This window comes from Takifugu rubripes, chromosome 3, assembly GCF_901000725.2.
Source record: "Takifugu rubripes chromosome 3, fTakRub1.2, whole genome shotgun sequence".
NCBI classification, from domain to species: Eukaryota; Metazoa; Chordata; class Actinopteri; order Tetraodontiformes; family Tetraodontidae; genus Takifugu; species Takifugu rubripes.
This window is the reverse complement of record NC_042287.1, coordinates 17,049,844-17,153,912: the sequence shown is the minus strand read 5'-3', so window position 1 is coordinate 17,153,912 and position 104,069 is coordinate 17,049,844. Positions and strand designations below refer to the sequence as shown.

At 54.9% G+C, this 104,069-nt stretch overlaps 13 protein-coding genes across 24 annotated transcripts in view; 5 read left to right on the top strand and 8 right to left on the bottom strand.

Moving 5' to 3' along the window:
* syt6a (synaptotagmin VIa) overlaps nucleotides 1-20,621 on the top strand; it is a 21,846-nt gene extending 1,225 nt beyond the window's left edge. Inside the window, 7 exon segments of the mRNA XM_029833935.1 lie at nucleotides 14,814-15,198; nucleotides 15,625-16,186; nucleotides 18,305-18,425; nucleotides 18,663-18,778; nucleotides 18,780-18,835; nucleotides 18,900-19,050; nucleotides 19,165-20,621. Coding sequence (XP_029689795.1) covers nucleotides 14,814-15,198; nucleotides 15,625-16,186; nucleotides 18,305-18,425; nucleotides 18,663-18,778; nucleotides 18,780-18,835; nucleotides 18,900-19,050; nucleotides 19,165-19,236 — 1,463 coding nt within the window. The 3' untranslated portion in view covers nucleotides 19,237-20,621.
* A 923-nt stretch (nucleotides 20,622-21,544) lies between these two features.
* On the bottom strand, nucleotides 21,545-27,071 carry LOC101062216 (olfactomedin-like protein 3B). Of its 2 annotated transcripts, none has more exons than XM_011619017.2 (3): nucleotides 26,834-27,071; nucleotides 25,505-25,832; nucleotides 21,545-22,663 (listed from the first exon to the last, which is right to left on the bottom strand). In XM_011619017.2, exons 1-3 carry the CDS (start codon nucleotides 26,942-26,944, stop codon nucleotides 21,879-21,881), a joined length of 1,224 nt encoding a protein of 407 aa, XP_011617319.2. In that variant the 5' UTR covers nucleotides 26,945-27,071; the 3' UTR covers nucleotides 21,545-21,878. The 2 variants fall into 2 exon arrangements, with proteins under 2 accessions (XP_011617319.2, XP_011617320.2); XM_011619018.2 differs by having other exon boundaries at nucleotides 25,505-25,817; nucleotides 26,834-27,070.
* Nucleotides 27,072-30,676: 3,605 nt separating this feature from the next.
* Nucleotides 30,677-39,800, bottom strand: c1qtnf12 (C1q and TNF related 12). 2 transcript variants are annotated; one of them, XR_003887745.1, is made up of 9 exons: nucleotides 38,554-39,800; nucleotides 34,006-34,110; nucleotides 33,554-33,665; nucleotides 33,291-33,481; nucleotides 32,720-32,828; nucleotides 32,554-32,647; nucleotides 31,477-31,555; nucleotides 30,879-31,410; nucleotides 30,677-30,791 (listed from the first exon to the last, which is right to left on the bottom strand). XR_003887745.1 is itself a non-coding variant. In XM_029833106.1 (8 exons), exons 1-8 carry the CDS (start codon nucleotides 38,731-38,733, stop codon nucleotides 31,312-31,314), a joined length of 969 nt encoding a protein of 322 aa, XP_029688966.1. In that variant the 5' UTR covers nucleotides 38,734-39,800; the 3' UTR covers nucleotides 30,813-31,311. The 2 variants fall into 2 exon arrangements, 1 of the variants encoding a protein (XP_029688966.1); XM_029833106.1 differs by lacking the exon at nucleotides 30,677-30,791 and having other exon boundaries at nucleotides 30,813-31,410.
* Nucleotides 39,801-39,862: 62 nt separating this feature from the next.
* sdf4 (stromal cell derived factor 4) lies at nucleotides 39,863-42,574 on the top strand. 3 transcript variants are annotated; one of them, XM_029833105.1, is made up of 7 exons: nucleotides 39,863-40,121; nucleotides 40,600-40,910; nucleotides 41,104-41,240; nucleotides 41,309-41,422; nucleotides 41,522-41,648; nucleotides 41,767-41,942; nucleotides 42,023-42,574. In XM_029833105.1, exons 2-7 carry the CDS (start codon nucleotides 40,612-40,614, stop codon nucleotides 42,208-42,210), a joined length of 1,041 nt encoding a protein of 346 aa, XP_029688965.1. In that variant the 5' UTR covers nucleotides 39,863-40,121; nucleotides 40,600-40,611; the 3' UTR covers nucleotides 42,211-42,574. The 3 variants fall into 3 exon arrangements, with proteins under 3 accessions (XP_029688965.1, XP_029688964.1, XP_029688963.1); XM_029833104.1 differs by having other exon boundaries at nucleotides 39,865-40,118; nucleotides 40,606-40,910; nucleotides 41,522-41,680; XM_029833103.1 differs by having other exon boundaries at nucleotides 39,865-40,121; nucleotides 41,522-41,680.
* A 66-nt stretch (nucleotides 42,575-42,640) lies between these two features.
* On the bottom strand, nucleotides 42,641-50,994 carry hipk1a (homeodomain interacting protein kinase 1a). 3 transcript variants are annotated; one of them, XM_029833098.1, is made up of 16 exons: nucleotides 50,645-50,994; nucleotides 49,820-50,544; nucleotides 49,355-49,728; nucleotides 49,150-49,273; nucleotides 48,939-49,058; nucleotides 48,790-48,876; nucleotides 48,129-48,310; nucleotides 47,867-48,014; nucleotides 46,817-47,021; nucleotides 46,646-46,752; nucleotides 44,763-44,911; nucleotides 44,530-44,682; nucleotides 43,702-43,824; nucleotides 43,462-43,631; nucleotides 43,267-43,373; nucleotides 42,641-43,193 (listed from the first exon to the last, which is right to left on the bottom strand). In XM_029833098.1, exons 1-16 carry the CDS (start codon nucleotides 50,676-50,678, stop codon nucleotides 42,843-42,845), a joined length of 3,159 nt encoding a protein of 1,052 aa, XP_029688958.1. In that variant the 5' UTR covers nucleotides 50,679-50,994; the 3' UTR covers nucleotides 42,641-42,842. The 3 variants fall into 3 exon arrangements, with proteins under 3 accessions (XP_029688958.1, XP_029688959.1, XP_029688960.1); XM_029833099.1 differs by having other exon boundaries at nucleotides 42,641-43,190; XM_029833100.1 differs by having other exon boundaries at nucleotides 44,763-44,908.
* Nucleotides 50,995-51,268: 274 nt separating this feature from the next.
* Nucleotides 51,269-68,637, bottom strand: LOC101062877 (arf-GAP with coiled-coil, ANK repeat and PH domain-containing protein 3-like). Of its 3 annotated transcripts, XM_011619020.2 has the most exons (25): nucleotides 68,325-68,622; nucleotides 61,971-62,028; nucleotides 61,458-61,577; nucleotides 61,258-61,311; nucleotides 59,512-59,570; nucleotides 59,056-59,239; nucleotides 58,854-58,898; nucleotides 58,649-58,744; nucleotides 58,499-58,573; nucleotides 58,021-58,032; nucleotides 57,817-57,929; nucleotides 57,658-57,709; nucleotides 57,473-57,573; nucleotides 57,169-57,280; nucleotides 56,872-57,080; nucleotides 56,350-56,419; nucleotides 56,178-56,272; nucleotides 55,767-55,981; nucleotides 55,603-55,692; nucleotides 55,458-55,535; nucleotides 55,168-55,394; nucleotides 54,984-55,093; nucleotides 54,801-54,911; nucleotides 54,656-54,717; nucleotides 51,269-51,870 (listed from the first exon to the last, which is right to left on the bottom strand). In XM_011619020.2, exons 1-25 carry the CDS (start codon nucleotides 68,369-68,371, stop codon nucleotides 51,764-51,766), a joined length of 2,502 nt encoding a protein of 833 aa, XP_011617322.1. In that variant the 5' UTR covers nucleotides 68,372-68,622; the 3' UTR covers nucleotides 51,269-51,763. The 3 variants fall into 3 exon arrangements, with proteins under 3 accessions (XP_011617322.1, XP_029688962.1, XP_029688961.1); XM_029833102.1 differs by having other exon boundaries at nucleotides 54,554-54,717; nucleotides 55,168-55,535; nucleotides 68,325-68,637; XM_029833101.1 differs by having other exon boundaries at nucleotides 55,168-55,535; nucleotides 68,325-68,637.
* Nucleotides 68,638-70,916: 2,279 nt separating this feature from the next.
* Nucleotides 70,917-73,117, top strand: LOC101063099 (proteinase-activated receptor 3). The gene is made up of 2 exons (XM_003977808.3): nucleotides 70,917-71,050; nucleotides 71,701-73,117. Exon 2 carries the CDS (start codon nucleotides 71,705-71,707, stop codon nucleotides 72,656-72,658), a length of 954 nt encoding a protein of 317 aa, XP_003977857.1. The 5' UTR covers nucleotides 70,917-71,050; nucleotides 71,701-71,704; the 3' UTR covers nucleotides 72,659-73,117.
* Nucleotides 72,729-77,718, bottom strand: ints11 (integrator complex subunit 11). 2 transcript variants are annotated; one of them, XM_003977809.3, is made up of 17 exons: nucleotides 77,516-77,717; nucleotides 77,189-77,286; nucleotides 77,049-77,122; nucleotides 76,735-76,963; nucleotides 76,555-76,653; nucleotides 76,354-76,388; nucleotides 76,146-76,284; nucleotides 75,718-75,782; nucleotides 75,449-75,638; nucleotides 75,296-75,379; nucleotides 75,141-75,230; nucleotides 74,808-74,970; nucleotides 74,624-74,734; nucleotides 73,807-73,868; nucleotides 73,593-73,735; nucleotides 73,388-73,517; nucleotides 72,729-72,859 (listed from the first exon to the last, which is right to left on the bottom strand). In XM_003977809.3, exons 1-17 carry the CDS (start codon nucleotides 77,541-77,543, stop codon nucleotides 72,794-72,796), a joined length of 1,806 nt encoding a protein of 601 aa, XP_003977858.1. In that variant the 5' UTR covers nucleotides 77,544-77,717; the 3' UTR covers nucleotides 72,729-72,793. The 2 variants fall into 2 exon arrangements, with proteins under 2 accessions (XP_003977858.1, XP_029689048.1); XM_029833188.1 differs by lacking the exons at nucleotides 72,729-72,859; nucleotides 73,388-73,517 and having other exon boundaries at nucleotides 74,554-74,734; nucleotides 77,516-77,718.
* A 518-nt stretch (nucleotides 77,719-78,236) lies between these two features.
* Nucleotides 78,237-79,576, top strand: cptp (ceramide-1-phosphate transfer protein). The gene is made up of 2 exons (XM_003977810.3): nucleotides 78,237-78,591; nucleotides 78,696-79,576. Exons 1-2 carry the CDS (start codon nucleotides 78,455-78,457, stop codon nucleotides 79,216-79,218), a joined length of 660 nt encoding a protein of 219 aa, XP_003977859.2. The 5' UTR covers nucleotides 78,237-78,454; the 3' UTR covers nucleotides 79,219-79,576.
* Nucleotides 79,577-79,605: 29 nt separating this feature from the next.
* Nucleotides 79,606-82,788, bottom strand: ddx19a (DEAD-box helicase 19a). The gene is made up of 11 exons (XM_003977811.3): nucleotides 82,374-82,788; nucleotides 82,159-82,201; nucleotides 81,872-82,064; nucleotides 81,712-81,804; nucleotides 81,540-81,642; nucleotides 81,359-81,473; nucleotides 81,099-81,276; nucleotides 80,795-81,032; nucleotides 80,257-80,419; nucleotides 79,988-80,179; nucleotides 79,606-79,914 (listed from the first exon to the last, which is right to left on the bottom strand). The coding sequence occupies exons 1-11, from the start codon at nucleotides 82,434-82,436 to the stop codon at nucleotides 79,865-79,867; spliced, it is 1,431 nt and encodes a 476-aa protein (XP_003977860.2). The 5' UTR covers nucleotides 82,437-82,788; the 3' UTR covers nucleotides 79,606-79,864.
* Nucleotides 82,789-83,109: 321 nt separating this feature from the next.
* Nucleotides 83,110-94,627, top strand: vwa5b1 (von Willebrand factor A domain containing 5B1). 2 transcript variants are annotated; one of them, XM_029833187.1, is made up of 22 exons: nucleotides 83,110-83,710; nucleotides 85,523-85,679; nucleotides 85,775-85,936; nucleotides 86,066-86,285; nucleotides 86,383-86,531; nucleotides 86,703-86,834; nucleotides 87,270-87,394; nucleotides 87,915-88,091; nucleotides 88,441-88,551; nucleotides 88,636-88,838; nucleotides 89,685-89,799; nucleotides 89,949-90,134; nucleotides 90,220-90,409; nucleotides 90,504-90,703; nucleotides 90,778-91,012; nucleotides 91,142-91,432; nucleotides 91,885-92,022; nucleotides 92,210-92,344; nucleotides 92,570-92,641; nucleotides 92,890-92,959; nucleotides 93,244-93,367; nucleotides 93,629-94,627. In XM_029833187.1, exons 2-22 carry the CDS (start codon nucleotides 85,541-85,543, stop codon nucleotides 94,253-94,255), a joined length of 3,801 nt encoding a protein of 1,266 aa, XP_029689047.1. In that variant the 5' UTR covers nucleotides 83,110-83,710; nucleotides 85,523-85,540; the 3' UTR covers nucleotides 94,256-94,627. The 2 variants fall into 2 exon arrangements, with proteins under 2 accessions (XP_029689047.1, XP_029689046.1); XM_029833186.1 differs by having other exon boundaries at nucleotides 88,441-88,838.
* Nucleotides 94,628-96,228: 1,601 nt separating this feature from the next.
* On the bottom strand, nucleotides 96,229-98,186 carry mul1 (mitochondrial E3 ubiquitin protein ligase 1). 2 transcript variants are annotated; one of them, XM_003977797.3, is made up of 5 exons: nucleotides 98,051-98,186; nucleotides 97,481-97,628; nucleotides 97,316-97,403; nucleotides 97,128-97,248; nucleotides 96,229-97,041 (listed from the first exon to the last, which is right to left on the bottom strand). In XM_003977797.3, the coding sequence occupies exons 2-5, from the start codon at nucleotides 97,598-97,600 to the stop codon at nucleotides 96,312-96,314; spliced, it is 1,059 nt and encodes a 352-aa protein (XP_003977846.2). In that variant the 5' UTR covers nucleotides 97,601-97,628; nucleotides 98,051-98,186; the 3' UTR covers nucleotides 96,229-96,311. The 2 variants fall into 2 exon arrangements, with proteins under 2 accessions (XP_003977846.2, XP_011617325.2); XM_011619023.2 differs by lacking the exon at nucleotides 98,051-98,186 and adding an exon at nucleotides 97,890-98,031.
* Nucleotides 98,187-100,979: 2,793 nt separating this feature from the next.
* fam43b (family with sequence similarity 43 member B) lies at nucleotides 100,980-103,178 on the bottom strand. The gene has a single exon (XM_011619046.2). The coding sequence runs from the start codon at nucleotides 103,096-103,098 to the stop codon at nucleotides 101,944-101,946; it is 1,155 nt and encodes a 384-aa protein (XP_011617348.2). The 5' UTR covers nucleotides 103,099-103,178; the 3' UTR covers nucleotides 100,980-101,943.
* Between the last annotated feature and the right edge of the window lie 891 nt (nucleotides 103,179-104,069).

Sequence of the window (104,069 nt, the reverse complement as noted above, 5' to 3'; positions counted from 1 at the left end):
ACTTGGATGGATGGATTGATTCTAGGACTGATCAGGTGTTTTCAGACTTTTGGGCTGTTCTCCGACTGTTCAGCTGTTCTCCGACTGTTCAGCTGTTCTCTGACTGTTCAGCTGTTCTCCAACTGTTCAGCTGTTCTCCGACTGTTCAGCTGTTTTCCGACTGTTCAGTTGTTCTCCGACTGTTCAGCTGTTCTCTGACTGTTCAGCTGTTCTCCGACTGTTCAGCTGTTCTCCATCTGTTCAGCTGTTCTCCATCTGTTCAGCTGTTCTCTGACTGTTCAGCTGTTCTCCGACTGTTCAGCTGTTCTCCATCTGTTCAGCTGTTCTCTAAATGTTCAGCTGTTCTCCGACTGTTCAGCTGTTCTCAGACTGTTCAGCTGTTCTCAGACTGTTCAGCTGTTCTCCGACTGTCCAGCTGTTTTCTGACTGTTCAACTGTTCTCTGACTGTTCAGTTGTTCTCTGACTGTTCAGCTTCTATCTGACTGTTCAGCTGTTCTCCAACTGTTTTCAGCCTGGCTCTCTTGTCAGTTAACCATCTATTTGGAGGCGTTGAGAACACCAGTGTCTATCTTCCCTGTGGTGTCACCAATAACAAAGCAAATAAACCCATTTGCATTGTGCAGCAGCAGCAGCAACAACAGCAGCTACAGCATTCAACCGTTATTTCCTGTTGCGGATTAATTCCTCACAAATGTGAAATCGATTATGATAAATCTTGTCGGGCACATGAATCCTGGCAGGTTCACTGGGCTGCAGCTGCCTGGATCCACCAGCGTTTCCATCATCAGCTGAAGGAATTTATTGTGATCAACAGTCGCTGGTCTGGACCACCTGCTGGGATCAGCTGCGTGTAATAAAGGAAGGTCTGAGACCATCTCCTCTCTTCTCTCTCCATCTTTCCCAACGCCCACCTGTGAGCCAGGAGACTGTTGTCATCCCAACGTTACCATATTGTGTGAATTAGGTACTTTCATCACACAAAAACAACGAAATCTCAGAAAATTCCTTCTGTTTATTGCACTGTACAAAATGTGAGGGGTGAAAACAGTGTCAGAAGCCACCTTTCATGAAGAAAGATTGCATTTATTGGTAGATTTTAGCTAGCTTAGAGAAGACTGCTCCTTCATTATCAGCTGCAGCTTCAGCTTGGTGGGAACCAGAAGTAATGAGTTCCTTCTTTCATCACATTATTTCTCACCTGGAAGGTTTATTAACTGACCTCCGCTCACGTGGTCTGTGCCGCTCCGCAGGGAAGCTGCAGGTCAACATACAACGCAGGAAAACAAGAAGATTAAATTAAGCACACGGTGGAGATGAGAAGCAGCTTTTAATAATTCATCTCTTTTATTGAGGCAACATTTCAGCCTCGTCTGTGGGTGAGATCACAAAAATGCCTAAAGAGAATGAGCAATTCCATATTTAAGGACATTTAACCAACATTTTCCTTTTCACTCTAAAAAGATGATGTTCAGAGACGAGTTCTCAGATCTCCCAAAAGTGACTCGACCACAAACCTGCGACCTTTCCCACGGTGCCCTTTTCACTGGGAAACACGAATATCTGTGAGGATGGAAGGAAGCGCAGGTTCTTGGTTCGTGGACGACGTTGTGATCTGAACATTTCTCCTTCAGGAACCGGAGTTGTGGCGCTGCAGGTTCTGTTGAAGCATCAGTGGGACGCTGCTCTTTCCTGCTCTCATTGTTCTCTTGAGCCGTTCAGGTGGGTCAAACCGAGTCAGAACCGATGATGGTCTGGAGACCCAAGATAAGAGCTGATCATCAGCCTTCATCGCGTTCCAGCCGCAGGAACCAACCCTGGGAATGCTGCAGGTGACACCACCTTCCTGAAGGGACGGGCACATTACCGCTATTAGTGACAACAACGGTGGGGGCGGGAGCCTCAGGAAGCCTGCTGAGATCCCCCCTCCACTCATGAACGAATCGAGCCTGAGCCAGCAGCACAAGGAGCGCTGATGGAGCACAGGTAGAGGGTCGGAGGTCCAGCCCCAGACGTTCCTGAGCATGAACAGGTCTGAGAAGGTGCTGAGAAGGTCCCAGAGTGCTCTGTCACCATGGAGACCAAGCACATGGAGCTGATGAGGATGGTCACATCCAGCAGAACATCGGAGGTCCGGCTGATCGCAACACATCCATGTTTCAGCTGCAGCTCCGAGTGGAGGACATGAGGTCAGAGGACAGAGGACAGAGGTCCGACACAGAGGTCCAGCCTGCAGCGATGAAGAGGAGGCCGACGGAGAGGAGGCCGATGAAGAGGAGGCCGACGAAGAGGAGGCCGACGAAGAGGAGGCCGATGAAGAGGAGGCAGATGAAGAGGAGGCAGATGAAGATGAGGCAGATGAAGAGGAGGCCGATGAAGAGGAGTCCGACGAAGAGGAGGTTGATGAAGATGAGGCCGATGAAGATGAGGCCGATGAAGAGGAGTCCGACGAAGAGGAGGTTGATGAAGAGGAGGTCGATGAAGAGGAGGCCGATGAAGAGGAGGCCGACGAAGAGGAGGCTGACGAAGAGGAGGGCGATGAAGATGAGACCGATGAAGAGGAGGTCGATGAAGAGGAGGCCGATGAAGAGGAGGGTGATGAAGAGGAGGCTGACGAAGAGGAGGTCGACGAAGAGGAGGCAGATGAAGAGGAGGCCGATGAAGAGGAGGCCGATGAAGAGGAGACCGATGAAGATGAGGCCAATGAAGAGGAGGTTGATGAAGAGGAGACCGATGAAGAGGAGGCTGATGAAGAGGAGGGCGGCTGCTTCGGGGTTCTGGATCTCCAGGACATGAACGCCATCACTGAGGAATTCTGCTGCTGAAGATGTTTCCTCATAATTTATTTAAGTTCAGACAAGGAGACAAATATCAGCTGTGTGTGTGTGTGTGTGTGTGTGTGTGTCAGATTTGATCATTTCCTGGAATCTGTGCTACTTCCTATATTTTACACTTTCACTTATGTTGCCATTAACGATCGCCTCAGGAAACATGATCTTGGGAGGAGGGTGAAATAACAACTGTCAAAAGATCCGTGTGTGTGTGTGTGTGTGTGTGTGTGTGTTATATTTTATATTTTTCATTATTTGTTTTCCTTCTTTTTCACTGAACAGTAAAAACTGCAGCACTGAAGGAACACACACACACGCACACGCACGCACGCACGCACGCACGCACACACACACACACACACACACACACCTGCAGCAGGACCCTGAGAGACGGTTCCTGCTGCATCAGCGTCCTCTTCTATCAACCGTTTGAGTTGATTCTAGCAGAACTGTGTCTGCAGGCGTCTCCTCCCCGTCCACCCCTGGTCCATCCTGTTAGGACAGGTATGACTGTGGACACGGTCTGGGACAGGCTGGACCAGCGTCACCAGCAGGTCAGACCCGTCCACCCCTGGTCCATCCTGTTAGGACAGGTATGACTGTGGACACGGTCTGGGACAGGCTGGACCAGCATCACCAGCAGATCAGACCCGTCCACCCCTGGTCCATCCTGATTGGACAGGTATGACTGTGGACACGGTCTGGGACAGGCTGGACCAGCATCACCAGCAGATCAGACCCGTCCACCCCTGGTCCATCCTGATTGGACAGGTATGACTGTGGACACGGTCTGGGACAGGCTGGACCAGCATCACCAGCAGATCAGACCCGTCCACCCCTGGTCCATCCTGATTGGACAGGTATGACTGTGGACACGGTCTGGGACAGGCTGGACCAGCGTCACCAGCAGGTCAGACCCGTCCACGCCGCTCAGCTCTGGCGTGTGTGTAAACACCTCCGGCAGCTGTTAATTCCTCCCCCGCTGGATCATTGACGAGCTAATCCCCGTCCCAGCGTGTAAGGAAGGCGGGGGCTGAGCATGCTGGGAAATGAACCAGCTCCCTGAGCGATGGCGTGGAGCTGTGTTTGGATGGGAACTGACGGGGGGAGTGGCGGCGCCGACCTCTGACACCAACCTGCTCCAGCTGAGGCCTCAGGTGCTAACTGGCCCGGCGATACCGGATCCATGTCACATGACTGCATTAAGATTCCGGTTCGTTCCAGCAGGCAGGAATGTCACTGATACCTAAGAGGGTTTATTAAAACCACTTAAAGCACATGATCAGGTGACCACAGATCCCAGCGAACCCCACAGGTGAACCTCGAGTGGCTGCAGCCTGCTGGCCCGGTTCTTCCATCAGAGCAGTGAAACAATCCGTTCATACTTAAGTTCCGCGCTTCGCTGCATTTTAGGCAACAATCAGAACAAATGGCAAGTTTAGCAACAAAGAAGCAAATTTGGTGCAGCTAGCAGCAGTTAGCGGCTAACTCACAGCCGCGACCAGCAGCTACTGATCAACACCTACTTATGCTGGAGGGGGCGGGACTAGAGTTATCATGAGGGGGCGGAGCTAGAGTTATCATGAGGGGGCGGAGCTAGAGTTATCAGGAGGGGTTGGAGCTAGAGTTATCATGAGGGGGCGGGGCTAGAGTTATCATGAGGGGGCGGGGCTAGAGTTATCAGGAGGGGGCGGAGCTAGAGTTATCATGAGGGGGCGGAGCTAGAGTTATCAGGAGGGGCGGAGCTAGAGTTATCAGGAGGGGTTGGAGCTAGAGTTATCATGAGGGGGCGGTGCTAGAGTTATCAGGAGGGGGCGGAGCTAGAGTTATCAGGAGGGGGCGGAGCAAGAGTTATCATGAGGGGGCGGAGCTAGAGTTATCAGGAGGGGCGGAGCTAGAGTTATCAGGAGGGGTTGGAGCTAGAGTTATCATGAGGGGGCGGTGCTAGAGTTATCAGGAGGGGTTGGAGCTAGAGTTATCAGGAGGGGGCGGGACTAGAGTTATCGTGAGGGGGCGGAGCTAGAGTTATCAGGAGAGGGCGGGGCTAGAGTTATCAGGAGAGGGCGGGGCTAGAGTTATGAATAACTGTAGCAAATGAAGCTTATTAGCGCTTGATTCCCGCTTGAGAAACAAACAAAGGTTCTTTATGCATCTGAACACATGATGTCACATGATTGACAGCTGATCTTTTCCCAAAGGAGCAGAGCGGAAAGGCGATATATCTGGATCGATACTGACCCGCTCATATCCCGGATCATTTTCCATGATTTTGGTAAAATGTGCGGATGCACTTTGGCTGTGAGTGAATCTGGAGACGTTTGTGCAGCAGAGCTGCCGCTTCTGACGTCTCCTGACCTGGTTTTGTCCACTGTGACGTCACGGCCGCTGCTGCTTCACCCACTTTTTACTTTTGTGCTCTTTTCAGCGGAGCAGCACCGTTAAAAAAGCCCCCGGGGAACCTTTGCTCTTCACAGACGCAGCAGACAAAGAACACATGTGCTGCTTCTGAGACGCCATCTTCAGCCCAAAAACAGAGGTCCACGGTGTCCAGCAGACCTTTGTCCCGGTTCTGGGGGGGTCAGGTTCTGGGGGGGTCAGGTTCTGGGTCTGAAGGGTGTCTGAGCCTGGTTCTGTGGACGTGTTGGGTCACCTGTTTCCTCCAGGTCACATCCCGTCGGTCAGCTGACTGCACCTCATGTGTCACGCAGCGTTAATGCTGGGATGTTGGCGGGTTCCAGCACCCGCAGGCTGCAGTGGTGGATTATGGGTATGTTCTTTGATGGACGTTCAGGGATTGTTCCGCTCACACATGCTGGATTTGATCATCGCTGCTGAAGAAGGAAAATGACAGCGATGTAATTCTGCATCAGGTTAAGCTTCTTACGGATGTTGATGTAGTGGCAGACAGACAGGCAGGCAGACAGACAGGCAGGCAGACAGACAGACAGACAGACAGACAGGCAGACAGACAGGCAGGCAGACAGACAGACAGGCAGGCAGGCAGACAGACAGACAGACAGACAGGCAGGCAGGCAGGCAGGCAGGCAGGCAGACAGACAGGCAGGCAGACAGACAGGCAGGCAGACAGACAGGCAGGCAGGCAGGCAGACAGACCAGAACCATGTAACCATGTAAACACACTGACTGAAGCACATTTGCACATGCGGTTACCGCAGTGACGGTAACCGCGGCGATGAGGGTGATGAGGGAGGACTTTGGGGGTCTGATCGGTTTATGTAGAACAGAATATTCCCGCTCCTCTGCAGGCTGATGCTGGAGCTCCACTCACACATGTTCTCAGCCTCCAGGAGGACCTGGAGCTCCTCCCTGGGCGCATGTGTGAGTGGTGCATCGAGCTGCAGCTTTTCCCCCGTCAACGCCGGGCGCCGCCGCAGCGCTTCACATGCAGCCAACGTCCATCTACGCCTCTTTGTCCGGGTCCAATTGGTGCTGAGGTTCTTCTGCAGCCTGTGGCCACAGAAGCGCCTCTGCGGAGGAGCCGCCTGTTACCGACCTGATGCTAATCTAGATAGAGGGGAGGCTGGAGGGGGGCCGCACGCTCTCCTCCCCCCTCGCTCTGGTGAAGATTGTACCGATTGTGCTGCAATATGTCGCATGGCCACAGCTGAGCTGCAGGCGGAGGTGCCCCCCCCCCCCCACACACACACACACACACACACACACCACACCCCCCTCCGCGCGCGCTCCAACATGTGTTCACTCCAGCAGCTTCGGCTCTCCTGATGGAACAAAGCTTCGCATCTAAAAGAGCACTTTGATCCTCCACGATTCCCCGTCTGTTCTGCGGCACAGACAATAAAAGTGTTTTGGCGCCGAAGCTTTGATATTTATGAGCGGCCACTCATGGATATTCATGCTGAACTCACGCGGAGCGGCACGAAACGCTCCCTCCGCTCCGGTTTCTGCTCATAACTCATCCGGAGCCGAAGTTTTCCGGCTGCACGTGCGTGTTTAAGCGCAGCGCGAGGCGGAGGAGGCGGTTCGGAGCGGCTGCCTGAGTGAGGAGCCTGTCCCCAGACATTTGCTCGACAGCATCCTGCTGACTGGCTCCGCTCGCGCGCACTGCCATAGAAACGCTTCCTGAGCGCAGCGGCGGCTCATTCTGCTGAGGAGCGAGGAGGCGAGAGGAGCAGGAGGAGCAGGAGGAGCCCGAGGAGCCCGAGAGACGGTGAGTCTGTCAGCGCACGTTCATTCACAGCCGCTTCTTCTTCGGTGCTTCTTCTTCTTCGGCGCTTCTCGCTGCTCTGCAGGTTGTTGGATTGTGCGTAAAACTCTGGTTCCACCGAGCGATGCGCTGCGCTCCTGCGCCGGTGAAGCAGCGGCGTTAATATTTGATGAGCGCGGACGTCTGCAGTCTCTGTCGGGGGGTCGAGGAGCGTGTTTGAGCCGCTCATGCACGCGCAGAAACACGCTGCTTTTGTGTCTTTGCGCACTTGTGTTCACCTCCGGAGCCGCAGGGCCGCTGGCACGAGAACCTTTTCCCTCTTTGTCCTTCAGTGAACCCGCAGCAGAAGTTGCCCGAATCGGAAGATTCTGGTTCCTCTGGATGTTCTTCCACATCACACTTTCATTGTTGCCAAAGTTCTGATTGGTGCTGTCGGATCTGGTTCCCCGTGCGCGTGCACGTGACCGAAACTCATCCAGTTCTGAACAAGCCTGGTTGGGTTTTAGTGTAGATGACACCGTGGTCACCTGCTGCTGCTGCTGGTCACAACCTCACGTCTGGAGGAGCTACGTGGTCATGTGACCATGTTACCCCCCCTCCCCCCCCCACTGTGGACGCCATGTTGCAGTTTGGGGCAGCTGAGCCTTGGTCCTTGTTCAAGTGCGGTTGTGAACGTGGACGGCTGATTGTTGTGTGGCCTCGTTCTCAGGAGGTTTCCGGAGGAACACATGAGGAACCTGTTTGTCTGCAGCTCTCTTGGGTCTCATTCTACTTTCAGCCCCCCCCCCCCCCCCCCCCCCACACACACACACACACACACACTCAGCGTTATCTGCTGACTGGACCCCAGTGACCCTCTGTGTTTGTGTGCGTGTGTGTTTGCCTGCGTGTGTGTGTGACTGACATGATTGTGTGTGATCAGGAACACCTCGGGGGGTCATTAATGGTCAGGCTCTGGGTTTCTGGCATTTGTCTTCTTTTCCCTCATGTGTGACACATTTTATGAGTTCTTGTTAAACCGGGGCTCTCTGAGGCTCTAAATGCCCCTTGGCGGGGGGGGTCGGGGGGTGGGGGGGGTGTTAGCGTGCTGGATGGGGCTGATTGTCCTGATGATCGGGTCTGGTGCACACGGCTGCAGGTTTGGGGAGACACTGTTAATGGGTGGAGCAACGACAGTAGAACTGTAGTAGCCAGTATAACCAGTATAACAGCCAGTATTGCCAGTATAACAGCCAGTATAACCAGTAGAACCAGTAGAACAGCCAGTATAACCAGTATAACAGCCAGTATTACCAGTATAACAGCCAGTATAACAGCCAGTATTACCAGTATAACAGCCAGTATTACCAGTATAACAGCCAGTATAACAGCCCGTATAACCAGTATAACAGCCAGTATAACCAGTATAACAGCCTGTATCACCAGTATAACCAGTATAACAGCCAGTATTACCAATATAACAGCCAGTATCACCAGTATAACCAGTATTACCAGTATAACAGCCAGTATCACCAGTATAACCAGTATTACCAGTATAACAGCCAGTATCACCAGTATAACAGCCAGTATCACCAGTATAACAGCTAGTGTTACCAGTATAACAGCCAGTATCACCAGTATAACAGCCAGTATCACCAGTATAACAGCCAGTATCACCAGTATAACAGCTAGTGTTACCAGTATAACAGCCAGTATCACCAGTATAACCAGTATAACCAGTATTGCAGCCAGTATCACCAGTATAACAGCTAGTATTACCAGTATAACAGCTTGTGTTACCAGTATAACAGCTTGTGTTACCAGTATAACAGCCAGTATCACCAGTATAACAGCCAGTATCACCAGTATAACAGCTAGTGTTACCAATATAACAGCCAGTATCACCAGTATAACCAGTATAACCAGTATTGCAGCCAGTATCACCAGTATAACAGCTTGTGTTACCAGTATAACAGCCAGTATCACCAGTATAACAGCCAGTATCACCAGTATAACAGCTAGTGTTACCAGTATAACAGCCAGTATCACCAGTATAACAGCTAGTATTACCAGTATAACAGCTTGTGTTACCAGTATAACAGCTAGTGTTACCAGTATAACAGCCTGTATCACCAGTATAACAGCTAGTGTTACCAGTATAACAGCTTGTGTTACCAGTATAACAGCTAGTGTTACCAGTATAACAGCCTGTATCACCAGTATAACAGCCTGTATCACCAGTATAACAGCCAGTATTACCAGTATAACCAGTATAACCAGTGCATTTGCACGGTCGTCTTGGCCAAACGTTTCTCTTCGTCATCAGGCTCGAGCCGTGGACGTCGACCTTCGTCCGCTTGACTGACAGTTGCCTCATTTCTTGGTGCTGACTCAGCGTTGGCTGCCGTCGTTCGGGTATCAGAGGTCAAAGGTCAGACTAAAGTGGAGCCGCAGCACTTTGTGATGATGTGAGATGATCGGTGGCGTTCTGGACCGTTAGGGACGATGTTTAAATAAAGTTTTACTCTTTTACCAGCTGCTGCTAGAAAACTGGTGGAAACAGTGTAGCTCTGGTACAAGATGGTGATGATGGTGATGAAGATGGTGATGATGAAGATGGTGATGATGAAGATCCTGATGGTGATGATGATGATGGTGATGATGATGATGATGATGGTGATGATGAAGATGGTGATGGTGAAGATGGTGATGATGGTGGTGAAAATGAAGATCCTGATGGGGATGATGAAGATTGTGATGGTGATGATGAAGATGGTGATGGTGATGATGAGGATGGTGATGATGAAGATCGTGATTGTGATGATGAAGATGGTGATGATGATGATGATGATGATGAGGATGGTGGTGATGAAGATCCTGATGGTGATGATGATAATGGTGGTGATGATGATGATGGTGGTGATGATGGTGGTGGTGATGAAGATCGTGATGGTGATGATGAAGATGGTGGTGACGATGATGATGATGGTGATGATGATGGTGATGATGATGAAGATCGTGATGATGACGATGATGGTGGTGATGATGATGACGGTGATGATGGTGATGAAGATGGTGATGATGATGATGAAGATCGTGATGATGACGATGATGGTGGCGATGATGATGACGGTGATGATGGTGAAGAAGATGGTGATGATGATGATGACTGAATGACATCATCACCGCGCTAAATCTTCATTTTCAGCCTCCATTAAAGCTGGAAAATCCCCAACAGAAATTTCCGTTTTAATGATGTTTCTGTCACATGACCTGATCGGAGCGCCGCCCACCCATCAGTCTCCGCCTGTGTTAGACGGGGTCACGTGACTCAGAGCGGCGCTCTGCAAACATCCGTGAGGCGTCTGTGCAGCGCTGATAGCGGCTCCTGGTCAACACGCAGGTTAATTATGTTCCAGGTACCGGCTGCTGATACCGGGCCAGAACCCCCGGTGGACACGCCCACCCAATGGGATTGGCCCAAATGTGCTGAACTGAGATGAGATGAATATTTAGCGGGTGGCGAGGACGTTTCTGAGGGGGTGTCGGGGGGGCGCGTTCACTCCCAGCAGGAGATAAAAGGGGCCTCAGGAAGTGGGAGAAAACGCAGCAACATCAGGATTTATTGGAATTATTGGATGAAATCAGCCAGAAGTCCACGCCAACATTCCTGCTGACCCGATCCATCGCCGCTCGCTGACCTTTCACAACGTTCTCGCCTGACATCCAAACATCCTGTTTGCTCCTCACACATGTTGAGTTCTCGCTGCTAACGTGCGAAGCCGCTGACGGGAAATGAACCCGATCCGTAAATGTTAGCGTTCCGGTTTGATCCGGTTTGGTTTTGTGAGTCAGTCTGCGCGGCGTTTGACGGCGTTTTAAAGTTCACGTCCGATGAAGCAGGAGCGAGCGTGTTGGAGCTGATACTGACCCCGACCCCCCCCCACAAATATCACGTTTCTGTAGCCCCGCCCCCACGCTGGCCCCACCCTCTGTCGGCTGACAGGTTTTATCCTCAACAATAATGGATCCATCCGCAGTCTTGGATGGATCCGGACACCCCCGCCTGCTCTGCTGGAGGCCTGAACTCCTCTTCACATGAGGCTTTAGGATTTGAGGATCTGGGGGATTAAAGGATTTTCCGATTGCTCTGAAAACGACACCCAGGGATTCTGGAATCCAAAAACGGCTGACGCACCCACATCAAGATTAGAGGGTTTGAATCCATCGCCAGAGAGGAAAAAGGACCGGAAAAGCACCGCTGACAGCTCAGTTTGAGGAGGCAGACGCTCCAGAAGATCCATTTCCACATGTTGTCAATTCGGCTGATCTACGCATCAACACCTGGTTTCTAGTTTTACAGAGAATTAGTCGGAACGTTGTGGATTTGAGTTCTGCAGAAGCTTCCAGGAATAAATCAGGAGCTGCCAGCTCCACCGGCCCCACGAACATGACCTCACTTTTATAGTAAAACCTACTGAGGCCTGAAAGACTTTTATACTCTCTTTTTATCAACCGTTATTAGCCGTTAGCATCCCTTTGGGAGGGTTCAGCAGGATTTGGTGGAATCATCAGTGATCAATCAATCACCAGCTCTGCTGCCCTTAAAGCCTTTTGGGGAGGAAAATAAAAATATCCAAAGCTGTCAGGACCGATAAAGACACGCCAACTCACTCAAGTTCAGCAACGCTCGCCTGGTTTCTCGCAGCTTTTGTCTTTGTCCTGCGGAAATATCGGCCGAGTGTGTGAGAGGCGGAGTGGGTGACAGGCGGAGTGTGTGAGAGGCGGAGTGTGTGACAGGCGGAGTGTGTGAGAGGCGGAGTGTGTGAGAGGCGGAGTGTGTGACAGGCGGAGTGTGTGACAGGCGGAGTGTGTGAGAGGCCGAGTGTGTGACAGGCGGAGTGTGTGACAGGCGGAGTGTGTGAGAGGCGGAGTGTGTGAGAGGCGGAGTGTGTGAGAGGTGGAGTGTGTGAGAGGCGGAGTGTGTGAGAGGCGGAGTGTGTGACAGGCGGAGTGTGTGAGAGGCGGAGTGTGTGAGAGGCGGAGTGTGTGACAGGCGGAGTGTGCGAGAGGCCGAGTGTGCGAGAGGCCGAGTGTGTGACAGGCGGAGTGTGTGAGAGGCGGAGTGTGTGACAGGCGGAGTGTGCGAGAGGCCGAGTGTGCGAGAGGCCGAGTGTGTGACAGGCGGAGTGTGTGACAGGCGGAGTGTGTGAGAGGCCGAGTGTGTGACAGGCCGAGTGTGTGAGAGGCGGAGTGTGTGACAGGCGGAGTGTGTGAGAGGCGGAGTGTGTGACAGGCCGAGTGTGTGAGAGGCCGAGTGTGTGAGAGGCCGAGTGTGTGACAGGCGGAGTGTGTGAGAGGCGGAGTGTGTGACAGGCGGAGTGTGTGACAGGCGGAGTGTGTGAGCAAGTGTGCTAAAAAGGGCAGAGGCGTCGCCATGGCAACGCGCTGACCTTTAGGTAAACGAGGCAGCAGAATCCGCCGCTGTCCCTCGTCAACACTGAGAAAGTCGCAGGTGAGACTAATAACGAACCTTCGCCGAAGGTGGAAGCTAACGCTAAAGCTAAAACTCTCTGAAAACAAAGGTGACATAAGATTTTCTACTGAGTTATTATCGGATCTTCCGCTACAATCATACTAAAACGCCTTTTAACAGGAGGAAACCTCGAGCAGGACCCTCTGGGTCTGTGGTACGATGGGTTCTTCTGCTGTTCCTGTCATTTAAGGTCACAGAACTCGAGCTTATAGCCGCTAGCCTACAGACGCACGCGCTAAATGTGTGTTTTATGACGGAAAGTTTGAGGGAAGAACAAACTCTGTTTTTTTTTTCTTTCATCACTCCTCAAGCAAGCACACAGCGTCCGTATTCAGTCTCTAATGACCGTGTTTCTATGGTAACCAGGTTGGATTTGAAAGCCCCCAGGCTGGACTTGACTCCACTAACAAACCTTGATTAAATCTGTCGTCCCTTGAGATGCGCCTGGAAACGTGGAGCCCAAACATTAAAAGTTTCTCCATGAGAATTAAACGTGCGCAGGATGGCGGCAGGAAGGGCCGCACGCCACCGAGAGCACAGCGGCGCCGCCGGTGCGCTCACGCGAGTGACCCGGCCCAGAAGCATCAACTCGGAGAGGCTGATTTATCCCCAAGGCTGAGGGAAGACGGAGGGAAGAGTGCAGGACGCCGTCGTGGCGTGGGCGTGGTCATGGCGTGGGCGTGGTCATGGCGTGGCCGTGGTCATGGCGTGGGCGTGGGCGTGGGGCTGGGGGTGGGCGGTCATTACCCGGAGCGGTGCCTGGCCCCATGCTGCCGGTCCGGGGGGGAGATATTTCCTCACAGCTCGATTACCCATCTGTTGGCAGAGGAGGTACGATTCGTTGCCATCAGGCCTGTGTGCGCACGGAATGCTAAAGCGTCAAACGGCACCAGCGAGTCGGCGACATTTAGCTCTCGATGGCGCCGCGTTGAGAGCAGCGACCTGAGAGAGCGCTAATGACCTTCATCCCCGTCACACGTGGGGACGCCGTCATTCGTCTCTCATAACGACATTATCAGGGACGACAGAGCAGCAGATTAGCTGGTAGCTGAAGTGAGGAGCTCCAGAGTTGTGTCTCCTGGATTAGCCTCGTTCGCCGGGCGGGAGAGTTTTCTACTGATAGTGGTACACACACACACACACACACACACACACACACACACACACACACACACACACACACACACACACACACACACACACACACACACACGAACACAGATGAGGGAGTCCATCTTGTCCTTCACGTCCACATTTCTGGCATCTTGACACATCAGGGAGGATGAAATATGGCCCCACAGCAGGAGGTCTGCTCCAGTTTGAGGGGCGCCGGGTGAAGGCCGCGAGCGACGGTCCAGTCGAGGCGAAGAGACGTGTGAAATTTCAGCGACGCGCAGGGACCGGGCCGGTGGACGGCTGAGAAATCCTCCTCAGGCATAAATCCGCTAGAGCCCAAATCCCGCTTAGCGAGCGAGGCGTCCGTGCCAATCCTGACGTGAAAGGTCGTAATTAGAGCCAGAAGTTTGCTGCGGGTGGGCCGAGGTCACGGTTCAAAAGCCGTCCGATGGGACCGTTTAGCCAAGAGTTACCGTCAGAACCTCCCAGATTCTGGGAACTCTTCGAGGGGTTAGCGCCGCCTTAGCCGTCCGAGGCTGCTCGATATTTTCATGTATCAAGAAGACGCAGCACTTCCTGCTTCCAATCTGGAGAACAGACGTCCAGAAGGTCCAGAATGTGCCTGCAGAAACGGCGTGTTGCCCGTCCCCTTCTCAGAACCCCGGTCCGGGTTCTCGGTACCGCTCCGTTTTCTGCTCCCTCGAGGAGCAGAAGCAGAAAATGAGTTTGACTCCTTTTATCAGCTCCATGAAGACCTCCGACCCCTCAGCTCCCAAAACACTTGATTCCGTTAAATCATTTGTTGGATTCTAATTACTTTTTAGGGTTCTGATTCCTGGGTCACGTTAGGATTCCCAGGAATAAGGGAGGGAATAAAAGCTCGCTCTGTTTCTGAAACGTCCTGTGAATCACCTGTCTGTTCTCTCCCGTTTGGAGGTGAAATAACGTAAAGTTTCCTTTGCTGCTGCGTGAAATCCCGCCGCGGTCCTTCCGGGACACTAGCGTGATCCACCTGAGTCCAGTGGCGTCAGACCCGGACGTGTGTGTCCGTGCCGTCCCGCCGTCCTCCGCCAGTAAACACAGGTCCTAACCGCTCGCCTCTCTCTCACCATCTGCTCCTCCATATTGTGTGATCTTCTGTTCCTGGTCCCCGCGGCTCCTCGCCAGACGCCACTTTTGGCCTCCTGCTCGCCGTGTTTGTGGTCTGCGGCCTGACCCTGCTGGGCCTCCTCGCCTTCGTCTCCTGGAAGCTGCGCGTCACATCTCGGCAACCCGCCAAAAGCGGCTGCTCCGGCTCCTCCCTCGGCCCGGAGCGCCACCCGCTGCAGCCTCCGCTCCCCCTGCTGCCCAGCCCCCAGCGGCCGTCGGTCACCATGGCGACGGAGAAGGTGAAGGACCCCGTGGGCTCGATGGGCTTCCTGGAAGCGGCTGTGAAGATAAGCCGCACGTCTCCCGACATCCCCACCGACGTGCAGCTGTCCATGAGGGAGCACTTCCTGCGCCGCACGCAGCGCATGCAGAGGCAGACCACCGAGCCGGCCTCCTCCACCCGGTCAGTCACGTGCGCCTGGGCGCGCACGCCAGAGTCGTCCGTGTGTGAATGTGCTCGGGAACACAGGCAGCGACACACCACGCAGAGGTCTCCAAGTGGAGCAGTTTGTTATCTGAAGTTAATGAGGATAAATCCTGTTTGTGTGAGGCTGCGGGTCATCAGGCCGCCTCGTTATCTGTCATTTCCTCCTCATGAGGATTAATGAGGAGCCTCTAAACCAACCAGCAGCTCCTGGAAACCCTCCAGACTGCAGCTCCACCTTCCTTTAAGAGACACGAGCTTAGCATCAGGGCAAGTTTCTCCAGCCTCAACAGGGGGCGGAGCTTCTGCAGGTGTGAGCTGCCTGTGTCCGTTCTGCTTTGGCTGAAAGGTTCTCCTCAGATAACGTGAACTTCACTTCCTGTGCATCTTTCTAACTTCCTGCAGGCACAGTTCCTTCAAACGGCACCTGCCCAGGCAGATGCAGGTGGGCAGCCTGGACCTGGGGAACGACTACGTCCTGGAGAAGGACGAGACGTCCACCAGCATCGGCCGCATCCAGCCGGAGCTCTACCAGCAGAAGGACCTGGAGTCAGAAGATTCTTCCAAGAACGGCAGCAGCAAAAACTGTGGCTCCATTAACTTCTCCCTCCAGTACGACTACGAGAACGAGGCGCTCCTCGTCAACGTCCTCAAGGCCGTCGACCTGCCCGCCAAGGACCTGTGTGGCACCTCTGACCCCTACGTGAAGGTCTACCTGCTGCCGGACCGCAAGAAGTTCCAGACCCGAGTCCACCGCAAGACCCTCAACCCGACCTTCAGCGAGACCTTCCAGTTTCCTGTGCCTTACGACGAGCTGGCGGCCAGGAAGCTCCACATGAGCGTCTTTGACTTTGACAGGTTTTCCCGCCACGATATGATCGGGGAGGTGGTGCTGGAGAACCTGTTTGAGACTTCCGACCTTTCCAGGGAGACCACCATGTGGAGGGACATCCAGTACGCCACCAGCGTAAGAACCCATTTCTTAAACGTGTGGGGTTAATGAGAGCAGCAGATGCTGAGTGGAGGCGTGACAGTCGAGCTCTTCAGCTCCACCAGTTAATTCCATCAGTTCGCCCACCGGCAGCTGAGCCAGAAAAAGGAGGGAAAATTAGAGTTTGATCTCATTTGCTTTGCTGCTGTCGCCGTGCGTCCCTGGGACGAGCGGGGCGGCGAACCCCCCCCCGTTCATCTCCAGCAGACGGTGCGTTCAGGAAATGCAGGATTTATTGGCTGGAGTTGCAATTACTGCCACTTACATGAAGGGATCGTCGGTGACGTGACCCCCGGCTCGTGATCTCGCCTTAATGGCGTTCACACGGGGGGATCCGAGACCCCCGCCGCCTCCGCAGCCGTCCACGCCGCCGTTCCGCCCTCCAGATGCTCAGCGTCTGCAGCTTTGGCTCAATAACATCAGCGTTATTGCTGAGGAGGCAGAAAGAGGAGGCGCTGCCACACAGAGTTCAGGGCGGAACGTGGAGACGGCGTTCCCAGCTAGCAAACGCGCAGCGTTAAATCCTGAGTGGGATGAAGATGCTTCTATAAGTGGAGTTTAATGAGGCAGCAGCAGCGTCACCGTCTCGGATCAATACGGCTGATTTAGATTTACAGATCATGCTAATGTGGAGCTTGTTGAAGAGCCGAGGAGCATTTCGCTCATTAAAACTCCCTGAGGAACATGCTGAGGTCTTTGTGAGGTTAGATTCCTTCAGAGAAACACAGGGTTAGAAGGTTAGAGGGTTAGAGGGTTAGAGGGTTAGAGGGTTAGGGTTAGAGGGTTAGAGGGTTAGAGGGTTAGGGGTTAGAGGGTTAGAGGGTTAGAGGGTTAGAGGGTTAGAGGGTTAGATGGTTAGAGGGTTAGAGGGTTAGGGTTAGAGGGTTAGAGGGTTAGAGGGTTAGGGTTAGAGGGTTAGGGTTAGAGGGTTAGAGGGTTAGAGGGTTAGAGGGTTAGAGGGTTAGGGTTAGAGGGTTAGAGGGTTAGAGGGTTAGGGTTAGAGGGTTAGAGGGTTAGGGTTAGAGGGTTAGAGGGTTAGGGTTAGAGGGTTAGAGGGTTAGAGGGTTAGAGGGTTAGAGGGTTAGAGGGTTAGAGGGTTAGGGTTAGAGGGTTAGGGTTAGAGGGTTAGGGTTAGAGGGTTAGAGGGGTTAGGGTTAGAGGGTTAGGGTTAGAGGGTTAGAGGGTTAGGGTTAGAGGGTTAGAGGGTTAGGGTTAGAGGGGTTAGAGGGTTAGGGTTAGAGGGTTGGAGGGTTGGAGGGTTGGAGGGTTAGGGTTAGAGGGTTAGGGTTAGAGGGTTAGAGGGTTAGGGAGGGTTAGAGGGTTAGGGTTAGGGTTAGAGGGTTAGAGGGTTAGGGAGGGTTAGAGGGTTAGGGAGGGTTAGAGGGTTAGGGAGGGTTAGGGAGGGTTAGAGGGTTAGGGTTAGAGGGTTAGAGGGTCAGGGTTAGAGGGTCAGGGTTAGGGTTAGAGGGTTAGGGTTAGAGGGTCAGGGTTAGAGGGTCAGGGTTAGGGTTAGAGGGTTAGGGTTAGAGGGTTAGAGGGTCAGGGTTAGAGGGTTAGAGAGTAAGAGGGTTAGGGTTAGAGGGTTAGAGGGTTAGGGTTAGAGAGTTAGAGGGTTAGGGTTAGAGGGTTAGGGTTAGAGGGTTAGAGAGTTAGAGGGTTAGGGTTAGAGGGTTAGAGGGGTCAGGGTTAGAGGGTTAGGGTTAGAGGGTTAGAGAGTTAGAGGGTTAGGGTTAGAGGGTTAGAGGGTCAGGGTTAGAGGGTTAGAGAGTTAGAGGGTTAGGGTTAGAGGGTTAGGGTTAGAGGGTTAGGGTTAGAGGGTTAGGGTTAGAGGGTTAGAGAGTTAGAGGGTTAGGGTTAGAGGGTTAGTTAGGGTTAGAGGGTTAGAGGGTTAGAGGGTTAGAGGGTTAGAGGGTTAGGGTCAGGTTAGGGCGGCTCAGCTCAGAAGGACTCAGCAGGTTTTAACACCTCCTGACGCTGCTTCCACACCAGCAGGAGAGCAGCTGAATCCTCCACAACACCTCTGTGAGCGCTAACGTCACTGTGTGTGTGTGTGTGTGTGTGTGTGTGTGTGTGTGTGTGTGTGTGTTCCCACAGGAGAGCGTTGACCTCGGCGAGATCATGTTCTCTCTTTGTTACCTGCCCACCGCCGGGCGACTCACACTTACTGTCATCAAGTGCAGGAACCTGAAGGCCATGGACATCACTGGATACTCAGGTGGGAGTGTGTGTGTGTGTGTGTGTGTGTGTGTGTGTGTGTGTGTGTGTGTGTGTGTGTGTGTGAGCTTCTCTCTCTCTAATCTCTTTATGTCTCATCACTGCCTCATAAACTCAGAGGTTTCCGCCTCCGTTCGGAACGTTCAGACCTTCATTCTCCTCCTGATTCTGGGACCCACCAACACAGGAAGTGATGAAAGCAGCCTAAACTGTGAACTTCCTGTCCGTCTCCTCTTAGATCCTTACGTCAAAGTGTCGCTCATGTGCGACGGCAGGCGTTTGAAGAAGAAGAAGACGAGCATCAAGAAGAACACCCTGAACCCGTCCTACAACGAGGCCATCATCTTCGACATCCCCCCCCGACAGCATGGACCACGTCAGCCTGCACATCTCCGTCATGGACTACGACCTGTAAGAGCCTCCTCGTGAAGAGGTCACATGACCCAGCGGTGGGCTCACTTGTGTTTACCCACAGGGTCGGCCACAACGAGATCATCGGGGTGATGAGGGTGGGCTGCCACGCCGAGGGACTGGGCCGGGACCACTGGAACGAGATGCTGGCCTACCCACGCAAGCCCATCGCACACTGGCACCCCCTGCTGGAGCCCAAGAGGTCGGAGAAGGAGGTACGTTTTCCCCGGGACGACAGAGGACAGGGACACATGTGGACGCGGGTTGGTTGTGTCTTTGGCTGTTTGCCTTCTGACCTGTCACCGTCTCCTGGTGTGTGTCCCCTGCAGTGGAAGGCCAGGACAGCCAGTTTTGACTCCCAGGGCTCCTGTCCCTCACCCAGGCCCCCCGCCAGTCCCTGAGCAGCACCAGCAGCCCAGTGGGGGGGTTCCTGCCCTCCTGATGATCCACTTCCTGTCTGTCTGATCCAGGAGAAACACGACCCCACTGTCCCCCCTCCCTCTGTCTCTCGCTGTCCTCCCTTTCACGCTCCCGGACGGTCTGCTAGCGTTGTGAGGTTTCGTCTTTCGGTCTGCGTGGCGAGTGGCGCCCAGAGGTGGACACGAGGCCGGACAGACGCGGTCCATTCGGACTTTTTGGGACAATTTAACAGGATTTTCAGGAGTTTTGTCCAGAGAATTTGAGGAAAGGTGCAAAACTACAGCTGCGCCGCGGAGTGAGCGCTGCGTTAGCATAAACCCAGCGTGAACTGTAGCATCCTGGACCTGTACCTTCTCCAACACGTTAGCATTTGTCTCTTTGGTAACAGGACTTCCTGTTTCACAGTCACATGACTGTCAGATCAGGATCCGATGAGTTCTGGTCCCTTTTTGTTGCTCCAGCATGATCCTTCTAGTTTTGACCTTCTTTGACCGTCTCATGACCACGAGAACAAATGAGACTCTTTTAAAATTCTCTGTCCACGCTAACATGGATATTAGCGTGTTAACCACAACACGCAGATCAAAGCAAACATGTGTTACAAAAGCTCCAAACACGCACAGACATTTGATCATTGTATTTACAACCTATGCAGAAGATGAAAGAAGCCAAAATGATTCACTGTTACGTCGTTTTTGTGGTTTCTGGCACTTGGCTAACGAGGAGGCGGAGCCTGCACAAACCGTCCATTAGAACCATCGAAACGTCCAACTGGACCAAACTGCTAAATATCCTTGTTAGCGTCCACAGACTGTTTGAGGATGAAACTGAGCACACTTCGACACACCTTTACCTCCTTCCACCGCGTCCGCCGACGCCTTTGAGAAGAACCTGTTCTCCTCCAGAACCCGGGTCTCCTTCTCTACGGTTGCTGGGCAGATTCCGGTGGATTTGTATAGTTTGCTGTAAAACTGTGTTTGTTTTGTTTTCCAGAAACGGTGAACGTGTTCTTGTGTCGTTCCGTGTAGCCAGGAGAGGTGAACGTGCTCGCCACGTGGCTCCGCCTCCCTTGGGTTCTGCTGGTCATCATCTGCAGCGTTTAAGTTTAGTTTTATAACGCTGCCTTGCTCCAGACCCAGCGGAGTCGTACCGTCATCACCGGGAAAACGCTGAACAAGCGCACCAAAAACCCGCGTGAAAATATTGTAGACGACGGTCCCCCTGGCGTCCCCCTGGTACCTAAGCTAGCGTCCCCCTGGCGTCCCGCCGGTACCTAAGCTAGCGTCCCCCTGGCGTCCCGCCGGTACCTAAGCTAGCGTCCCCCTGGCGTCCCGCCGGTACCTAAGCTAGCGTCCCCTGGCGTCCTGCCTGTACCTAAGCTAGCGTCCCCCTGGCGTCCCGCCGGTACCTAAGCTAGCGTCCCCTGGCGTCCTGCCTGTACCTAAGCTAGCGTCCCCCTGGCGTCCCGCCGGTACCTAAGCTAGCGTCCCCCTGGCGTCCCGCCGGTACCTAAGCTAGCATCCCCTGGCGTCCTGCCTGTACCTAAGCTAGCATCCCCCTGGCGTCCCACCGGTACCTAAGCTAGCACCCCCCTGGCGTCCCACCGGTACCAAAGCTAGCGTCCCCCTGGCGTCCCGCCGGTACCTAAGCTAGCATCCCCTGGCGTCCTGCCTGTACCTAAGCTAGCGTCCCCCTGGCGTCCCACCGGTACCTAAGCTAGCACCCCCCTGGCGTCCCACCGGTACCTAAGCTAGCACCCTCTCCGTTGCCTTTTCCTTCTGGTTCCTCAGCACAGACTCCATCCGCAGACTCAGGCCAGGAAACCTTCAGCCACAAACTTCCAGGCGAAGCACAAATCGTGTTTTAGTGAAACTCGTCGTTTTCTTCGTTAACGCTTCCTCATCTCAGCGCCGCCTTTATCTGACGGTGGGGTTCTGGTCCAGAAGCTTCTGGACGGTTCCTTCAGGAGCCAGGCGCCCTGTCTCCAGCTCCTCTCCCGTGGTGGGCGTGTCCTTGCGTGGCGCCTGGTGGCGGTGGCAGGTGAAGGGAAACGTGCTTTGATCTTCCTCTTTGATGTTGTCATGATTAATTGCCTCACTTGTTTCAGCACCCTCGTAACCGTTTCTTGTTATGATCTCGTAACCCTTCCAGCTGTTACCATAGCGACCACTTTTTATGCGATGTTTTGTAATTGCACCAATAGAATTGTTTGAGGCAGATGTTCCTGTGATAGAACAGTTTCTTTTCGACGGTAATAACACGTGTAATAACAAGAGGAACGTGGAGGTCTCAGTTCTGTCATTTTCCTTTCTTTAATTAAAATAATCAGGTGAAACACGTGTTTGATGTCTATGATTGTTTGTGACCGCCGACTCAGACGTTTGAACGTTTGTGCGAAGGGGCGTGGCCTAAATCGTGGGATTCGGCCAGTCATAGCGCCACCCGGTGGCCCGCGGCCAGACCTCCCATTCACGTGGATGGGAGCAGCAGGCCACGCCCACTTTGACCACCCTCCCGATCAAGCACCCCAACATCAGGACTCGCGTCCTTTATTCGCACCAAAGCAGGAACCATAACGACCCGACAGGAAGTCTCTGCAACCATAGCAACCACCGCAGACGCGTCAGAGGAGGAGCTTCCTCTTCAGACTCAGCCTGTAGATGATCTGGTAGCCGTCGTCCCAGGCGTACAGCTGCCGCTCCTCGGGGTTGTACTTGAGGCTGGCGTGGGCGCCGTACCTGCGGGGGAAGTAGAGCAGCGGCGCCTCTTCGCTGACCACCACGCCGTTGACATCAAAGAGGCACTGGAGGCGGGAGCGGCTGGCCAGGCGCGTGTTGTACGCCACGTAGACGGTTCCGCAGATCACGAAGGCCGCCTCCGCCTTCTCCCGCGGGCAGCCAGTGTCCCAGATCTGCTCGATGTCCAGCGAGTCGCGGTCCAGCTTGGCGAGGTTGATGTTGGGCTCGGCGCCGCTGGCGGCGTACAGCACCCACAGGCCCTCGTCGTCCGCCGCCACGTCAGCAACGGTTTCTGGGTTCAGCTCATAAACGGGGGCGCCGCCCTCCGCTGGGAACACGGCGGCGTCGGACACCGCCCCGCTCATCAGGTCAAATTTGACCAGCTGGACGTCCGTCCGGGTCTCCTGGTGGACGTAGTACAAGTAACCGTTGTAAACGGCGCCCCCGGCGCCCGTCCAATCAGACGGGAGCCGGATCAGGCGGCCGCCAGCGACACCAGCAGAGCGGGAAAACTCCCTGACAGAGTCGAACTGGTAGACGGCGTCTCCCGAGGTCCCGTTGAAGACGTACACCCTGGACGAGCTGGGGTCTCTGGTCCACAGGCCTTTAGCTCCGCCCACTCGCTTCAGGATTTTCACCGACCTGATGGCGGAGAGGATTTCCACACAGTCTGAGGAGAGAAAACCAGGAACAAGCACCAAATATGGGCGTTAAAGAGGATCTTCAGCTCCAGAACCTGTCAGATCAAAGCAGAACCGAATCTGTTGCCCTTCGGGTTCCTGCTGCCGGACCCAAACGGGCGTTTAGATTCAGGTTCAGGTCCTTTATTGTCCCACACGGGGAAATTTACAGTGCAACAACAGCAAGAACACGCAGAGAAAAATAAGATAAAATAGAATAGAATAGAATTTGGAATATACAAAGAGGATGTATATTTATAATAATCCAGGTAAATGGATACTCGGCCTCTGTACCTGTACAGGTACAGAGGGTGAATACAATATACAAATCTGCTGTCAGATATGTAGCTGCCAGGGTGTCCTGTAGGGGGGGGGGGGGGCGTGTTGTCCAACATGGAGGACAGCTTAGCCATCATCCTCCCGTTTCCCACCACCTCCACCGAGTCCAGGGGACATCCCAGGACAGAGCTGGCCCTCCTCACCAGCCTGTCCATCCTCTTCCTGTCCCTGTCCATGATGCTACTGGACCAGCAGACCATCCCATAGAAGATGGCTGATCCCACCAGAGTCATAAAGTCCTCAGGACATGTCCCTGCACTCCCAAAGACCTCAGCTCCCTGAGCAGGAACAGTCTGCTGTTGCCCGTGTGTCCAGTCCAGGTTATTGTTTAGGTGAACACCCAGGTACTTGGAGGACTCCACCACGTCAACATCCGTTCCCAGGATGTTCACCGGTGGGGGGGGGTTGTTACGCCTGAGGAGATCCACCACCAGCTCCTTGGTTTTGCCAGCGTTGATCTGGAGGTTGTTCCTCAGGCTCCAGTCCACCAAGTCCTGAATAAGTTCCCTGTACTCCGTATCGTCCCCATCAGTGATGAGGCCAACAGCAGCAGAGTCCTCAGAGAACTTCTGGAGGTGACATGAAGATGAACTGTGTGAGTCCGTGGTGTTGAGGGTGAACAGGAGAGGAGCCAGAACCGTTCCCTGTGGGACACCGGTGCTGCAGAGGAGCCGGTCTGACTGGGAGCCCTTGGTGAGGTGGTCCAGGATCATGTTGTGAGGTGGTCCAGGATCATGTCGTGAGGTGGTCCAGGATCATGTTGTGAGGTGGGGGTCCACCCCAGCTACCTGCAGCTGGTCCCCCAGCAGCCTGGGCTGGATGCTGATCCTCACAACATGATCCTCACGGTGCTTCCAGCCTCCTCCAGGTGGGTGAGGGAGGTGTGGAGGAGGTAGATGACGGCGTCGTCCACCCCGATGCTCGGCTGGTAGGAGAACGGGTCCATGAAGGAGCTCACCAGGGGACGCAGGTGGGCGAGGACGAGCGTCTCCAGCGTCTTCATCAGGTGAGACGTCAGAGCCACCGGCCTGTAGCTGCTGAGCTCCTCGGGTGGGTGACGTGTCTTCGGCACCGGGACGATGCAGGACGTCTTCCACAGCTGTGGAGATGTCCTGCATCGTCCCGTCTCCCCAGCTTCAGGCTCAGGTTGGACATGTGACTGAAGATCCCACAGCTGGTCTGTGCAGGACTTCAGGAGCCTGGAGCTGATGCCATCCGGACCTGTCGCTTTCCTGGCCCTGTTCTTCTTCAGGTCCTTCCTCACCTGGTGTGAGGGACAGGCTGGGGCAGGGAGGTGGGGGGGGCAGGAGGACACCCACAGGTTGGGACTTCTGCTCCTTGAAGCCCGAGATGGTCTTCAGTCCCTTCCAGACCCCACAGATGTTGTTCTGTTGCAGCTGGTTTTCCATCTTCCTCCTGTAGTTGTCCTCCTGCCTGATCTTCCTCCTGTAGTTGTCCTCCTGTCTGATCTTCCTCCTGTAGTTGTCCTCCTGCCTGATCTTCCTCCTGTAGTTGTCCTCCTGTCTGATCTTCCTCCTGTAGTTGTCCTCCTGTCTGATCTTCCTCCTGTAGTTGTCCTCCTGTCTGATCTTCCTCCTGTAGTTGTCCTCCTGCCTGATCTTCCTCCTGTAGTTGTCCTCCTGCCTGATCTTCCTCCTGTAGTTGTCCTCCTGCCTGATCTTCCTCCTGTAGTTGTCCTCCTGCCTGATCTTCCTCCTGTAGTTGTCCTCCTGCCTGATCTTCCTCCTGTAGTTGTCCTCCTGCCTGATCTTCCTCCTGTAGTTGTCCTCCTGCCTGATCTTCCTCCTGTAGTTGTCCTCCTGCTCTGATCTTCCTCCTGTAGTCCTTCTCCTGTCTGATCTTCCTCCTGTAGTTGTCCTCCTGCCTGATCTTCCTCCTGTAGTTCGTCCTCTCCTGCTGATCTTCCTCCTGTAGTTGTCCCTCCTGCCTGATCTTCCTCCTGTAGTTGTCCTCCTGCCTGATCTTCCTCCTGTAGTTGTCCTCCTGCCTGATCTTCCTCCTGTAGTTGTCCTCCTGCCTGATCTTCCTCCTGTAGTTGTCCTCCTCCTGCCTGATCTTCCTCCTGTAGTTGTCCTCCTGCCTGATCTTCCTCCTTCAGCTCCTCCTTGCCTCCAGACACAAAAGTCTCCTTCTTCTTCTTCTTACACATCGTCTGTGCTGCAGAAATTCCTCCAGACGCCGTCTCCTGGAAAACCGCCTCGCTGGAATCTGGGAAACAAACGTGGCGTTGTTACCTCCAGCAGGGGGCGGAGCCAAAGCTGCGGCTCTGGGAGACGCCATCAGTTCAGCTAAAGCTAAAGCTAAAGCTAACGATGAAGGTTAGTTATGATGATTGTGTTTAAAACGTCCTGCTGAGTTTACCTGGTAATCACAGGTAACCCCCACCCCCCCCCACACACACACACATTCACACCCTGTGTGTGTGTGTGTGTGTATGTGTGTGTGTGTGTGTGTGTGTACTTCCTGCCCACCTGACACGGTGGTGTATCCTTCCTCCCACTCTTCCTCCCACTCCCCCTCCTCCTCTTCCTCCTCTCTTCTCCACACTTCCTGTTCCAGGACTCTGTCCGCGGCGTTCCCGCAGGCCCGCGGGGACGTCCGGATCTCTACGGCGTCCATGTCTCGCTCCAGCTGCTCCAGCCGGACCGCCGCCCGCTCCAGGTCCTTGAACAGGTCCAGGTGCTGGTTCTTCAGCCCGTCCACAGTCTCGGCTGCTCGTTTCCTGAAGTTCTGCAGTTCTGTGTGGACCCCATGTGACTGGTGCTGGTACAGCTGCATCCTGTCCTGCAGCACACAACACTGAACGCTAACATGCTAACATGCTACTTGATTAGCTGTAAGCTAACTGGTTCCGCTCATGGATCCCAGACTGGTACCAGTATCTGTATCTGGTCTGATGGGAATAAAGCTTTGACAAAAAAAAGAGTGGAACATGAATCAAAGCAGAAACTGATGATGGACGTAAATAAACTATTTATGGAGTAAATAATCAAACTAAACGATCCACGTTGGTTATTCTGCTTTATTTGTCTAAATGTAATTTTCATTTCATTTCACTGTTGTTTTTCTGCCTTTTCTCCTCTTTTATTTGTTGTCCAGCTGCAGTAATGATGATGCTAATGCTAACGCTAACGCTAATGCTACTCCTCTAAACAGGCTCTGGGCACAGTTGTGGATCAGCTGGGATTTACCCAGAAGCCCCTGCAGCTGACGAGCTGCACACACATCGCTTTAATTAGATTACACAAGTTCAATAATGCACAAAGGTGTGTGTGTGTGTGTGCGTGCGTGCGTGAGTGTGTGTGTGTGTGTGTGCGTGCTTGTGTGTGCGTGCTTGTGTGTTTGTGTGTGCGTGCGTGCTTGTGTGTGCGTGTGCGTGCTTGTGTGTGTGTGCGTGCTTGTGTGTGCTTGTGTGTGTTTGTGTGTGTGTGTTCTTGTACTGGCTACACACTGAGTACATTGTTGGGAAGTGAAGACATTTTAGCTGATCTTCACAACTTCAAAGGACTGTTTGAGGGTTAAGACATTAAAACAGAAGGTTTAGAGATCAAAACATGGTTTAGGTCAGAGGTCAGGGGTCAGGGGTCAGGGTTAGTTGTAATCATTAGGGTTAGGGTCAATGTATTATGGGTGAAAGTCCTCTCAAAGATAGAACTACAAGGATGTGTGTGTGTGAGTGTGTGCGTGCGTGCGTGTGTGTGTGTGTGTGTGTGTGTGTGAGTGTGTGCGTGCATGCATGCGTGTGTGTGAGTACGTGTGTGTGTGTGTGTGAGTGTGTGTGTGTGTGTGTTCCAGCTCACCTCCATAGCCGACAGCCTGTTCTCCAGGTAGTCCATCAGGCCCTGGTAGTAGTACTGGGCTGCAGCCAGGGTCCAGGCGGTGGAGACCAGCACCAGCAGCAGCCCCCTCATGGCCGGGTCACTAATGTGGGCTGAACGTCCTCAGAACTCGACTCGGACCCGCTTGGTTCCGAAGGACGAGCGCACTGAAGCCGCTCCTGCTCAGTTCCTCGGTCCGACTGCGCTGGAATGTTTTGCCAAACCCCTGTGGGAGGAGCCTGCAGCTCTGCCCCCCCTCACACAGGCAGCGCTGCGCTCACACATGGTGAAGACCCAGACGGGCCGTCCCAGGTTACTACGGAAACAGGGTTCTTTTAATGGTCTGGAGGTCACAGAAATAATTGAATCTTCAGACTCACATCTGAGGAGCTTTGAAGCTTCCTGTGACCGTCAGCATCCTCCCAGACACACAACACAGCTATTTTTATGCCTGCAGACCAGGCCCGGAGTGTTGTCATGGTAACCCAGTGTCATCGAGGGGAACACTGGGGTTTGATCTAATGTGGAACACGTTTCCTGTCTGGCAGCAGAGGGCATCAACAGGCCGAGAGAGAGAGAGTGTGTGTGTGTGTGTGTGTGTGTGTGTGTGTGTGTGTGTGCGCCTCAGAGACCTTTTAAATCGGATCTTGATTGATCTGAGTAGTTACAGTTCCACCTCATTGTGTTCTGTTTTTCCTGACTGGCTGCTGCTCCGATCAGATTTTATTAATTACAGCTGTAATTACAGCGCTGAGCAGCTGGTTGCGGTCCCGGCTCGGTACCGGCTCGGTCCCGGCTCGGTTTTAGCAGCGTTCTGCTCCACGTCTCATCACTGTGTCACCGTGAGATCTTGATGTTCCTCAATAATTAATCTCGTCGATCGCTGTAATTCGCACCAACGGCCACCAGGCGGCAGCAGCGCTCCACTCAACAAGAACACGCTGACACACAAACAAGATTTTACGGCGGCGAAAACAAACGTATCCACGTTCGTAAAAGTCGTTTTCCGCCAATAAAGGACCCGACAATCAGGGAAAATCGGAAAATGATGTTTAAAACGTGAAATAAAGTAGGAGAATCAACAAAAACACATAAACATTCACGCTAACTGGTACAAACAGGAAGCACTAATCTTCTTCTGTGGTTTTTAAATGTGTTGGTGCCACGATGTCAGTGGACGGACGGAGACGAAACCATGTGCGCGTGCGTGCGTGCGTGTGTGTGAGAACATTCTTTGGTCCTCCAGGAGGTGTCAAGCGCTGATACACTGGAATCACGTGACCTGCGTTTCCTTCACCGTTGGGAATTTTCCATCTGACTGGGAAACCAGAGCTTCTCCTCCCAGTCTGACCAGTCGGTCCAGGTCGGAGCGACGCTGCTGCCAGGAACGGTCAGACAGTCATAAAAACACGTAAAGGATGTGTCGGAACGTTCAGAACTTTCTTTATTGTCAGGAAATGTCGCGGGATTTGTGCCGGAATGAAACGTGAACAGGCTGCATCCCCCGTTCCATCCTGGTCCGTGTCCGGGAGCTGAAGTCCATCCGTCCTCCATCCCGCAGCAACGTTCCATCGGGATCTGATGCTCCTCGTTTGCTGCGTTGGCATCGGAATCATCGGCGGTGTGGAACCCCAGCGTTCCCCACCGAAACGTTCCGACTGCTCCCGTTCTCCAACGTTCCCTAACGAGGGTTTGAGGGGGGGCGGAGGTGGGCGGGGACAGCCCGGCCCAGCATGGAACGTCATGGTTTGGCTTCAGCCTAACGAGTCGGACCGTCGGCGTTCCGGCCGGGCTCAAGTCATCGAACTTCTCGATGAGGCGTCAGCTGATGTTCCCGCCCCTCAGGACGAGGAAAAGGAGAATAAGAGCGGGAGACGGCGTCTCAGACTGTCTGGCTGCAGCGGGATCGCCGGCCCGCTGCGTCATGTGACTCAGAGGTCAAAGGTCGTCCCCTCTGATGAGTATCGGCTCCAGTCTCCCGCGACTCGCTGGAGAATGGGAATGTTTTCACTCCCAGAGAAACTGCTGGCAGCCTCAGACCATAAAGACGTCCCGGGACAGAATTATGTCCAGAAACGTGGACGCAGACAGGAACGCCGGCCGCCTCGGAATGACCGGCCGTTCCAGCCGCGGCGTTCCGTCTCCTCACCGCTTCCTTAATGAAACGGGATGTTTGATGTTTGTCTGGAGGCTCTAAAGAGCTTAAAAAGCTCAGGCGCGTCAAACAGCGCCCCCTCAGGCCAACAGGAGGTCCTGCAGGTGGATCACCTGTAGGGCTTATCCAGACCGATCAGACGCATCACTGCTGGTTCCCAGGAGCCCCCCATTTATCCCGGGGGAGGGGGGCAGATAATGAGGGCGCCGATTAGCCTGAATGATGCTATTTAAGAGCTAATCATCAAGATAGTCTCCTAAGGACCTGGAGCTCCTCCCACGACGACCTTAATGACCCTAATGGAAGAGGAACCCTCCTCGGGTTACTGACGTTCCTGCCAGCAGAACCTTTGTTTATGTCGGTCTTCAGCGCTCCGGGCCGCGGTGCCGAGCGCCACACGTGTGCACGAGCACCACACGTGTGCACGAGCAGGCTGGATCCAGAACCGCAGGTCCGGAGTCGGCGGGTGCAATTTGTCCCTCGTTGAGAGTCGCATTCCTGCGCCGCTTATGGTTCTGCTGCTGTGTCCTGGAGCCATTAACACGATACCAATCTCACCAGTGGCTCCAGTTTGGGCCCCCGATGGGCTCCTCAACACAAGCTGTCCGCGGCTCGACCCCCCCACCGACGAGGGGGAGGAGCCATCAGCAGCCGCCATCAATGCTAACGACAGATCCCCGTCAGACGCAGCGCAATTACAGAAACAATGACGGCGTGTCATTAAATCTCCGTCTCCTCTCTGACGACGCCAGACTGCATGCTGGGAGCTGTTTACCAGGGGGGGGGATGCTAACGCTAGCAGGGTTAGCTCCCCCTGCCAGGACGCTACTAAACTGGAGGTTTGTACGTATGTTTGAAACTTTAGAGCGCACCTGAGCACGCTGACCTCTGACCTTTGTGTGTTCCAGTCCACATGAGGGATGTGTGTTACCTGCAGAGGTGATCGGGTCAGAACATCACTCTGGAGTGAGACTCCGCCCCTTTTCCCCACCAGGTAACTTCCTATTTTCTGAAATGAGCACGTTTGATTTTGTGGAAGGCTGCGATCACGTGATCTGATGCTAATCGAAGCTCCAGAAGCTAACACATTAGCCAGCCACGCTGCTCCTAGCGCGTGTGCGGCTGTAATCGGGATCACTCGGCTCGATGCTGATAATGGGCTGATGGGAAATTCCTGTCAGCGCCGCCGCGCCGCAACGTTTCGCAACAGCTCTGGCAGCCGCGCCGCCGCTCCGCCGGGCCGCCAACGATGCGTCGCAGCATGTTCGCATAGCTGCCATTAAACGTGTCTTAAAGAGGGAAGAAAAGAAAACAAGACGAGTCTATCAAAACTCACACGAGTGTGTGTGTCACACACACGCACGCACGCACGCACGCACACACACACACACACACACACACACACACACACACACACACACACACACACACACACGCACACACACACACACTGCTCAGTATGCGACATCCCATCAGGAATTCGTGCGACGATGCTAACAAGCTCGTCTGCACAAGCATTAGCAGCTCGTTGGACCACCCAGGAGACGACGTTCCAGAGGTTCCAATAAGCTCCCGATCGGTCCCGACGCTCCGATCCGCAACACTTATCTGTTAATTAAGCACGGAAAATATGTGGAACGTCAGCCCGGGGGGATGGGAAGGCAGAAGGGTTTAGTTCCTGGAAACCAGGCGCTCCGGGAACATTGAAGTCGCTGGTTTGTTTTCAGTTTTGTAATTTCAACGAACATCGGAACGTCGGAGCAGCTCCTGATTCCCGATTCCTCTCTGATGAAACGAACCAGCCTCGTTAGTAAAACCACTTTAATTCCATATCGGAGTTTACACAGAAGTACCAAACTCAAGCATAAATACCATAAAAGAAGGATTGCAGTCTTCTCACGGGGCAGAAGGATTCCCACCCGCTTTAAAAAGGAATTTTTATGATGGTCCTAATTTTTCTCAGCTTGTTTCCGTCTGTTGAGCGTCTGTTGTCGGGGGTCCAGTGTCCTCACAAGTCACATAAATGCCAGTTAACTACGTGTGTGTACATAAAGCAACGGCTATATAAAGAGAAGAATGTTAGCATACAGGAGACACATCCCAACGTTCCGAGATTTGCTCTAAACATCCGTGGAAGCAGGAATGTACAGGTTGGATTATTCCCCGGAAGCACCGGCGCCTCCCAGGAAACCGTCCTCCCGGTTCTTAACGTCGCCCTCGGTCCCGGATGCGCCTCACTTCCTGTCCTCTGCAGTCGGTCGCAGCGTCCGATCCATCGACCCGTCGATCCGCAGGTGCTCGGCTCCTACGCGCCCAGCAGCATTCCCATGAAGTCCGACCCCTTCTGGATGGTGATGGGAGCGCCCGCGGCGTTGTCCACAAAGATGGAGGTGTACTGTCCGGCCTGGGGAGGGACACGGACGCAGGTGATGCACCGGACACGCCCACGGCCGAGCCGTCGGTGACTCACCTGTAGCTCCAGCAGCCCCTGGACGGCCACCGTGAAGATCTTGCTGTTGCTTTCCAGGCCCACGATCATCTCCAGAGAGCTGCGGCACATTAGCATTAGCCACGTTAGCATAGCACAAATTACACACGTCAGCATTAGCCACGTTAGCATAGCACAAACCACAGAACACGCGTTGATTCTTCACTTTCTTTCCCATCGTGTTGGCGTTAGCATGAGGCGCCTGTCGAACGCCAGCCTGTGGCTGTTAGCATTCGGTGCGAGATTAGCCAAGCTTGGCTAGGACCGAAGCTGCTTATCTCGTTAGCATCTCAATAATCTGTTTGGACAAATGAGCAAAAACGCAGATTTTCCCGGAGGTTTTTCCTCCCGATCGGAGCGTAAACATCAAGCCGGCTCTTGCGCGCTTTAACGACCGCTGCTCGTAGCGTAGCATAGCTGAAGGCTGTGACCACACAGCGAGCGCGCTGGCTGCTGTTAGCTGAAACATGATTCATTTTTATGGCAGATCCATCACGTCGGGCTGCCATCACAAAGAGCCTCGTTTCACATTCCCTGCATTTTCACATGTGGGAGGGCGAGGCCGGCTGGAGCGTTGGCTCGGGCCCCGGCCGCTCCAGACGCCTCTGGCTCGGAGGAGCCTTCATAATAATATTATTTATACGTTCCTCTCGTGGTGGCGAGCTCCCGGCGAGGCCGTATTTATTTCACTCCTGGTGTAAACACACATGTTGAAATATTGGGAATTTGCAGCATTTTTCGCCAAAGTCAACGGACGCGTCGGCTCGTTCGCGTCCCGCCTCCCAAACGCAGCGACGCTGCTTAGCATAGCAGGCTGCCTGGAGGGTCAAAGGTCACCCGGGGAGATTAGCGAGGCGACGGGGACGGCAGCTTTAAGAGCGACGCTTCCAGACAGGAAGTGTCAGAAGAGTCCGAGCCGGTCGGGAAAGGGAGGCGGGGCTTCGGCCCTAAACCCCCATGCTAACGTTAGCGACGGACAGAGGTGGGTGCAGGACGGAAGCGTGTGGTTGCGTCAGGTGAGCAGCAGGGGGCGCTGGCGGTGCGGTGGGCGGTACCCACGTGTAGCGATGGCAGAGCGACTCGATGCAGATCAGCACGCGGACGTTGTCCCGGGCCTTCAGCTGGCTCTTGCTCCTCTTCACCTCGCTGTGATCTGGAAACAACCAGCACGTTGGCGTTGGCGGCGGCGGCGGCGGCACGTGAACCTGGTGTGGGTGCGACTTACCGATGTGCACGTTAGCAGAGAACTGGTAGATCCCAGCGACGGGCGCCGTGAACCTGCCGGTGGACTGGTCCATTCCCGACCCCCTGAGGAAGGCTCCTTTAGCTGGAGGCTAAAGGTGGGCAGTTAGCAGTTAGCTTAGCATCCAGACGTTATCAAAAGAAACTGCTTTAAACGTGGTGACTGTTGCGATCACATGCTAACATATTAGCCAGCCAGCTCTTTGCCGGTCACGCTCTCTGGTTCTTCTGGACCCTGACTGGGTTTGGAGGCAGCCGTGGTGCCGACCCCCCCCCCCCCCCCCGCCCCCCCGCCCGTCCCGACTGGCGAATTCTTCCAGCACGGCGTCTATTTGCGTCCTCCCTCCCTCCCGTCTCACACAGACTCCCTTTTGTACGCGTGCGACCAGAAAAGCCGCGAGCGTCTCGCTGCCGGTGACAAGACGCCCCCCACCCCCCCCCACACACCGCCACAACTGCCCCACACGCAGCTCAAACCAAACAGAGCTGTTGAAAACACGAAACAACGTGCGTAACCACGGCGACGGGGATCCGCCGGCGTCACGCGGACTCACAGTCTGGAAGTTCTGGAGCTCCACCAGCGTCTTCTTGTCCACCAGCGCAGGTCCTCTCAGCTTGCAGTGGAACGCCTCCTGGACGCGGCTGCAGGCGGGGGGGGGGGGCCCGTCCAGCGCCGCCAGGGCGGCGGGCCGCTGGCTCGGGCCGCCGGCTCGCTCCAGCGCCGCAGCTCGCCGTTCCGTGGCCTCTGAGAGGAACGGGACAAGCGTCCTACAGTCACCACTTCCTGCCACCGGGACGCGACAGACACGTTCGCTACCTTTGATCATCTCTTTGAACTCCTGGAGAAGAACCTCCTGAGTGACCTCCGCCCCTGGAGAGCCTGGAGGTCCCTGTGGGCCAGGAGGACCTGGAGGACCAGGAGGGCCTGGCTAGGGGGGCAAGACAGGTAGATGAGAGCTCCTCCCACCTCCAGGTGACGTGAGCAGGTACAAACGACCAACACAGGTTAGCTTAGCATGATGGTAGCATCAGAATGATGAGAAATGTCCCCACTTCAAATATCCACCAAAGACGGGCGATCACGTGACAGGAAACGGCAGCTTTATGTCACTTCCTGTTGCTGTGGCGGCTGTGCGTCGGTGGGAGGAGCCAGATTTTCACCACAGCAACATTTTGGTTTGAATTCTGTGCTTTTATTTTGAAAGTTTGCGACACTTCCTGCCGCTCTGCCCGTTTCTCAGCCCGTTTTTGACGAGTGCGTTTTTTTACCAGAGGTCGTTTGCGTTTGCGACACTTCGCAGGAAAGTTTCCGACGGGTCGTTTGACGAAGTCCATCCAGGATCCCAGCGGATCCACTCGCTGGCCGTCTGGAACCTGCCGCACAGAAACACTCCAGGTAAACACGCAGCAATCCGCCCGACATTCCAGCATCCTGGATCCATCGGAAGCAGCTGGATCAGGAATTCTGGCAGAAGCCGTCGTGGGAAAGCCACCGTAGTGTGAGGACGTTTGCAGGATTTGGCGACCTCTGGTGGTGGGACCTGACCTGATCCTAAAGCCCGGACCTGTTTCACACCAGCCAGAGGTTCTGCGGAGGTTCTGCTGGAGTTCTGTGGTCGGAGAACCTTCAAAAACAAAGCGTGTGAGGATGTTGCGCAACATCTCATCTAAGCCGCCTTCCCAACGTCTGCGAGCAGATTAATGATGAGGAACGTTGTCTCCTCAGGAGGAACGTTGTCTCCTGAAGAGGAACGTTGTCTCCTCAGGAGGAACGTTGTCTCCTGAAGAGGAACGTTGTCTCCTGAAGAGGAACGTTGTCCCCCGAGGAGGAACGTTGTCTCCTGAAGAGGAACGTTGTCTCCCGAGGAGGAACGTTGTCTCCTGAAGAGGAACGTTGTCTTCTCAGGAGGAACGTTGTCTCCTGAAGAGGAACGTTGTCTCCTCAGGAGGAACGTTGTCTCCTGATGAGGAACGCACACACACACACTCACACACACACACTCACGCACACACACTCACTCACTCACACACACTCACGCACACACACACACTCACTCACACACACACACACACACACACACACACACACTCACGCACACACACACACTCACTCACACACACTCATGCACACACACACACTCACTCACACACTCTCTCTCATCTCGCTACTCTTTTCAGTAAAGATCTTGTCGGATTTGGAATCTCAAGCTGTCACCATTCCGGGTGGAACGTTCTTATCTGCTGATATGTCACCAGGTCACAGGTCAGAGGTCAGAGGTCACCACGTTCTAACGCCATCATTCTGTCAGCGCTCGCCGCCCCCTGTAGGTGCTCGCGAGTTTCCATCCTCGAAGGTGAGATCCCGTCAGGCGGGATCATCGTCCCCTGGACCGGAGTCCAACCGACGGCGGCGTGTTCTGGTGTCGTGGTGAAGCGTGTGCAGCAGCGCGTGACACACGCTAGTGACACGCTAGTGACACGCTAGTGACGGCTGATCAAAGCATCAAAGGCTCCACCAACAGGCGGGAATTACCAACCTGTCTGCAGTAACCTGCGGATTGGCCGCGGCTCCGTATCCGTGTTGACAACACGGCCGACACAGTGCGGAGGAGGAATGTGGCTGAGAGAACACCCGGGTTCTGCTTTGATCGGTGCTGTCGGGCCTCGGAGCGGCGCCGTCTGTCAGCAGGTGTGAACACACGCCTCCGACCGCGGAGCAGCCGAGCGTGTCGGCGCTGTCGACGTCCGCCTGACAGTGGTTACCACGGAGACGAGGCTCCGGGACACCACCAGGAACGCCGGCGCTGAAATAACAGAAGTTCCGTCCGTCCGGTTCAGCCCGGAGTTTGTGAAGGCGTTCCCAGGAAATTAGTGGGGATTTATTTGAAGCAATAAGAAGGAGAACTATTTCCCGCCAGCAGCCTCGTCACCGCTGTTAGAACACGTCTGCGTTCTTGTCTGTTCCGACCTGTTCACCTGTGCACGCGTGTTCCACAGGATGATGGACGTTCCCCTAATCCTCCTCTCACGCTCCAGCAGCCGTCCATGCCTGGACGGAACATCCAGGGCACGACTGTGGGTGGAGGAACATCTGCTCAGCTGGGTGCATCACGCCTGCGTTCTCCTCTCCTGAGGAGTCATCCATGTTCTCCTCTACTGAGGAGTTATGGACGTTCTCCTCTCCTGAGGAGTCATCTACGTTCTCCTCTACTGAGGAGTTATGGACGTTCTCCTCTCCTGAGGAGTCATCCATGTTCTCCTCCTCTCCTGAGGAGTCATCCACGTTCTCCTCCTCTCCTGAGGAGTCATCCACGTTCTCCTCCTCTACTGAGGAGTTATGGATGTTCTCCTCCTCTCCTGAGGAGTTATGGATGTTCTCCTCCTCTCCTGAGGAGCTATGGACGTTCTCCTCCTCTACTGAGGAGTCATCTATGTTCTCCTCCTCTACTGAGGAGCTATGGACGTTCTCCTCCTCTACTGAGGAGTTATGGATGTTCTCCTCTCCTGAGGAGTCATCCACGTTCTCCTCCTCTCCTGAGGAGTCATCCACGTTCTCCTCCTCTCCTGAGGAGTTATGGACGTTCTCCCTTTTCCCAGTGCTTTAAGCGGGCCGGCTCATGATCCCATCGTACCGGTTCTGACCGGTCCATTTCTCTCCATTTTCTCTCTGTGCGATTCGAGACTCAGATGGCTACACTACATTACCCAGCATGCACCTGTGGGAGGCCTCGTGAAAAGAGAAGAAGAGATCTGACGGACGTTGAACGTCAGTATGAGTCGGCGCCAGGTTGATCTACGGGATCTGAGTCCGTTACAAATGTTGGCCCGGGTCCAGTCGAGGAACCGGACCAGGGACACGGAGGTGGGACGGGAGGACAGAGCCAGCTAGCAGTAGCGCTGCCGCTAGCACAGGTAGCCTCCCATTTCTTTTCTGATATTTGTACTTTAGGTTTTCAAAGGTGTTGAGATCCGATACGATCCTGGTTCCACAGAACCGAGCCAGAAACACGTCACACGCTGTGATACAAACGTTGGGCAGAACCAGTGTGTGTGTGTGTGTGTGTGTATGTGTGTGTGTGGGGGGGGGGGGGGGGTCTGTTTGTGGGTGTGTGCGCTGCCACATTCCTCTCAGGTAAATGTTTCAGGTGAGGTTAGCCCCTCCCACTTTCCTGTGATTGACACCTGGCTGTAGCAGGTGTGTTGGTGTTGTTTTGTCCATCAGAATCTTTAAATTAATGAAACAGTTGTTTGTCGATGAGATGCAGAAAACAGAGAAGAGAGTGAGGACCGGGGGTTCTGCCAAACCCAAAAGGACAGGAAACAAGGAGCTCCTCGCCATCACGCCACACAGCAGGCGTGAGGTTTGACTCCGCCCCCTAATTAGACGCACAGAGAACACTGAACAACTGAACGGGAGCCCGAAACGTCTGAAACCCGTGATGAACGAATGTTTCAGTATCGGACGGACGGGTCTTCAGGATTCATCACCCTGATTTGATCGGATTTCTTCCTGATTTTATCAGATTTCTCCTGATTTGATCAGATTTCTTCCTGATTTGATCAGATTTGCTCCTGATTTGATCAGATTTGCTCCTGATTTGATCAGATTTGTTCTTGATTTGATCAGATTTGCTACTGATTTGATCAGATTTCCTCCTGATTTCTGTGTCAGATGGAAAATCTGCTGCGGAATGCTGCTGGCTGCCAGCAGCCCACACAGGACTGGTCAGGAGGGAACGCCATCGTGAGAAGTTTCCACTGGCACCGAGGAAAACATGGAAATATGGAACTTTTCTGAGTATTTCATGAGTTTCCTTCGTTGTCATGCCAACAGGCCTAATTACTAGAGTTTAGCATTGAGGCAAAAGCTGCAGACTGTCTTCGGAGTGGCGAGCTGGTCTGATGGAGCGTCCGTGGTCGTGGAGGACGACATGAAAAGAATGTGGGGGGGGCTAATCCAGGCCGAGGTGTTCTCTTTCAGGAGCGTTTCTATGGGGCTTTGTGAGGGCTTTACACCACACGCTGGCCCAGTTGGAAGGGCTGCACCGCCCCTATCGGATGTCCCAGACACGGCGGAGTCGGCTCAGACCTGCGGGCGACACAATCAATGCGCTGGGACCAGCGGCGCCGCCGGCCCGGGCGCCACAGGCCCGGGCGCCGCGGCAGCACTGCTGTTGGGAAGAGCGCCGCAAAATTAGGAAATAAAGTTACAACTGAGTCGGGATTTTAGGCCCGAACGGAGCAAATAAGCCCGCAGACACGGGCCGGGATGGCGTCCGCTGGGGGGGTGTGACATGAGGGGTGGGCGGGGACACAACAACCCCAAACACATCTGCCCCAGACGGCCGGGGGCAACAACAACAGCAGCAGTCAGACGTTCAGGATCCACACGCAACATCTCCAAATCAGCAACCGAAGGAGAGGAACCAGCCTCGGACCTCTGAGGGGTGGTCAGCAGCCACTGCGCTTCATTTACGTTTCCAATGGCAACGGCGCGCTCACGGGGTTGCCACGGTAACGCTGTCAGTTGGCTGCATCTGTTCATGGCGTGGGACAACCAATCGTGCTTTAGTCGCGCACATTGGCCTCGCTGAGGTCTGACCCGGGGTCACCTGAGCCGGGGTCACCTGAGCCGGGGTCACCTGAGCCGGGGTCACCTGACCCGGGGTCACCTGACCCGACTCTGCCCTTTACACAACATCTGTTCCAAACGTTTCCTTCTGCGGTTCTAAGGGAAGGTTCTTCAGGTTCTTCTGGTTCTGCAGAACCTTCAGAACCTGAATCAAAGTCTGAAATACGTGGAAAGTGCGTCAGTACCTTGATGCTTCCGCCGACCTCCTCGCTGTTGGAGATGGTGGCGTTGAGGGTCTCCGTCTGCTGCGGCGCCGCCTCCTTGGCTTTCTTCCGCTCCTTCTTGGCATCAACTCCATGGAGGAGGACGCACTGAGTCCAGAACACGGCTGCCATCAGCACCAGAGGCCCGGCCCCACACCGCATCTTCGCTCCCTGCACCAAAACAGCCCCGAGTCTTGTTGTGAGGATGCTGGCGAGGTTCAAAGTCCTGAGAGGAATGCGGGTCCAGGGACTCCCTGACGAGCGCTCAGCAGCACGCCGCCGCGGCAGAAGCTCTGGCTCCGGTCTGAGAGCCACGAGGATTACTCAACTGTGAAATATGTCGGGCAGAGCGGGCCCGGGGGACGACAGATCGGCGCAGATCTGACAGAAAATAAACCCATTAGTGAGATTTTTCACGCTCTCTGCTTTGTTGGAGGGTGAGGAGAGGGGAGGAAGGTCAGGGGGCCAGAGGAGGAGGGGGGCGGCTCTGTCCCGCTGGGGATCCTCACAAGTTGCCCTCTCGCTGGTCTCCAAGCAGCAGACTTCGTGGTCTCCGCTCAGGTGCTGCAGGTCTCCAACACCTCATGGATCTCTGGCTGCTGCAGGTCGTCTCTGCTCAGACTGAGCTCACGGGGGAGGGACGGGGGCTTTTATCACCACCCTCCGCCCCCTCGCGCTCCTTCCCCGTCTCTCCCTCTTCCATCCCTCTCTGTCCGTCTGTCTGTCGGCTTTATTTGCGCCAGACCCACGACGCTCGGAGCTCCTCTCCTTTAAAGCTGCGTCTCTCTGTGGATCTCTGAACAAACACGCCGTCCTGCACCATGATGTTGGGGAAACAGTTTATTTTAGATGTGCCAGTCAACAAAGGGTTGCGGGAACCTGCGGGAACAAAGCGAGGATTTTGGGATTTCCAAAAAATATGAAGTCATTGTTCGGTTTATTGTGAATAAATATGTCAGAACTCGGCGTTCTACCCTCAACTTTATTACATTTGAGTACATCGCCCCCCAGCGGCAGTAGCGGGACCTACACTAATGTTCCCGGACCTACACTAATGTTCCCGGATCCACAGAGAAGGTTCCAGGACGCACTGGTGTGTTACTGGTCTGTTACTGGTCTGTAGTGCATAATTCTGCTTGTGTAATCCGTGCAGCGGTGTGAATCCGTGTCTCCTTGAGCAGAGACCGTGTGTTGTCGTGTGGAACTGCCGCCTCCCGCCCGACAGGCGGCGCTGGCGCCCGCGTGTTCGTGTGGCTGGAGCCGAAGAAGCGCCAGCTGTTAGCCCGGACCTGAAGGCTGGTTGGTCGGTTGATGCGCCCTGGAAGCTGCGTTTATTCTGCCGTGTTTTAACCGCTCCTCTCCGCCTGTGTTGCTCCGGTTGAGCCACGTATACAGGAACTGCGCTGTGACAGCCGGACTGACCGGATACTCCAGCTGTTGGGGGCGTGCAGCTCTCGGTAGCCGCAGTTAGCTTAGCTTAGCTTAGCTTAGCTCAGCTCAGCCCAGCTGCAGAGCTTCTCTGTCGTGTCGCTTCTTCCGTCTTTCAGGTTGGTCTTTACGGGTCCATTTATCCTGCACATTTAGTTCTTTATCCTTAGCTGGCGCTCCGGTCCGGTAACGTTGTGTAGCGAACTTTAGCTTTAGACGCGTATTTTGTTTGAAGGCATCGATGATGTTTGGTTGAATTGGCTACAGTAAGCGCACAAAGTTGGTCTGTTGTCTCTAATGTTTTAGATAAATGTCCAGAACCGAGAGGAACACGGTGACGCTTATGAGAAAACCTTGTAAATAGCGAGAATCAGAGTTCTTTTACGTAAATATGTCTGTAAAATGACTCCGACAGACGTGACTATTGGTTCAGAACGCAGCATCTTTTTTCTGCTGAGTCACGTTTGCGCACTAAAGTGAGCTGGTTTCTCGGTGGGTGTCAGAACTAAGCCTCTAAAATGTTCTAAAGGTGATGACGGGCGGTTCCGAAGTGTCGTTTTAGCATTTTGGAGACGTGTGACGAGCCTGTGTGATTGTCCCGTTCAGGCAGTCATGGCTGGGAAGAGCCGCCACTTCCTGACTGGGAATATCACCACCTGCCTGCTGCTCCTGGCCGCGCACGCGTGTGCACGGCCCGCAAACATGTCGGCCCTGAAGGACAAAGCTCCAGTCAGCAAAGACGAGAACGAGATTCTCCCCCCGGACCACCTCAACGCCGTGAAAATGGAGCTGGACGGGCACCTGAACAAGGATTTCCAAAAGGAAGTCTTCCTGGGAAAAGAGATGGAGGAGTTTGACGAGGACTCCGAGCCCAGAAGGAACAGAAAGAAGTTGGTCGAGATTTTTGCCAAGTGAGTGAATTAATCTGGAATTACAGCATTCCTGAACTACGCTCCGTGTGTGTGTGTGTGTGTGTGTGTGTGTGTTCTCCAATAAGCTCGTTTCCTGGAGGTTTTGGGCCTGTTTGTCCTGTTTGTTGTTGACGGCATTCCTGACCCCATTCCCGACCCCATTCCTGACCCCGCGTCTGTGCCGAACCCTCAGAGTGGACTTCAACAAGGACCGCAGCGTCAGCGCCAAGGAGATGCAGCGGTGGATCATGGAGAAGACGGAGGAGCATTTCCAGGAGGCCACAAAGGAAAACAAGAACAGCTTCCACGCCGTCGACCCCGACGGCGACGGTGAGAGAGGTCGGAATGTCGGGAGAGTGGCGGGGCGGTGCGGGACTGACGGCCGGCTCTGTCCGCAGGTCACGTGACGTGGGACGAATACAGGGCGAAGTTTCTGGCCAGCAAAGGGTTCGATGAGAAGGACGTCGCAGAGAAGATCAAGAACAACGAAGATCTGAAACTGGATGAAGAAAGTGAGAAGCGGGCGGGAGCGGATCACCCGGTTATTCCTCTCCCCTCCGAATTCCTGGGATTGTTTTCCTGACGAGTTAACGCCCGTTTGTCTCCTGCAGCTCAGGAGGTTCTGGAGAGCCTGAAGGACCGGTGGTTCCAGGCCGACACCAACCCGGCGGACCAGCTGCTGAACGAGCAGGAGTTCCTGTCCTTCCTGCACCCGGAGCACAGCCGAGGAATGCTGAGGTACATGGTGAAGGAGATCGTGCGCGACCTAGGTGAGCGACCTTCGGCCGGTTCTGGTGGCACCTGGACCGGTTCTGGTGGCACCTGGACCGGGCTGAGCCTGTCGGGTTCTCCGCAGACCAGGACGGCGACAAGAAGCTGACGCTGTCGGAGTTCATCTCGCTGCCCGTGGGCACCGTGGACAACCAGCAGGGCCAGGACATCGACGACGACTGGGTCCGGGAGCGGAAGAAGGAGTTCCAGGAAGTGATCGACGCGGATCGCAACGGCATCGTCACCATGGAGGAGCTGGAGGTGGGGAATGTGGGCGGATCCCACGCGCACGCCGCCGGGCGTTCCGGCACGCCCCCTCAAAGGTTCTGTTTGTCCCGCAGGAGTACATGGACCCGATGAACGAGCACAACGCCCTGAACGAGGCCCGGCAGATGATCGCCGTGGCCGACGAGAACCAGAACCGCAGCCTGGAGCTGGACGAGATCCTCAAGTACAGCGAGTACTTCACCGGGAGCAAACTCATGGACTACGCCAGGAACGTTCACGAGGAGTTCTGAAGGAGTTCTGACGCGCTGCGGGAGGCGGCGCCGCACGGCTGGGCGCCACTTTAGCGGCTCCCTTTGATGCTGCGTGTGTATATACCGGTCCATCCCCATTAGATTCTTTTATTTTTGCAGTTCTGGCGGCGTTCCCGAGTCTGTATCCATGTAAATATTCCCGTCTCGCATCAGAACGCCGCTGAATGTCGCCGGCGGCGTCCGTCCGTGGCCGCAACGACTGCGATTATTTAAAACCGCTTTAGACGTGAGGCCGTCAGGCCGGGACTGGTTCAGGAGCCGAGTGGCGTCGCAGCATTCCGACGTTTGCTTGGGAAAACCGTTGCAGCTTTATGAAAAATGTCCGGAATTAATAAATATTCTCTTTATTCTCCAGCTGCTGCTTTGATTCTTTGATCAGCAACGTTTAGCTCGTCTGATAAGGAATTCAGGAGCCCAGACTGGTTCTGAGGTCTTTATTGGGACCGGTTCCTCCTGCCCCCCGACAGGACCGGAACCGGACCAGAGATGGCAGAACCTCTCGTTTCTGCTCCACATTAACTCGGCTGAAAGTAAAAACGTTTAAAAACGGCGGTTCTGTTCCTGGACCGACGTCTGTCGAACAGGTCAAAGGTCACCCGTGGCGAGCTCAGGCTCCGCCTCCTCACAGGTACGGGTACTGGTTCAGCTTCCTCTGGAGCTGGTGGAAAGGTGGCGCTCCCTGCTGCTGGTTACCGTGCTGCCCCGGACCAGAACCACTCAGGTTCTTCTGCAGCAGGGTCAGGGAGGAATAAGCCCCGCCCACCCTGGCGTGGCGGGACGGGCCGCCCTGCATCTGGTCCACGGCCTGGGACACGGACGCCAGCGCGGCGGAGGCCGGGTAGGCGTACAGGTTTGGGGCGGAGCTGAAGAGAGCGTTGTAGGAGGAGTGGGAGGAGCCTGGCGGCGGGTAGGTGCTCTGGCGCCCCAGGGACCCACTTCCTGTCTGGTCCTGGTGTGATGACATCACAGGCTGCTGCGACAGAACACAGTTATTCTGGTTGTGATCAGGTGATTCACCAGAAACGACGACGCGGCGCCATTGTCACCTGACTCAGGTTGAGGGGCTGGGATCTGCAGGACGCCACGCCTCCGGGCCGACCCGCCTGCTGGGCCGGGCCCTTCCTGGACTTTCCGGAACCGCCGGGCGTTTGATCTGTTGAGAAGAGAACACGTCCGGGTGACCACGAGTGACCCGTTGCCAGGCAACAGTGCGGCGGACCAGGAGCAGGCGCGGCTCTGACCTGAGCTCTCTCCTGATTGGCTCTTCACCGACGGCGTGACGATGGCGGTGGACTTGGCGGGCTGGGGGCGGGGCTTGGGGCCCGGCGGGCTGCTGTGGGAGGAGTCGGAGTCGTGCGAGTCGTGAACCGTCACGCAGCTGATGACGTTTGGTCGCTGACTCGCTCCGGCGCTGCGGAGAGGAGGCGGGGCTTAAGACAGAGCGCCACTAAAGAAAAGGACTCAGTGGGAAGTGTGGTCACCAGGGGGCGGGGCTCTTCCTGTCCTCGCCATCCTCAGAGTCACTGTGGATGGTGATGATGCTGACGGCCGGACTGGGCGTGTCCGAGATGATGATCGGCAGAGACGGGTCACCAGTGGGGGCGCTGTGGAGGGGAGGAGCAAACTGGTTATACTGGGACGGGGGGGTTATACTGGGACGGGGGGGTCGGGGTTATACTGGGACAGAGGGGTTATACTGGGGCAGGGGGGGGTTATACTGGGACAGAGGGGGTTATACTGGGACAGAGGGGTCAGGGTTATACTGGGATGGAGGGGGTTATGCTGGGACAGGGGGGGGGGTTATGCTGGGACAGGGGGGGGGTTATACTGGGACAGGGGGGGGGTTATACTGGGACAGAGGGGGTTATACTGGGACAGAGGGGGTTATACTGGGACAGAGGGGTCAGGGTTATACTGGGATGGAGGGGGTTATGCTGGGACAGGGGGGGGGTTATGCTGGGACAGGGGGGGGGTTATGCTGGGACAGGGGGGGGGTTATACTGGGACAGAGGGGGTTATACTGGGACAGAGGGGGTTATAATGGGGCAGGGGGGTTATACTGGGACGGGGGGGTTATACTGGGGCAGGGGGGTTATACTGGGACGGGGGGGTTATAATGGGGCGGGGGGTTATACTGGGATGGGGGGGGTTATAATGGGGCAGGGGGGGTTATACTGGGACATGGGGGTTATACTGGGACAGGGGGGTTATACTGGGACAGAGGGGGTTATACTGGGACGGGGGGGGGTTATACTGGGACAGAGGGGTCGTACTGGGACGGGTCAAATCCAATTTCACAAAAATGTTACCTGGGTCTTTTGTCTCCATGGCGACCCTTTGATCTTTTCCCCGTTTGGGTCTTCGAGTGTGTGGCTCCCGTGCTGTGGCCCTGGGGGGCACCGTGGCGGCCGAAGCCGGAATCCTGCTGATTGAGGCCCTCGAACTGGTTTCCATAGCGACCCCTGTGCCAGAACACGGTACACACATCAGAACAGACCAGAACGGTCCTGTCACCACGCAGACCGGCAGCGGCCCGACCCACCTCCAGCCCGGCGCCGGCTGGCCCTCGGGCACGCCGCCCCCCCTGGGCGAGTCGGCCACGAGCGTCTGGCCGGCGTTGATGGTGACGCCCGACATCTGGGGCCACGAGGACGGGATGAGGATCTGCTGGGCAGCTGCTGGCCAGCCCTGCTGCACACGGCACATCTGGCCTCAGCACACACACACACACACAGAACCACGAGCGGCAGGACACAGAACCACACTGAAGTGCTTCACATCAGAACCTGTCCAGAACTCGCCTGAGGCCCAACAATGTTCTGAGACTAGTGAAGGTGTCGATGCGGCATCGAGCCGCCAGGGGGCGCCGTGACTGAATATGGGCTGGTTTAACTCAAACAGGTTAGAAACCGTCTTTGCATGTGGGAAGGAAGGAAGGATGGACAGAGGGAAGGAAGGTAGGAAGGATGGTAGGAAGGATGGACAGAGGGAAGGAATGATGGAAGGAAGGATGGACAGAGGGAAGGAAGGTAGGAAGGATGGTAGGAAGGATGGACAGAGGGAAGGAATGATGGAAGGAAGGATGGACAGAGGGAAGGAATGATGGAAGGAAGGATGGACAGAGAGAAGGAAGGAAGGAAGGACAGAGGGAAGGAATGATGGAAGGAAGGATGGACAGAGGGAAGGAAGGAAGGAAGGAAGGACAGAGGGAAGGAAGGAAGGAAGGAAGGAAGGACAGAGGGAACGAAGGAAGGAAGGATGGACAGAGGGAAGGATGGAAGGAAGGATGGACAGAAGGAAGGAAGGATGGACAGAGGGAAGGAAGGATGGACAGACGGAAGGAAGGAAGGAAGGATGGACAGAGGGAAGGAAGGATGGACAGAGGAAAGGATGGAAGGAAGGATGGACAGAGGGAAGGAAGGAAGGAAGGATGGACAGAGGGAAGGAAGGAAGGTAGGATGGACAGAGGGAAGGATGGAAGGAAGGATGGACAGAGGGAAGGATGGACAGAGGGAAGGAAGGAAGGAAGGAAGGAAGGAAGGAAGGAAGGAAGGATGGACAGAGGGAAGGAAGGATGGACAGAGGGAAGGAAGGATGGACAGAGGGAAGGATGGAAGGATAGACAGAGGGAAGGAAGGATGGAAGGGTGGACAGAGGAAAGGATGGAAGGAAGGATGGACAGAGGGAAGGATGGAAGGAAGGATGGACAGAGGGAAGGATGGACAGAGGGAAGGAAGGATGGACAGAGGGAAGGAAGGAAGGAAGGAAGGAAGGAAGGAAGGAAGGATGGACAGAGGGAAGGAAGGATGGACAGAGGGAAGGAAGGATGGACAGAGGGAAGGATGGAAGGATAGACAGAGGAAAGGATGGAAGGAAGGATGGACAGAGGGAAGGAAGGAAGGAAGGATGGACAGAGGGAAGGAAGGAAGGTAGGATGAACAGAGGAAAGGAAGGTAGGAAGGATGGACAGAGGGAAGGATGGAAGGAAGGATGGACAGAGGGAAGGAAGGATGGAAGGTAGGTAGGAAGGAAGGAAGAATGGACAAAGGGAAGGATGGAAGGAAGGAAGGATGGATGGACAGAGGAAAGGAAGGTAGGAAGGTGTTTGAAGCTGCTGCTGTGGCGGCCTTTTACCAGGACCGCAGGATTCTGATCCAGAAAGGGGCCAAGGAGCGACCCTAACGGCGACATTCCTGCCACCAAGGGTCAAGGGACGCCGGGGAGGAGGTGTGAGGGGAGGAGTTACGGAGATGAAGCCCTGAGGAACGGGCTGTGGTACGGCCCGATTCCCCGGCTGATCCCGCGGTTCCAACCCCGTTTTCACCAGATGGTTTAAACATGTTTCCTTATATTTGGTAATGAAACAGTGAAGCAGGAAAACGGGAACGAGTGGACGAAGAGGGCGAGGAGTCCTTCGGATCCCACCTGAGTCAGCACGCCGGGCTGAATGTGGAGCGACTGGGCCGACTGGTTCTGAGGGACCAAAGGGACGGAGCTGGGATAAGCAGAGGATTTACTGGACGCTTGGAGACCTGTGAGGACAGAATCCTGTCAGCATGGCGCCCGCTTTAGCTTCTCTCCACGTTGTGTCCTCACCCTGGATGGTCGGGGGACAAACGATGAGCGTCTGCTGGAAGGGTTCGGTCTGGGTGCAGAGCTGGGGGGGTCTGGGCTGCAGGGGGACCCCCTGCTGAGCCAGGCCCGGGATGTTGATGGTGGCCTGCTGGTACAGGGCAGGCTGGTAGTTCAGCAGCGGGACGCTGCTGCTGAGAGACAGCGAGGGACCTCCTGTGGACGCCATCTTAGAGACAAACCCAGCAGCCACAACAGGAGGACATGTTAGTACTACTGACAGGGTCTGGGTCAGGGGACAGGGTCTGGGACAGGGTCAGGGGACAGGGTCTGGGGACAGGGTCTGGTCAGGGGTCGGGGTCAGGGGACAGGGTCTGGGTCGGAGGACAGGGTCTGGGTCAGGGTCAGAGGACAGGGACAGGGTTATGGGACAGGGTCAGGGGACAGGGTCTGGGACAGGGGACAGGGGACAGGGTCTGGGACAGGGTCAGGGGACAGGGTCTGGGACAGGGTCTGGGACAGGGGACAGGGTCTGGGTCAGGGGACAGGGTCTGGGACAGGGGACAGGGTCTGGGACAGGGTCAGGGGACAGGGTCTGGGACAGGGTCTGGGTCAGGGGACAGGGTCTGGGACAGGGGACAGGGTCTGGGACAGGGTTAGGGGACAGGGTCAGGGTACAGGGTCTGGGACAGGGGACAGGGTCTGGGACAGGGTCTGGGACAGGGTTAGGGGACAGGGTTAAGAGACAGGGTCTGGGACAGGGGACAGGGTCTGGGTCAGGGGACAGGGTCAGAGGAGAGGGTCAGGGGACAGGGTCTGGGTCAGGGGACAGGGTCTGGGACAGGGGACAGGGTCTGGGTCAGGGGACAGGGTCTGGGACAGGGTTAGGGGACAGGGTCAGGGTACAGGGTCTGGGACAGGGGACAGGGTCTGGGACAGGGTTAGGGGACAGGGTTAAGAGACAGGGTCTGGGACAGGGGACAGGGTCTGGGTCAGAGGAGAGGGTCAGGGGACAGGGTCTGGGACAGGGTCAGGGCCAGGTTCAGGTTCAGGTTCAGGTTCAGGGCGTCTCACCTGATTGTGCTGGTTTAACTGGCTGCTGAAGGTGACGGTCAGGTTGGCGGCGGCGGCGGCGCCGTTGCTGGCGAACACGTTCTTCCCGCTGTCGAAGGCGCCGCACCGGCGTTTGCAAATGTCCATGTTTTGGAAGCAGGACTTCACACTAGAGGGGACGGAACCAAAGCAGGACAGGAAATGGTTCAGTTCTCTCACCCTAAACCAGAGCAGAACTGCCCCCGTGGGGTCGGGGGGGGTCAGGTGGGTCAGGGGGTCTCACTGGGAGCTGTGGGGGAAGTGCAGCAGGTGCGTCATGGTCACGAACGGGTGGTTGAGGGTCTTGGTGGGCGTCACCCTCTTGTCGGCGTCCAGCGTCAGCATCTTCTTCAGCAGGTCGATGAACTCCCGCCGGTCGGCCTTCTCCGCCAGGACGTCGGTGCCCTCCAGGGTGGTCATGTTCACCTGCGCGGGCGGAGGACAGAGGTGGGCGTGTCTGCTCAGGTGGGCGTGTCTGCTCGAGTGGGCGTGTCTGCTCGGGTGGGCGTGTCTGCTCGCGTGGGCGTGTCTGCTCGCGTGGGCGTGTCTGCTCGGGTGGACGTGTCTGCTCAGGTGGGCCCAGCGTGGGTGTGTCTGCTCGGGTGGGCGTGTCTGCTCGAGTGGGCGTGTCTGCTCAGGTGGGCGTGTCTGCTCGAGTGGGCGTGTCTGCTCAGGTGGGCGTGTCTGCTCGGGTGGGCGTGTCTGCTCGGATGGGCGTGTCTGCTCAGGTGGGCCCAGCGTGGGCGTGTCTGCTCGAGTGGGCGTGTCTGCTCGGGTGGGCGTGTCTGCTCAGGTGGGCCCAGCGTGGGCGTGTCTGCTCGGGTGGGCGTGTCTGCTCGAGTGGGCGTGTCTGCTCAGGTGGGCGTGTCTGCTCAGGTGGGCCCAGCAGCCCTGCAGGTCCTCACCTGCATCATGTCGTCCAGACAGTTGAAGATGTACTTCCTGGCTTCCTTCGACTTGATGCCCATCTCCGCCTCGTGCTCAGCAGGCGTCTGGAGGGTAAAGACAGGGTGTGAACCCGGCCCGGCCCGGGCGGAACCGCTCCGTGACCCACCTTCAGTCTCCACAGCGGGTAGCTGGAGTCGGGCCCCCTGTTGAAGAAGCGGCTGGTCTTGGTTCCGGCGCTCAGGAGGTACTCGGCAGGAAGTCCCTGCGTCTGGGAAATGTACCGGATCTGACAGACGACAGGAAGTGATGTCAGCGCCTTCACCTGTGGGTTAAAGGGAGGAGCGGTTCGGGCCTCCGCAGGTTCTGGTGCGGCTCACCTGGTCGTACTCCGAGGCGCCGGGATAAAGAGGCCATCCCAGGAAGAGCTCGGCGATCACGCAGCCCAGGGACCACATGTCGATGGCCTCGCAGAACGGGAGACCCAGAATGATCTCCGGAGCCCTGCGAGAACATCGGGACGTGAGACAACGGCCCGTCCTCCCGATCCTCCCGATCCAGGTGTTCCGGCCCCGGAGCGCTCACCTGTAGTACCGCGACTGCAGGTAGGTGGAGCACACGGCCTTGGACACGTGGCTGGCGGAACCGAAGTCGATGACCTTGACCCTGTAGGGCTGCCTCAGGGGGTCCACCAGCATGATGTTCTCGGGCTTCAGGTCGGCGTGGATCAGGCCCAGGCTCTTCAGCTTCATCAGCGCCGTGGACACCTGCTGCAGGACGGGTCGGATGCACTTGAGCAGCAGCGGGCTGAACTTGCTGTGCTTCAGGAAGTCGTAGAGGTTCTGCTCCAGCATCTCGAACACCAGGCACGTGTGGTTCTTGTGCTGGAAGCACTCGTAGGAGCGGACAAAGTTGAACTCGTCGGCGTTCTCCGTGCTCAGCCTGCTGAGGATGCTCACCTAGGGGGACACAGAGGGACAACGTCCAACGTCCTCAAATCTAGAGCAGGAGATCCAGATGGAATCGGATCAGATCCAGCACAGAACTCACTTCAATCTGCCCCTGCCGAGCGTAGGAGGGGTGGTTCTTCAGGATTTTAATGGCCACGATCTCATTGGTGCCCCTCTTCCAGCACTTGGCCACCTGGCCAAAGGTCCCACGTCCCAGGAACTCCAGCACCTCGTAGCTGTTGGACATGGAGCACAAGATCTCGTGCTGCACCAGCTGGTAGTCGCCCTCGCTGTGCGAGGCGCTGCTCTTCGTCGTGGAAGAGGAATGTGCGATGGACCGGGCCGTGGCGGTCCCGCCCCCGCCGCCCATACGGGTGGAGACCACGGGAGCCGAGAGCTCCTCCAGGATCTGGACGCTGTCGCTGCTGTCCACCTCCTCGCTCTTCCTCTTCAGGCTGCGTTGCTTCTGCTGAAGGTCGCACGGCTGCTGGAGGGGGAGGTCGCCGTCCTTCACGCGGCGGCCGGAGGAGGACGAGGAGGACGAGGACGAGGGGCGTCCACGGAGGCTGCCCGTGCTGTCGGCCGCCCGCACCACCGTCTGCTCCGGCGGCCGGTCGCAGCCGGAGACGGGGTTGAAGGTGGAGCCCGAGGTGGAGGGAGCGGCGTCCCCCAGAGGGTTGGACACGTCCCCCAGAGGGTTGGACACGTCCCCCAGAGGGTTGGACACGTCCCAGGCAGCGTTCTCCACCTTTAACCTCTTGGAGCGAGAGAAGGCGCTGGAAGACACGGAGGGGGAGGAGAACGCCTGGAGCTGCACCGCCATGTCTGGTGGAGGAGATCAACACAGTCCATCAGCAGAACACGACGGACTCACAGCTCATCATTGCTGCGCGCGTGCGTGCGCGCGGTTAACCTGTGCAGTTACCTGAGGCCCGGCCACTCCGTCGTCTCGCGGACATTCACGGGCTCCTCATCCTCATCTTCCTCCGTTCGAGCGTCGTGCTGAAGCTCCCCCGCTGCTGGAGGCTCCTCTGCAGCGGGATGGACGGGAGCTAATCCCGCTAGTTAGCTCAGCGTTGCGGGGTCGTGCGTGACGGGAATGCGCAGGCACGTCGCGCTCTGGGCGACACAGATCCGCATGCTGTCAGTGACCGTCCGGCCGAGCAGGATGGAGCGCCCTTCCGCCGGGACGCAGCCCCACCAGTCGGTGCACCCTACGGGGGTTGGGGGGGGTCCTCTGCAGCTCCAGCACTTCCTGCTTCCGCCTCTCGCGCGATGACGTCACAGGCGCGCGTCGCCGACCACGGCGTTTTTTGGCGATAGAGATCGCCGATTAACTGTTGCAGTATTCCCACAAATCAAACCTAAATGTATCGTTATTAACGGCGTTTTGAGGCGTTTACACCTAAATGTACAAGAGTTTTTCCAGGTTGTCACGCAAAACGTCACTTAAAGTGAATTTTAATTCACAAACCCTCATCTCGTTTCAAGCTAAAGTTGGACTTTTACACCGTTCGGTCGGAAGGGGGCGCAGTTTGACCACGACATGACAACAACAACTCTTTATTTCCATCAGCATTCTGGCATGTTTACATATATTAGCATTTATTACTCGTACAGCATGTTTGCAGTAATAGTACTGCGTTTTCATAGTGGTACTGCAGATATTACACAGACTACACCAGCATAGTCGGTGCAACACAACAAACAGGTCCTGACAACACAAACCCACAAAGATGTTGCTTTAAACGGTCTCGATGACAAAAGCTGAGCTAAAGTATAAGATATAATGTGAGTAAATGCAGGGAAATATTGGTGACTCTTAATGAAGTAGTAATCAGGTTTGTTGAACAGACTCAGGAAAGATGAAACTTGATGCACGTACAAAAGTCTGAGGTTATTCAAACACTCGGAGGAGGAAAAGACCAGCAAATCCTCTAAATCCTACATTTGCAGCTCCGTCTCCGTCCACATTAAAGGGACATTAAAGTGTGTTTTGCAGCTCCGCTCGAGGCTCCTCAACGACGTCTGGAACCGTCTCAGTTTACCTGAAGGAGTGTCTGAAGTGCACGCTCCTCCGCTTCAGCTTCTCGGGGTCGTGAGACGCCATGTGGGAAAACTCCCGGAAGATGTCGAGGTACGTGGCGTCTCCTGGTGAGGTGAGAGAGGGAAACGCCGATCGGTCACAGTTCCATCAAAAACATCTTTTTTACACAACAGAAGCAGCCAAACAGTCGAAGAGGCCCCGCGACGCCGCCCCCTTTCAGGTCCACACAGCCTCTGCTTCATTAGTAACCATGGTAACCACTGGATCCACTAGCATAACAAAACCAGCTCAGCCCCTTTGTGTCTGGTGGGAACTTTCAAACTGGAAATGAGAATAAAAGATCCTGTTTGTGTGAATGTGACAAAGGAAGCAGCAAGATGGAGAGTGCACCAATAACTCCCAGTATAACCAGTTATTGACCCCCTCTGTCCCAGTATAACCAGTCATTGACCCCCTCTGTCCCACTATATCCACTCACTGACCCCCTCTGTCCCAGTATATCCACTCACTGACCCCCTCTGTCCCAGTATAACCAGTTATTGACCCCCTCTGTCCCAGTATATCCACTCACTGATCCCCTCTGTCCCAGTATAACCAGTTATTGACCCCCTCTGTCCCAGTATATCCACTCACTGACCCCCTCTGTCCCAGTATAACCAGTCATTGACCCCCTCTGTCCCACTATATCCACTCACTGATCCCCTCTGTCCCAGTATATCCACTCACTGACCCCCTCTGTCCCAGTATATCCACTCACTGACCCCCTCTGTCCCAGTATAACCAGTTATTGACCCCCTCTGTCCCAGTATATCCACTCACTGACCCCCTGTCCCAGTATAACCAGTTACTGACCCCCTCTGTCCCAGTATAACCAGTTACTGACCCTCTGTCCCAGTATAACCAGTCATTGACCCTCTCTGTCCCAGTATAACCAGTTACTGACCCTCTGTCCCAGTATAACCAGTCATTGACCCTCTCTGTCCCAGTATAACCAGTCATTGACCCCCTCTGTCCCAGTATAACCAGTTACTGACCCTCTCTGTCCCAGTATAACCAGTTACTGACCCCCTCTGTCCCAGTATAACCAGTTACTGACCCTCTGTCCCAGTATAACCAGTCATTGACCCTCTCTGTCCCAGTATAACCAGTTACTGACCCTCTGTCCCAGTAGAACCAGCGTTGTCATACATGAAGAATGTGTTGACTACCCAAAATCCTTAGAGTTTATGTCAAAAATCAAACATCTAGCTTGTCAGTTCTTTGGGAAGAAAAGATCAAAGGAGACTTTAAGAAGTTAGTTTAGAGTTTATTGTTAGTAGAAGTGGGAGGAGTTAGTGAACAGGTGTTACTCAGGTAAACCACAGACGTCATTCATCAGGTCAAACGTGCTTCCTGCTGCAGTCGTCGTCACGGCGACGCTGCAAAAGTCGTTAAATTTTACAAAAGTGCTTTAATCCCTCGAGTGAAAAACTGAAAAAGTTCAGTGAGTTAGGGACTGTATGAAAATGTCTCATTTAAAGTTCAGGAATGTATTAAAAGATGAATTTATTGGACAAAAATGTGCTGAGACATTTAATTAGAATATAAAAGAAAACACATTTTTGCACAGTGTCTTTAACCTTCGGAATTCTGTTTTTAAATCAAAATCAAATATTCTATTCACCTTCATTTTCATACAGTCCCTTATACTAAAAAATAATCCTGTCAATATAAATTAGAGATATTTAACTTAAAAAATATCTGTCTTTGGTGACAGCCTGAAAAACCTTTAGATCAAATCGTGATTCACAGTATAAATATTCATGTAGAAACATTAAATACACAAACACATCAGTGTGATTAAAACTAATTCTGACACGTTTGAGTGTGAACAGGCGTAAAACACGTTACAACGATCCACTCCCCGTTTAAAATGCTCCGTTTCACCAGAAATTTAATTAAAAAAACAGAAATGGCAGAAAAGTTACTCTAAAACAAAGAATCAACAGTCAGTAAGAAAAAAGTGCACAAGCTACGACTCGGGTCACCGAACAGGGGTTAGTCAGTCGGGAGGTTTGAATCAGACGGTGGAGCAGAAATCCTGTCTCCACCCGGCTCCAACCGGCTCTAACTGGCTCCAACCGGCTCCAACCGGCTCTAACTGGCTCCAACCGGCTCCAACCGGCTCTAACTGGCTCCGACCAGCTCTAACTGGCTCCAACCGGCTCAAACCGGCTCCAACCGGCTCTAACTGGCTCCAACCGGCTCCAACCGGCTCTAACCGGCTCCGACCAGCTCTAACTGGCTCCGACCAGCTCTAACCGGCTCTAACTGGCTCTGACCGGCTCCCATCCACAAAAACGCATAATTAAAGTTTAGACAACTGCACAGTTCTGATGGTGATTTTAGTTCTGGTGGTGATTTTAGTTCTGATGGTGATTTTAGTTCTGGTGGTGATTTTAGTTCTGGTGGTGATTTTAGTTCTGGTGGTGATTTTAGTTCTGGTGGTGATTTTAGTTCTGATGGCAGCAAATCGTGGAGCCACTTTTAAAAACTGTTCAGGCATCATCGGCTCCGTCAGGATGTGATGAGACCAGTGAGGTTCAACACCAGGAGACGGTCCAGAACAGCGAAGCTATTCTGACAGACAGAAGTGGGAGGAGTCGTGGCGGCGCCCACTGACAGAAGTGGGAGGAGTCGTGGCGGCGCCCACTGACAGAAGTGGGAGGAGTCGTGGCGGCGCCCACTGACAGAAGTGGGAGGAGTCGTGGCGGCGCCCACTGACCTGAGGAGCAGCGCTACACTGACCTGACCACAGGTGGCGCTAACACCCTGCGATAGCGAGACAGATAAACTCCTGAATGCATTTCCTATACTGCTGCTCTGTGGGGCTGCTGGCGGCGTATTGACCTGGTGGTCCAAACGGTCCCTCGGACTCCTTCATCTCCTCGTTCATCCTGGCCAGACGCAGCCTGACGGACACAGCAGACAGACAGAGGTCAGAGCGGCCAACCAGCACCTTCATCACCTTCACCGCCGGCGAGCGCCAACGCACAGCGTGACGATGTCTGCGTTGGCCTGCTGGACGGCGACGCTCAGGGGGTCCCGGCCGTCCTCGTCTTCGCCAGCCTGCGTCGCTCCTCGTTTGAGGAACAAGCACACCTGCCTGTGACACCAGAAGAAGAACTCAAACCTCTGTGACGACATCTTAACGTCTACTTCCTGTCACCTGACCCACCCTGTGTGTCCGAGGTACGTGGCGTGGTGCAGGGGGCCCCGCCCCTTCACGTCTCTCAGGTTGACGTCAGCAGCGTTTTGGAGCAGAAACTCACAGGCGATCAAAGAACCCTGGAATCAAAGAATGCGGCCAGATGAAAGACACATCAAAGCTCTCCGGGCGTGCGGCGCCGGCGGGGACTCACGCCGACCACGGCCTGGATCAGCGGCGTCTTCCCGTCGTCCTCGTCGTTCACCATGTTGACGTCCGCCCCGTGAGCCAGTGCTGCCGCCATGCCGGGCAGGTTCTGGCCTCTGGAGGCCTTGTAGAGGAGCGCCCCAGGATGGAGGTCCCGCACGTCCTCCGGGTCCGACGCGTCGGGCTCCGCCTCCAGCTCCGCCTCGCCGCTGGAGTCCTCGGAGGCCTCGCACTCTGAGGACGGAGGCGTTAGACGGGAGCAGAGCGGGAAAATGTCGGACCTCTCGGGCCACTCACCCTCCACCACCGACCCGAACACCAGGATGTCAGTGCTGCCGTCGGTGCTGCCGCCCAGCCCGCTGTCGCTGCTCAGACCTGCCAGAACCCAGACCGTTAATCCAGAACCCCGGAGTTCTGGGGGAATCCCAGGCGGGACACTTACTCCGCGGTCCGGATCCCGTGTCGAAGTAGGAGAAGAGGGAGTCCAGCTCGTCGGGACAGAACAGGGATTCACGCCGGAACTTTGCCGCTTCTGCGACACAAACGGGCGAAAGTCACCTTTAACCCCGGTTCGTGGGTCGGAACTGACCTCGGACCCGCTCGGACCTGCGGACAGCATGGAGGGGGAGGAGCTTCCCGCGTGTCTGTAGCGCCGCCGCGTCCTGGCCGCGCTGTTGGCGCTGTTGTGGCGCCGACACTTCTTCACGCTCCACCGCCTCTCCGGCTTCCTCTCGCCACTGCTGAGTATGTGGGCGGAGCCGAGCTTCCTCAGGTATTTTTTCTCCACGTACTTGGCTCTGATCCACGCCTCCTTCTCCTGCCTGCAGGGAAAACGGCACGTTAGCGCCGCCGGCCGGCTCCTCCCACGCCAGCCGGCCCCTCCCACGACCGCCGGCCCCTCCCACGCCAGCCGGCTCCTCCCACGCCAGCCGGCTCCTCCCACGCCAGCCGGCCCCTCCCATGCCAGCCGGCTCCTCCCACGCCAGCCGGCTCCTCCCACGCCAGCGGCGGTCCTACCGTGAGCTGGAGGGCAGCGGCTTCTTCGGGCCTCCTTCCCGGTCCGAACCTTCGTAGATGTGGTTGATGACGCCGTTTCCGAGCTCGCACATCAACTACGGACACAAAGCGAAGGTTTTTCCGACTTGAGCGTCACACGGAGGCGACTCCTCGCCACCGCCTGCGTCCGTACCTTCAGTAATTCCGGTTCCCAGGAGTCCAGCGTGAGCGAGCGGACCTTGGAGCAGTGGACCCCCAGACTCCTGCAAACAAACCGGTTTGTTTTGGTTCTGCGGAGGTTCTTCCCAGCATGCACTGCTGCACTTCCTTCATTTGTTCCCGGCCTGTTTCTCCGTTTCCGTCTGTTTGTTTAATTCAGCATTTTTCTTAATTTAGAAATGTTTGCTTTTCCTTTTTCTGGGATTTTATCTTGTCAGTCATGAATCTTGTTTCCTCCTGGAAACGCCGTTTCTCTCCATTATGTGAGAGCAACACGCACGTGCACGTGCACACACACACACACACAGCTGTGTGTTACAGCTGTATTTACAATAGAACGGCCTCCATCCTGTTTAAATGAACATAAATATGAGTTTAAAGTTTGACCTCTGACCTCTTGAACACTGGCACCAGCAGGCTAACAGGTCACGTGACGTCACTGGCTTTGATGGTTTTCCCTGGATTTTCCCGATCAAGGATCAAAGCGGTTGCGTACCTGTGGATGCCGGAGCACTCGATGCAGAGGAGGACGCCCAGGTTGATGGAGGCCCAGCGGGGATCCGCCTGGCCGCAGTCGCAGCACTGCCCGTTCCCCGGCAGAGCCTGGATCCGCTGCAGGATGGCGTCGCCGCGGACGCCGCGCTCCCGCGGCTCGCTGGCCGAGTCGATGCTGCTGGTGGAGGGCGAAGCCGCTCTGTCCAGATGCTTCAGGGAACCAATAATCAGGGAGGAGTCAGTGATGTGCAGCTCTGACGCAGGCGTCCTGCTCGCCGGTTTAGCACCGCTCACTCACTTCGGTGTAGAAGGCGTCGGGACTCTCCCGGTACGCCGACGCGATGCTCGCCTGGACGGCCTGAATCCACGCCTGCCGCAGCTTCTCCGACTCTGCCTGCAGCATGCAGCTCCTGCAGAACACCCCCAACGTTAGCGTGTCCACTCTGTGTCTGGACCAGGGTCAGCATGGAGCTAGCATGATAGCATGCTACAATTAGCATGCTAACAGCTTCTCACACATTTGCACGATGACACCATGACAGTGGAAAAGCTGGATTTTTCTGTGTGACTGCGAGAGAAAAACATAAATGTTGGCGTCTCACTTGAAGGGGGAGACGACCTCAAAACAGAACCTCCTCTCGATGTCCTCAAACGGTTTAACGGAGCACAGCCGGAGGTCCTCCACCACCACCGTCAGCGAGTCCTGCTGACGAACAAACACCTTTTCAACCTTTTCCGTAAATGCTGCAGACGTGAGGAGCTCAGCAGAACTCTGAGAGGAACCTGCCTTGAGCCTCTTCTGATAGACCAGCTGACTGTTCTGGATGGAGAACCAGCGTCTGGAAAGAGGAGATAAACGTAAACAGGAAGTCATCGATGGACGTCCTGCGAAGCTCAGAGGTCTCGGTGAAGCTGCTGTCAGCCTCTTTAAAGGTTCCCTTCTCACCTGTTCCATGTCTTAAAGGCATTACTGGCCCTCTTGAACAGGTAGCCCTCCATCACCACGCCGTTGGGAGCGTCCACGTTAAACTCCACCTTTGTCTCCTCACATGAAAAGTCCTGAGAGAGAAGCAGAGACGGTCAGCTGAGGACGTCACGCCTGGTCTTTCCTCCTCCTGTAAAAGGGACCAGGAATGAGGGCGGAGCTCACCTGCAGCAGCGTCTGCGGAGGAGGCGGGGCCATGAGGAGGGAGAGAAGAGAACGTTAGAAGGTTGATTACCGTTAGCAACAGGGAGCACCGGAGCTCTGGGACAGCGCCGCAGCACAGCTGAGCCACCAGCAACAACCGACCAATGACGGATCAATAACCGGCCCAGCTTCTGATTGGCTGAATAAAACTTATTCACTTTTTCTGATTGAGGATCAATTGTTCACCCGAGGGAGCTCCTGTCCTCAAAATGGTGCCACCTTTTCTGCCAATGCTAACATGCTAACGCTTGCTAGATGAATTCAGGTGGTGGTGGTGGTGGTGGGGGGGGAAGGGGGGGGCTTCATCCTCTGGGGGACATCAGCCTGAGCTGTGGGCAGCACAACAAGCTAACGGCTAACGTGGCGGGGGCGTGGCCAGGTGTACATTGACATGGTCGGAGACGGGTCAGTGGGGGGGCGGGAGATCCTTCCGACTCACCCTCTGCTGGACGGTGGCGTGTTTTCGCTCCATCTCCCTCTTCTCCACCGCCGAGTCGATCACCAGCTGATCCAGCTGAAGACGAGATCACACACGTGAAAAAAGGAGGAAAACGGACACGTGGCGACGGGCGGAGAGCCGCCGTCTCACCGCGGCCGCCAGCTGCTTCATGTAGGGGTGGACGTCGTCCAGCAGGCTGAAGCCCTGCTGGAAGAGCGCGTGCTGCGCGTGCATGAAGGACAACACCTGGGGAGGCAGGAAGCAGCGTTAGCAACCTTAGCAACCTTAGCAACGTTAGCAACCTTAGCAACGTTAGCAACGGCGCAGCCGCACCTGCGTCTCCGCGGCAACTTACCGCATCCAGGATCTCGAACTTCTTCTTGGTCTGGAGGACGTTGATCTGCAAAGGCAACAAGAGGTTGAAGCAGGAAAACACGGCGCCGCTGCTGCTTCCTGGGTCGGGCAGGACAACTGACCCCCGGGTGGGCGGGGCCATATGAGAGCAGCGCCGGGGGGCGTGGCCCCACAGCCAGACCAACCCCCCGTCAGCGTCTCACCTGGAGAACGTAGTCCAGAGCCAGGTGACGGAAGCACCTGCGGGTGATGCGGAGGGCGCCGGCGGCCTCCTCGACCTCGTGCGGCTTGTTCCGCGGCGCCTGAGCGTTCTTCACCTGCGCGATCTCCATGTCTTCACGGACTTTATCGAAGTTCTTCTTGGTCTCCTTGAACTTCCGAACATCCCTGACAGAAAAACGGGGGCAGAAACGTGACGAAGACGAAGCCGCCGGGATCTTCTGAGGACGCCAACGTTTAAGGTCAGAGGTCAGAGGTGAAGCTCTCCACCTGAAACTCTCCTGATCCAGAACAGATCTGGGCCACGAGAGCTGGGCCGCTCGTTAATGTTTAAACATTCCAAAAAGGTTTTGGGGGTGAAGGCGGGTTCGTCCGCTCTCTAGAAGGTTGTGGACGTTTCTACCTGCTCTGAATATTTGATGATCTGCAGCTTTACTCACTCTTTCACGAAGTTGTGCAGCTGCTGCTTCACGGAGCGCTGAGCCTGATCGAAGAGGATCTGGAAAAGTGTCAAACATCCCATTAAAGGCGGGAATTGGACCTGCGGCTTTACATCAAACATCTGAAATGACCCGATTCTTCAGCCATCTGCAGGTGCGATATACGTCAGGCCAGCAGGGGGCGACAAACAGAGCCTCCACCTGGAGGACGGGCAGAAGAAGAAGATGCTGCTGCCACATAATAACCTCCAGCCTCTGAACACGTCACCCCTGCCCCTGCCAGGAGGCCGCCGCCCCCCCGCCGTAAATAGGTCAGTCGGGCACCGAGGGAGGGAGGCGAGGAGGACCGGGAGGAGGACCGGGAGGAGGACCGGGAGGAGGACAGCGAGGAGGACCGGGAGAAGGACCGGGAGGAGGACAGCGAGGAGGACCGGGAGAAGGACCGGGAGGAGGACCGGGAGGAGGACAGCGAGGAGGACCGGGAGGAGGACCGGGAGGAGGACAGCGAGGAGGACCAGGAGGAGGACCGGGAGGAGGACAGCGAGGAGGACCGGGAGGAGGACCGGGAGGAGGACCAGGAGGAGGACCGCGAGGAGGACCGGGAGGAGGACCGGGAGGAGGACCGGGAGGAGGACAGCGAGTCCGCCGCCGAGGCCAGACAGAGAACACGAACGCCAGCTGGGCCTCATGACAGAACGTGTGGTCACATTAGATCCTTTGGACCAGGATGGTGAGGAGAGGACAGGAAGTGGAGGGTTGATTAATCAGGTTGATTAATCTCCATTAGCACTGAAGCTAATCTGGTGGAAAAGCGCCGACTCGAGCCCGTTTATTTGTTATTTAACTTCTCAACATCCCAAGCAGGAAGTGGATTTCTGTGACCTTCCTGGTTCCCACAAAAACGCCGCCAAAATAATCACTGGCTGACAGACGAGGTGGAGGCCGCTAAGGTGGTGGCGGGGGTCACCGGGGTCACCACCGGGGTCACCACCGGGGTCACCACCGGGGTCAACGATGGCCGCAAACGTGCACTTTAGCTGCAGATTAAATCCACTTCCTGCTCTTTGACTGTCGGTTCGGCTCCTGCTGGAGCTCCGCCCACATTCCCATCTGGCCCCACCCCCTGGTTCCGGCTGCTCTGATTGGTTCCTGGTGTCTTTGTGTCGCTCCTCATCTCGGAGGCGAAGGGACGTCAATAATTTAGCGAGTTTCATGCTCGACTTCAGACGAGGTTAAAAACGGAACCTGAGAAAATCTGGATTTAATCAACACCAATTAATATTTTATCGTTTATTCTGGATCAAAGCAGCAAACGCTGCTGTCGAGCGCCGCCGGGGGGGCGGTGGCGCTCTGCCCTGCTGGTACGGCGCCATGTGCTGGGGGGCGGGGTCATGTCTTATTCATCACAGAGCTGTCGCTCCTCATTAGCATACGGCGGCCGACCCAGACCAAACCCCCCCGTCGTCGCTCTTTCAGCCCCCCCGACGGCGCTGAAGCCCAGCTGACCTCAGCGTGTCACAGCGACACGTGTTGGACGCTACACGCCAACGCCACGGCGAGGCCACGGCGGGGGGTTAATGGGTCGCCGCCCACCGATGAGCAGACCAATAAGGTGACGCTACTGACGGCTCAGGGCAGGAACCTTGGTGGGGGGGGGGGGGGGGGGGGGGGGGGGAAGTGGGAGGAGCCGAAGCAGGAAGTCTCTGGATTATTATTCACATCAAAGCATCAAAGCTCCACTCTCACCGTGTGGTAGTTGATGATTTCCTGCAGACTTTCTCCACATTTTTCCAGGAACTCCTGCGGAGACAAACGTCCGTCGTTAGGAGGAGGAGCCTTAACGGAGGTCCAGGCTGGAGCCTCCGACACCCGGAGAATCCAGGGAAATTCCACAAAACCTGGAAACATTTCCAAACCCCAGAAGGTCCAGGATCAGGGTTCCTCACCGAGATCATCTCATCCTTCTGGCAGTGCTGGGACAGGTCCCGGATCCCGCTGACGAACAGCTTGTTGGCGCCGATGTACGCCTTCCCCGCCTCGATCATCCCGCTGCAGAGCTTCACCAGCTGGGGGGACAGAGAAGATCGGAGACGTGACCGTCGGTGAGGTGAGAAGAGCCTGAGGAACATCACACCAGGAACCACATGGGCGGCCCGCTCCTGTTCCCAGGAGAGCTCCACATGTGGTCCACGGGAGCCTCAGAAGGTCCAGGACGCCGGCGCCGGCGCCGATAACGGACGCTGAAGATTCCCCATAAATACTTTATGTTTCTCTTCCCCTGATCTGGATGTTCAATCTGCAAAATTTATCATCTCGGCATGAAGCCGGTTCCTCTTCAGGATCCCGGAGCGTTTGTGATTGGCTGGGGCCACTTTAGCCACAGGAACCTTTTGGTTCCTGGTGAAACCGGGTTTTGTCTGCGTCTGGATGCAGAGAAGCTCAGCGGTTCCCTCAGTTACCTTCTCTAACTTGGCTTCAATCTCCACCACCTCCGTCTCCACCTCCTCAATGTTGGCTCTGGAAGACAAGAGAGAAGAGCATCAGCATCATCAGGAACCAGGCGGAGCTAAAAGCCCCCCCCCCCTCACACACACACACACGCACACACACACACACACACACACACACACGCACACGCACACACGCGCACGCACGCACACGCACGCCACGTCACAATGATCTGCCTTCAGTGGACCCTCAGTGGCCCCTCAGGGAACCTTCTGTGGCCCCTCAGGGAACCTTCGGTGGACCCTCAGTGGACCTTCAGGGAACCTTCTGTGGACCCTCAGTGGCCCCTCAGGGAACCTTCTGTGGACCCTCAGTGGACCTTCAGGGAACCTTCTGTGGACCCTCAGTGGCCCCTCAGGGAACCTTCTGTGGACCCTCAGAGAACCTTCAGTGGCCCTTCAGGGAACCTTCTGTGGCCCCTCAGGGAACCTTCTGTGGACCCTCAGTGGACCTTCTGTGGACCCTCAGTGGACCTTCAGGGAACCTTCTGTGGACCCTCAGTGGCCCCTCAGGGAACCTTCTGTGGACCCTCAGTGGACCTTCAGGGAACCTTCTGTGGACCCTCAGTGGCCCCTCAGGGAACCTTCTGTGGACCCTCAGAGAACCTTCAGTGGCCCTTCAGGGGACCTTCTGTGGCCCCTTAGGGGACTTTCTGTGGACCCCACCCGCTGCTAATCTCCCTGTTTTCTGGCTCTTGACACCTTCTGAGGCGCAGAGCTCAGCTGCAGGATCACTTTACACCCCCAGAACCAGAACCAGATCCAGAACCAGACCCAGGTGAAAGCTCCTCCCAGCACGTCTGACCTGAGCCAAACAGGCCAGTGAGATGCAGCATCTGTTCCAGATGTTCAGACTTTCATATGAGCCAGATGCTACCAGGAACCCCCCCAGGTGCAACCCCCCCCCCACTTGATACCACTAAGTGCCTCAGGCCTGCAGCCACGCCAGCCGGGCCTTAAGTGGGCCGCAGAGGTCCGCGATGAGCCGGTACCACGTGTTACCACGGCGCCGGGTCGTTTGTGTGGAACAGAACGGCTCCGATGGCGAGCGTGCGGCGGCACCGCTGGTGGGGGCTGGTGGTGTGCTGACGGGGGCCTTCAGGGGGGCGGGACACGTGTCCTTCAGCCTGTAGGACACGTAGGAACCATGTGGTACCCCCCCCCCCACCAGAGGACCCCCGCTGGGTCCCTTTGTTGGAATATCGATCGCTTTAGTGTCCTAATTGAGGCCGGCTGGCGCCGCTGGGGGGGGGGGGTTCTTAACTGAGGTCCTGACCCCCCCCCCCCCCCCCCGCTCGCTCCCCCTCCCCCACTGCAAACACAGATGGGGGTCAGCGAGGGGCCCCCGGCGATGTCATCGACCAGCTTTAATGTAAAGATGTGGTAAATATGTCAGATCTTCTCCAGCTACTGAGCAGAAGGTCAGAAGGCTGCCTGGACCTGGACCTGGACCTGGACCTGGACCTGGACCTGGGCATGGCGGGGGGGACACGGGCACAGGGGGTGGACACAGATCCAGCTCCACTGGTCCGGTCCTGGTCTGGTCCTGGCTCTACTGGTCTAGTCCTGGCTCTATTGGTCTGGTCCTGGTCTGGTCCTGGCTCTACTGGTCCGGTACTGGTCTGGTCTTGGCTCTACTGGTCTGGTTCTGGTCTGGCTCTACTGGTCTGGTCCTGGCTCTACTGGTCTGGTCCTGGCTCTACTGGTCTGGTCCTGGCCCTGGCTCTACTGGTCTGGTCCTGGTCCTGGCTCTACTGGTCTGGTCCTGGTCCTGGCTGACACCAGGACTCTAAGCAGAGACGCGTCTCCGTGTCACCTGACAGGAAGTGCTTCCCTCTGAGGTCGCCTCCTTTCATGGCTTTGTTACGTAATCAGACAGATGAAGAACATCACATGATCCCCAGATGCTCCTCCTCTGACAGGAAGCCACGCCCACATCCGGGTCCACTAGGCGGCGCCTCGGCGGTACGGATGACATCATCGGAAACATAAATCCTTTGATCTTTTACAAGCGGCCATCCCGTGCAGTTTTCGGGAACGTGGCCAATCCCGATCGACCACAGACGTCAGGTGACCTGATGCCCCCACCAGGAGGAACCAGCAGCGTCTTCTGCTGTTGCCACGGGCAACAGCTCATGTTGCCGTCACGTTGCCTTAAAAACAGACGATTCAGTCATGTAACTTCAAGGCTCCGTTTCCCAATCAGGAATATTTTAACATTCCCAAACACAATGGCAGCTCCATCCACCCCCAGTCAAGGTGGGGGGGCAATTAGTCCGGAGAGAGGAGGAACCAAGGGGAAGTTACCTCAGGGGGGTATGTAACTCTGTGTGTGTGTGTGTGGTGGATCTTGGGGGGGGGGGGGGGGCGACACCCCAGAGGAAGGTCAGGAACCCTCCGCAGGTTTATATTAACGGAGGGTGGTCCGAGATGACGGCACGGCACAAAAATGTCAGGGAAGATATTTGGGATGAGGGACACACACACACACACACACACACACACACACACACACACACACACACACACACACACACACACACACGAGGGTCTTGAGGGGGCTGGGCTGTGATCCGGCCTGGACAATGTTCCATTGAGAGGAGGAAGACAATAAAGCCCTCTGAAGCCGCTCCGCCGCCTTTTTCCGCTCAACGCCGCCAAAGCGCCTCCGAATCGCCGATCTCGCCGGCATTCTGCTGGAACACGGTGAAACCCCCCCCCAGAGGTGTCCCGCTGGGCCGGGAATCCTTCCGGCATTTTTGTGGGTTCAACGTGCAGCTCGGCTCACACTAGAGAGACATTCCGGCCTTTCCTGCCTCAGACCGGAACGCCGTGGCTCCAGGAACGCCGTGGCTCCAGGAACGCCGTGGCTCCAGGAACGCCAACACCTCCTGGATTCACCGTCCATCGGTCACGGATCCATGACGGCAGCGGGGGGACGGCACTTCCTGTCTGACGACCCTTTGACCCAATTTCTTCTTCTGTGTTTTAAAGTCTGTTTTCCCGGTTCTGAATGACATCATCACGCCACTGATAACAGATGCCGCATCACTTCCTCCACCAGGTGTTTCCTGGTCTGGGACGCCCCTGATGTCGAGGCCGCCGTGACCCGTTGCCACGGTGATGACCACCAGTGACATCATCACGGAGTGTTTGTCCGGTTGTCCCGGTCCAAAGGAGTGCTGACGCGACAGAACAGGAGTAAACTAGAGAGCATGCTGGGAAAAAGGGCGACGCCTTCGTTTCCCGTCACGGATCAGAACAGTTTGGACTCCGACCGGGTCCCAGTTTCATCCCAGCAGAATCCTGAGACGGGAAGAGCCGTTTATCTAGAAAATCTGACACCAACATCACCGAACCCTCTGACCCGGCGAAGAGCAATCTGGACCAATACTGATGGATCTCCGGAGGACCCAGAACCAGAACCAGAACCAGAACCTGAGCAGCAGCTAAACTGGGAACAAGGCGCCGCAGTTCCTGGATGAACTCCAGAGAAAAACAAGCTTAATGAAAGACGGAAAACTATCACTGGACCAGTGGCACCGGTACTGGACCAGTGGCACCCGTACAGGACCAGTGGCACAAACACCCAATAAACCAGTGGCACCCGTACTGGACCAGTGGCACCGGTACTGGACCAGTGGCACCGGTACTGGACCAGTTTAGTGCTCACAGAACTTCAAACCCAGTGACGGAACGCCGGAGTCGGCACCTTCCTCACTCCCGGGAGATTCCAGCCCTTGTTCCCAACCTGCTGGTAATAACTGACGCATTTCCTGGCCCGTCCCAGGACCCGGTTCTGGTTCAGCCTGGACCAGAAGCCAAGCCCCGCAGAGGGAGGAAGGGAAGGGGGAGAGAGGGGAGGGGGGACGGAACAAATCAGAACCAGATGCCGGGACATGTGTGATTCAGCATTTCGGAGCGGAACAAAGAGGCGTTCCTCCTCCCGGGTTCAGACAGATGTTTGTCCCGTCAGAACCGACCCGGCTACAGAACCATTCCGATAGTTCATGTCTTAAGTCATATTTGATGGATTCAGTCAATAACCTCACACACTTTGATGCTTTGATCCAGACACCAGAGGTCAGAGGTCACAGGAGCAGGAGAAAATGTTCCGGTTCTGCCGGAACGTCGGGATCCAGCTACTGAGGAAATCTGATCCCTTTTTTAAACATGTGTCTTTAAAAAAAAGAGAGAATAGTGTGGAGCGACGACTCCGAGGAGCGCGAGCGTGAGCGCGCACGTTGACCAGAAACCGGCCTCGGTGCCGATTATCCAGAGTTCAGTGAGAAATTCCATCATCATTCCGGCCGCTTTTCCACAGCGTCGAGACCGAATCCTGCTATTAGCAGGAATGACGAGCCGATAATTGCTGATCCGGGAGGAGAACCGGGTCTGGTTCCACCAGCGGTTCCTTCAGAACGTCTGACGTCGCAGTTCTCAGGTGTGTGTGTGTGTGTGTGAATGATGTCATCCTTTCGTGTTGACCCCCTCACACACACACACACACACACACACACTTAAAGTCAGACTGAGGTTCTTTGGACGTCCTGTGAGACGGAGAGCAGACAGGAAGTGAGCGATCAGCTGACTGACTCAGACGCCACACACACACACACACACACACACACACACACACACGTCGGTGTTGAGGTCGTTCCGACACCCCCTTCAGGTGCCCCCGCTGATGTTAGCGTGCTACCTTTAGCCGTTGTTGCTAATCACAGGCTGCATATCTCAGTATCTCGTTAAGCCTCCAGGTGATCAATGTGGGCCAATCCCTGATTAGGACGCCGCCCCTTAATCCCCCCCCCACTTTCATTACCTGGAGCTGTTGCTTCCATCCCGCCCAGGCCCGGCCGGGGGGGGGTGCCGATACGACACCGGAGCGGGTCCACATCCCGACCCTGAACAGAAGGTCCGCTGACGCAGATGCAAGAGGGAAGGAGGTCAGTCGGAAATGGAGCAGAAGCAACGAGACGCTCCGCCCGGAGGGGAGCGCTCGGAGCGGCGAGCAGCCGGAGACGCTCAAACGACCCCGGAAACGTGGGAGCGGCGGGAACTTCAGGAGTCAGACGCTAATGTTAGCATGTGCTCTTCTGTTAGCTCCTGTTAGCCAGACATCATCATCTGACTGTGTCACAAGTGTATATTCCACTCACACACACACACACTCACACACACACTCACACTCACACACACACACACACACACACACTCACACACACACACACACACACTCACACACACACACACACACACACTCACACACACACACACACACACACCTGGATCCTCGTGGATCTCCTCTAACGTCTCAAACACCAACGCGTTGCTTCACGCAACCGTGTCCAGCGAGGGCGTGGGGGGCGTGGCCAAAAGCACAGCAGGACGCTTTAGTTCTTGGAACCAACGTGGACGGTTCCTTTCAACCTTGTTGCGTAACGTTGCTGCTGGCAGCTCCACGGGAAAGAAGCGGACCAGTCGGGAAAACCGGGACACGGGAAGAACTTTTCCTCTTAGCGTTAGCACGCCGCCACTCTCGCCACTTAGCATAAGAAGGGAGGAAGATGGAGGTTGGGGAGAAGGTCGACGGCCCAGCTCCTCAGACGGTCCAGCCCGGCTGCTGGATCTCAGAACCACCTTCACCCAAGAGACCAGTGAAAGTGGCTCCAACCGACGGAACCGGTCCATCAGCAGCAGCTGGATCAGCCAGAAAACGACCACGTAGAGTGACCTGCTGACCCGGAAGCACCACACCTGAGACCAGCGTCCCCGGTGTCCCCGGTCCTGACCGACCCAGGAATGTTTGTAACTCCAGTCCAGAACCACAACAATCCAGATGAAGGAAAACTCCAGAACTTTGGTTCAACCAAACACAAATTAATGTTACGAATCACGAGAGCAAAAGTTTAAGCAACAGCTGCAGTTCGGGTCGACACCGTCTGAGCAGAACCAGAAGAACCTCAATCATCCTGGAACACTCATGACCTTTGTTATGAAAAGTTTTAAAGATGACGGTTCCGAATGTCGCCCAGAAGGAATCTGTCCAAATGGAGGAAAACCAGAAGATCCCAAAACTCTCAGATAAAAAGAACCGTTTTAACCAGTTCGGACCCAGTTCGGACCCAGTTTGGGAGTTTGCACAAACACCCAATAATCGGCCTATTTCTGCAACACGGACACGTTTAAGGGATTAATCCCATAATCCCGCTCACATTTGGGTGAACCGGAGCGGGAGGCTCCTGGGAAGCGGCGGCCGGGGACGCGCAGTGAACGGCGGCGCACACGCCTCCATGTTCTTACCTAAAACGGGGGGAATCTTTCACACATTCCTCAAAATCCACCGTCATCGTGGGCCAGAGAGCTCGCTACGTTGTCGTGGACTAAAATCCCGGTCTCATGTCCCGGGTGGAGTGGAGCAGAGGGAGAAGTAGATCCAAGGCGGGGGCGCACCGTCCGGCTCTGACTCTGCGGCTCCGGCGGCTCCAGCAGCGGATCCGTCTGAGCTTCAGGCCCGCTCCCAGGCTCCAGAGCTCCGCGCCTGTGCTGCATTCACGGGCTCCCGCGGGGCTCGGAAATCTACCACTCAGGAGACTCGACCCCTCCTCTTGTTGTGTTCGTGTTCGACTTCTAACGTTTGTTTTTGTGTGGTTTCGTGTGCCGCAATTATAGCCAATTATTATAATTAATTAACTCACTTGTGCTGAAACATCTGAACAAGCATCGCTGCATGAAATACACACAACGACAACAAAGTCCCCCGCCAATGCATTCCATGGCGTTTTACAGTTTAACGTTGCTTTTTTACATTTCATTGTTTTTTTTTTACATTTACTACTGATTATAGGATGTGAAGTGGAAGTTCGTGACTGTAACCCTGAAAGATTTGCTTTCACATGAGCAGCTTAATTAATGTCCAGTGTTCATATTTCCGATAGCCATTGAACGCAACACGCTTGACGTCACGCTCTGCTTTCTTTGAATGAACGTGATTTTTCTTCCGATCAGATTAATTTTCTAACTTTTCTGCTGAATATCACGTCTAAAGAGACGAGGCACATTCAGCTGCTGCACCTTCATCGTGATGATGAGGAGCCTCAGGTTTGATGACGCAATAATAGAAATAATGGGATATTTTTCCCTTTCTGTCAGCTGACATGAAAAATCACCATTTCAGCTCGTTTAGTCATTAAGTCCAAATAAGTCCAAGATATTTGCACATTTTAAATTAGTTTTTTACTTCTAAAAAGGAAGCACGTTCATCAAATGAAGCATACAAATTTTTGAATGATGAATGTCTGAGGAACTTTGAACATTTAAAACTCTTGATTGTATAAGACGCTATATAAATAAAGATTGATTTGATTTGATTTGATTCCCGACTGAAGACCCGAGAAAAGGTTCCACCCTGGAGAGATAAACCATTTATCACACGGCTGCAACACAAACACTTGATAACGGGCTGAATACAGAAGGCTTCAAATCTCTGATAAAGGCTGAAATAAAGGAGCTTAATTCTTCACGTTTTAGTCATTTACAGAAAACTGAAACGTTGTGCTTGTGATTGCAGACAATACTGATGAGGAAAATGGTCTTTTTGTCTGATTAATGGATGTTTGGGACAGTAAATTAAATTAAATAAAAAAACCCTTCAGATTCACGAGTTTAATGGAAATATAATCGACTCTTTAACGTGGACGGATGAACTGTTGGCGCCACCTAGTGGCCACGACGCAGCGGTGCAGAACTCAAACTTCTGAGCATCCGGACTGAAACAGGCAGGAAACATGAGGCACCGCTGCATCACGTGCTGAGAGTGTGACGCTCTGGGACATGCTGAGGCTTCAGAACACGAGGACGAGGACCAGCACCAGGACCAGCACCAGGACCAGCACCAGGACCAGCACCAGCACCAATAACCAGGACCAGCACCAGGACCACTGCCCCTCAGGGTGGAGCCTCCTGCCCGTCAGCAGTCATGGTTCTGACGGTGGAGGTCTCAGGGCCTGGCAATTTCCATTAGTGACTCTGTGTGTGTGTGTGTGTGTGTGTGTGTGTGTGTGTGTGTGTGTGTGTGTGTGTGTGTGTGTGTGTGTGTGCTACTTAAGTGCTTTATCAATAAAGTTTGAGTCACACCCCACCAGGTAAGGAAGGCCCTGAAGAAGAACAGAGCCAGGAAAGCAACGGGTCCGGATGGCATCAGCTCCAGGCTCCTGAGGTCCTGCACAGACCAGCTGTGGGATCTTCAGTCACATGTCCAACCTGAGCCTGAAGCTGGGGAGACGGGACGATGCAGGACGTCTTCACAGCTGTGTGAAGGAGAGGTATCGCAGATCTTTCCTGCCGGCTGCTGTCAGACTGCACAATAAACATAACGATGCTAGCACAATCTGAATATTATATATTCTGATATGTATATTGTATTCACCCTCTGAACCTGTACAGATATACAGGGGCTGAGTATCCATTTACCTGGATTATTATAAATATACATCCTCTTTGTAAATTCCACTCCTCCCGGATCAGCACTGTAAATTTCCCCGTGTGGGACAATAAAGGATCTGAATCTGAATCTTGAATTTCTTCCTCTATTTCAAGGAAAAGTCTGAATTTTCTTTACATTTTTGTTCATTTCTAATGATGCTGAATATTACAGCGACTCACTCAAACGTCTCATCCTGCCTGAGTGAAAGGAAACGATGAAACTTTCTCTTGTTCAAGTGTCGAAACACCTTCAAAGCTCCACTTTGAGTCATGTAACTAAAAAATACACCTACGGAGTGAACATGACTCTCACACACACACACACACACACACACGCACGCACGCACGCACACACACACACACACACACACACACGCACGCACACACACACACACACCCCGCCCCCTTGAAGCTACACATGCCCCAAAACAGGAAATTAAAGACCTGAGCGACGAGTCTCAGACCGACTTCGTTCTGAGAGATGAGCTGAAGAACAACCAGAACCTTTCACGGAACCAACCTTCGAGTTTTGAGAACAAAATCCAGTAAGTGTGTTTCTGTATTTTGCCTCTTAGATCCAGAGTTTAGAGTTTGTGAAGCTTCTTGAGATTCATGTTGAGAGGGAACGCCGAACTTTTTAGAGACACTTAAGAGTAAAAAGACCCAAGGTGGTTCTCTCTGTCAACTGGACTGGGTTTCTTCTCTTGAAGACGGTTCTCCTTCTATCCAGGAGGCTTCTTCAGTTCTGAAATCGCTGGGGAGAGAGCTAGAAAATATAGAGCCCCTGTGGACCATCTGCATGCTAATGATCTGGGTGGTCACCTGAGAGTCGTTAGCAGGGTCGTTGGTCGGGTCGTTCCTAGTTCCTGCTGAGGTGTCTCCCCTTTGTCTGCTGGATCAAGAGAAGAACCCCAGTCCAGTTGACAGAGAAAACTGCCTTGGAGACAATGACCTGGATGAGCTCAGAGTTTCCAGAAGCAGCAGCGTGTGGGTGCGTGGAGGCGGCGTTCCCCTCGGACACGTTTCTAGAGCTCACGTGTTCAGCATCGGCGGCTTCCTCACCGCGGAGCCGAGGTTCTCACGCGGAGCCCTCATCTTAGTTAAGCATCACGACGGTTCGCGCGTCAATAATCCGTGGAACCAAAATAGTCGCCCGCAGTCGGGGCTAAAACGGTTGTTGTTGCTATGGTTACAGAGCCATGAACTGCAGCGTCACCGCAGCGGACTACCAGGTCTACCTCTTCCCGGCGGTCTACGTGCTGGCCTTGGTCGTGGGTCTTCCCGGGAACGTGGTGGTCCTGGTGGCCTTCAGCTGCCGGGCGGCCTCCCGCACGGCCTTCAGCGTCTACATCAGCAGCCTGGCGCTGGCCGACCTCCTCATCCTCGGCACGCTGCCCTTCAGAATCCACTACCACCTCAACGGGAACAACTGGGTGTTCGGAGACGTCTCCTGCCGCCTCTCCGGGATTCTGTTCCACGCCAACATCTACCTGAGCATCTGCTTCATGACCTGCATCTGCGTGGACCGCTACGTGGCCACGCTGCACCCCCACGCCTACCTGCGGCTGCAGAGCGCCTGGTGCGCCATGGTCGTCAGCGCGGCGCTCTGGTGCGCCGTGGGCGTGGCCATGCTGGTCTTCATCCTCATGGGGCCTCTGGAGACCAACAGGGTCCGACCGGGAAACCACCTGTGCTTCGAGAACTTCGCCAAGACGGAGTGGACCTCGCGCCTGGCGCCGTACAGCTTCCTGTGTCTGACCTTCGGCTCCCTGCTGCCCTCCGCCATCATCCTGGTGTGCTACCCGCTGGCGGCGAGGCGCATCTCCGCCATCAAGACGAAAACGGCGGCGAAGGCGGTGAAGGTCATCTACGCCATCCTGGCCATCACGCTGCTCTGCTTCATGCCCAACCACGTGGTCTACCTGCTGCACCTGCTGGGACGCATGGAGGTCATCCAGAACTGCGCCGCCATCAACGCCATCTACCACGCCCGGCGGGTCACCATGGCGCTGGTCACCCTCAACACCTGCATGGACCCCCTGCTGTACTACGTCACCACCAGCCACTGCAACTGGAAGAGCTGGAGGCTGAGGTCATGGCTGGGGGACGGCGCCAGGAGGCACCGCGGCATTTACGTCATCAACGCCACGTGATGCCAGCGCGCCCGCCTGCGCCCCAGAAACCACCCTCACCATAAAGCCATAATGACCATCTCAGACATCAGAGGTTCTACAAAAGCTTTTATTCAAACAGGGTTTTCAGTGTTGGGGGTTGTTGGTTCTGTTGGGTCAGCAGAGGCCAGCAGGAAGTCCCTTCTTCAGCAGCGTGGACAGGAAGCTGCCCAGATCCTCGTCCTGGAAGCAGATCCACAGTCTGAGATCAGGACTTCGCTCACACTTCCTCATTTTCACGCAGCAGCTGCAGATTTTGCGACCCTCCTTTTTGTGCTTTAGTGATTTTTAGAATCTGATTTTCCACATGAGAAATGAAGCTAATCGTGAAAAAAGTTTGCTGCCCGTGAGCCTGAACGGGTTCCTGTTGTCGTGCGTTTGTGCCACTGCTGATGTCGCTTGTGTGTCTGTGAGACTTCAGATTAAAAACATGAGACGTTGCTGAAGGCTGCCGAGCTTTTGTTGTGCAGGAAGTTGCGAAGCCACATAAACCGCTCGGCTGCACAGCTCTGACATAACCCACGCGCTCACTTTCATTTCTGTGTGTGTGTGTGTGTGTGTGTGTGTGGGGGGGGGGGAAGATTCCGACCTGCTTGCTGCATGCGTCACGTGCTCCATCCAACATGTGACCCTGAACACCAACAAGACATCGAAGAGAGGAACAGCGACCTCTAGCGGCAGCAGCGCGGCTGCGCAGTGAACGGTTCTCACCTGGTAGCTCCATGACAACAGCAGCACCTTCATGCTGGCGTCCTCAGCAGACGAGGACACTTTGACAACGATGGACTCCACCATGACCGTTCCATCGGGGAGGTGCTGGACGGTGTAACCCTTCAACACGCTGAAGCAAAGAGAAGAAGCGTCAACAGGGGAACCAGTGACACCAGCAGATGTATCCTCCCCCTCCCAGTAGCACCTCTTCAGGTGTGTGTAGACGCGGTGCAGCGTGTCGTTATCACTGTGGGGGTCCTGCAGGTGGACTCGGCAGGTGAAGCGTAGCTGGTGCTCGTTGAGTCCGAGCTCCTTCAGCGCCTGCTCCGAGGACACCAACCTCAGGCTCTGACGGAGAGACCAGACAGGAGGTGACGGCAGGCTCCAGCGTTCCTGAACAATGAGCGGATCAAACCTACGTTTTCCTTCATAATCAGGGTTCCGTGCATGGCGCGAGGCTTTTTGGGATCAGGAAGAGGCCCTGAAAGACAGGAATGAAGTCACCACATGTGAAGGACCGCCCACCCGGTGTCAATGAAGGACCGCCCACCCGGTGTTGTAAACGACCGCCCACCCGGTGTCAATAAAGGACCGCCCACCCGGTGTTAATAAAGGACCGCCCACCCGGTGTCAATGAAGGACCGCCCACCCGGTGTTAATAAAGGACCGCCCACCCGGTGTCAATGAAGGACCGCCCACCCGGTGTCAATGAAGGACCGCCCACCCGGTGTTAATAAAGGACCGCCCACCTGGTGTTAAGAAAGGACCGCCCACCCGGTGTTAATAAAGGACCGCCCACCCGGTGTCAATGAAGGACCGCCCACCTGGTGTTAAGAAAGGACCGCCCACCCGGTGTTATAAACGACCGCCCACCCGGTGTTAATGAAGGACCGCCCACCTGGTGTTAAGAAAGGACCGCCCACCCGGTGTTAATAAAGGACCGCCCACCCGGTGTCAATGAAGGACCGCCCACCCGGTGTTATAAAGGACCGCCCACCTGGTGTTAAGAAAGGACCGCCCACCCAGTGTCAATGAAGGACCGCCCACTCGGTATATGAAGGACCGCCCACTTGGTGGATGAAGGACCGCCCACCCGGTGTCAATGAAGGACCGCCCACCCAGTGTCAATGAAGGACCGCCCACTCGGTGGATGAAGGACCGCCCACCCGGTGTCAATGAAGGACCGCCCACTCGGTGGATGAAGGACCGCCCCCAGCCCAGTCACTCTAAATGCACCTCCGAGCACCATCTCCCTCTTCAGCAGGTTGAGCGAGATGTCCACGGGAACGCTGGGATTGGTGGTTACTGTCACCGTCTCTCCGTTGGCCGGCATGTAACAGTCGATATCTGTCGGGAAGGTTGGGATTAGATCACGAGGCTCGTCAGCGGGATTAACATTCGCGATTGACCCAGCACGCACTGAACTCCTGCTCGATCTTCCCCTTCAGGAACTCCATCTTGGCCGCCTCCCCGTGGACCAGCAGCATGTTGCGAGGCTCCGCCATGCGGATCAGCTGCATGATGCCTTTGGCGTCGGCGTGGGCGCTGAAGGACATGTACTCCACCTGCAGCTTCACGTCCAGCTGAAAAAGACGTCTGGAGCGTTAGTCTGATGCTCCTCCCGGGGAACCGAACTTGGACCTTCATCTTCTGCAGCCTACGACTGCTTCACTCTCTGATTTGAAATGGTTCAGATGATCCCAGAAGGATCCTGGAGGTTCTAAACCGGAGCGATGGTCCCTAAAGGTCTTACTGTTGCTCTTCCTTCCATCTCCAGTTTCCTCTGGCCGTTCAGGATCTTGTGTCCGATGGTTCCTTGGACGCAGTAACCCGGCATGATGACCTGGAAGAACCAGAGGTGTTGTTGCTGTGACAACGAGGCCCCCACCCCCGGGGGGCAGAACTCACCATGTTCTTCTCATTCCCAGCCCACTTCTTGAAGATCTGCAGGGACTGACCGGCGTGCAGCATACCTGGCGTGGCGAAGACCACCTGAAAGAGCACAATGACCTCAACGTCTGGCGTTGGTGTGTTTGGATGGACTGGGGGGGGGGGGGTTACCATGGGGCCGGGGTTGTCAGCATAGGAGCGGTCGAAGGCCTTGATGTGTTTAAACTCAAACATGTTCCTCTGCACGAAGGTTTTTCGGATCTTCTGGTTGGTCCACGTGATGAAGAGCTTGTAGTAATGGTTCGCTTTCTCCGTCAGCCCGGTGGAGAAGTAGATGGGGGCCTTCAGGTTCATCCTCTCCCTGTTGGTGGAGGAAACCAGTGAGCATCTTGCTCTTCTGTCCCGGTCTTTAATTCAGTAGAAGAAGAAGAAGAAACTACCAAAAGGTTTCCAACAGGATGCAGAGTTCTTGTGCTCTTCCCAGAGCGAAAACTGGAATCAGAACCTGCAATGAAGAATAAACCCCAGATTCTTCTCCTGCTGGTGGGGCCCCACAGGCGCGACCCCGCAGGCGCGACCCCGCTGGCGGCGGCCCCGCAGGCGCGGCCCCGCAGGTGCGGCCCCACAGGCGCGACCCCGCAGGTGCGACCCAGCAGGCGCGGCCCCGCAGGTGCGGCCCCGCAGGTGCGGCCCCGCAGGCGCGACCCCGCAGGCGCGACCCAGCAGGCGCGGCCCCGCAGGCGCGGCCCCGCAGGTGCGGCCCCGCAGGCGCGGCCCCGCAGGTGCGGCCCAGCAGGCGCGGCCCCGCAGGTGCGACCCCGCAGGTGCGACCCAGCAGGTGCGGCCCCACAGGTGCGGCAGCTCTTACCTTCCCCCCTCGCTCTATGCTCTCGTGCACCTTCTTCAGGAAGTCCCTCTCCCTGCACCTCTTGGAGTCCCGGATGGTTGTGGCGTACGTGGATTCGGAGATGAGGATGTCGGGACGACACTTATCGATCCACGCCGCCCTGCATCGGGCGAGGAGGACGTCAGCGCGCGGACGCACGGGAAAGGACGGGAACTGAAACACGTCTTACCCTAAATGCCTGTCGGGCGTCATGTTATAGTCTCCCTGAAAGCAAACAGACTGTTAACAGGTGTCGTCCTCATTTCAGGTGAACGTCTGAGAGGAGCTTCAGCCCTGGTCCAACTTTGACCTCATTAACAGATCAATTCTTCACCAATGAAGCTGCTTCAGATGAAGGACAGAAGAGCGTCACACGCCCGTCTCTACTCACAGTGTAGACGACCGATTCTGAGCCCACTTTAATCTGGACCATGGCGGCTCCCAGGACGTGTCCTGCGTAATACGCCTTGATCTCCAGCTCGTCGTCCACCTGCCGGCGACATCGGCCCGACTGAGCGTCAGAGACGAGAGCAGCGGCTCCTGCAGCCGTGCTAACGAAGCTAAAGCTCACCTGCACCGTTTGGTGGAGGTTCAGAGGAACCACTTTCTTCATGCAGTCTTTGATCATCTGTGAGGTGAAGAAGTTGGTTTCTCCCTTTTTGTCAACAGTGATCTTCCGGAAGTCCTCCAGCAGGATGGGGCAGATGGCCTTGGTGGGGTGGGTCATGTAGATGGGCCCGTCGTAGCCCACCATCTCGCTCATGAAGGGCAGCGCGCCGCAGTGGTCCAGGTGGAAATGGCTGGGAACGGTCCAGGAGAAGCCGTGTCAGGGTCAGGTGGAGGACGAGCAACGGGCCGACAGTGACGAATGTGACAGCAACGAACCTGATGATGACGCAATCCAGAAAGTCCGTCAGGCGGCCGTTCTGCGTGACGTAGGAAAAATCCGGGAAGCGTCTCTGCGACGTGAGAACCAGAGTGAGCTGAATTCCATCACATCACTCCCATAAAACTAGACATCTTACATCATCGTTGTATCCCATGTGCATGCCACAGTCGAGCATGATGTTTTTGCCTCCGATGGACACCAGGATGCAGCTGCGGCCGACGTCCTGTCCGGCACCTGCGGAGGGACCCTGAACGTTACACGCCTGACAGGGGTTAGCTTCGCTAGCTAACAGCGGGAAACCTCTCACACAAAATCAAGTTACATCCTGGTTTTGGGGGCTCGAGTGAGAGAAAGACACGTTATTGTCGCTGAATTCGCCAGCGGGGACAATGAAAACACGTTAAAGTCTATGAAATGTTTATACGCGCATCGTTGAGAGGGGTTAGCTGCTGCTGCTACTCACCCAGCGGCGTCACCTTAATTTCGGGCATGTTTTCTCAGAGTTTCGGAGTATTACACCTCACTAAAGCGGTGACAATCAAATACCCGCCGTTTATAATGAAATATGCCTTTTGAAGTTTGCAAACATGTGGACCATTTCGTACAGAGGCGTTCTTTTCTAATTTTGGGACAAACGGTAGTACTACCCAATAACATCCGGGAACCCCTTTCAAAATAAAATCCCATTTTTAACTCGCATCGTCAGCGTTGGATAGGTTTGATGGTTTGATGGATCAAGGCTATAAAATTAAGATACTCACGTTGATAGAATGAAGTAAAGAGAAAATATATTACGGTCCAGTTACGTCACCCCAGAGACTTTCTTCATTTTCGTCTTGCACGATCCTTTTTAAATATCTAATTTTTTTGCACGCTGTTGGCGTCCATGGCAACACTAAAACCACGGGGAACCGATGATGGCTCGTCATTCACATTATCCTCCACTATCCCCTAATGCTCCCTCATAAATAGCTGAGGATAAATAAACACATCAGTCAGTCCGACACATGTTTATAAAATGTGCATTGTATATGATATTTTCTTCTTTAATTTAATCCCAACTTGTTTTCGTCTACGTTGCTGAAACGCTGCATTCTCGGGGTTAGTTATTGCTTGGTAGTGCTGTCGTCATAGTAACGGCGGTCCAACGCTTCTTCCACCGATACCTTTATTATGAAGGCCCAACTTCCGGCGTACACCGGAAAGTCTGCGCAGGAGCGCCGGGTTAAAACCGGAAATACCTGCCGGTCCGCACAGACTGATACTGACGCGCGTTTCGTTCTACTTTTACGTTTTTCTTGTTGTAATTGTCGTCTCTTGATTAAATGTTCGCATGTCGTTAGTAACGCGCGCTCATCAAACCTTTTCCTCGTTATTCGTCAGCGCTTCCTGGTAGAGAATCATGGCTGCTCCTGAAGCGGATCCACAGGATCACAGGTTCTCCCTGCAGGAGGTTCTGGACGCTTTCAAACTGTGTTTGTCCGAAAATAAAGAAGTGTATCTGGAGCACTACGTATCTGGCTGGCGAGGCCTTGTTAAGTAAGAGATGAACCCATAATTACTGCTTAATGAACCATCTAAATACGGACATTAGAGAAGTTTGGCTTTGCTTATGGCGCCGTGTGATGCATTTTCTGCTGCAGGTTCCTCAACAGTTTGGGGAGCGTGTTTGGATTCATTTCCAAAGATGCTGTGGGTAAAATAAAGATCCTGGAGGGATACCTGGAGGGAGACAACAGTTCCCAGTACGCCACCGTCCAACTGATGGTGAAGTATGAGCTGGACAACCAACTGGTGGACCTGACCAAGAGGGGGAACCACCCAGAGTCGGGCTGCCGGACCCTCCTGAGGCTGCACCGTGCGCTGCGCTGGTTGGAGCTCTTCCTGGAGCGTCTGCGCGTCAGCGGCCAGGACGAAAAGACATCGGTGATGTGTGCGGACGCCTACGACCAGTCCCTGTCCCAGCATCACCCCTGGGTGGTGCGGAAGGCGGCGGGCCTGGCGTTCTGCGTGCTCCCGGGGCGCGAGGCCTTCTTCCAGGTGATGAACGTGGGTTCCGCGGAGCAGGTGGTGTCGGTGCTGGGGGAGGCGGTGCCGCTCATCTCGGAGGTGTACCAGATCACCGAGACGCTCTACGCCGAGCAGCAGCTGCTCCAGCTGCCCTAGGGCAGAACGCTGTCAACAACAACAACCTCGGAGTTCTGTGGATTTATTCACGTCTCATCATGATGGAGGGAACAACTACGGGACCAAGACCTGGAGAATCAGTTTCCAGGTCCCTAAATCTTTGATCTTCCACTGGTTTAATATTCAAAACCTTCGTTAGCATTAAAACCACTGTTATTAATAAACCTGTACGTGTTGAATTTGAGGGTTTACACCTCCAATTTCCCATAATTCCCATCTGGGCTGGTTGGGTTCAGGGAGAGAGAGAATATTTACAGTCAAATGATGTTTAACGTGATTTGTGTGTAATCCGTCTGCTGTACGCTGGTGATCAATAAACGTGTGATGTAGCTGATTTCAGATGTATTGATCACAGCTGCATCTTCATTCAAGAACGGCTGTTTCACAGAACGTTTTATTTTTCCGGCCACACAGAAACGGCAGCGAACGTCTCAGGACACGGTCCTGGAGCTGAAACTGTTCCTTCAAAATGAACTGAAGCCTGGAAATGAGCCGCGAACCCAAGAAGTCAGATAATAAAATAGAAAACACTGCAAAGAAAGGTCAGGATCAAACAGACGGGCTCGGAGCTCCGCAGGACTTCAGCCGCCAACGCAAAAGCCAAATATAAACAAACTCAGCCGTTTCAGTCCAGCTCCTCCAGGTCGTTCATGTCCAGTTTCTTAATTTTCCTGTCTGAGAAGAAGAAACACGTTAAACTCTTCGAAGGCGGCGTTCCGACACGGAGGACTTGCGTCACACAACTCACTGAAGTGGAGTTCGATCTGCTCGATGATGTCCATGCTGCGCTGGCTGTCCACCAGGTTGACGGCGAACCCCCGTTTCCCGAAGCGTCCCGCGCGGCCGATCCGGTGAAGGTACGTGTCGTTGTCGGCCTGCCCGGCTAAATCCACCGGCAGGTCAAAGTTGACCACAAGGGTCACCTGTTCCACATCGATTCCTGCCAAGAGCCGACGCCACAACCCGGGTTAGCGGTGGTTTTCCCAGGACCCCCAGTCCTCCCAGTTACCGGCTCACCTCTGGAGCAGACGTTGGTGGTCACCAGAACCTTCTCCTTTCCCTGCCTGTAGCGTTCGATGACGGCGGCTCTCTGCTCCACCGTCATTTCCCCGCTCAACACCCCCACCTGGTGGCCTTCCTTGGTCATGCTTTCAGCCAGCCACGAGGCCATCCTGCGCGTCTGAATACACGATTCTGGGCTTCAGGTTCACTCAGAATCCTAATACAATCCCTCAGATTAACGGGAATGTTCACGTCTGTCGCTGAAGCTGGTTTCATTCCGGCCAGATGCCGTTTATGCTGCCTCGGCTCGACTTCACTGACATCTGGGAGGTAATTGGTCAATGGGAAAAGGTTCCATGCTAATGAGCAGGAAGGGTTAGCGCCACCGTGCAGCGAGGATACGGGCAGATCAATAAGTCTACTCCCTCGGTCACATCATTCATCACATCTTGGTCACCGTTACCCTGAGTTTTGACGTTTTAAATTAAAACTGGATCCAAAGTGGGAACGCGTTGCGGTTGCCGGGAGCGCCGGAGCAGCTCGGCCGATTTACCTTGCAGAAGACGATGGTCTGTGCGATGGTCAGGCAGCCGTACAGGTTACACAGCGCCGCAAACTTCTCCTCCTTGTCCTTACAGACCATGTAGAACTGCCTGATGTTGTCCAGAGTCTCCTCCTCTCGCTTCAGCCGGATGATGTTGGGATTGGGAATGATCTTCTCTGCAAAACTCCACACCGAGTCCTCGAAGGTGGCGGAGAAGAAGAGCATCTGACACTCCTTGGGCAGCAGTCTAAGAGGAGGAAGAGGAAGAGGAGAAGAGTAGCCCGGGCACAGCTGGAGAGGCGCCAGAACCCACCTCTGGATGCGGATGCTCTGGTCCCGGTGGCCCTGCATGGCGATCATCACATCGGCCTCGTCCAGCACGAACATGGAGATCTTCTTGGGGTCGATGGCCTTCCTCTTGGTGCACCAGTCGTAGACGGTGCCGGGCGTCCCGATGACGATCTGCTCCTCCACCTTGGTTCCTTTCTCCACTGAAAGAACACAGACCGGCTCAAAACCCCCCGACTGTGACAGGAAACCCTCCCGAGCCGACGTTTACGGAGCGCCACGCACTTCGGTTGCCCCGGACGGCGTAGACCAGCTTGACGTTGGAGCAGAACTTCCCCATCTGCTCGACGACCTGGCCGATCTGCAAGGCCAGCTCGTACGTGGGCGCGATGCACAGGCACTGGAAGGACAAGAGCGGTCACTGGCGAACACGGCGCCGGGCCCGCGCCTGCGGCACGGAGCCTACCTGAGGCCACGCGTGGGCCGGGTTGGCGTTGCTGAGCATGGCCAGGCAGAAGGCGGCGGTCTTGCCGGTGCCGGACTGGGACTGGGCAATCAGGTTCTGAGGCCTGGAGCCAGAGAAGAGAATTCACGCACAGCTCCGCCTTTGATGTTGCCGAGAGGGAAAAGGAACTCACGGGTGCGCCAGCATCAGGGGCAGAGCGTTCTCCTGGATCCCAGAAGGTCTGTTGAAGCCCATCTGATAGACCCCGTTCAGCAGGTCCGCTTTCCTGCCCAACACAGCCGGTTCAGCCACAGGTGGAGGAGGAGAAGAGAGGCAGAAAGGAGGAAACTCACAATCGGAGCTCCTCAAAGGACTTGACCGAGTACAGAGGAGAGTTCGGGTCCCGCTGCTGAACCTCCACCCGGTTCCTGTTCAGAACCAGGGAATGGCGGATCAGCTTGTTGAGCAGGGACTGCTGGGCCAGGTCCACCCTGTCCCCCTGCTGGAGCCAGCCTTCATCGTCAGACCCTCCCGCGTCGGTGTTACCTGTGCAGGTGCGGTCAGAATTAAGGAGTCGCCAGGATGCGACCGAACCGACCCAGAACTAACGTGAAGGCGGAATTAAATCAAGTGCATCTACCGTTGATGTCGGCTCTCCTGGCGCTCCGCCGTCGCTCCACTTTCTTTGAAGTATCAAAGCGGACAGAGAGAAAACTTTCCCACTTTAATGATCAAAGTAGCGAACCCAACATCAACTTTACCGACAGTGCGCGTGAGCTCGGAAGCTAGGTAGCACAGCAAGCTAACGCCCACCGAGAGCGTTTGATTGCGGTCAGAAAAGCCATTTTATCCTACCTGTGGGGCCGGTGCCGAGGCCACCTGCATGTCCACGGAAGTCGCCCACGAAGCTTCCATCATTCTCTAAACGTGAACTTTGTCGTTCTTTCGGCAACAACTCTTAAATTGCCAAAAAGTTTGATGACAGCGTGATGGACGCGCGTCAAATGAAGATTCCACGCGCCGCCGCTGCCTGACCCCGCTGCACCGCGCGACACCCCCGGTGTTACCTTCAATTAAATGGGAAATGTCACCATTTGTACTCGCGCCTGAACCCCCACCGGATGAACAATCCGGAAAATCAAGACCTGTTCGTTCAGTCAATCACACAAATAACCTTTATATACGTTCTTCCCAGTGAAGGCGGCACGCGGCAGCGGCGAGCTGTGAAACGAGGTGGGTTATTTTTTAATGTGGAAGTTTCGGGGGAGCAGTGAAAGCAGCATCCCCGCCCTGCTGAGCCAGCTCCCGGTAGCGGCACGTGATAAACAGACTGGGCCGCTTGTGATCGCTCAGCGTTTAAAGTGAACATTTATCATCAGTTATTTTCGAACCCTCTGTTTTTAAACACTTACCAGATCCCACGATGGAGACTTTCCCAACAATTCTATCATTTCATATTGGAAATGTAATATCCTCACAAAAATGACAGACGTTAGACTCTGGCGAGTCCAGTTACCCCGATGTGGAGCACGCACACACACACACACGCACACACACACACACGCACACACAGACACACACACACACCTGATGTTTCCCCAGATTTAACAACACCCTGTAATTGTCATGGTAACCTGGTGAGGAAACAGACGGCTCTGCAGACACAGCTGAACACCCACATCAGGTTTAAGAGCTTCTCAGAGGGATTCAAGTTGACGTGACGGTGGCTGTAAAGCCTCTGCTGGCCAGCACCACATGTTGTTTTGTATTTTCCAGGGAAAGAACCCTGAATTGATCCTGTTCACCACAGGGGAAGATGCCGTCTTGGATGCACCCACTAGAGGAGGGGGGATGGTTAATGAAAATCGGAATCCTCGCTCCTCTTCCCCAATCTAGCGTCCGCTGGAGGAGGGGAGGAGCAGAATAAATGGAGACAGGTCTTGCAACCACATGTTGCTGCAGCAGCTCCAGCACCCACCTCCCCCTTTTCCCCCCCAGTCAGACCGACTGAGGAGGCTGCAGCGGTAGCGTCTTCCACCTGTGGCAGCACCCGCCAACCCTCCACACCACAGAGGCAGAACACAGAGCTGAGAGGGATGAAAGGAGGAGGCTATCTCTCATCATAAGTGGACTTCTGACTGAGGGAGGGAGAGAGCGAGATCCTCACTGCACTCAGCCGACACAAATGAGAGGTAAGAGGAGAACCTGCCATGGTTCCAGCTGCAGCTGCTTGTTGCATCCATTACATGTGGGTTTTGTTCAGGCGACAGGCGAGCGTGTTTCCTGTAGGTGCTGTATGTTCAGATGCAGGTTGCCAACAGGTGGTTTCTGGAGCATCTGCTCACCGTTCTGACACTAATGAGAGCAGACGAGCGAGGCAGCGCTCTGGGTTGATGGTTTGGATAAATCCTGCAGGGTGACTCATAAGCCAGACAGCAGAATGGCATCCTGGGACTTTTAACACGGGTCAGCGGAGAGTAAAGAGCAGGAACCGCCGGCGCCACAGCAGAACCTTCAGCCATCACTTGGTCCCACCTCACGCGTTTAGATCAACGACCTCTTTGATTTGCTGCTTTACTCGTCGAGCCTCTGAAGTCTGATGTCTACGCACTCTCAGGAATGTGGTGCTAATCAGAACCCGGGTTCTTGCTTGTGACCTAAATCAGTGTTCTGGGTCAACAAACGGCAACAGGTGGGCAGAAGAATGAAACCAGGATGTCGGGGGGGAGACCTGAAAGGAGAAAGTGTAGAAGTCATTTGTGGAGCAACACCTGTGCTGAGGTGAGAGCACGGAGGCGGAATGGATCAACTTTTTATGAATGTTCTGGAACAGCCATGAGGAGAGTCCAGATGCGTTAGCGTAGCTTTTAGCTTTACGCGCTTCTTTGCTGCTGCTTTGAGAACACCTTTGAAAAACCAAGCTTCTGTAAACCCTCTTTTCTTCAATCACCACCATTTTGGCTCCCTTATTTCTGAGTGTGTGACTGCTTCTGTTCTCTGGTCGGACACTAGGCGGCGCTGTTGTCAGGCAACCCAACAAATGGCCGTAATTACATCTTTGACCTTTAGCTGCTGATGGTTATTGCTCTGGCGCTGAAATACCCAGTTTGATTAGTCAATATTGATCACGTGATTAGCTTAAAAGCTGGTTGCCCCAGCTAGAATTTACTGGTTGGCGTTAGACCCGTTTGTGCTGCAACGTTCTGGGAGAGAGCGGCGCAGCTCAGAGGTTCTCCGGTCCATCTGCAGGCAGCGGGGCGAGCACAGCCGTCTCTATGGAAATTGCTTTCGTCATAAACAGAGCCATCAAGCCTGCGCGGGTCTCTGGTCATGCAGCACGCAGACCCTTGACAGCACATAACCAAGTTCAGTGGTGGAGGCCACATTAGCAGCGCCAGATGGGCCGAGCGCATTCCAGTAATAAACGTATACATGTCACACTGCCAGACCATCAATAGGAGTCATTCTAAATGTCAGAGACGCTGCTTTAACCTCCTCCTGGAGGTTTTCACATCTGGCCTGAACAGAATTACCCGTTTCCCCCGGTCTCAGACAGTAATTACACCCCGGTGTTTGATCTTATTGCTAGGTAACAAACACTTTAAAACACAGAGAAAACCTGCTGCTATTCAGGCCCGGGGGGGGGGTGAATTTACCCGCTGCCTCGTGTGTTTTACAGGCATCACGTTGCACTGTGACAGTGTTTTATTGGTTCATGTTGGCGCAGAATTCAGTCAAAAAGAAACAGAATTTCTGTGAGGAATTTTGATATAATCGGGAAGGCGGGGCTCAGAGCCCAGACTGCTGCTCGCCAGCAGGGGGCAGCGTCGCCCCTTATGCATCAGCGCATTCGCACGTTAGCCCACCTTAGCGTTTGTTTCTGAATTAACCATCTATGAGTATTAACGAGATCAGAATATATTAGTTGATAATATGTATCAATAATAACGGAAGGTGGAAACTTTTCTCCGATGTTTATTATTTTGATTATTTTGATGTCACAGATTCATAAAACCAGCAAAATGCCTGGACTCATGAACAAGGAGAACCGAAGCGCTCTGCCCCTCAGTGTCTCTGACATCACTTCCTGTGTCAGGGGTTACACCCTGGCCATGACGGCATCGCTGACGTATGAGAACATCGAAGATCATGCGATCGAAGGTGAGGACCAGCGTGAACGTTCTCCTGTAAAACTGTGAAACTGTCCTGCCTGTTTGTTTGCTTGCTGCATCTCCGACCTTCTCTGCTGCTGTCAGGGATCTTCATCTACCCCCTGGAGGAAAATTCCATCGTGGTGGGCTTCGAGTCGATGATTTCCAGTCAGATTATAACCCTGCAAATCAAAGACAAATCAAAAATCGAAGACTGTTTCCTGGATTGCTGCCACGCGTCTAACGGAGTCCTTCAGGGAGTCAACGGTAGGAAGCTTCACTCGTGCTCCTGCTGGGTTCTGAGTGCTGCTTAATGCCGATAATTCCAGTGGAAAATGGGATTTATGCAGAATCAGTGCAGATGAAAGCAGCTCCTCCTTACTGACGCCGTTGCAGGACACATTGTGATGGACGAGGACCTGGAGAGGACGGTGCTAGTGGTGAACCTTGGGATCATCCCTCCCATGGAGACAGTGCACGTTCTGGTCAGCACCTCTTCTGAGCTCTGCACCCTCCCCAGTGGCGGCATCAGCGTCTGCTCCCCGCCGGCGTGCACGCCACGCGTACAGAGAACCATCAACGAGGAGCAGGGACTGTCTCCAAACTTCTCCCGGACGTGAGTCCAAAGTCTGGCTTTGGTAACATCGCGTCCACATTTGCTGCTGTTTTAAGTTGCCTAATGCTTTCGATGGTTCCTTCTCCCCAACCTTCAGGAGGCCCTCAGGTGTCTTGAGTCCTCACGAGCAAACTCCAAGCTCTCCTCAGCTCTGGTTGTCTTCACTGTTGGAGGAGGAGACCATCAACTCCATGGACTACGAGTTCAACTTCCAGCTGGAGATCCGAGCCCCTTATCTGCTCGCAGGTCAGTGAAAGCTGCTGCTGCCGTAGACTCGTCCACCCGTCTCTGGACACTCTTCATCTCATGGAGCTGTGAAGCAACTTCTGGGTTATTTCCTGCTATATGGGTCGGTTCCTGCTGGAGCGTCACAGCGGAGAACCTGCCAACGGCGCCTCTCCTCTGACTCTGTTGTAGGTGTTGAGAGCCCGTCTCACGCCATCCGAGCCGACGCGGACCCCCTGGCTCGCTCGGCCACCAGCGTGGTCATCACCCTGGCCGACAAGTACACCTACGACTGTCCCGTCAGAATCCTCATCTACCCCAGCGGTAGGTCAACGACCGCCGTGTCCTCTCTCAAGTGTCCAATTGAAGAGCTTTTTAGGTGCGATCGTTAGAGTGGGATCGGAGGAGAGGTGGGCGAGCAGCAGCCTCCAGCTCTGCTCTCTTCCTGCTGTGCTCAACAGTGCGGAGGTTCTCTGGGAGGGGGAGCGAGCCGGGCTAATCTGAGGGGGTCTGAAGGTCCAGTCGTTCCGGTTTGAACCAGATCTGACCTGCTGATGAAAGCCTCCGGAAGACGTTGAGCTCCAGATCTGCTGGATCTAAATGTGATCCAGCCTGAGAAGGATCTGCGCAGCAGCGGAAGACGTTCCTCAGGGTGGTGGTTCAGGACTTTCACATCCACTTTAGGACAGATGTTCCCTGATGTGAGACCGAGTCGCTGATCACTCTGAAGCATTCACGCTCACTTCCATGTCGCTCCAGAGCCTCACCTGCCACACGTGCTGATCGAGAACGGAGACATGACGCTGGACGAGTACGACGAATACCTCCACGGCCGCAGCGATTTCATCAAGGCCACCAAGAAAGACTCCAGCAACGCGCGGAAAGTGAGTGATGCAGATGTGCTACAGCGGCTAACGCTCATTAGCGTCATAGTCCAGTTTGTAGTCCAGGATGTGATGCTCTAAAAGCTTCAGAACACCAATGTAGTTGTGAACATCGTCAGCCAATCTAGTCAACCTGTGTGATTAAACGAGTTCAGCTAACGCTACATACTTGCTATTACCTTCACGTAAGCTCTAGGAGTCGTTGTTATTTCCTGCCTCTGAGGGTCCTGCTGGATGTGTCGTTCATCCTCTATGTGTCCTTTCACGTCTCCTCCATGATGAGGTTCTTTTGCTCAGCAGATTGAAACAGAGAGCGCACTTGGCCATTAAAGTGTGTTTCTATGGAAACACTCCAAAGGCTCGCCACATGCTGTCTGGAACTTCCTGCATCTGTAATATTGATGTGCTGCGTCTCACCATCTGATTTCCATCTCTGGATGTGTGAACTCCGCAGTTCAGATCTTGAGTGATGCTGCTTGAGGTTCCTAACCCCACACCCTGGGATTTGGTGGTATTCCAGGTGGATGTCATTCGCAGGCGCCTCCATAAGGACATCCTCCACCACCCTGTGGTCATGCTCAACTTCTGCCCCGACCTCAAGTCCGTCAGCTCAGACCTGCGGAAGGTTCATGGCGAATTCATCTTCCTCATCGACCGCAGCGGCAGCATGAGCGGCGTCAACATCAACCGTGTCAAGGTGTCGTGTAATAAACAGAAATCCACGATTAAAATATCAAGTTAAATCTGCACTAAACACCAACACGCAAACATGCTTTTAACAGAATGTAACAATCTGTTTTTGTCCAATCGCCACTAAGCTATTTACATATTCCGCCTGGGTCCTTCGCCATGGCGACGAGCTTGCCTACAGGAGCCCAGAATGACAATCATGTGTGTTCCAAACACTCCTCACGTGGAATCTGGAACAAATCTGTGACCTGCACTGGTCAGAGGTTCTCCCCTGAAGTGGGAGGGGCTTAGAGACAGATGTTCAGTTCTTGGGTCAAAGCGCTGCTCGCTGTGACCAAATCCTTCCTTTCTGGCAGGACGCCATGGTGGTGATGCTCAAGAGCCTCATGCCAGGTTGCTTTTTTAACATTGTTGGCTTCGGGTCTACGTATAAATCGCTCTTCTCAACAAGCCAAAGCTACGACGAGGTAACAATGCCTTCGCCCGTCGTAACCGTACAAACACTGCACCAACTATCAGAAAATCTGGTAAACCTCTTCCCCGCTGAGCAGGAAGCACTGACCCTGGCGTGCGAGTATGTCCGGAAGGTCAGAGCCGACATGGGCGGGACCAACATCCTGGATCCTCTCAGCTGGATCCTGAGGCAGCCGATGATCCGGGGACACCCTCGCCTGCTCTTCCTGCTCACCGACGGCGCCATTAGCAACACGGGCAGAGTGATCCAGCTGGTCCGTGGACACGCGCGCTACATCAGGCGAGTAGGGGGCGCTCGCCCCTAACCTTCGCTCTGACCCGGTACTGCGGTAGTTGATGGTGGAAATAAATGTCACTTCAAATGGAAATGCATCTTCAAAAACAAAAGATTTGTGCCGTTTTTGAAAAACCCTCCATCCGTCACCGCAGCTCTAACAGCAGATTAGCTCGTCCCGGGACGGTGGAGGCCTGAGCACGTCGCCTGGAGCCGTGAGCCTCTGCTAATGAAATCTGCAGACGGAAACGTGTTGTTGTTGTCGTCAGGTTTGAGCCTGGTGACGTGAGTGCCGGCACAAACAACCGCTCACAATGGCTGCGAGCGCCTGGAGCAGCAGAACCTCAGCTAACAGGGAAATCATTTTGGTTCCCAGCTTGGCCGAGGATCACGCGGCAAATCCTCCTCCTGGTCTCCCGGGAAATAACTGACATTTGTCTTTGCTCCTTTAATGGATGGACAGCCCAGATGATTGCATTAGTTTCCCAGAGCGGGACCGGTTCAACACATCCTGGTTGTTACCTGCCTGATCTGACACACCAGCAGGCTGCCGCTCAGATGAGCCAGGACGTGGCACGTTCTGATGACATCATTGATTATTGGTGCATCGAATGACTTAAATCTTCACTCTGAAAAGATCAATTGCAATCATTCTGATTCTGAGCCCCAGATTAGATCTGTAGATGTTTCTTTGAGCTTGTGCTCAAACAACAACCCTCTAAAGCAAATGGAAGATGATGAGAACAGATAAAAACCTGATTACTGTACATCCAAGTGTAATGGAGTTGATGCTGTGGAGAGGAGCTCATTCTGTGTGTGTGTGTGTGTGTGTGTGTGTGTGTGTGTGTGCAGGTGTTTCACATTCAGTATTGGACAGACAGCCTGCAGGAGGCTGGTGGAGGCATTAGCAACAGTTTCCAAAGGGACGGCGGAGTTCCTGGCGGACGGTGAAAGGCTGCAGCCGAAGGTTCTCCTCTTCTTTGGTTCCTCACAGGCAGCATTTCTTCGTACCACTGAGTCACATGACTGATTCTGTGGGGACCTTTGAAGAGCTCATGTCCCAGATGGCGGATGCTGCACCCGTCAGGGTATTTATTTACTCTTTTGACCCCACAGATGTTAAAGTCCCTGAAGAAGACCATGTCGGCAGTGCTCAGCGACATTTCCATCGAATGGCTTTTCCCTGAGGCCGAGGAAGTGCTGCTGTCTCCTGTGGGCAACACCTTCCTGTTTCCAGGAGACAGCCTGATTGGCTACAGTGTGGTGTGTGACACCAACCGTTACCACGCCAACCCCAAATCGGTGAGTGACATCGTCACGTCTTTTTGTTTGTCCTGCCAATGGGCTGGACGCAGCGTTGATGGCATCAAGGTGGGACTCTTGACAGGACAAGAGGAGGAGATACAGCATGATGCGCTCCCTCGAGTCAGCCAGCTCCGTTTTTTATCACTCACAAGAGGAGGACCCGCAGAAGACGGGCACCGACACTCTGGCCTCCCACAGAGACGTCCTCGCCGGCCCTCCGTACGACTCCATGATGGACAGCAGTCCCGTGAGCAGAGACGCAGATCCATCAGGTAGACTGGGTCCGGCTGGGTGGTCCGTTACGCCCTCTCTCCTTCTGTGGGTCACTCTGGCACGATAACGTCGATCTTCATGAATGAATTGCAGATTTGGACTGCAAGACATCTCCTCGACGCCGCGCCTACAGCACCAACCAGATAACGGACTACAACCCAGCAACGAAGGTCTACACTCCCAGTGACCCCAGTGCAGCCATGACAAAAAATCCACTGCGGCGAACCAAAGCCCAGGAGCTGATCGGTCAGATGGGCCCAGAACATGAAGCACAGTGGAGGAAAGACTACCAAGTAAGACTACCAGGACTACCGGCGGGTTTACCAGCACTGGCGTTGATCCCATTGATCCCTTTTGTTGCGTTCAGCCGCAGTTGGCGAGTCTGTGTGCCGCATCGTCCAGAGGGCCCCCCCTGGGCGGGACCAGGCCCTTCTCTCAGCAGGAACCGATTCCGCAGCAAGAATCCGAAGATTCCGACCATCGTGTCCATCCGCCTCAGGAAGTCCCTCAGACCATCAATGCTCCACATGCTACTCGCTGCGGGGACGACGGGTCCAGGTCGTCCACTGACAGCCCATCGTTGGGCAGTACTGCCGATTCAGGTGAGACCACAGACTGAGGACTACCCTACAGGGCACTTCACCACATCCATCATAGAGCTGTTCAAGGGTCCAGAGGGACCAGTCCCCTCCAGCGGAAGACGCTTCAGGGCCTCCATGTGTGTGTTTCAGATTGTTATGGGCACCAGGTCTGCCAGGCAGAAACCCCACAAGAGGCCCTCAGGTCAGATCTGGGAGCAGACCAGCCCAAAGGTGACTGTAAGGTCGTGGTTTCTGGGCTCTTGTGTGGAAAACCAGCCAAGTGGGAAGTGCTGTTTGATATCAGACCCTTCCTGAGCGGCCGCGAGCGTGAGGAGAAGGTTCACGAGGAACTGTGGAACGAGACCTTCCACTACCTGGCCGGACGGTCCATCATACACGACTTCGAACACATGGCAGAAAAGGAGTGTGAGATCGAGCACGGTGAGCTTTTACTGGGACAGAGGAGGTCAATAACTGGTTATACTGGGACAGAGGGGGTAGAGCTAGAGCCTGGGTCTACTGGGTTTCCTGGGTCTACTTGTCTCCTGGGTCTCCTGGGTGTGCTGGGTCTCCTGGGTCTGCTGGGTCAACTGGGTGTGCTGGGTCTCCTGGGTCTACTGGGTGTGCTGGGTCTACTTGTCTCCTGGGTCTCCTGGGTGTGCTGGGTCTCCTGGGTGTGCTGGGTCAACTGGGTGTGCTGGGTCTCCTGGGTCTACTGGGTGTGCTGGGTCTCCTGGGTCTACTGGGTGTGCTGGGTCTCCTGGGTGTGCTGGGTCTCCTGGGTGTGCTGGGTCTCCTGGGTCTACTGGGTGTGCTGGGTCTCCTGGGTCTACTGGGTCCACTGATATATTCTGAGATGTTCTGTACATTGATTCATGTTTGATGGTTCTCAGGTTTGGGGAGGAAGTACCAGCTTTATGCTGTCCAGACCAGTAAAGCCTGTAACATCCAGAGCAAATACACAGCGTTCATCCCTGTCGACCTGGACACCAACGAGTATTTGCCCACAAGCGTCGTGTACATCAGCCCCCGTGAGTTGAGTGGATTTAATGGAGAGAACTTCCTGTTTATATTTATACTCCTGTAAACGTGTGAGGGCAGCCAGAACCTCCCCAGTGCTCCCAGCAGGTGTAAACTGGGCAGGCTGTTGTTGAACGTAGAACTGCATTAATGCTTCGGTTCCTGTCAACCTAAAGACGCCACAACCATTGTTTTCAGATGACGGTCTGAAGAGAAGCTCTCACCCCAGCTCTCGAACCGGGAGCAGGAAGAACCGAGGCTACTCCATCGGACTGGGACGCTCCCAGTCCAGCGGCATGTCCGAGGAGGCCGAAGACACCCTGCTGCCCAACAGTAAGGAGACACCTTTCAGGGCCCAGAACATCAGCCTGGCGTGGTCATTGATGGCGTTTAGGGTGGAGCTAGCACACCTGTGAGAGTGGAACCAGGACTAGAGCAGGTCTGGGTTGGCTGGAGCGTTTCAGCCTCCTCAGCAGGGACTCTTGAAGACAGGAAGCTCAGGGCAGCTTCTCGCCATAGCAACAGGCGGCGCCTGACGTGAATCCCTGTCGTTGACAGATGCAGACGATGGCGCCTCGCCGTGCAGCACCCCCTCCTCCAGCGGCTGGGAGCGATGCGGCTTCATGGAGGGTAAGTGAACGCACCGCCCCCGGAGGTAAGGCGACGCACTCACATCCTGGGGTTCTCGGACTTCCGTCCACACCCGGAGATTTGGTCCGTAAATCTTTGGAGCTGCGTCTAAACAGGAAGTGATGCAGCTTTCCTGCACTGTGAAATGAACAAAAGAATCAAAATCACTCCAGAACGTTTCATGTTACCTGCATCAGCCAGGCTGAAAGACCAGCGTTTCTAACTGTCTCCGTTTCCATGGCGCCCAGTCTCCCCGAGGAGCCCGTCTGTGACCTCTGACCAATCACAGAAGTCGCTGGAGAGCCTATTTTCTGCCAGGTGGGTGTTTGGATTCTGCCCGCCCACACAGATGTTTGCTAACTGTGGCGCCGCTGAAAAGAGACTTTTCTTTGTTCTCATCTGCCGGAGCGGCAGCGGCGTCGCTAACGTGATGCTAATCATTGCATACAAATGAACCATGTTGACGAGGGGCTGGGCTGGACCTGTTGGAGTCCTTCCCAGAGACTAGAAACCGTCATGTTTGGGTCTCTGGCGCGTCCTGATTGGCTCTCCTGTCTGACTCCGCCTCCCGTGTGATTTAACCGCTCTGTCGTCCCTGAAAGGCTCGCCCTCAGCAGGACCCGTCTTTTGACCCGCGCCGCCAAAGGATTCATGTGTCGCTCTCACAGCAAGTCGGGCGATTCGATGGGAGAGAGCGAGAATGAGAACAAAGACTACATTCCACTGGTGGGTTCACGTCTCCAAAGCCCAGAGCGCCCTGGCAGCGGCCTGCACGCCGCGCCGGTTAGCGTTAGCCAGACAGACGAGGAACAATTGTTACCAGGACAGAATGTGCACATGACATAATTAGCCGCGTTGCTAACAGCCCTTGACTGCAGAAGTACTCTCTTCTTCTCCAAATGGTCACGCTCACGTGCAACAGCACCATGAGGGGCCAGGTTGTGTATTCACAACAGGAAGCTAAGTGTCTCTCGTTTGGTTCTGCAGGTGTTGCTGCAGTTGGCTAGCGGTGCCTTTCCCCTCGACCCAGCCCTGTGCGAAACCATTAGTGTCCCCATGGACAAGCTGAAGTGGACGTCCCCCTTCAGCAGCCACCGCTCCAGCCTGGGCCACGTGTCCCAGTCCAGCAGCCGCCGGGCCGACGCCGGCGACGACAGGCAGGAGGCGCCAGAGTTCTGTCAGCAGCCCGCAGAACCTGCTGCCAACGTCCACAGCCCGTCTCATCTGTCCAAGAGTCTCTGGAGAGCAGACTCCGGTTTTTCCTGGTCAGCCAGTCCGGAGCAATCGCAGTCGGACAGTGGGGGGAGCTCTGGATCAGGTGGGTCAGAAATAGCGTCACCCAGCTGCCCGGGGAAGAGGATGCTGGACCCAGAGAGCATGATATGGGCCACGGCCGTGGCCCTGGCCTGGCTGGAGCACAGCTCTGCCAGTTATTTCATAGAGTGGGAAATGATAGCCGCCAAGGCTAGCATGTGGCTGAGCGCGCAGGACATCCCAGAAGGCCGAGACTTGGCCTCCATCAAGGCCGCCGCCAACCAGCTCTTCATCATCCTCAGACACTGGGATGAAAACCTGCAGCTGAACATGCTCTGCTACAACCCAAACAGCGTCTGAAACAGGGCGGCCGGCCCACCCGATGCTATGCTAACAGCTGAACGGTTCTGTGATCAGCAGTTTGTTGTTGCTGTTGTGGTTTCTGTGGGTGTGCTTGTTCCTCCAAACATATCAGTGGCTCGTCAGAGGTGCTGTGCACGCCGTTACCTCGCTGGTGCCAAATTCGTTAGCCTGATTCCTGTTAGCAAGCGCGGCTAACCTGATTTTGCGCCACATCAGTGTTGAATCTGTAGCATGCTGGATCTCTGACTGTCAGCATCCGAAACGCTCTCAGTGTCACGAGAAAATGCTGCAAAACTGTGCCAACGATGCCGTTTTTATATCTTTGATCGAATGTATCGTGGAAAAATAGAAAGTGTTTCCTGGCAACAATGGTGCTTTGAAGTGTCGAAGTGTCTCTTTTCCTGCATAAATATGACACCAAACTGGTGTTTAAAGCTTAAATGAAAAAGATTGCTCTTGGTTCTGGTGGCGAATGTGCTGAAGATTCTTGTTTATCATGTTGGGTCGCAGCTTCGGTTCCGCCCGCCTTTCCCTCTAGAACCCGTTCTAACTGTAGTGACGCCTGCCTGTTCTGCTGTTGAGTAGCAAAAAAATATGCAAAGAAAAGAAAAAGATTCCTTTTGAAATGTGGGATTCCGGCGCATCCCGCAGTAGCATGTTCGCCGCTCAGTACCCATCGGTCCAAACGCAGGAGGTGTCTGGTGGTGCTGAAGCCCCTCCAGAACCGTCCAGAACACTGGGGTCCGCTCTGAGCCTGTGGGACGGGCTGAACCACCTCGCTTGTCATTGTGTGTTTCGCCGTTTTGGGTTGAACAGCACCGGGGAGACGTCCAACGTGCCCCTCGGCGGCGCCACCTGGAGGTGAAACCTGGTACTGCTGCCGCGATTGTTCCACAAGTGCCTCCCAGAGTTCAGCAGCAGAACGTCAGCGTGCGCTCTGGAGGACGCGTCGTGCACCTGCGTCCTGACGGAGGTGCACCTTCACCTGCCCGACCCCCCTCTTCTGTTGCTCTACTCAGGAATCTTCAGTCTCCACTCAGGCTGTTGCGTCACCCCTCCTGCATGATGGCGGCGGCGGCGGCGGCCGTGTTTCACCTGTGTGTGCTGGTGTGCTCTGATGCCGGTGGTGTGTGCAGTGATTCCGTGCTGTATCTTTCTGTGTGCCTTCAATGATCCGAGGCTGTCCGAACCTTCTGTGGTGTCTTTTAAACTGGTGACGCTCTGATCTGCATGAAATAAAACACTTCACGCAAAAACCTGCACGTCTGAGTGAACGTCACTAGCGTACGCGAGCTAAGGATGCTAACACACAAACTAGCATGACTGTGGGGTGGGAGGGGCGGCTCCTTGGGGGGCGGGGCTAAAAACTACCTTTGTGAGTTTGGGGCTCTTAAAAAGCTGCCTGAATAAACGCGCTGCCACACAGGTAACTCACCCACAGGTAACTCACCCACAGGTAACTCACCCACAGGTGACTCACCCACAGGAGACTCACCCACAGGTGACTCACCCACAGGTGACTCACCCACAGGAGACTCACCCACAGGTGACTCCCCCACAGGGCACGAAGCTAAACAGGAAAACATTTTAACCCCTGAAGCGCCACCTGTTGCTAAGCTACAGGAGGACGTCACCTGTGCTGGGTCCTCATGGCAACTGGTGGACGCTGTCGTCACAGGACGTTGGTCACGTGACCACGACGGTGCTCCCCCAGCGGGGGTGGGGGGTATAACCAGTCCACCCACATCTGGACGTCCTCCAGCGGGTGAAGACACTCCCTAAAACCAATGAAAGTTGTAATAATGTTGTAATAAGGGAGGACATCAGGAGACAGGTGTGTGTGTGTGTGTGTGCACCTGTGCTGCACTGGTGCTAGTAAACGTTCCCGGGAATGTTGGAGGAGGAGGGGCTAATTGCTGCGACAGCGGGAGGAGGCTCAGGGAGGACTTCCAGGAAGCGTCGCTCTCGGGTTTTCACACAGATTCGGACCGTTTTTATTCACTCATCTTATTTAAGAACAAACAACAACAACAACAACAACAACAACAGCGCCTCAGCTGTTGTACAGCGTCACCACCCGGTCGATGGGCGCCCTGCAGATGGGGCAGAGCTTGGGCGCCGGCAGGGCGTCGCAGCACTGGACGCAGGCGCACACGTGGCCACACTCCAGGAAGACGCAGGAGCGCGGGCGGCTCAGGCAGATGCTGCAGATGTTGGGCGCCAGGCGGCTCTCGTCCACGTCGAGCTCCCGCAGCCGCCGCCGCTGCTGCCGGGCGAAGGCCTCCAGCAGGAGGCGCTCCTTCCTGCTGCGCCGGTGGTGCCGGTAGCGCCGCCACAGGATGTAGAGCAGCGTGGAGCAGGCGGCCACGCCCACCAGGGCGGTGAGGACCTGCCACAGCCTCAGGCTGCCGCTCTGCTTCCGCAGGAGGCCGTCGTAGTCCAGCCGGGTCAGGAAGTAGCACAGGCCCTGTTTGGGCGGCTGCAGCTTGACCAGGTTGTTGTCGAGGACCAGCTCGCCGACGCCCGTCACGCTGTCGCCCACGCGCAGCATCTCCTCGGTCTCGTGGATGCCTTTGGGCCGCTCGCCGCTCAGGAAGTGGCCGATGGCGCTGGACAGGGACTGGGCCGAGGGGTGGAAGTTCTCGTACGTGGTCTCCAGATCCAGCTCCGAGGCCTCCAGGGGGCGGAGCACGCGGACGGAGGCGGTGACGTCATCGTCGTGCGACGCCAGGACAAACGGGACCGTGTTGGTGCGCTGGTGGATGATTTTCTCCGTGCTGTTCCTGCAAACATCCGTTTTTTGAGGGTTCCTCAACTACGGGGAGGACGTCGCTGCTGGAGCCAATTAAAACTCGTGCGTGAGCGTTACCAGATGTGCGTGGTGCGGTTCCACACCATCTTCTCCTCCTTCAGCGTCAGCCGCTCCACCACCCCTCTGCAGTTCTCCACAAACTGGCTGTTGAGCGTTTCCTTCACTGACCTCACCACACCTGCAGCAGCCAGACAGGGGTCAGAGGGCGTCGGGCACACAGCACCTGCAGCAGGCGGCTCCTTCACCTTCCACCACGGCGTAGGGGACACATCGTCCGGGGGCCTCGCACAGCAAAGCTTTCAGATCCTGGTCGATGGAAACCTTCTTGGCTTCCTGCAGGACCCACGAGCAGATTAATGACACGAGAGGACGTGACAGCAGCGTCAGAAGCCGCTGGAGCGGAGGCTGACCTTTAACCTGGCCACGGTCGTGGCTCGTTTCCGGTAGATGCTGTAGAATAAGGCGGTCAGGGCCGAGCTGGAGGCCAGGACCAGCATCTGAGCCGTGGAGGGCTTCCCACCGGGGTCCATGGGGACAGGAGCAGCATCCAGGGACCCTCTGAGGGGCAGAGAGGAGCTTCAATCCTAACATCATCTAACTAACACGGGAAAACACCCTGCAGATTATTAATCTGGAGATTCTACAGGCAAATTAGCCACAAATTATTGGGCTGCTTTCGGGTTCATCTTTACTTTCAGCTACGTCGATTAATCAACAAATTATTTGATCAATAAGGCGAAATAAATCACTACGTTTAGGACGACTCGGTCCGGATCAACAGTTGATCTATAAACCCTAAAAATAAAGAGTTTAAAGCACCGTTAAATGCGTCACTGGGTGTCCTTCGTAAACTAGCGAAACTAGCAGTTAGCTGGGAAGCAAAGTTGCGGCTGGAAAAGTTCTAACGAGCCGTTTTAATGTGGAATTCCAGCACATCCCGATCACAAACAACGCGCACGTCTGCTGGCGAGGTGACAAACCTGGATTTGGTGTCTTTTCCGCGTTGAGCAGCTTTATCGGCAGCAGAAGCTAAAAACACAAGCTAAAGGGCTGCGGAGCTCCTGGTGCACTTCACCTCCCGGCCAGCAGGTGTCGCCACATAACCTAGATAGATAGATTAGATAGATAGATAGATAGATAGATAGATAGATAGATAGATAGATAGATAGATAGATAGATAGATAGATAGATAGATAGATAGATAGATAGATAGATAGATAGATAGATAGATAGATAGATAGATAGATAGATAGATAGATAGATAGATAGATAGATAGATGTGGATGTGATGTGTGTTTTACAGACTGCTATCAGAAAGTCTTTCCTTCAGCTCCTTCTTTTACTCGACAACAACATTTCTAAAAGCTCTAAATATTAAACGAAATATTAAATATTTCGTTGAATATTAAACAAAATATTTCCTCAGGTTTATTAAACAAAAACAGTTTAATACAGCAGAATATCTCCTCCACATGTCCTACAGGGCACTAGGACACGGTCCCTGGGACACGGTCCCTGGGACACGGTCCCTGTCTGCTCCACCTGTCCTACAGGGCCCGAGGACCCGGTCCCTGGGACACGGTCCCTGCCTGCTCCACCTGTCCTACAGGGCCCGAGGACCCGGTCCCTGGGACACGGTCCCTGCCTGCTCCACCCGTCCTACAGGGCACTAGGACACGGTCCCTGGAACACGGTCCCTGCCTGCTCCACCTGTCCTACCTGCTGGTTCTGAGCTTGAACGGGACCCTGTGATTCCCCTCTTTGATCTTAGCTCTGTGCTGTATTAGCAACAATAGCGTCACCATTTTCTCTGGATAAACTCTTCATCCATCTTCTTCCCCATCAAAACACCAAAGTCTCCTGTTGGATGCATGTTTACATCGGAACAACAAACCATCAATGGCAGTTTGGGACTGACAACACAATTCTTCTCTCCTTTGATCCAAGAATGAGAAGCAGCCTCAGGAAGTAGCCAGGGAACATGTATGTAGTGTCTCACACACACACACACACACACACACACACACACACACACACACACACGCACGTTAAACACCCATTTAACCTCTCCCAGCACATATTAGGTCCATAAAAGAACCTTGGAGCACCCAGGTGTGTCCCCCTCCCCCGTCAGGACATCAGTGACCGTCCTATAATCTGTTGTAAATGGTTCTGGTCCTCTGGTTCTGGTCCCTGGAGCTCTGAGTCACCTGCTCTCAGTCTCATTATGGATCACGCCCTGCAGGCACCGTTCTTCCTCTTTTCCTCCTCCTTCTCTCTGCTCCCATTTTTTAGAGGATTGGGGAACATGAATGTTTGATGGCTGTAACGAATCCTCATGAATTAGTCAGCTGTTTATGTGGCTTCGCAGCAGAATCTGGAGTCGGAGCAGTCGTAGCCCGAGGGGACGATCTGACACGTTCCTCCACCGCTCGCAACTTCTGCGCCGCTGAAGAATCTGAGGCCGCTGAGAAGGAAAATGTCGACGTGCAGGTTTTGTTGTTGGTAATAAGAGCGCAGAGACGTCTGAGTCTGATGTGCTGAGCAGCAGAAACACCAGAATCTCATTTACAAGTCAGCAGGTGTGAAACGCTGCCTTCAGGGTCCCAACACACGCGTTGGAATTCAGGAAAACATCAGGAACCTCAAATTTCTGTGGCGGCGTCACAGAAATTGTCATGTGACAGCATGAATGGAAGACACGTGTCCTGGCGCGGATTTAGGAATTCTGATGAAATCTGAGTTCAATTAGCTTCGTTTTAAAATGGCTTCTGACTCATGAAGCTAACTTAGCCAGGCGCTAGGCGCTGTTCTGCCCCTCGCCTGCAGGGGTCACTGTAAGTCCTCTACAGAAACCGAGCCTGACCCCGGAAAACTGCTTTTAACAGGAAGAAAGCCCGAGCAGGGCCAGGCTCCGTCCTGCTGTGGTTCATGGTGTGGTGAGCGGCACCGTCCGATGACATCAGCCGTGATCTGGTGTGGTTTTGGGTTCCTGTTCTGGAAGATGACGGCGCTACGCCCGGCGAGCGCCTCGCTGCCGCCATCTGTTCCCTGTCGTCTGCTGCTGTCGCAGCCTGTTTGTGCCAAGAAGCGCTTCTGTTCCAACGGCTCCAGAGACGTCGCTGCTAACGTCAGACACTCGCAGATGAAAGAAAATAGAGCCGTAAAAACATTTTCGGAGCCTGCATCTGTCCTTGAAAAGGCTTTTTCACACACAGGAAAGAGACAAAGGACCAAGAAACATTCAGAAATAAAGGACGAGTGATGGAATAAGGACAGGAAGAAGAACCGGGCCTTAGCTTCATCTGCCCAGGAACCAGCAGAGACCAAACCAGGAACCAGCAGAGACCAAACCAGGAACTAGCAGAGACCAAACCAGGAACCAGCAGAGACCAAACCAGGAACTAGCAGCTCACAACAGGACTCCGCCGGTCCACGTGTGACTGAAAGGTTGACAACCCCCCCCCATCTGTCCTGGGGGGCCTTCTTTACGGTCAGATGTGGTTCGGTCTGCGGATGAATGGCTCCTTCAGAAGAAAAGGCCCAAACTCCCCAAACCTGCAGGAACCAGTCAGAGCGTGTTAACAGGAGCCGGCAGCACTTTCATGTCAGCAGTGGAGGGGCTCCTGATGGAGCAAATGTGTCCACACACGCTTTTACATCAAAAACATGCTAATGTAAACAAGTTGGTGGATTCATTTAAATAATCTCTCATCTCAAATCACCTCTGAGACTTAAGACAGAAGCCCAAGAGAGGGAAGTTTTATTCATTAGAAAACGCAACACAATTCTTCGACAAGCACTCAGAGATCTCAGAGTTATATTTAGTCTTTAGGGTTCGTGGTTGCACGAGGAAACGTGCACACACCAAAGCCTGAATGCAAACAACATGAAAGGATGAGAGGGATCAAAGGGTCTCCTCAGTCTCACATTTATCACAGTGTCCGTCTGTAAGAGTCACTCCGGAGGAAGGAAGGAGCTGGTGAAGGGTGGCGCTGTCACTGGGCAGAGCCGGGACACAAACATGGCTTTCGTCCTAAAGTCACGGTCCGAGTCCTCCTCAGGATCAACGACTCGGTTGTGGATCGCGAGCTCGGAAATTCAGGTTGGATGAGGATTGTCTCCGATTTTAGCAAAATTACAAACATTTACGAAGAAAAGCCCAGCGAGAAAAGACGGTTGTGACGCCCAACGAAGCTCCGAGTGACTTTTATCACTAAGATATTAAACCTGAGAAGTTTTTCAACATTATTTCACATGATTCACGTTGATTTATCCGGTTTAGCACATGCTAACCTAACCTTAACTAAATCCGGAATCCTGCTGATGCGTTGGTCATTGGTGGTGTTAAGTGCTACAACACAGATTCCCGGGCAACCCCCTCCAGGCCGAATTTAGCGAGGAACGAGAAACAAACGAAAGATTAACGTAACAATCAAGCAACAATCGAGCCCGTGTTTACGACAATTATCTACAGACGAGCGCGTTTCTCCTGCTTGTATCAAAATAACAGCTATTTTTCCAAGATTCAGATTTAGAAACTCCAGTATTCCGACAACACTAAAATATATATTTATATTACAAGAAGATCGAAAAAGAAGGAAAAAGTCCCTGCAGCCGAATCCTGCTCACGAAAACCAAAGTCACGCGATGGATGTGCGACCGGCTCGTCGACGGTTTCTCAGAGCGTTCCTCGGCGTTCCTCGTTGTGCTGTCGTTCCCTCTGTGCATCATCGGCCCTCTTTGTAAACACGCAGCGTCCCCAAAACCTGCCGCTCGGATTCCCACCGGATCGGGCCGCCGCCTGCTGGTGGGGCAAGTTCCTGGAACTGGGTTTTGGGGCAGGTGGGTGGTGAGGTGGACCTGCCGCAGGTCACACCAGCGAGGTTATAAATGTAAACGTGTTGTTGTTCCCATCACTCACAAAGTTGATCTGACACTGCTGCAGCCGGGCGATGTCCCCGAGGTCCAGCTCCGACAGTAGCTGAGTCGGCTCGGTGCTCGTGGTCAGAACCCTCCGCTTCTCCTCCCGACCCCGCTTTGGTTCCTCCTCTTCCTCCTCCTCCTCGTCTTCCTCGGCGATGGAGAAGAGGCGCGAGGCCACCTCGGCGGTGTCGGCAGGTGGTCTGTAGTGGCACTGGCCGTTCAGCAGCCTCCTCAGCGGCATCATGGGAACCGCCTCCTCGCCCAGCAGCTGTTGCTGGCAGTGCCGGAAGTCGCTCTGGCGCTTCAGCCGCTTGAACTCGCTGAAGGCGGACGTGGCGTTCTGGTAGAGGCTTTGCGCAATCGCCCGAGCCTTCTCGGACTTGCTGACCAAGACGGCGTGACACCGGAGCACCACGGCCATGTTTTTGACCTGGTGTCTGTAGATCCACGCCAGGATTTTGGGCCGGCCGGGGTCGGGGCTGCAGTAGGTGATTCTGTTCAGCGAGTACAGGTGGACGGGCTTCTTTTTGCCGGATTTGTCGGCGCTCATCCGGATACCCTGCGGCCCCACCGTTAACCTCATCTTGAGGCTCTGCTCCCCGTAGTTGCTCCTCGTCCAGATTTTGGCCACGGCCTCTTGAGTGCAGCCGTCCCCCTTGGCCGTGATGGTGACCACGCTCCCCAGGTAGCGCACGTTGTAAACCGGCTCCTCTTTGTTGAGCTCCACCTTCTGCCGTTTGGTGTGGAAGATGTTGCCCACCCAGTCGAAGGGGCAGTCGGGCAGCAGGTCGGGGCAGGAGCGCAGCAGAGAGGACAGGATGGACTGGTAGGTCAGCCCGCTGCCGAGGCTCTTGGCTTTACTCTTGGACTCGTCTTCCACCAGAACAAACTTGTTCCGTTTCCAGGGCAGCATGGCGGCGGCGCGGAGGCGAGCCTGGCGAGACGGTGGAAGAGCTGAGGGAAGCTGCTCGCCGAAGCTCAGCTGACAGACTGAGAGCCGAGAGCTTGTGCCAGTCCGCTCCCCCGCTCGCTCCTCCTTCCTCTCCTCCTCCTTCCTCTCCTCCTCCTCCTCCTCCTCCTCCTCCTCTGCTCTCTGCATCATGCAGCGCTGATCAGTGCAAGAGTCTCAGCGCGACGCTCAAGCACCATCAACTCCCTCCCTGCTTTGTTGTGCTGCCTCCAAATGGCTCCCGACCAGAACCTTGATTATCCTTCCAGCAGCGAGGCAGAGATGGAATTTTGCTTTTCACAAAAGTGATGAAGGTGGAGGCGCATCCCTTCATCATTCCCAGAGGAATTCTGCTGACTTGGACCAAGGAGAGGGACACAAAATCAAAGCACCAAGCACGTCTTTGTGTGGAGGCAAAACCAATTTTCCCAAATAAGTTGTAAATCAAATTCAAATTAGTTTGAACGCAGAGAAAACAGTTGGAGTTGGAATTCTGTCGGATCAGGTCAAGATTATCATCAAAGTTAAAGTTTACAAACCAAAGGGACACAAAAGGCATAAAACCAGGTTTAAAGGCAAATAAATACAGAAGCAAACGACTTATTTTCCTGGTGACGCGCAGGGCGGCCATCTGGGATTTTTATTTTTCCTGGAACGAGCATCAAAGTGGAAAAGTCTGACTTCCGTGTTGGAACGTTGCAGGACTGCCGATGATGGCACTTCCAAAATATCAGATTTGAGAATGTGAATAAAGACGCGCAGCAGAAACTGTAACAGGTAGCTACAGCTGACTGATCTGGAATAAACCAGCTCCTCGGGATGCAGGTCCCAAGGCTGGATTCAGGTCAGGAGCCTTTAAGGAGCCGGACTCAGGGGCCTTTAAGGAGCCGGACTCAGGAGCCTTTAAGGAGCCGGACCCAGGAGCCGGACTCAGGGGCCTTTAAGGAGCCGGACTCAGGAGCTTTTAAGGAGCCGGACTCAGGAGCCTTTAACCTGATAAAAGGCTGCTGCTCTCTTGATTCTGCTGTGATCAATCACCGCTGGTCCCGTCGGCGTCTGCTGCCGAGCTCCGCCCACACTGACCTGTCACAAGATGGTGGATTAAGTTTTCTGCAGAGCGGTCG

Bases quoted from the DNA above. Each gene is read 5' to 3' on its own strand.
- fam43b (XM_011619046.2), bottom strand. From the start codon at position 103,098: ATGATGCAGAGAGCAGAGGAGGAGGAGGAGGAGGAGGAGGAGGAGAGG.
- cptp (XM_003977810.3), top strand. From the start codon at position 78,455: ATGGCTGCTCCTGAAGCGGATCCACAGGATCACAGGTTCTCCCTGCAG. The intron at 78,592-78,695 runs GTAAGAGATGAA...TTTCTGCTGCAG, and splicing joins GGCTGGCGAGGCCTTGTTAA to GTTCCTCAACAGTTTGGGGA.
- sdf4 (XM_029833104.1), top strand. From the start codon at position 40,612: ATGGCTGGGAAGAGCCGCCACTTCCTGACTGGGAATATCACCACCTGC. The intron at 41,423-41,521 runs GTGAGAAGCGGG...TGTCTCCTGCAG, and splicing joins TCTGAAACTGGATGAAGAAA to CTCAGGAGGTTCTGGAGAGC. The intron at 41,681-41,766 runs GTGAGCGACCTT...GGTTCTCCGCAG, and splicing joins GGAGATCGTGCGCGACCTAG to ACCAGGACGGCGACAAGAAG.
- ints11 (XM_003977809.3), bottom strand. From the start codon at position 77,543: ATGCCCGAAATTAAGGTGACGCCGCTGG. The intron at 75,380-75,448 runs GTAACCCCCCCC...GTGCTCTTTCAG, and splicing joins CTGACAACCCCGGCCCCATG to GTGGTCTTCGCCACGCCAGG. The intron at 73,869-74,623 runs GTGCATTTAGAG...CCTGTCTTTCAG, and splicing joins GAGGGAGATGGTGCTCGGAG to GGCCTCTTCCTGATCCCAAA.
- hipk1a (XM_029833098.1), bottom strand. From the start codon at position 50,678: ATGTCCGCGAGACGACGGAGTGGCCGGGCCTCAG. The intron at 50,545-50,644 runs GTAACTGCACAG...CTCCTCCACCAG, and splicing joins ACGGAGTGGCCGGGCCTCAG to ACATGGCGGTGCAGCTCCAG. The intron at 49,729-49,819 runs GTGAGTTCTGTG...GTGTCCCCCTAG, and splicing joins CTCGGCAGGGGCAGATTGAA to GTGAGCATCCTCAGCAGGCT.
- c1qtnf12 (XM_029833106.1), bottom strand. From the start codon at position 38,733: ATGCGGTGTGGGGCCGGGCCTCTGGTGCTGATGGCAGCCGTGTTCTGG. The intron at 34,111-38,553 runs GTACTGACGCAC...TCTGTGCGGCAG, and splicing joins AGGTCGGCGGAAGCATCAAG to GTTCCAGACGGCCAGCGAGT. The intron at 32,829-33,290 runs GTGAGTCCGCGT...GCCCACCTTTAG, and splicing joins AGCTCCAGAACTTCCAGACT to CCTCCAGCTAAAGGAGCCTT.
- LOC101063099 (XM_003977808.3), top strand. From the start codon at position 71,705: ATGAACTGCAGCGTCACCGCAGCGGACTACCAGGTCTACCTCTTCCCG.
- vwa5b1 (XM_029833186.1), top strand. From the start codon at position 85,541: ATGCCTGGACTCATGAACAAGGAGAACCGAAGCGCTCTGCCCCTCAGT. The intron at 88,092-88,440 runs GTGTCGTGTAAT...CCTTTCTGGCAG, and splicing joins TCAACATCAACCGTGTCAAG to GACGCCATGGTGGTGATGCT. The intron at 92,642-92,889 runs GTAAGTGAACGC...CATGGCGCCCAG, and splicing joins GCGATGCGGCTTCATGGAGG to TCTCCCCGAGGAGCCCGTCT.
- LOC101062877 (XM_029833101.1), bottom strand. From the start codon at position 68,371: ATGACGGTGGATTTTGAGGAATGTGTGAAAGATTCCCCCCGTTTTAG. The intron at 61,578-61,970 runs GTAACTGAGGGA...CTGTCCCCCCAG, and splicing joins TTGAAGCCAAGTTAGAGAAG to CTGGTGAAGCTCTGCAGCGG. The intron at 54,912-54,983 runs GTGGGTCAGGTG...CTGGTGTCACAG, and splicing joins ACGTACCTCGGACACACAGG to GCAGGTGTGCTTGTTCCTCA.
- ddx19a (XM_003977811.3), bottom strand. From the start codon at position 82,436: ATGATGGAAGCTTCGTGGGCGACTTCCGTGGACATGCAGGTGGCCTCG. The intron at 82,065-82,158 runs GTAGATGCACTT...GCACCTGCACAG, and splicing joins CAGGAGAGCCGACATCAACG to GTAACACCGACGCGGGAGGG. The intron at 81,474-81,539 runs GTAGGCTCCGTG...TTGTCCTTCCAG, and splicing joins CGGCCCACGCGTGGCCTCAG to TGCCTGTGCATCGCGCCCAC.
- mul1 (XM_003977797.3), bottom strand. From the start codon at position 97,600: ATGGACCCCGGTGGGAAGCCCTCCACGGCTCAGATGCTGGTCCTGGCC. The intron at 97,249-97,315 runs GTGAAGGAGCCG...TGGCTGCTGCAG, and splicing joins CCCCTACGCCGTGGTGGAAG to GTGTGGTGAGGTCAGTGAAG. The intron at 97,042-97,127 runs GTAACGCTCACG...GGATGTTTGCAG, and splicing joins AACCGCACCACGCACATCTG to GAACAGCACGGAGAAAATCA.
- LOC101062216 (XM_011619017.2), bottom strand. From the start codon at position 26,944: ATGAGGGGGCTGCTGCTGGTGCTGGTCTCCACCGCCTGGACCCTGGCT. The intron at 25,833-26,833 runs GTGAGCTGGAAC...GTTAGCGTTCAG, and splicing joins ACAGGCTGTCGGCTATGGAG to TGTTGTGTGCTGCAGGACAG. The intron at 22,664-25,504 runs GTGGGCAGGAAG...TTCTCTCCTCAG, and splicing joins AGGATACACCACCGTGTCAG to ACTGTGTGGAAATCCTCTCC.